The sequence below is a fragment of the Rattus rattus genome, chromosome 13, assembly GCF_011064425.1.
Source record: "Rattus rattus isolate New Zealand chromosome 13, Rrattus_CSIRO_v1, whole genome shotgun sequence".
Classification (NCBI taxonomy): Eukaryota; Metazoa; Chordata; class Mammalia; order Rodentia; family Muridae; genus Rattus; species Rattus rattus.
The window spans coordinates 49,885,078-50,029,256 of record NC_046166.1 but is presented as its reverse complement, the minus strand read 5'-3'; the positions used below and the strand labels follow the sequence as shown (position 1 = coordinate 50,029,256).

The 144,179-nt window shown below is 38.9% G+C and overlaps 1 pseudogene; it reads left to right on the top strand.

Annotated features, from left to right (window-relative positions):
* The first annotated feature begins 49,461 nt into the window (after positions 1–49,461).
* LOC116914339 lies at positions 49,462–118,902 on the top strand (annotated as a pseudogene).
* Positions 118,903–144,179: the final 25,277 nt, after the last annotated feature.

Below are 144,179 nucleotides of genomic sequence, written 5' to 3'. Positions count from 1 at the left end.
AGGCTCTAAGCAATGCCTCAACAAGGGTGGCTGGGAGTGGAGAGAACTGTGTGACCAGGCAGAGGGCTTGAGGGAACAGCTCTTGGGGATGTCTTAGGTGGGAGAGCATTTTCTTTTACTTGCTAGTTTAGGAAGAGGAAGCTGTCACATCCTACATGGTTTTCAGGGAAAGAAAGGGAAGAAGAGAAGCAAACGCATAAGCTTTCTTAGGACCCCGGAGAAAAAGATGTTCCTCCTGTACACCATTAGTGACTGTCACATGATTACGACCTCATTCAATATGGCTGCACCAAAGCCCCAGAGCAACAGCTCCACCTTCTGGACAGAAACGTACACACTTAGAGAACAGTTTTTTATATTTGAGAAAATGTGTACCCATGACATTGGGAAGTAATTTCAGTGTTTTCAGTGTGGTCTGAAGATTATTCCCTTATAAGCAACTCTTAAAATTTTGTTGAAACCACAGGATTTTGAATGTTTATTCTTAAAAAACTTCAGATAGTACAATGGCCTTGGTTTATAAACATGCTCTAGTTTGGGAATTATTAAGCAATATAACTGAGCAATTCAACCCATCATTTTTTGTTTATATCATGTTTATCTGTGTGAAACACACACGGAATAATACAATGACGTCATGCTTCGGCTTAAAACTGAGCTTCTTTAAGGGAGAGCCCCAACGCCCTACATGGTTCTGCCTTTGGCCCATTTCCTCCCCTCTCCCGCCATTCTTTTAGCAATTCACATTTACACTGTGAGGACCTTGGTTTTTCTTGTTCTTGTACATTCTGTTTTCTCAGATTACAGCAAGGTTATCTTTCTCTCAGCACAAGCTTAATGTAAATATCTTTGGTAAGAAGCCCTTTTTTGTTTGTTTACTTTTGGGGGATACTGCAGATGGACCCAGAGATCCAGACATTCTTGACAAGTGCTCCGCCACCACACCACATGCCTAGTGCAAGTAGCCATCTGGTATACCCGCATTTCTTCTCTGTGTATCGGAATAGATACTCACTGTCTGATTTCCCTTAAGGTAAACATTGTCCTCTATTTTGTTCACTGTCATTTCTTAAGCACTTAGAATGTGGCAGGTACTTAGCAAATGTTTAAATAAATATACTATTGATTCTTGGTAATACCCTAAGTATGCTATAACATTCCTTTAATTTGATGAATTTTGTTTAAAACGCTTTACATAAATTGTTATGCAAACATATTTTAAGAGAATAAATACAAATCAGTGTGACGTTGAGCTGAATTTCCAACACATTATAATGGAATAATGCATAATTATGAGAAAGGGTATTTATATATTTATGGTCAAAAGCTTTTTGGGGTCAGCATTTACATATGTTACACAATTTCATAATCACAGCAACTGCATGCAGAACGTACAAGGATCATCTTCTAGATAAGTTATTTAATTTTACTTTACTTCTAGAATAAATCTAGAAGAACTTGATGCTCACATGTGACATCAGATTCCATTTCAGGTCTCCATTTAGCTTCTTCTTTAAGGGAAACACAGCTTCATATACAGTGAGGATCTCAGACATGTCTCTAGAGGAGTCTCCACGGGGACTCCATTAAAATTTATGTGAAAATGAACAAGTAGCCTATCAGTACACCGACTAATGCAGTTGTTATTGTCATGAAATAAGATTTCAGTAGCAACACATTTCAGAAGGTACAAGAGCCTTCTCAGAGGCTTGCCCTGTGAAACAGTGCCATCTGGTGGTCAACTTTATACTACCTGGTCATAAACTAAATACTGTTAACCCTTGCAGATCTTTGAAAATTGTAGACATAGAGAACACAGTAAAGAGACAGCCACCAGCTGAGTTTTAAAAATCTCCTCATTAAGGGAATTCTACCATTCTGTATCAGTGTGTATTAAATATTTAGCAGGGTAGAGGAGTGTCGAACCAGGTCACTTTTAGGCTGATGCTGCTCTGTGAAAGCATCGGAATCCAACTGGGGAGGGGGTTGAGTGAGAAACAGAGATGAACTGTGATGTCAACTGAGATGAACTGTGCAGAGAATGTGACATGCCCTTCGTATGGAATGGAACTGAGACCCCAGTGGCAAAGCGATTTCCCCATTTATTAATGCAGTTTAGAGCTCCTCCAACTCAAGGAGTTGGTGACCAGCGTTTCCCAGGTTCTAACAGAAATTCACAGTGGCAGTTACCCAGAATGCCTTTTCCCTTCTTATAGATAATTTGTAATAATTTAATTATGATTCTTGTCTGATTAATCTTGATTTTAAGATTCTCTGAAAATTATTCTGGTTTGTTATGTAGATACCAAGGGCTAATTTTGCCTCTTTTGTGCCTCACATTACTGCATGAGTAGAAAATAGAGAGAGCTGCTCGAATATGTCTTTTTTGACTTCCGTTCTAAGGGATGGAAAATATTTTGATTTTAAAGCTGTGTCTTTTTTCCCATTTTTTATTGGATATTTCTTTATTTACACTTCAAATGTTATTCCCTTTCCCAGTTTCCTGTCCATAAACCCCCATCGCTCCCCCTCCTCTATAAGAGGGTTCCCCTCCCCATCCAGCCCCTAACACCCGCCAACATTTCCTTACACTGGGGGTCCAACCTTGGCAGGACCAAGGGCTTCTCCTTCCATGGGTGCCCAACAAGACCGTCCTCTGCTCCATGTTTAAAGCTGTGTCTTAACTTCCTGCACAAAACTTGGGTCTTCACTGCAGCTAAATTCAGACACAGCTACAAAAGCCTTGGCCCTTTGGTGGTCCTGAAGTCCTAAGTACCATTTCCTGGCAGAGTTCTTTTGGAGGCTAATGACAATACCTGTCAAGATCTGGCTTCATATTACCCGATATGGATGGACCACTTTCTTTGTATCTTGATATATTCCTTAGAACACGACCCCGTTCACTAAGGTGTGCTACTTAGTCTTGGTTTTATCTGGTCCTACGTTGACATAAAATCAGATGTAACTGACTGGCAGTTAAAGCCCATGCTCCACAAACTTCTCTGAGTGGGCATGAACCACTAGAGCCTGGTTTTAGACCACAGTTTATTAGTACAGTAGAAGTTGGGTTTTCTCCTCTGTCTGGTAAAGACCATTTTAATTGGTTTCTCTCTTCAGTCCCTAGTAGGACTGAGCTGGGGGAGCCTGTATGGAAAGGCTTTCCAGCTTGTCAGTCCTGACCAAATGCTGAAGCTCTCTGATTCACTAACTTGTTTTCTCATGTTCTTCCTGGGTGGATAGCTTATTTATAACCCTTCAATAATGGAAGTATACGACACACACGCATGCACTACGCACGCACTACGCACGCGCTGAAGCACGAGCATGCGCACACATTGCCGAGGAGCAGCCTCAGCTTGGAGAGGGGTTCTGAGAGAACAGGTGTCTGGGAGCAGTGAAAACAAACGACTCTAAGGTCAAATCTTGGGCCCAAGCTGGAGGTCATGCTCTGCTTGAGACAGCTTTCTGGATTGCTTTCTCTCTGTTGTTTTCTCTTGAGATCTCCAGACAGTTCTCTCTCTACTTTCTGCTGGAGACAGTTCTCCAAGCAGGTCTCTCTTGCTATCCTAGAAAATTCCCTGAATAGCTCATCTCTTGCAGATCATAAGCCCCGTCTTTTATTTTGCAGCTCAATCCAGTCATTGACTCCAGGTTCCCATTTGATTACCCTGTGAATCAGCATCCCATAACCCCAGCCCCTTGATTCTTGGTAGACAGCAAACACTTTTTTTTTAACATTGCAAAAGAATTCAGATATTTGCCTGATTTTGATAAACTCAGATGATAAACTAGCTGGGTGGGGTCATTTCTACCACACCTGGGCCTAACCTTGCTCTATCTCAGGCTGACCCTGAACTCAGCCATCAGCCTGCCCTTGTTGACGAAAACAAAAAACTTAGCGGGGTGGCATTTCCAGTGATCGCTGTTCCAAAAACCTCTTTATCTCCCTCCTTAGTATCTTCCTGACGAGTCAGCTCACGCTCAGCCACTTTTGTTTCTTTAGATTTGTGAATACCCTCATATAATTTACATTGCATCCTCATATTTTGCATAGTTGAGAAATTTTATATTTTTGGACTCATGTTTTTTGAGCTCTTCCCCACTGCCTCCAAGGCTGTCCTGAAGGTCCTAGAGTTTACCATTTTGCCGAGACATTAGCCACATCTTCATCTCCCTGACTTGTGCTGTCTCTGATTATCATGGCGTCGTTACTATTATCAGGGAGGACATTGCTTAAAGGATGAAGGTAAAAATATGTTTATTATTTTACAAACCAGCCTTACACCCACAGCAGCCATCCACACTCCCAGAGGCCCCCTCACCTGTTGGAGGTAAAGCATGGTATTTCTGAAATTTACCTTTCTATTTGTTCGATTTGTCTTCACTACAGGAAAGAGAACATTTTGATGACTTAACAGTTCTGCACTCCCACTTTCTCTTTCCCATCTGCTGGCATGTCGCTGTTCTGCCATCTGGTGGAACTTACAGAGATTGTCACTAAAGACAAAAAGACATTGGAGCAGAATTTAAAAAAAAAGAAAAGAAAAGACTACAATCTTGTGAGCTACAAATTGCTACAAACTCTTTGAAACAGAAACTTATTTCCCTTGAATATTCTGATATACTCACAGAACAAACTCAGGGAGGTGTTTCTGAGCTAAAAGCCTGTGGAAAGCCGTGATAGCATTCGCCATTACAAGATGGCGCCGGCTTCCGCTATGCCCCCCACGTGGAAAGCCGCGATAGCATTCGCCATTACAAGATGGTGCTGGCTTCCGCTGCGCCAGCCCGACTTCCTTTCAGGAAACTAGCTGTGTGTGCATGTGCAAAAGTGTGTTCGCACCAAGTCTTTGCCCACCCCGGGGCGTGCCAGTGAGATCATGGGTAAGCGACCAATCAGGCATGGACGCGCCGTGCTAGGGTTTTATAAGCAGCGCCTTTCTGGGCCCCGGGTCTCTCCTCTTCAAGATGCAATAAACGCTTTGCTGCAGAAGGATCCTGGTGTCCATGCGTCGTTCTTGCTGGCGAGACGTTGGGCGCGCGACAAAAGCCCTTTCCAAGTGTATTAGAATATCTAAGAAGTACATGCCAGTCAGTATTAGTGGATTATTATATGATGAGAGCAAGAACCAAATGTGTTTACACTTGTGTATGTTACATAGACTATAATTTTCTTGGTTATAGTTTGCATGTGAAGTATCCTTCGAAAGCTTCATGTACTCAAACGCTGAGTTACAGGTGTTCCCGTGAGTTTTTATGTGGAGGAGTTAGACTCAATTAGGGGTATACCCTTGAGGATGTTGTGTCCTTGGCTTCCTCCTGTCTTTCTAAGCTTCACAACTATCAAATAAGGAAGAATATTCTCTGCCCCAAGTTCCTGCATACATGATGATCTGCCCAAGTGGGTGGGGCCAACTGAATGTGGACTGAAGCCATGAGTCAGATAAACCTTTCTTCTTAGAAATTGTCAGGTATTTTACACAGAGATAAAAAAGAACACATGTATGTTGACATTTTAACTCCACAGTGATAATCTTGGGACAAAAGACTTAAAGTTAAGGCTTTAATGTTTCTTATATTATCTCCCATCTATATTGTGTGACATTATAATCTTGGTTATGTATTAATTTAATCACTGTGTTTTATTCTTTAATGCCAATCTACAGGACCACAATGGCTTGTACTATCAGAAGTGGTATAAAACTTCATTTTTCCTTTTTGCTGAGCCTTTCAGAAATCAAATTAACTTGGAATGAAGGGGCACAAAAGAGGTCATGAGAAAATAAAGCAGGAAATGGGTCACTGCTAATCTGTGCATCAAGGAACTGAATGGAAAAGGAAGGAAAATCTTCTTTCAGAAGAACATTTGAAGTGTGTAGGTAGACTCTTACCAGAAAGGTCATAAGAAATTAGAAAACACAGTAAAGTTCTGAAACAGTGTTCAAACCACTATAGTAAACACAACTTTAAAAGCGATTGTATTTTACTTGACATATAATATGTTGTGTATTTTGGAGTTATATTTGATCTATTTTGATAAAGGCATTTGCTCGGGAATCCTTGTAATGACAAAGATGATGAACATATATCCAACACCATCCAAAGTTTCATGGCCCTCAGGCAATCTTCCCTTCCTCCAAGACTTTCCAGTCCTTCATGCAAACACTGTCACTGCATGCAGCTCAGGTTGCATTCTTTCTTTCCTCTTCCTTCTCTTCTCTCCTCTCCTCTCCCCTCCTCCTCCTTCCCCGCCCTCCCTCCCACCCCCTCCCACTCCCCTTTCTCCTCTCCTTTTTCCTCTCCCTCTTCACCCCCTCTGTATCCCAATGGACACTACTTGTCTTGCTTTGTTTTATTTGACATATTTGCTTGAAAGCTATCCACAACAGTTTATATGCCAAAGCTTTATTACTTGTTATCATGGAGAATCATTCAGGAAATTGTGTAGATCTAATTTTTCTTACATTCACCTACATGTGAACTTGGGGAGTTTTTAGGTTTTATTATGGTATTTTAGAATGTGTTAGCTAGGGTTTTATTGCTCTGAAGAGGCACCATGACCAAGGCAACTCTTATAAAAGAAAACATTTAATTGAAGCTGGCTTACAGTTTCAGAGATTCAGTCCATTATCATCGTGGCTGGAAGCATGGCAGTGTCCAGGCAGACGTGGTGCTGGAGGAGCCTAGAATGCTATGTCTTGAGCCAAAGGCAGCCAGGAGGAGGCTCTCATTCTACACTGGGTGGAGCTTGAGTATAGGAGGAGACCATGAAACCTACCCCAATAGTGACATACTTCTCTTAACCTCTTCCAAAGGCCACATCTCTTATCTGTTCCACTTCCCATGGGACAAGCATATTCAAGCCTCCACAACTCAGCTATGATATTACTTGATATTCTGTTGCATGTAGTTACCAGTTTTCTTTTCAGTAGAAACGTAAGTTTACAAAATATTTCAGTTATTCACTTATAAACTAACTTCCTTCTTTCTTTCTCTCTCCTTCTTTCTTTCTTCCTTCCTTCCTTCCTTCCTTTCTTTCTTTCTTTCTTTCTTTCTTTCTTTCTTTCTTTCTTTCTTTCTTTCCTGTCTCTCTTCCTTATTACAATACATAACCTGGATCAGTCTGTAGTTTTTCAAGTACAGAGTCCTAAAAAGGAAGGAACAGGGGATCAGAAGAAAAAGAAGATAGAAAATGGGGTCCCAAAGAGTATTGCACAAGCTATTTCTTATACCAAACAAGTTTGTTAAGAAGTACAGTATTTTATACATAGTCCTCGGGGGGCAAATGAGACAGCTTTAGCAGAAAACTGTCACACAACCGGATGAGGGCAGCAATAAGCTATTTAAACAATGTTGCACAAAGGGAACCCAGGATATCTCAAGGGTGTCAAAGGCTGAATGCTCAATGACTTTGAGACTGATAGCCAGGTAAGCATGTACCTGTGTTTATACAAGGAACTAAGTTCCTCCCATATATATCAGGGCCTCCTGCAAAGTCTAAGGCCTGCCTGGCCCTTAGCAAAAAATAGCTTCTTGTATCATGCAATTAGTACCGTCAGATTAACCAGCCTAAAAATGCTGTTACTTTGTTTATTTTATTCCTTCCTGCCACCTGATGATGTTTGGTAACTTTTAAAATTAATCAGATATGCTTTTTTTTCTTTACTCTCTGACCTTTTCTTCCCTATGACACATTAACCCATTTTTAAAAGGTAATGAAAAATTCCTTTGCCTTTTGCCTTGGAAGATTTTTATATTTTTATATTACAGAGCCAATAAAAGTACTAGACAAGCTAAATATTACTAATATCCAAATTTTTAAAACGTAGGGATTTTGAAGAGAATCACTCTAGTCAGGGAGGATTGGAGGTGGGGATGCCAGACTGAGGATTTAAAATAGTTGAACCTGGAAATACTTAGACCTCACTCATGTTTCCTGTGCTTTGAATCAGGAATGTCCCTAAAGTTTCCTGCTAAAGATTTGGTCACAGCGATGCTATGGGGAGCACTAAGACTTAGCAGTACATTTTAAGGAATTGGGGATCTGCCCCTGAAGGGGACTATAGGACTCCAGTGTTTTCCTGTTTCTATGTTTCCAGTCCCAGCTATGGGAGCAGTCTGCTTGTCTTCATGTGCCCCACCAGGTTGTGCAACTTTCTCACAGCCCCAAAGTAACAAGGTTAACCACACCGTGACCCTTGTGAACCATAATACGTTAGGCTGTGATAGATGAAACCTTATGTAAGTGTATATGGAAAAAGCCTGGGATCTCTGCTGCTTTTTCACAGACTAGCAAAAAGGTTGCCTGAAACTTCCCAGCGATTTTGCCTTATATCTCATTTCCAAAGAACCAATTCATCCTGCCGCACCTGGCTGTGGTGCAGGAGAAGTCACTCTTCTTCCTGCCCATACTCTTCATGTGCCAATGGACAGGCCAAGAGGGGGTTGGGATTAGCCTTGTATATCAGTTAATTTTCTCAGTGCTGTGAGGAACACCCTACAAAAGCAGCTTGTGGAAAGGGTTTGTTCCTGTGCATGGTTTAGGATATGGTGTAGCATGCAATGAAGCCACGGCTTTGGGAACTGGAGGGAGCTAGTTACATTGTATGTCCACAGGTTGGAAACACAGAGATTAATACTATTCCTCAGCTACTTTTTCCTTTCTATTCAGTCTAGGACCTCAGCCTACTGCAACTGTGCCATTCACATTGAAAGTTGGTCTTCTTTTCTCTGTTCTCCTTCCTTGCAAACATCCAGGTGATTCTAAATCTAGTCAAGTCGACAATGAAGAGTCATCATCACAATGAGGGTCAGCCGCTCTGAAATACCTAACATACTTTCCATTTTACAGTGGTCTGGCTGGTCTGTAGAGCTCTCCAGAGTCTAGCCAAGAGTTACCTCACTGTGTAAACCAACAAAGACTCTTTTCTCCTGTAAGGAATGTTCAGTCTTCCAGCTGTATTAGCTTCCTTGCTGTGGTTTGAATGTTGAATGTCCCCTACAGGCTCCTGGGACTGAACACTTGGTTCCCATTGGATGTCATTGTTTTGTTAGGTAGTTTTTGCTAACAGCAATGAGAAAAGTCACTAACCCCTTGCCTCTGCTATGCTTGATGGCTTCTCACAGATTGTCAGCAGTATTCAGTCCGATCCAACTTGCTTTATGGAAATTCCCCCTCCATTTAACATGAGTTTCACATCTTTAACAGCACATCTGGGGAACCATTTAAAATATATGCTATTTTTAGCTTTATATTTAAGAATGTGAATAGTAACAACATATGTGTTGTAAGGGTAAAGTTCTGCATTTATGTCTGCTTTTACAGGGATACAAGCATCTAAATAAAAAGAATTTGACAAGTAAGTGCCTGCTAGTCAGTTCACGCCTAACTTGCTTTGTTGGTCATGGTGTTTCCTTGCAGGAATAGAAACCCCAATTAGGACAGTAGGAAAAGATTCATTTCACTCACAGTTCCTTATAACGATTCATCATTGAAAGCAGTCAGGACAGGAACTCAAATGAGCCAGGAACCTGGAGGCAGGAGCTGATGTAGAGGCCATGGAGGGGTGCTGCTTACTGGCTTGCTCTCCCATAGCTTGCTCAGCCTGTTTTCTTATAAAACCCAGGACAATAAGTCCAGGGATGGCACCACCCACCTTGAGCTGGGCCCTTCCTCATTGATCACTAATTGAGAAAATGCCTTACAGCTGGATCTCATGGAGGCATTTCCTCAACTGAGGCTCTCTCCTCTCTGATGACTCTAGATGATAATTGACATAAAACTAGCCAGTACAGTCACCATCACAAGAGAGATGAAGAGTTACCAGAGTGGAACTATCAGAAAAGCCACATCCACTGACATGCACATAGTAAGAGGAAAACACAGATTCACGAAAGGGAGATCTAGGTCCATTTGTAATTGCTCATCAGTATAGACTAGATATTATTGATTAATATTGTTAGGGTTTAGGTATTACTTAATTGTTGAATTTAAATCTTTCCCGAGTGTCCATTAAAAAAAAACAAACCAAAAAACATGATACTACTGAGACATGATGATCATTCACTTTGGAGGTATTCCATTGTGTGTGTGTGTGTGTGTGTGTGTGTGTGTGTGTGTGTGTGTGTGTGTCCGTGTGTGTATGGGGGTGTTTAATCATTGGAGGTATGGCTTCTAAATAGATTGTGCAACTCCAACATGACATGGGTCTCTGCCATACAGTATTACTGCAGCTGGGAGAGCCTTTGTCTGAACTCAACTGATATCAGCTCCATTCACTTGTAAACTATGAACTAAATAGCTGTTCTGTTTTGTTTCTGGTTTCCCACTTCAGTCACACACCAATTACTTTTTGACCTTTTTTTGGTAATAAAGTATATATTGTATAATATATATTGTATGTATTATATGTATATGTTGTATGTACTGTATATATTCTATATATTGTATGTAATATATATTCTTTTCACATTTTCAAGGAAACATGGTTACTAAATACATTTACATATTTTTAAGAGCAGACTAGGTCTTTCTACTTCTAGCAGTAATGTAGACTGAATTTCCCTACCTCCCCAAATTCTCACACCATTGTTCACTATAATTTTAAGTATTGTGAGACACTGTGAAAAAGATGTAGATGCAAAGGAAGGAACATTGGGAGTTCCCCAAGAGAAATTACAAATTCTACAAAATCGCTGATTATTATCTGCAGTCCTGAAGTATTTGCCGTTACATTGGCCATCTCCTCAATAGTGGTGTGAAGTTCAAGCTCAGAAAGTTTAAAGCCAAAACTGCTTTGTTTGGAGCCTTCGGAATTGTAATTTGAGAGACAAAGATGACCGCCGAGTAAGTACTGGAGAAGAGTCGGGGGAGTGAAAGCAACATCCATTCACCACAAAGCACTGAAGTCCTTGATAGGAAACATCACTGAGTATGAAAACCACGGACACAGTAGCAGGTCTATATGGCTGACAGAAGAAAACACAGCATGCATTTGCTTAGAGTATTCCTCAGCTTCCTTGACATTGGGAATGAATAAATAACTGTCAGAAAGTAACACAGTAGGAGGGGGGCTCTGGCTCACCGCTGAGGGCAGGTTGGGCTGGGAGTCTTCTCACTCTTGTGCTGATCAAGAAGCAGGGAGGTGATTCCAGTGCTCTGTGGGCTTCCTGATTCTCCTTATTTATTTATTTATTTATTTTTTTATTCAGTGCTGGATCTCAGCCCACGGGATGGTGCTGTGCATATTTCATACTCCTCTTCTTCCCTCAGTTAAAACTGTTGGGAAATACTTCAAAAGATGTCACCCCATGACAACAGAATATTGTTGGGTGGCGCTGGCCCATGCCATTAATCCAAGCAACCAGGAGGCAGAAAGCAGGTAGATTTAAGGTCAAGTCTAGCCTAGTCTACAGAGTAAGTTCCAGGATAGCCAAGGATAGACAGAGAAACCATGTCTTGGAAAAAAAAAAAAAAAACAAAACAAAAAAAAAAAACAAGGAAAACCCTATCTATCAAATTCAGGAGATAATCAAAATGAAACATCACACTTAGAAATATCTGCAGAAAAAAAGAATGAGTTTCTGGACACAAAGTATATCTTTCATCTCTTCAATATATGTGACCAAAGTGACTAACACTCTCGGTCACAGGAGCCATTTTGCTGTTTGTTTGTCTTGTTCTCTTGATGCGCTCCTGACACCACTTTGGGAAGCTTTCAGTGTGGCGTTTACCTTGCTTATAAGGGTAAGCTTGCAGTGCAGGAAGGTAGGTAGGTAAAGTAGGAGGGGGACCAGGGACTTGAAGACTTAGCTGCAGTGCTTCAGAGAAAACACTCTCAAGTGCTTAGGCAGGAGGAAGAGAAAGAGGGCATGAAAAATCAAGTATTTCAGCCTATACTCTGAGCAGAGAGGCTAAACATGGAAGTGTCCTCTGAGAATTCTCTATCATATGCGTAGTTTGGATAATTTTATAACTATCTTATGTTCTGCCCTTAACACTCATTTAGAATATTGACAGAAAATGCTTTGAAGGAAACTATTTCAAAACAGGTTTGAGTAATCTCCACAGACAATATTTCAAGGAACCCCCTCTTACTGTCTCCCTAGAATTAGCCCAACTGCAAGACAGTTGGGAGAACTTCCAGAAAGCAGAATCCCCTTCTACTATATTTGATGTGTCAGAATGAACAAACTAGGTGTTATACTCATGTTTTATGCAGTTAAACCCCAAAATGACACCTGGAAGATAATTACAGAATTATAGTTAAAATTTAAAAATTCCAAACAGAATCTTAATGGATACATTGAAAAATAAAGTTTAATAGTCAGTTGATGAAGTGGGAGATAAACTGAAGAAAGACAGTGAAACTCAGCAGAAAAAGGAAAATATGAGGTAAAATAAGAAGAAGGGTATTTTATTTTCTCCTCTTGTAATGTATTCCTGCATGGATAGCTTCTTGTAGACTTCCCAAGGCCATGCTTGGCACAGAATTAGGGGGAGAAGAAATGAGGTAACTATAGTTAAAACTCAGCTGACCTCTGTGGAGTGCCTTGATCTAACATCACTCTATCACAGAATGTTATCACTCTTCTGAAAACATATTTCTTTCAATTTTGAGGTTATAATACAATTACATCAGTTCACCCTCTCTTTCCCTCCCTCCAAACTCACCTGTATATTCTTCCTTGCTCTAAGCCCTCTTTTTAAAAAAATGTTACACACAGAGAGAGACGGTGGGGGGATGGAGGAAGGGAGGGGGAGGGGAGAAGGATGAAGAGGGAGAGGGAGAAGGAGAGGGAGAAGGAGAGGAAGACTCATTGTACACACATCTTCTTAAACATGACCTTTTCAGCCTGTATAATGTTACTTGTGTGTTTCAGGGTTGACCAGTTGGCATTAAACAACCCATTAGTGTGCTGGTCCCTGGAAGACTATTTCTCCCACTCTCATTATTCCTTAGTTTCATGTAGGTTTTGTACAGTTGAAGCTGGGTGATCTTTCCCCATTCACATTTAGCATGTCTATTGTTGTTCGCGATGACCTCATGTTTAATTATTTATATTGGGGAGCCTTTGTGGGTATCACTTCTGACATTACTGGGAGACACACTCCCATAGCAAACTCTCTGTCCTCTGGCTCTTCAGATCTTTGCACCACCTCTTGTTCATCAAGGATACCTCAGCTTTAGGCATGGGGGTTGTTTTATAAATAGAGCCATTGGGACTGGGCACCATAACTCTGCATTTTGATTGGTTGTGATTTTCTGTGATGGTCTTTGTCTATTGCAGACAGACAGGGGTGAGGGCTTTTCTCATCTGGCTGCTTTAATTCCTAATTTCATTCATTTCATTCTTTGTTACATATAACCTGTGCAACTCTACGGCCCTGCTCTTTAGGATCAAAAGACACTGATGCTGGATCTCTTGCTTTCTGTCTTTTGGCTTCTTCTTTACACGCTTTCTTTTTCTTTCTTTTTCCCTATGTCATTTCTCTCTCTCTCTCTCTCTCTCTCTCTCTCTCTCTCTCTCTCTCTCTCTCTCTCTCTCTCTCTCTCCTCCCTCCAGTGCTGGAGATGAAACTTAGGCAATCTAAACAAATGCTCCCTCCCTGAGCTATACCCAGCACTTACTTAGATAACTTAGGACATTGATATAGTCTAATAGAATGTATAATCTAAACTCATAAGCAAACTAAAAGAAAAAAATAGCCAAGTATAATAAGATATAAAACCAAACCAGGTGAACACTGTGAAGCACTTAGAATTGCTAAGGGACAGTAGGGCTCAGAGACAGAACTATCACATATACACCCTATATATGAAAATCAATTCAACCTTTGTGTAACGGCCACTGCAGAAACGAATCAAAGAAAACTAAACGACTTTAAAGCTGCCAGACTGAAAAAATAGGTTACACATAAATGAACAACAGTTAGATTGATGCCTTTCTTCTTCATGGCAACGGAGGAAGCAGAATGTTGTGGAATAATAGATTTAAAAGAGAGTGAGAAAATAACTATCAGCGGGGAATGGTAGACTTGAGGAAAATGTTTCAAGGATGAAGGTGAAATAAAGACTGTTTCAGACAAATAAAAGCAGGGCATGTTTATCACGACAGACTATATCTGACGAATTTTAAATGAGTGTGGGGGTCCAGGAGGAGAAAAATGATCCATAAGGGAGGAGAGCCAAGCTTAAACAGCTGGAAATTGATACGAGTGTAGGCAAGACTAAGGAAATATTAACTGTATACATTGATAATGGTGTGTCTAATTTGTGGAATTAGAGAAGAGATTTAAAACCTTGGATGTAGGAACTGAGCTTTACAGTACATTGAGTAAAGTTCCGTTTGCTTTGTAGCATCTGTTGAAAGGTTTACCAACAGTGGTCTGGCTTGCTTCCCCCACAGTAGAGATTTAAGGCCATCACGGAGGATGAGGGCAACTGTGAGTTGGGAATCCACAGGCAGTGTGCTCATTCCTAAATCCCTGACGTTTTTGTACAGTTCCGGCTCTTTGAGGCAAAGTGAGGCTTGACCCAGCCTATACCAAGGAAGCATCCTGAGGCACTGAAACCAGGGACTGGTCACTTCCTGGCTAGAAGTGGTTTATAGGAGGGGGTTCTTTTTCTGATCACAGGATCTCTAGAGGAGCACCCCACACACCCAGTCAAGAGACTTCCAAATGGACAAGGGACTCTTGCTGGACAGACAATGTGGGGGAAGACTAAGAAAAGACTGACACAGAGAACAAAGGCTCCCTTTCGCTCCCTTTCAGGGCTTTAAAAAAAACGAAGTAGATTCCCAGCTGTACTTGGAACAATTCTGAGCTAGAGAACAGAGGAATTTTATGACCGGGAAAAAAAAAAGATAGATCATAGGATTATTCTTTTTGCAGTTGGGACGTACACTGGAACGTACAGTTTGTGTTTCCTTGTAGGGAATGGACATTCCAGATTGTCATTTTGGTTTGAATGCATCTCATGGACCCGAGCTTTCTTCTAATCGCTACCTTGGCGCATGCTCATGACCAGGCAGGCGCTCGACTTACTTTGTTGTTTGTTAAAGCTCCATTAAACCCCCGATTCAAAGCCCAGACTCTGACTTTGTGTTCTACCGAAGCAAGTGACTTTGGATCCATGCTTCAAGGGCAATACATTGCTGTTTAATAACCCAGAGAGGTTTCCATTGTTCCCCCCGCCCCCATCTGCATTTTACCATTACCCACGGGATATTAAAAAAGAAAGAGGATGCTTTTCACATTGATTTTCTTTGCTTAGAGCAGAATTCAGTCTTTGGTCCTACTTCAGAGACAAGAGCGGGTCCCCATGCATCCAACTGTCTTCCTGGAAGCCAAGCAGCTCTCAGTTCCCTTTGTGAGCAGCATCGGAGGTGTATGACCCTCAGAGAGACTCATGTTAATTTGTTAACTACAAACTTTCAGCCGCCCTATGTGCTGCTTAGCAGCGACATGCTCTGACAGCAATAGAATTTGCCTTCTATAAATATTCACCTGTGGTTCTCAGGAGGACTTCACGCCGCAAACGGCCTTGGCTTCCTTAGAGGAGAATATCTATCACACGATGCAAGGTGAAAGTAATAACTTCAAGGAAAAATTTCCAAATCAAGGCAACACTGATTTCAATTCTCCTGTTATTAATTTTTCTCTTCTTTACTCTCTCCCTCTCTCCCTCTCTCTCTCCCTCCCTCCCTGTCGTCCTCCTCTTTCTACTTCTAGTGCCCCTTCTCTCTGTCACCCTCCCTGTTTCCTCCCTCTTTCTACTTCTTTATTCTCCACCCCACCCTCTCTCCTCCCTTGCCTCTGTTCTTTCCTCATTGTTCATCCCCTTCCCTCCTCCTTCTCCTCCTTTGCCTCCCTTATCATTTTCTTCTTTCTGCTCCCTCTCCTCTTCTCTTCCCTTTGGGATATAACTCTGACTAGGTAGGTTTTCTACTGAATTACATACAAGCTTCATTTTTCTTTCTTAAAATCATAGAATTCCCAGAATTAAATATATTTCTATGAAGGAAATATTATCTGTTTGTCTGTCTGTCTATCCAGATGACCTCCACATAAGAAGGTGATTTTGTTTAAAAAAAAATAACACTCTTATTTTCTTTTTAACAATGTAATTCAGTTGTTAGGACTCTATTGTGTGAATAGTGTTGGCTTCTGAGTTCCACACAGGTCACTGATAGCTTTATATCTTTGTTAACCTTTGCTCTTCATTTAGAAATAGTTAGAAATGTGCTAATTAAAAAGTCAGTCATTAAAAGTCAATGAAAAAATTCATTTGGTGAAAATTTTGTCCCAGGGCTTTCTTTTAATTCAGAAAACACAATTTCATGCATATATATTTTCATATACACAACTTATATGCACACACACACACACACACACACAACACAGAAGATTGATAGCACAGAGAAGTTGCTTTTATGAGATTACTAAGGATATGAGTTCTCCTTGGTGCCATCTTGACTAATAACAATTTTTCCTTTCTAGTAAAGATAATTAGAGCCAATATATGCTCATGGATTGGTGTGGACATGAGGCTGGGGTTGAACTGAGCAGTTTTATGCAATCCTTGTGTATGTCTTTACAAATTAGTAGTTAATCAAATGCTCTTAACAACAAAGTGCACCGACTCACTGTCCTAGAGGCAGTGTTACGTTCCCATCGCTCTATTTCCTCTGCATCCTTGGCTGACAGATTGCTGACAGGCTTGGGTGTCATATTGTCCTTGCCATGCTTGGAGTGGGTACCACATTCTCTTCTTGAGCTATGCTGATGCTGTATAGTGAGAGGTCATTAAAGATTCCCTTTGATTTTTCTTGATAGCCAATGAAGTTTGAGAATACTTTCAATGAATTATCTTCTTGCAACTTTTTGACTTAATTTTTTGGCACTATGTTTTGTATTGTGATTTTTTTTCTAGCACCTTTTTATGGAACATTTTAATTTTTATGTATTCTTTATGCAGTTGATATTTTACTTCAAGGTTAATGATTTTCTTATGTTGTTTTAAAACATCTTTTATTCAAGACTGGACAGTGACGAACATTTCTACATTATCTTCTAGGAGTGGTAATGTTTGGAAATCCTTCCTGACTTCAGCTCAGTTGTTAAAAAATACTGCTTGATGTTCAGTTTTACCTTTTTCTATACAGATACACAGGTTACAAAAGCCTTATGGTTTCCTCTTAGTGCATGATTGGGCAGACTGCCACCAAAAATTTTGTTTTATAAAAATGACAGATATAAAGAAAAGGATTGAGAAACAGTGTGAATTTCTCTGGATGGAACTTACAATATCGCATGTGTGTACTTGAGTTAGCAATATTGGTACCAGCTGTATTAGCTACTGAAATATATTTATTCCTAAATTTAGGTTGTTTAGCTTCTGGTGAATTTCCCTCAGTGTTTCCTGATGTATTAGTTTTCATGACTGAGACCAATTTGTTGTGTTAAGTAAATCATTAAAAATTACTAGTTTATCAATTTGGATTGGAATTTGTGGGTTGTTTTTGTTTGTTTGGTTTGGTTTTGGTGTTCGGTTTTTCAAGACAGGGTTTCTTTGTGTAACCCTGGCTCTACTGGAACTTATTCTGTTGACCGTGCTGGGCTCAGAGATTTCACTGCCTCTGCTTCTCAGAGTGTTGAGATTAAAGGTTTGCACCACCATGCAGCTGATTGGAGTCTTTATAAACAGAAATCCTCTAAATAAAAAAATATGATTCCTTTAAAAATCATTGAATTCACTGCTTCTTACCTTGGTAAAACAATGAAGAATTTATTAAAAATTATTTTTATTGAAAATTTAATTGAATTAATTTATTGAAAATTGATATTAAATTGTTTGATTACTTCGTAAAGCTCACATCTTATATTTCTGTTTTGTAATGAAGCTACACTTATAAGTTAATAATTATGTTGTACATGTATAACAATTTTCTGAAAATTAATTACAACAGAATATACTTAACCTGTGTGAGAATGATTAAATTGTAGATAAGCTGAATAATAAGAGTGGGAATTTAAGGAATAGAAGCTTATGAATAAAGTTACCTCAGGTGTAGACTTTTAAATAAAAGTTTTGTCCCATAATGGCATGTCAACAGATTATTTTGTCTGATTAAAAATAAACTGGACAGGGGGCTGGAGAGATGGCTCAGTGATTAAGAGCACTGACTGTTCTTCTAGGGGTCCTGAGTTCAATTCCTAGCAACCACATGGTGGTTCTCAACCATCTGTAATGGGATCCAATTTTGTGTCTGAGGACAGTGATGATGTACTCTCATACATAAAATAAATAGAATCTTAAAAAATAAACTGGAAAAAACAAGCATTTTGAAACATTTATTTTAAAACATATTGTATTTTCTTTTATTATAAATAATGTATTCTATTAATACAGTTTTATAATATTAAAATCAATTTTCCCAGGGCTGTCCCTTTCTAAACTCTGTTTTGTGCCAGCTTAACATCAGAAGTAGTTATTCCACTCCAATTGTAATGTGTCTCAAAATAAGCAGGGCACATTATCTCAAATAGGCCTTCTCTCCATTCCTAACTATTCTGTTTGAAGTTTCAGATCTCTGACTTCTCAGCCCTTCTATGCACTTATCATTTTCTAAAGGTCACTGTGACTTATTGGCTATCACACACATCTCATCTGTCTTCGTTGTCCCCCATGAACACTGCAAAATGCAGACTTGATGTCATTATAATTTCTGTGCCATCATCCATGCATTTTTGATTTATTATTTTATACTGAAGGGATTTGTGTTCATATACCATTTGCATAAGGTCAAATACTCAAAATAAATTCTTTCAATAACTACTGAAGGAACAGGAGTTGTGTAGCTTCAGAATTTACCCCAGCTCTTAGTAAAATGGGATAAGGACATCCTTTTCCTCAGCAATGTGTGTTGTTAGTCTGTGCTCCTTTGGTTTTCTCAAGGAAATCTTTGATTAAATTTTGGTGTCATATTCTTCAACTACAGCTATTATGCAAAATTAAGGGTAAAATTCTGGTTGTTGAAGTAGTGCATGGGGGAGAGGGAGGAAGGGAGGGCGGGAGAGAAGAAAGGAGCAAAGGGAAGAGAGGGAAGGAGGGAGGGATAGAATAAGGGAGGAAGAGAGGGAGGGAGCAAGGGGGAGGGAGGGAGAGAGAGAGAGAGAATGGAAAAACAGAAGACTGATTCCGTAGCTACACTGAATGACCTTGGCACTGCTTTTTGTGCCACATTTAATGGTATTTTTATCTAAGCATATTTCATATTTAGATAAAAATGTTGCCCATTATTTGAGTGTTTGAGATATCTATGTCTTAGATGGCATCATACATACATTTACAGGGACTCCATAATGAACTTTTAAGACAGAGTTTGACTGCCTAACTCAGTTGGCCTTAATCTTACAATCATCCTGGTTCAACTTTCTAGGTGCTATGATTGTTGTTGGTGCTACATTTCTAATTTCCCAAGACGTTCTAAGGAATTCTAGGTATAGAATTACAGGCTAGGCAACATGCCATCCAAATGTGCAAACCAGAGATATTTGTCCAAGGTTTTTGTGAGTGCTGTATATACATTAGTATGGCTGGAGAGGAAAATATGGTCCCCACTCCAAGAGTGCCAAGGAGAGACAGCTCCGCGGATAAGGTGGATCCTCAAAATCCATGTCGACCACAGCCAGTGCTGGGACAGCAGACAGACAGATCCCCAAGGGTTGACAACTATCCAGCCCAGCCTGGTCAGCGAGTTCTAGATGAAGGAGAGGCTTAAGAAAAGTCAGAAAAATAGTACAACCTCAATAAACACGCTAATGTTTAAACACTAATAAACAGCATCACAAAACAAATGGTGCCTGAGGATTGATTCTCAAAATTTTCCTGGGCATCTGCATGAACACACTGAATGTGTATCCCCTTCTTACACACACACACACACACACACACACACACACACACACACACACACACACACACACACACAATGTGTGCATTTTTCAGGACTGACAAGAATTTCTTACCTATAGTTAGTATTGGCTGCTGCCCATCCATTGGTCATTATAACGCCCTGCTTTTATCTTTCTTCTTTCAAATCTCCAGATTGATTTCGACCTATCAGCCTTCAGTAGACCTACCATAAATTTCATCCTTAAATCTCCTCTCTAGAAATCTAGCTTCTTAAATGGCATTATGTGGAATGTCGTGTATGGATTCTCATCCTCATGTGCATTGTATGTCTTCGGGTTTATCTCTTGGGATGCTCCTGGGTTCCAAGTGTCCTGGACATCTTCTTGCCTTCTCATACTCTTCCCACCCCCTTCACCAGCTCATTGTACTAGAATGTATGAAAATTCAGTGTTCTATTTTTAGAAAAGGCTGATATGAGGTATTACTGTCATCCCTGTGATTTCACAGTAGGCCTTTTTATCTTTCTTATGTAGAGTCAGTGGATGACAGAGTGAGATATTTTGGTCCATACTGAGATTCACAGTAGAGACAGTGGAAATCATAACAAAGTTGTGATAACAATATCTTTTAATGAGTCATTCTCTTCTATTCTCCCAATTACTGTCAAAAGCCGGTTCTCTGAGGAAGAGCTTATGAGGACAAAATAAAGGAGACTGTCACCACGAAATAGGGAAAGATAAGTTCCTTCTTTCAACAGGACCCATATTACTCTCATTATGGGGGTCCCTGCATTATCTCTTTATGTGCTATGAATCCTTCACAATTTATCTAAAGCACGGTAGGTAGAAAACATGACTCATTTTCACTGACACCATCTAAAATGTCAACATGTTCATCATAAGGATTCTTTTGATAATGTACATCAACCACAGAGTTTATGCAACTTCAAGAAGTCAGGAGCATGTTCATTTTGACAGATGCATGGTTTTTCTTTAAATAAGGGACACAATTACTAGAAGTAGATCAGTTTTGTCCATAAAAATCAATCCAATTTCTAGAAACCTTTTCTTTGCTAACATTGCTAGTAGATTCTAAGAGACACCAAGCCTTATTCCTCATTCTCTGTCTCTGTTCCATCTCTCTCTCTCTCTCTCTCTCTCTGTGTGTGTGTGTGTGTGTGTGTGTGTGTGTGTGTGTGTGTCTGTGTGTCTGTGTATGTAGAAGGGTCTTACTACGTACTCCATACTAACCATAAACTTGGAATCTTCCTGCCTTAAATTACCTGCTGGGATTACAGCATCGATTTGGACACTCTTTGGTTTTATTCAGGTGCAAGTTTCTTGTTTGTTGACCAACTATTTCTGAATATAGTCTTTAATCTCTTTTATATGCTTATTAGATTTATATTAATAAAAAGCTTGAATTTTGCATGATATTTGAATAATATACTTAGCAAGAACTATCAACATAGTGACAATGCCACATGCATAGCCTAACGCTATGCCACTTGTAAAATCAGAAATACTGACTGTGAGTAGACATGGGGTATAATGTTCTTATAAGCAATCTTGATCATCCTGGTCCAGAGTTTTAGAAATCATGCTTTGTTTTTTCTCAAATGCATAAATAAGGTGGGCTTACGGGAAAAAGCTTAAAGGAGAGATTCTTCCATTTTTATCATAATATGCCAACAGTACTCTTGGTGTATGTAAGTCCTTTGAAGTGAAGTAAATTTTTGATAAAGAATATTAGATAATGACTTATGTTGTGTGTAATTGCACTTTTTGGCTATTTTATGGGGTTCTTATATCTACCACCATTTTCCATCCCTGATCCCTTCCAACTTCCCAACACTCGGCAAGTCAGGTTAGAGGGGAAAGCGTATAGATCTCTTTAGACTACTTCTTGCTGATTGGAGCATTGAGTTCCTTGGGGCAAGTCCAGTCTTCCTCGTCAGGATATCCAATTTCTTTTAATTTCTTTGCTCATGTCCACTTGACAAAATGCAACAGCAGCAACAACCAGCAGCATGGAGCAGCAGATGCTGCAACCACACAGAGCTCTGGCATTTTTATACCCTCTCAAGAGTCTCCAGAATTCCAAATGTAACCTAGCTTAGCTGGCAGAATCACTCCCCTGCCAGAGCATGAGGCAAACCATAGTCAGCTGCTGTGGACAGTCTGACATTGCCCCATATCCCACACCTCAGATTAAAATAAAAATGTGTTCACATAACATAAATGAGTTTTTAAAGAAACCAAAATTCTTACCACAGCTTGTGATGGGATAGAAAGTGTTACATGTAGATTGCACTTGCAGATGGCTGAGGTAAGAAATACTTGACTTTTCTTTTATGATATAAAGAAACATCCCCCATATTTTTTGTGAATTCAAAGATATACCATCACCTTTAATTCACTTGCCCTTCTCTAATCAGAATATGAGAGCAAAAGAACTGGGATGTATGTATACATGTATACATATGTCTATTTATATATGTGTATCCAACTATATGGTAGAACACACTCCTATTATTTTCGAAGTGTTTTTTCTCTCTCAGAATATATGTTCTTAGAGGATATAAATCTAGCATCATTCAAAAGTGAGCATTCTAAGTTATAGGATCATTGGGAACAAAGAACATATTTTACAAGAGACCTTAGAACTGAATCTTGGAAAATTGGTTCACTGGTAGTGGATGAATGGAGGGGACCAAAAGGCACAGAATTTTGTGCAGACCTGTGTACAACAGGAATACAGATGGTGTAAGGAGTGATGGCCTGAAAACCAGTGTTTCAAGGAGAAGGAAGTGTTCAGCTGGAATCTCATTTTCATCCAGATGCAGGTGCGCTGAATGTAGTCATATAGTGATCATTGGACATCTTGATCAATGCCATTTTAATAAAAGGAAATTAGTGGAATCCTGTCTCAAGTAGACTCAATAGAAGTAAAATAAGATTTATCCAACAAATATGAGTCATGATTTTAAAAGAATTCAATCAGGCAAAGATAGGTCTAAAGAATGCACCTTACATAGACTTTAGAAATGCACTAATTTATTTGAATTGATATGAAGATTAATAGGGAAGAATTAAAAATGAAGAGCAATTGTTACTGCTCCCGATTGTTACTGTTATCTCCTGATAGGCTTGATTGTAAGACTTTGACACTCAACTTTAAGTGCAGGCTCTACTGTGGACTTTTAGTTCATAGGCAGGTATAAAACCTGGTAATTGTATTTTCCAAAGTTGCCCTAGGACACTGGATTCTCCATGACTGTTTAATAACCACTAGACTGGAGCCATTGCCCAGAAAAATTTCCTTTGTATTTATGTAGAAATATTAGAAAATGTAGCTCTAGATGAAGAAGAAAATTTGAGGGACTGCGTAGGGGCAATAGAGAAGTACTGGACAGATTTGAGGAGCCGAGTTAGGGCAAATATTCACCCAGAGTAATAGAAGAGTGTGGAAGCATTTAAATAGACTTTGAAGGCACTAGGTGTGAGAATAAGACACAGTGTTCTCTGAAGTGTGATGGCTTCAGGTTTCTTGACTTAGATGAACTGCAAGTTAGTTACAGAGGTGGAGAACAGAAAAGTGTCAAATGCTTGAGGAGAGAGTTGAAGTCCAAGTACAGTGTAGTGTATGTTGGGTTTTCTTTAATGGATAAACTTTCTTTGCTAAAACATCACATTTGCTTTGTGCCCTTTATACTGAAACAGAGTTTTGGTGAATCGTTGAGTTTTACTCAATTGTTTTCATTTATTTAAGATATACTTTAGTATTTTGATTTTCTAGGCTTATATTTCTTTTTTTTATCTTTATTAACTTGAGTATTTCTTATTTACATTTCAATTGTTATTTTTTTTTATCTTTATTAACTTGAGTATTTCTTATTTACATTTCGATTGTTATTCCCCTTCCCGGTTTCCGGGCCAACATCCCCCTAACCCCTCCCCTTCCCCTTTAATGGGCTTCCCCTCCCCATCCTCCCCCCATTACCACCCTCCCCCCAACAATCACGTTCACTAGGTATTCAGTCTTGGCTTATATTTCAATACAGAGACACGTACACCTTTCTTTAGAAAGATCTTAGGGCAAGTGGTTCTCAACTTTTCTTTTTTTTTTTTTATTAACTTGAGTATTTCTTATATACATTTGGTGTTATTCCCTTTCCCGGTTTCCAGGCCAACATCCCCCAACCCCTCCTTATGGGTGTTCCCCCCCCCCCCCCCCCCCCCTTCCCCCCTCCCCCCCCCAGTCTAGTTCCCTGGGGGGTCAGTCTTTGCAGGGCCCCGGGGTTCCCCCTCCCCTGGGGCTCTTTCTAGGATATTCATTGCTACCTATGAGGTCAGAGTCCAGGGTCAGTCCATGTATAGTCCTTAGGTAGTGGCTTAGTCCCTGGAAGCTCTGGTTGCTTGGCATTGTTGTACATATGGGGTCTCAAGCCCCTTCAAGCTCTTCCAGTTCTTTCTCTGATTCCTTCAACGGGGGTCCCGTTCTCAGTTCAGTGGTTTGCTGCTGGCATTCGCCTCAACTTTTCTAATGCTGCAGCCTGTTAATATCGTCCTGATGTTGGGGTGACCCTCCCAACCATAAAATTATTTTTATTGCTATTTCCTAACTGTAAGTTTGGTCCTGTTATGGGTCAGAAATGTAAATATCTGTGTTTTCTCATGGTACTAGGTTATCCCTGTGAAAGGGTTCTGAGCATATATTGAGAACCACTGCTTCAGGGAGTTGCCTCATGTCAAACAATAGCAAAGCCAAAACATAAATGTAAAGTTCTGCAGACCTTCTGACTTATTCTGCAGACTTGACATCTGCAAAGGGTGTGGGTTGCTGACCTTTCTCCTTGCTTCCCACTTACCCCTTGCACAGTTAGTGAGCTACTGAGCTATAATGGAATAGATTTGAAGTACAGCTGTGTACCCCAGCTGCTGAAACAGCTAACCACACTCCGCCTTTAAAAGCAAACACAATTCTAGATACAGAATTCTAAGATCAAAATGCTAGCAGAGCTGTCTTGTGGGAGCTGTGGGGGAGTCCAGCTCATGCAGAGATTTGCTGGGAACCCATCATTTCCTTGTATTCTATAGAATCTGACAGTATATTGAACCAGATATCCAAGTCGATAGCTCTGGCCTTTATTGTGGGTTATATTTTATTTTTTTGTGGCATTGTGCAATAGGTGGAGATGGTACCTCCCAGGTCTGATTTTCTAGGTTATCAAGCTAAGTGCTGAGGTTTCCCTTATGCTGCATGGATGCCTTGGTTATGTGCCCTTGGATTTATTGAATGATGGGTATGCCGTGGTGAATATAGAACGTTAAGTTAAAATCCATATTGTAGCTAATGGAGAAAGAAGAGAATAGAAAAGCTGACAACCTACAGCTAATGAGGAGTTCTTATGACTTTCCCCTTAGCATCCACAAACCAAACTTTTTAATGACCAATTTACAAGTTTAATTAAAAATATGCGGAGTATACCAGCAAACTATTCTCATTTATAGCAATAACCCAATGTCATAGATCTCAAGAGAGATACCCAAGAAAAATATCCTTTTAAGCAAAGGATTTTTAAAGCATAAAAATATTTGTAAAATACAAAAACATACAGAATAAAAAGTAGTCATTGCCTTGTATGCACAGAGAGTAGTTTGAGGAAGGTAGTCTGTACCTTTACTCCTGCCTCTGGGAGACAGGCAAAATGGTATCACCGGCCCAGTACATCTTATTCAGAAGGAGAGATAGCTAGAGAAGGATTATGGCTACAAAGATGGAAACAGCTATTACTCAGGAGCAGGAACAGGAGCAGGAGGATGCATAGAAGCAGGAGCAGGAAGAAGAGGAACAGGAGGAGGAGGAAGATTAGGAAGAGGAGGAGAAGGAAGAGGGGAAGGAGCAGTAGGAGGAGAACATTTGATATGCCAGTTACTTTAGTTTGTGCCTAGACAGGTGTTAGCAGGTAAAATTGGCTGAACATAATTCTAAGAGCATTTTCCAGTTCACACTCTAGAAGTATTATCACATCTCTAAGGAGGTGTTTTCTAGCCTTCAATTTCTTGTCACTCATTTGTACTGCACATAACTGTTTCGTTTGCTACCTAGCAACCACTGTGGTTAAAACATTCAGGCTTATCATCATCATCATCATCATCATCATCATCATCATCATCACCACCACCACCACTACCATCATCATCATCATCATCATCGCCACCACCACCACCACCAAAATTTATTTATTCATATTTGTGTCTTATAACAAAGTCCTAAAAGAAGTTCCTGCAACCTAACATGTAAGGGAGAAGGATTAGTATGTACCTCTTCAAGCTGTATCAAGACATAACGATACACACATAGAGTTTCAGCAGTGATTATCATAAATTAGAAAATCTAGGTTTCCTCAAATGTGATCATTACGTGGGACAAATGGTTCACAATTCCACTTTTCATGAAAGGTGTATGTAACTAAAGATCTAAATAAGATTGAGTGGAGTTGATTTGGAAATGGAAGGAAAGAAAAGATTTGAAAATCCCCTCTATGCCCCCAAATTCCACCCACTGTTTGGCTGTGACCGTCTGTATCTGTCTGAGTCAGCTACTGGGTGGAGCCTCTCAGAGGACAACTTGCTCCTCTCTGCAAGCGTAACAGAGTATCATTAATAGTGTTAGGGATTGGTGCTTGCCCATGGGATGGGTCTCAAGTTTGACCGGTTATTGTTTGACCTTTCCTTCAGTCTCTGCTACATCCCCAGTGCCTGCATTTCTTGTAGATAGGATAAATCTGGGGTTGTAAGTTTTATGGGTGGGTCGGTGTCCCTACTGCCCCACAGGGGTTCCTGCATGACTATAGGAGGTGGCCTCTTCAGGTTCCATATCCCCAGTGTTGTGAGTCATAGCTAAGGTGAACCCCCATTGATTCTTGGGTGCCTCCCTTAACTGAGGTCTCTTTCTCTCATCCTGGAGATGCCCTCCACCTTCTCAACCTTGTCAGTTACAGATTTCCATTCATGTTCATGGCCATCTCACCTGTCCTTCCCCATACCTGACCCTGAAGCCCCCATTTCCTTCCCTTCCCGTCCCTCCTTCCTCCTAGTTCCTTCCCTCCATTAGCCTCTTATGACTATTTTATTCCCTTTTCTATGTGAGATTCAAGCTTTCTTGCCTGGGCCTTCCTTCTTGTTCAGCTTCTTTGGGGCTGTGAGCTGTAACATGGTACCAGTATTTTATGACGAATATCCACTTATAAGTGAATACATACCATGCATGTCCTTTTGGGTCTGCGTTACCTCATTCAGGATGATATAATCTAGTTCCACCTGCAAAATTCATGATATCCTCATTTTTAATAGCCAAATAATATATCATTGTGTAGATGCAGCACATTTTCTTTATCCATTCTTCAATTGAGGGATATCTAGGTTGTTTCTAGCTTCTGGCTATTGTGCTATGAACATAGTTAAGCAAGTGTTTTTTTGTCAGTTGGGAGAGCAGCTTTTTGGTATATCTGGGTCTTGAGATAGAATTATTCCCAGTTTTCTGAGACAATGCCAAATTGATTTCCAAAGTGGTTGTACAAGTTTGCACTCTCACCAGCAATGAAGAAGTGTCCCCCTTGCTCCAGATCTTTGCCGCCATGAGCTAGCTCTTGAGTCTTTTGATCTTAGCCATTCTGATGGCTGTAGGATGGGACCTCAGAGATGATTTGATTTGTGTTTCCCTGATGACTAAGAACTTTGAACAGCTCTTTAAGTGCTTCTTGACCAATTTGAGACTCCTCTGTTGAGAATTCTCTGTTTAGTTCTGTACCCCATTTTTAAATTGGGTTATTTATGTTGTTAATGTCTGACTTCTTGAGGTCATCGTAAATTACAGATATTAGCTCTCTGTCAGATGTAGGGTTGGTGAAGATCCTTTCCCAATCATAGGCTACCAATTTGTTCTATAGACAGTGTCCTTTGTCGTATAGAAACTTTGCAGTTTCATAAGTTCCCATTTATCGATTGTTGGTCTTAGAACCTGAGCCGCTGGGGTTCAGGAAATTTTCTCACAGTGTCCCTGAAGGGGATAGGAATTCCACAGGGAGACCCATAGAGTCAACTAACCTGGACCATTGGGGCTCTCAGAGTCTGAATCACCCACCTAAGACCATACACGGACCAGAACTAGGCTTTTTCACACATATGTCCCAGATGTGCAGCTTTATGTGGGTCTCAAACAACTGGAAAGGGGACTATCCTAAAACCTGTTGCCTGTCTGTGGGCTACATTCTAGCTGGACTCCCCTGTCTGGCCTCAGTGGTAGAGAAAACACCTACTGTCACAAAGACTTGAAGTGCCAAGGTGGGGGGATACCAATGGGGGCACCACCCACTCAGAGGAAAAGGGGATGGGGGAAGGGCTGTGGGAGGGGGTTACTGGGATTTGGGCATTGAGCAGGATGTGAAGTGAATAAGTAAAAAAATAAAATTAAATTAGAAAAGGAGAAAGAAAATGCCCAGTAGGTGGCAGTCGAACTCTAACTATGAATGAAATATCTGTTGGTTGCTGTCACAGAAAATACTTCTTTGTTGTTTTGTGTGCTATGCGTTTTGAGACAATCTCCATATGCACTCCAGACTGGCTTGGAATTGATGGTAACTCCCTCAGCTTCCAGAAGTGCAGATGCGTCAGTCCTTCTCAGAAGGGGGAACAAAACTATTCACAGGAGGAAATACAAAGACAAAGTTTGGAGCAGAGACTGAAGGAAAAGCTATCCAGAAACTGCCCTACCTGGGGATCCAGCCCATGTAATATAGCCACCAAACCTAAACACTATTGCTGATACCAAGGAAGTGCATGCTGAGAGGAGCCTGATATAGCTGTCTCCTGAGAGGCTCTGCCAGAGCATGACGAATACACAGACGCTTGCTGCCAACCATTGAACTGAGAACAGGGTCTCCATTGGAGGAGTTAGAGAAAGGGTTGAAGGAGCTGAAGGTGCTTGCGACCCCATAAGAACAACAATACCAACCAACCAGAGCTCCCAGGGACTAAACCACTACCCAAAGACTACACATGGATAGACCCATGGCTCCAGCTGCATATGTAGCAGAGGATGGCCTTGTTGGGCACCAATGGGAGGAGAGGCCTTTGGTTCTACCAAGGCTGGACCCTCCAGTGTAACAGAATGTCAGGTTGGGGAGGCAGGAAGGGGTGGGTAGATGGGTGAGGGAACACCCTCGTAGAAGAAGGGGAGGGGAATGGGATAGGGGCTTTATGGATGGGAAACTGGGAAAGGGGATAACATTTGAAATGTAAATAAATAAAAAAATCCAATAAAAAAAGAGTTTTAAATGTTTTCTGTCATTACAGTTATGTTGTAAAAAGCCAAATCACAACTTACAGTTCTCTATTTAGAGCATTTAAAAAAATATTCAAATTCTTAAAAAGCTCACACACAATAACTTAACTGATATGCAGTAATGTTTGGAAAGAGGAAAAGAAAAAGGGAAATGATATAACTATGTTACAATCAGAAAAAAATAAAATAAAAAATAAATCTTTTTAAAAAGTCTAACCTCTAGGTAACACAGAATATTAACATAAATAAATGAACGGATAGACGTAGGGAAGAGTGGGAATTGTGCTTTCGGTTTTGTGCCAGCCGATCCTCAGTTTGTACAAAGGCAGAATGCTACATGGCATAAAAACATGTATCATGGAAAATCTTGATTGCCAACTCGAAAGGGTTCAGAATTAAGGCCAACCTCTGGTCATACCTGTTAAGGGCATATGTGTTTTTATTAAGCTAATAGATGTGGGAATACCTGCCGTAGGTAAGGGCAGCCCTACTCCTTGGGTGGGTTACTGGACTGAACAGATAGGAGAAGGCAGGCGGAGAAACCCACACTTACCTCCTCTGCCTCCTCACTGTGTTGTCAAAGGACCCAGGGACCTTAAAGCTGCTACTCTGATGCTTCTCCATCACGATGGACTATATGTTCAGACTCTGAGCCAAAATAAAAACTTTTTTCTTCAAAAACACATATTAATATATACTATGCAAAACGTTAAGCTGCACTTAAAAGTTGTACTTATGATGATTTGAATGGAAACTATCTGTCCTCCAGAGGCTCAGGTATTTGAAAACTTCGTTCCCGGTTGGTGGTGCTGTTTGGGGAAGTTCTGGAACTTTCAGCAAGGAGGTGCAGCATTGCTGAAGGAAGCGTGTCATTGGAAGGGAAGTAAGCGTTGAGAGTTTATATCTGCCTCATCTCCTGTTCTCTGTCTCTGTCTGTCTCTGTCTCTCTCTCCCTTTCCCTTTCTCTCCCCTACCACTCCCCTCCACCCCTCTCTATCTCTGCTTCTTGCATATGGATGGAAATGTGATTGGTCAGCTCGCTAACCTTCCACCATGGCGTAACTTTTCTGACATGAAAGGACTATATTCTCTTGGAATAAGGTGCTAGGATAGAGATTCTTCATTCCTGAAATTGCTCTGGGCCATAGTATTTTATCACAGTAACGAAAAAGTAACTAACCAAAATGCTAAGATAAGCACATAAAGTAATTAGATTAAATTACTGATAATTAGAACACAAAATAATCCATCTTATCCAATATTCCCCAAGGAGATAGTAAATGTTATCTCTCTATTAAGTAGCCACTTATATTAATGTTTGACACCTCATGTCAGCTAGAAATAGTTATTGCTTCTAGAGCCTCTGAGGATTGTGGATGTCTACTCTTAGTTCTGTTTTAAATAAAGGAATATTCAGCTTACTTTTGGAAGTATGTAAATAACATGGTGTGTGTGTTACATATTTTGCAGCAAGGCACAGGAAGACATTGTTTGAGCTTTGAAGATACTCTGCCAAACCCTCCAGAAAATCCTGTGATCCAGAGATCATGGGAGTCACTCAAAATGCTTAAGTAGCATGAATGCCAGCCAATCAGAGGTAATGCTGTCCCCATAAAGAATATCCCTGAGCATGTGGGAACATCCCAGCTGATCTTCACCCCGTGTCCTCATGAGGGTGATGATTCTTTATCTCTTGAAGATATTGAAAAGGAGACATCAGGGGTGAGCACCCTTTGGTAAGCGGCCGTACAGGCTAGGATCCAGGCTCGTCTCATTTAAATTTCTGTAAAATATAAAAGTGTGCATTAGACCCTTTGTGTTGCCATGAGCGACCGTGGTTATTTGATCTGGGACTTTTGTTGCACAGATTCACAAGCAAGCTAAGCCGTGTTTCTACATCCCCAGTCCATTTTCTGCAGGTCATCAGAGATGGCTGCTTAAATGACGGGGCATTGTCACTTAATAGCTTCAGAACCTGTCATTGTTCCAGACGGACTCACCATGTCTGCTTTTGTTCTCAAAATTAATGAAAAGTGGATGGTATTCACCACAGCGATGGTGACTACAATGAAGCCACTGGAAATGTAATAGCAGAAAAGAGGAAGTGAACGCTTTGGTATTAATAGCAATAATTAGAAATACGATGCTGGTGAGGCAGTTGAGGGGAGGCCATCACCTTCACAGTAAGGTGTGCAGCCAAATGGTGCATAACTACCTAGTCCCTTTGCTTTGTAACGGAGCTGTATTTTCTAATGAGGAGTGTTGGACACATTCAAAGACTTTCTCATAGCCAAACATTGTTTTTCTTTTTTTTTTGTATCTCTTCAAAATGCAAAATAAACCATGTCTTATCATGGGTCTGGCTTAAAATTCATTAAACTTCTAATGTTTGCTGGCAGACACTGGGCCAGGTAAGCATTTAAAGGTTCTAAACTCTCGCTGATTTAAGATGTGCATTCAAGTGATGACTAATAAGGTAGGGGCTGGGCATCCATGGGCACAGAAAGGGGTGCTGGTGAGCTTTGCATTCCCATGACGAACCTCTCAGAGTTACTGCATGCCTCCCAGCGTCCTCTCTGGGGTGATAGCCACAGCCTGATTCTCAGTCTTCCTTTCCTTCTGTATGAACTTCTGTAACTTAGAAACCAGTAAGCTGAACAATACAAGTTAGTGTAAGATTTTCAATGACATGGTACAAGGATGAACCAGACACTGTTGCTTGTCTTTTAAATTCAAATTTCCATAATACTCTAGGCATGAAATGCAGAGAAAGAAAATATTTCATTAAATGCCACAGACATTGTCTCTGCTTTCATTCTTCCATAAATAACCATTCTACTGTGTTGGTGTCTTGATAAAGAGATCACTTGGTTTATCCTCGCTGTAAAACTCGCTATGCCAATTGAGGACCCCTTTCCCTTTATTTAAACTGAATGATCCACTGGGATTTCTCCATGTTAGTGACTGTGATTTCATATGACTTAGACTGTTGAAGCCTTTGCAGATTCTTCAGTGTTCTTCACTTTCATCCTTTAGAGATAAACACTCATCGTTTCCCTAGTTTTCTCCATATACTGAAAGCCACTCCTTTCTTTGTAGAATGTTCTGTAATTACCATGGGAAAACTACTCCATGCAATTTTACAATTTTCAATTCCTCTTTTCATAAACATATAAACTTTTCCTATATACAAATGCTATTATAAGTCACTACAAAGGTCTAGGAGACATCTCCTCATGCTTCCCCCTGACCCTAGCAATCTCACACCTCCGCAGAGTAAGGTAACTTAACCTTTATGCATGCTCCTCCCTTAGCCATTCTCTCTATATTTTTCAACTGTATTAGCTTATTTAATTTTAGCTTATTATATTATAACAATGTAAGGAGGTCAGAAGAAGTCTTCATTTGCCCAAGTCTAATTTCTTTCTTTAAAGGACTTGGAAGTTTTATTGTGTGAAGGTAGAATTTCAGTGTTAAAAATAAAGACAAAACTTCCAATAATTATTACTATTTTGGTATGCTGAATTTATATTTCACTTCTTTGTAAATAACAGTTTCTTCCTTTTTTGTAGGTTTATCTTAAGAGCCCACACCATTATTCTTTTGTTTAACTTGGATACTTTCCCACTTATATTTTAGCTCCTTGTGTAGATTTTAATATTCATTGTAACCTTGATATGTTATTAAAAGTAGGATAGCTCTGGGTATGGCCTCAGGGCTATAGCAAGAGGAAAATCAGAGGGTCTCACTCGAAAGACACTGAGTGTTATGTATTATTTCTGCACTGCAATGATTTTGCCAGAGGGAAGGAGTCATTATCTCTTGGCAGAACTGTTTTTCCCCTCCATTTTGTTTCAACAACCTTACCTTTGGACCCTAGCGCCTGAACCTACAAGTTTGCTAAATCCTCCAGTGACATTTTATCGCATTCCATGCAGGCTTCTTTCAAATGCCAGGTTAGGTGTGTGTCTCTTTTGATATCACAGTAGTAAATGAAAAGTGGTGTTTATTTTAGATGCAGCCTCTTTTTACTTTTCCCATAAAACTTGCTGTTTTACACATAATCTTATTTTTATATTTCTGTAAAAAAAATTGAATAAAATATAAGAGATGGTGAATCGACATTTGGCAACTGCAGACATCACAGAAATCCAAGGCAGAAGGATGCAACGAAAGGCCATTTCTTTTTTCATTTCTCTATCATCAGATAAATTCACTGTTAAGTTAGTGAGAGAAATGGGTGTGGAACTTTTATGAGCTGTTTTGAGCTAGTGGAACCCACTGCTTCTTTTCACCGTACAACACCATCAACTCATGAATTTAGAGTTCAAAAAACCATACCTAAGTTGTTTCGGAGGCCAGGGTGACATGATTCATCAACTCGTGCCCCATGTCATGTTCTCATGTTTATTTTCTTTGGCTCTGCATCTCTCAGTAAGTCCTCTTATTTTGAGATTAAAAATAATGTGATTTTTCTAGTGCCAAGTCACCAAATTTGTAGGTCAAGTCTTGTTCAATCTTGTTTTTATTTCCAAAGACCAAAGAAATATATGAGGCTGCAAAACTTATTTTGTCTTCTCGTAATAGAGTTAAAAATGAGTTATATAAAGGAATATGTATTTGATTGAATTGTTTAGTGTATGTAGAAACTTAATATTCCCCCAATAATAGCTGAAGAAAGTGGATGGTATACACTTCCACTGAACTTAAGAAACGACACCGTAAATTGATTGGTCCTCGGTGGTTGACTAGGTTTAACTGTCAGGAATAGTTTTCCTCTTGTTGATTGGTCTTAAAGCCAGGTCACTGATAGAACAACGGAAGAAAGCTGGATTGGCTGAGTTTAGACAGAGCATTCGGTTCCATAGTATTTGATGTTCCTGCACATAAGGGAGAACTTCAATGGCACATGCCTTTGTTCATCTTCACATCTGTGTGGGATTCCATCCTATGAGTTCTTCATATGTCACAAATTTCCATGGAGGTACAATTAGGTTTTTGATATATTGAATCACGTTCCTGTGAACTATAATCTATATTTCTTTATACACACAAGCAAGTGCCTTGTTTTGTCTTTTAGAGAGACACTTTAGGATGGGTTTGTTGGACTGTTGGGAATTATATCTTAAACCTATTGTTCTTAAGGAAAATATTTTTATTTGTGGTAAAACATATAATATTTCATAGTATGAGGAGTTTTGAACACATAGTTTGATAATAAGTACACTAGATTTGGTGCCAGAGCTGTAGAACATTTAATCCTAAATCGTGAATCCAAACACAGAAGCTCTATACCTCTGTATGATATTTGCTCAATTTCTTCTCCTTCCACTTCCTGGAAATTTTCATGGTGGTATTTCTATGAGATGACTACTTTAGCTGCTTCGTGTGAATAGAATCATAGAGTTTTATCTTTTGGTGACTTGTTGACTTCATTAATTTTTTTCCTCATGGTTCACCTGTGCTTTAGTAGACACTTTGTTTTACAAGGAAGAGGAAAATAGAAGTGTGTGCATATGTCGTGTTATGTTTAATCATTAACTTTCCATGAAATCTTGCACTGATTCTATCTCCTGACAATTGTGAGGTACCGTGCAATGAATACGGGTTTGCCAACATGTTCTATGGATCTTGCTTTCAATCTTCTGGGGCTTGTACACCATCAAGTGATGACATAATGGTGTAATAGCTATTTTTTTCTTTTTTTTTTTTTTTTGGAGCTGGGGACCGAACCCAGGGCCTCGAGCTTGCTAGGCAAGCGCTCTACCGCTGAGATAAATCCCCAACCCATAATAGCTATTTTTAAGGTTCTTATTGTTTTGGATAGTTGGTTGCTCCATTTACACCCCTATGCACAAAGCTAAGAGGTTCCCATGTATTTGTTCTACAGAAAATTTGAAAGGTGACCTTTTTTTTCCACCTATGAGTGTATGGTCATGCACTGGTGTAATACTGTGTATTTGCTTAGCTGCTTAGTACAGTGTCTAAGCTGACTCAGTTCCTTTCTTCACACCTCACCATCTGCCCATGAGGCTTTAAGTATATCCACCGGCCTTTTCCCGGGCTGTGGGTCATACAGATGCTTAGAAATGGTGACAGTTTTCTGAAATTGGTGTGAACAGGTGTGTGTGTGTGTGTGTGTGTGTGTGTGTGTGTTTCTTTTTAATAGATCACTGTTTTCAAAGATCAGTTTAGAAACAAGAACACAACCAAACATTAGGAAACTAATGATGCTTCTCACTAAAGCAGGTAACATTTATCAGGTAGCATTAATCATCTGGGATGATCATCTGGGATCATCTGGTTAATTCTTACTTTGTTTCCATCCATCATAGTGTGACTATATGTGATAACTTCTATGGAGTGAAGAATGTAGGCACTGGGCTTTTTACATGTGACAGAACTTTAGTTGGTAGTTTGTGTCACCCTGCCTGCTAAGATCATTAAAGTTTTATAATTTGAGGAAGAGAAATCACAAAATTGAAAGGGAAAATTTCAGTAAAAATAGCTTAAGACTCCAAGGTAGAGTCTAATCAGATGGAGCAAAACAATGCTTTAAAGAGTTTCTATAAGACTGTCCAGTAAAATAATATGTTTGCCTCAGTTTAGTATTTTAATTTTACAGAATTAAAAAGTTGACCATCATGGTTTCTGCAACCCATGCGTCTTTGTCCTAGATTTTAGTCAGTTTTTAATTTTACTGTTTCCTTAGCTTCGAGGCATATTTTTTAACAGAGCTGCAGAATAGTCAGCCTTATGACCAAACAAGTCCTGTACCGTCAAGTTCAGCTGGAGAAACGAGTCCATCTTTTTGAGATGACTTAGAGATTATTAAAAACATGGCTCCTTTCAGGACCAAAATTAAATTTGAAAGAAAAATCTCCTCAGAAATTAGAAGAGCTGACGTGTCTGGTAAGACATCATTTGCACTGCCATCATGCGGCACAAAGACACTGTGGAGAAGGAAGCAGAAAGAGAGAGCGGAGGGAATGTTTTCTTCTGGACATGATATGGCCATGCCTTGACGACCTCACAGCACCTATGCTTGCATGATAAGGATCAAGCCAGTTAATAATCTAGCGTGTGTGTATGTGTGTGTGTGTGTGTGTGTGTGTGTGTGTGTGTGTGTGTGCAAGCAGCCACCAAGCTACCCAGGAGTCAGCGCGAGTGATGCTCCCGGAGGAGAAGGAATAATTTGTGTGTGTGGCTGTGGCAGGTTACCCATTCTCAAGCAAGCAGCACTATAATATGTAATATATATATATATATATATATGTATATATATATATATATATTAAGGTAGGAGATGCAAGTGTTGGGGATATCCAGAGACATTGCAAGATTAATTTGGGGTGAGTATAATCAAGATATACCATATATGTATATAGGTTTGTGTGTGTGTGTATATATATATATGTGTGCTTGTAAAATTATCTGACAATAGATTTTTAAAAAGTTACCCATAGAATGTATGTAATCATCTATCTTTGGAGGTAGAATCAAGAAAGATCATGAGTTCAAGACTATGTAATGAGATCTTTTCTAAAATAATTAACATCTACCAAGATGAATCAACATAGGCATCTGTATTGCAACTACTGTATTTCACTGTCTGAGGATGACATGGGTTACAGTGTCTACAAGTACATAGTGATGATCTCTACTGCATAAGGTTTATTCCCAAAAAGGAACATGCATAGAAAACACAAGTGCTTAAGGTCAAATGTATGATTGTTTCAGGATTCTGAGAGAGTCATTTGAATGAAGCCGGATATTTCACAGATGTACATTTAGTCATCGTTCTCAAAAGGAATGACACTTCCTTCACCAGACTCTGGTGACTTCCTACCCCACATGTTCGAAGCACCATGTCTGCCTCTAGGCAATTTGAAAAGACTGTGCATCAAATGTAAATACTTCACAGCTACTGACATTCACTCCATATCAGACAGTATGTTCACACCACATACTTTTTCCAAAGCAATATTTTAAATCTTTTTATTGTTAGATGGAAGAAATGTTTAAGTAAATTTTAAAGGTGCATTCAGTGACATTGAAGAGTAACTATGGATGTTCTTTACCCAGTAGAAAAGGAATATTTTGATGTTTTCCCCAAATTGAAGCCACTTGAACATTGAAAACACAGCCTTATAGCATTTTTAAAGATATTTTAACAAATATATAGATTATATTTATCAGAATCTTATGTATCACCATTTGCATTCAGGAATATGATGATGATGATGATGATGATGACGACGACGACGACGATGATGATAATAGTTGATTAGCAAAATAGGTCATTAAAATAACTGATTTACATGGCCAGTGACTCTTTCCTTGTGGAATAGAAATCAGGTTTACATGTATGTGTTGGATATGAGCCCTATATTGGATGTAGGATTGGTTAAGATCTTTTCCCAATGTGTTGGTTGCTGTTTTGTCCTATTGACAGTGTCCTTTGCCTTACAAAAGCTTTTTAATTTTGTTAGATCCCATTTGTCTAGAGTTGAACTTAGAGCATTGGTGTTCTGCTCAGGAAATTTCCCCCTGTGCAATGTGTTTGAGGCTCTTTCTCACTTTCTCTTCTATTACATTCAGTGTATCTGTTTTTATATGGAGGTCCTTGATCCACTTGGACTTGAGCTTTGTACAAGGAGATTTATCTAGTCACGAGCTCTCCCCTCCTCCCATTAACAATGCCAGGCTTGGGTTTTCATCTGATAGTGTGGGCTTTATGAAACCCAATCAGAAAGCGGTTGATTACTTCCATAATATTTGTGTTCTTATTGCACTGGTAGGCATATCTTGTCAGGTCAGTCACTATTGCAGCTCACAGGGTTCATAGTTGGCTGAGACCGAGGATTGCCTTTCTCTTTTGATAACATACATATCATCTTTCAGCAGTATGCAAGCTAATAAATAGAGACGAAGCATCCAGGTGAGGACCAGCTTTATTTCTGCATATGTAATGACCTAAGTATGTAGTATCTTCTGCCATAGCGTTTAACCATCAAGATCTGTAAGGAAAACAATAACAGTGGTAATACATTCCCTGCATTCTTGTTCACAACAGTGTTTGAAGTCTTTGACAATATGATGAGTGAAGGAGATCAAGGGAATACAATAAAAATGGAAGAAGTCAAAGTCATCTTATGTGCATGTGATGTGTTTTTATACATACAACCCCCCAATGACTCCATGACTCTTACAGCTGATCAATACATTCAGCAAAGTAGCATGATGCAAAATTAATAAGCAAAACTTAGTAGCCTTCTTCTACACAAAGGATAAACACACTAAGAAAGGTATCAGGAAAGACCTCCATTTGCAATAGCCTCAAAGTAAGGACCTGTGATGAGAACATTAAGAAACTGAAAAATGGAATTTGAGCAGGTATCTGAAAATGCAAAGACCTTCCAGGCTCATGGATTAGTAGTGCTAATATTATCAAAATGACTATCTCAGCAAAAGCAGTTTGCAAATTCAACATAACTCCCTATAGTAATGTCAATGCAATTGTTCACAGAAATTGAAAAAAAATTCTAAATTTCACACGGAAACACACAAAACCCTGGGAACCTCAAGTAATCCTGATCAATAAAAGGACTGTAGGAGAGCCTGTGGTTTTAAGTTATACTACACAACTATGGCAATGCAAAGAACTTGGATAAAAGCAGGCATGCTGAACAGCAGAATGGAATTGAGAATATAAATCCATATGCCTGCAGTCACCTAATATTTGACAATGAGGTCAAAAATACACACTGGAGGAAACAATACCTACAACAGTCGGTAGTGGTCAACTGGGTAAGTGAATGTAGAAGAATGAATTAGATCCTTATAAATATTCATATTTAAAATAACAAACTAGTCCTTTAGCCCCCGAGAATACACATAATTATCTATGAAACAGTTAAAGCTGTTTAGGCATTATTATCCTGGAGTGAGAAAATATTGCCACTGTTGGATGTTTATTTGGGTAAGAAGGCAAAAGAAATGAGAAGAAGCAAAGAGTTGAATAATGGTTCTCCAACATGTCCACATGCTAGTCTCCAGACTTGTCAATATGGTACCTTCAAGAAGTGAGAAGGCAAGGCTCTTAGGGGAGCCCATGGTTTTGGAATGCTCAGGTGATTCCTGGGCAATCGTATGACTTTTCTTTGTGAACAAGGAGGACAAAAAGAAGATCTTACAATGAAAACTACATCAAGTGGTAAGATGTCAGTAGGACAGATCCGGGGTGCTGACATGAAGACTGAGGAGAGAAATGAACACTGTCCCAAAAGCCAAAGAAATGGGTTGTCCCTAGAAAATGTCACATAACTGCCACTCTTGCATTGCATTCCCTATTGAAATAACTTTCAATGAAATTATTCACAAATATTGAAAAGACAATCCTAAATTTCACACGGAAACACATAAAACTCAGGATACCTCAAATAATCCTGAACAATAAAAGGCATTGCATTGCCTAGGAAGTCAGAGGATTTCTCTATAATGAGGCTGGTGCCAGACTTCTGCCCTTCGGAACTGGGAAACAACAAAGGTTTGCTGTTTGGGGCCATGGTGTCTCTGTAAATTTGGTATAAAACAAGAGAACTCAAATGTAAAACGGTAGAAACGACATGTTTAATGTTAAAAGTAAAAAAGTGAAAACTTTAAAGGAGTTTTCCCTTTTCAAAAATGAAATAGTCGATGAACTAAATCTCAGAGGCAAATGTCATTACTGACAGTGTACAGGGCTCTGCGAGGTTTGGGGGATGTGTGAGGCAAAGCAGTAAGCGATAGTATGTGGCGGTGTGAAAGCATTTAGCGTAGAATGAACTAGAAAGGAGATGAATGACGCAGAGCAAATAATCAAGATACCTTCCTTATGAAAAGGCAGTTTATGGACTATGAAAGGATCTTGATGTTTTTCAGAGACATTTTATAGTTTTAATTGCGAGAATGATATGATTTTTTAAAGTAGATTCTTAATGAGGTTTATTCTTCCTGAAGCATAGATGATGGATTGATCAAAAGCGATACTGGGATGGAAGGGAAGGCATTAAATGGCTGTCAGAGTACTTCAGGTGTAGTTTATGTGTTTAAATTCCGAACAGTGAGGGTGAACAGAGAATTTCAGATTCACGAAGTGTCCAGGGACTGGAATATGCTAGTAGGTGGAGTAAGATAAAAGAAACAAGGGTAACGCCAGGTGTCTTGCTTTAAGACATTGAAAAGCAGTACCGAGAGGGACCGGTTAGTGAGTTCAATCTTTTTTTTTTTTTTTTTTTTTTTATTAACTTGAGTATTTCTTATGTACATTTCGAGTGTTATTCCCTTTCCCGGTTTCCGGGCAAACATCCCCTTCCCCCCCCTTCCTTATGGGTGTTCCTCCCCACCCTCCCCCCCATTGCCGCCCTCCCCCGACAGTCTAGTTCACTGGGGGTTCAGTCTTAGCAGGACCCAGGGCTTCCCCTTCCACTGGTGCTCTTACTAGGATATTCATTGCTACCTATGAGGTCAGAGTCCAGGGTCAGTCCATGTATAGTCTTTAGGTAGTGGCTTAGTCCCTGGAAGCTCTGGTTGCTTGGCATTGTTGTACATATGGGGTCTCAAGCCCCTTCAAGCTCTTCCAGTTCTTTCTCTGATTCCTTCCACGGAGTTCCTATTCTCAGTTCAGTGGTTTGCTGCTGGCATTCGCCTCTGTATTTGCTGTATTCTGGCTGTGTCTCTCAGGATCGATCTACATCTGGCTCCTGTCGGTCTGCACTTCTTTGCTTCATCCATCTTGTCTAATTGGGTGGCTGTATATGTATGGGCCACATGTGGGGCAGGCTCTGAATGGGTGTTCCTTCAGTCTCTGTTTTAATCTTTGCCTCTCTCTTCCCTGCCAAGGGTATTCTTGTTCCCCTTTTAAAGAAGGAGTGAAGCCTTCACATTTTGATCATCCGTCTTGAGTTTCATTTGTTCTAGGCATCTAGGGTAATTCAAGCATTTGGGCTAATAGCCACTTATCAGTGAGTGCATACCATGTATGTCTTTCTGTGATTGGGTTAGCTCACTCAGGATGATATTTTCCAGTTCCAACCATTTGCCTACGAATTTCATAAAGTCGTTGTTTTTGATAGCTGAGTAATATTCCATTGTGTAGATGTACCACATTTTCTGTATCCATTCCTCTGTTGAAGGGCATCTGGGTTCTTTCCAGCTTCTGGCTATTATAAATAAGCCTGCAATGAACATAGTGAAGCACGTGTCTTTTTTATATGTTGGGGCATCTTTTGGGTATATGCCCAAGAGAAGTATAGCTGGATCCTCAGGCAGTTCAATGTCCAATTTTCTGAGAAACCTCCAGACTGATTTCCAGAATGGTTGTACCAGTCTGCAACCCCACCAACAATGGAGGAGTGTTCCTCTTTCTCCGCATCCTCGCCAGCATTTGCTGTCACCTGAGTTTTTGATCTTAGCCATTCTCACTGGTATGAGGTGAAATCTCAGGGTTGTTTTGATTTGCATTTCCCTGGTGACTAAAGATGTTGAACATTTCTTTTAGGTGTTTCTCAGCCATTCGGCATTCCTCAGCTGTGAATTCTTTGTTTAGCTCTGAACCCCATTTTTTAATAGGGTTATTTGTCTCCCTCGGTCTAACTTTTTGAGTTCTTTGTATATTTTGGATATAAGGCCTCTATCTGTTGTAGGATTGGTAAAGATCTTTTCCCAATCTGTTGGTTGCCGTTTGTCCCAACCACAGTGTCCTTTGCCTTACAGAAGCTTTGTAGTTTTAAGAGATCCCATTTGTCGATTCTTGACCTTAGAGCATAAGCCATTGGTGTTTTGTTCAGGAAATTTTTCCAGTGCCCATGTGTTCCAGATGCTTCCTAGTTTTTTCTTCTATTAGTTTGAGTGTGTCTGGTTTGATGTGGAGGTCCTTGATCCACTTGGACTTAAGCTTTGTACAGGGTGATAAGCATGGATCGATCTGCATTCTTCTACATGTTGACCTCCAGTTGAACCAGCACCATTTGCTGAAAATGCTATATTTTTTCCATTGGATGGTTTTGGCTCCTTTGTCAAAAAAAATCAAGTGACCATAGGTGTGTGGGTTCATTTCTGGGTCTTCAATTCTATTCCATTGGTCTATCTGTCTGTCTCTGTACCAATACCATGCAGTTTTTATCACTATTGCTCTGTAATACTGCTTGAGTTCAGGGATAGTGATTCCCCTGAAGTCCTTTTTTATTGTTGAGGATAGTTTTAGCTATCCTGGGTTTTTTGTTATTCCAGATGAATTTGCAAATTGTTCTGTCTAACTCTTTGAAGAATTGGATTGGTATTTTGATGGGGATTGCATTGAATCTGTAGATCGCTTTTGGTAAAATGGCCATTTTACTATATTAATCCTGCCAATCCATGAGCATGGGAGATATTTCCATCTTCTGAGGTCTTCTTCAATTTCTTTCTTCAGAGTCTTGAAGTTCTTGTTGTACAGATCTTTTACTTGCTTGGTTAAAGTCACACCGAGGTACTTTATATTATTTGGGTCTATTATGAAGGGTGTCGTTTCCCTAATTTCTTTCTCAGCTTGGTTCTCTTTTGTGTAGAGGAAGGCTACTGATTTATTTGAGTTAATTTTATACCCAGCCACTTTGCTGAAGTTGTCTATCAGCTTTAGTCGTTCTCTGGTGGAACTTTTGGGATCACTTAAATATACTATCATATCATCTGCAAATAGTGATATTTTGACTTCTTCTTTCCGATCTGTATCCCCTTGACCTCCTTTTGTTGTCTGATTGCTCTGGCTAGAACTTCAAGAACTATATTGAATAAGTAGGGAGAGAGTGGGCAGCCTTGTCTAGTCCCTGATTTTAGTGGGATTGCTTCAAGTTTCTCTCCATTTAGTTTAATGTTAGCAACTGGTTTGCTGTATATGGCTTTTACTATGTTTAGGTATGGGCCTTGGATTCCTATTCTTTCCAGGACTTTTATCATGAAGGGGTGTTGAATTTTGTCAAATGCTTTCTCAGCATCTAATGAAATGAACATGTGGTTTTGTTCTTTCAGTTTGTTTATATAATGGATCACGTTGATGGTTTTTCCAGATATTAAACCATCCCTGCATGCCTGGGATGAAGCCTACTTGATCATGGTGGATGATTGTTTTGATGTGCTCTTGGATTCGGTTTGCCAGAATTTTGTTGAGTATTTTTAAGGCCGATGTTCATAAGGGAAATTGGTCTGAAGTTCTCTTTCTTTGTTGGGTCTTTGTGTGGTTTAGGTATAAGAGTAATTGTGGCTTCATAGAAGGAGTTCGGTAGTGCTCCATCTGTTTCAATTTTGTGGAATAGTTTGGATAATATTGGTATGAGGTCTTCTATGAAGGTCTGATAGAATTCTGCACTAAACCCGTCTGGACCTGGGCTCTTTTTGGTTGGGAGACCTTTAATGACTGCTTCTATTTCCTTAGGAGTTATGGGGTTGTTTAACTGGTTTATCTGTTCCTGATTTAACTTCGGTACCTGGTATCTGTCTAGGAAATTGTCCATTTCCTGCAGATTTTCAAGTTTTGTTGAATATAGGCTTTAATAGTAAGATCTGATGATTTTTTGAATTTCCTCTGAATCTGTAGTTATGTCTCCCTTTTCATTTCTGATTTTGTTAATTTGGACACACTCTCTGTGTCCTCTTGTTAGTCTGGCTAAGGGTTTATCTATCTTGTTGATTTTCTCAAAGAACCAACTTTTGGTTCTGTTGATTCTTTCTATGGTTCTTTTTGTTTCTACTTGGTTGATTTCAGCTCTGAGTTTGATTATTTCCTGCCTTCTACTCCTCCTGGGTGTATTTGCTTCTTTTTGTTCTAGAGCTTTTAGGTGTGCTGTCAAGCTGCTGACATATGCTCTTTCCTGTTTCTTTCTGCAGGCACTCAGCGCTATGAGTTTTCCTCTTAGCACAGCTTTCATCGTGAGTTCAATCTTAAACAGGCAAAAGTTGACCTGGGCTTGAAACGTTTGGATGGAGAGGGGCATCTTGATTCATGCGGCGAGCTTCAGGACCTGTGGCCCAAGTGTGGCAGTTCTTAGTACAATGGGTAGCAGGTGAGTTTTGGAGATTATGAAATTATTTTCTTTTTAGAGAGTGACGTAAGAAATGATGAGAAATGACATTAGAGGAAGGGATCAAGAAGATGAACAGCATTGTTGGGGGGAGGGCGGTAATGGGGGGAGGGTGGGGAGGGGAACACCAATATAGAAGGGGAGAGGAAGGGGTTAGAGGGATGTTTGCCCGGAAACCGGGAAAGGGAATAACAATCGAAATGTAAATAAGAAATACTCAAGTTAATAAAGATAAAAAAAAAAGAAGATGAACAGTAGAAAAATAAAACAGAATTGCATTGTATGTTTGCAGCATTTGTCAATCAGCATGGACTGAGTCCACCATTACTTCGTTTGAGCTACCGATGGTATAACATATCACACCAAGACAGGGAAAGAGAAGCACCTGACTTAGTGCCTTCAATTGTGCAAACAGGCTCCATGCCTCCATGGTATCACCCGGGAGTGGTCAAAGGAGAAGCAGAGTCAGTAGGTGGGGCCAGTGAGAGACGTCTGCAAACAGGTAAGCAGACATTTCTCTAGAGACTTTTACAAAATCAGGACAGGGCTAAGGAGGGCAGAGAAAATCAGTTTGGATGGGGTTCTAGTTGGAGTCGTAGCTGAGTGATTGAAATCTTCAGTCAGAAGACATTTGAGATGAGAGGGGGGTGGGTGGTCGATCAATGAGTGGGGTCACTGAAGAATGACTGTGTTTGGTGAACTGGGAGAAATCACATCACAAGGGCAGGATGTGAGTTTCAGGCAAACTCTTCTCTTACAGAAGCAAAGGTAGGGAGAGATCAACACAGAGAAAGGAGTTTTGTGTATGTTGTAGCAATTCGTGATGTACTTGGGTTGGTTGCACAGTTCGAAGCATAAATTAAGATTAATATATGGTGTTGAAGGAGACATGATGAAGTTTAGGGCACTGAGGAGATTTCAAGTACAGAGTTGCTGGAAACTGGTCTCTTGTTGAGGCTTCACTCTTTTGATGTAAAAGTAGACAGAGAAATCACTTACATGAGAGCAGAGTTGGCCTTTGTGTAATGGCCATAGCAGAGAAGGTAAGGAAGTTAGAAAAAGGTATCCAGTATTCATAGGATATGGTGAGGATTTTGCTGTATCATATAGGATGTAAAGATAGATAGGGTTGTCGCATGCAAAGAAGTAGGGAAATCAAGAGAACTGACATAGGCTTAAAAAATGCAATTTTTTAAGACTTGTAAGCGTGGAAATTGTGGTCAGAAAGGTGACAGGCCAAATTACAGGGACAGAGCCACCTGGAAAGCAGTAATTAGAGGATAATTACGTGAGAAGGTGACCCAGTGGGGTGTAGTTGAAGGTAGTCACTAGAACAATGCAGGGCTGCGATCCCAGAGTGAATACCGATGCTAAGCTGAATATGAAAATCACTGCTGACAATGATGATGGTGATGATGATGATGATGAAAGAAGTCATTTTAAAGGTCACACACTATTGCAAAGGAGGAAAACGGCCAATGGATGAACAGTATGAGTCTGAAGGAAATATCTTCTATTTTTGGTTCAACACTCAATACTCTCCAGGACTTGCAGTATTCGTGGAATATAAAAGCTACAGAGTAGGTGAAAATTGGAGGGGGTGTTTTTGTTATTGCTGTAACAAAATATACAGCAAAAGCAATGTAAGGGAGGCAGGGATTACTTTACCCTGAGTTTCAGGGGATAGTCCAGAGTGGCAGAGAAGGCACCGCAGAGAGGACATGGTGAGAGGAGCAAGGGGTTTAAGGTCACATGGTGCCCACAGCAGAGAGAAGTGAAAGCTGACATCCTGTGCCACTCATTCAGTCCATACCCCCAGTCCATAAGTTTGCCCGAATTCAGGGCAGATGCCACCCCCCCCCCTTAGTTGAATTTTTCTGGAAACACCCTCACATGCGTGTATAGAATTCTACTGTCTAGGTGATTTCAGTTAACCAGATAATGAGGATGAGCCATTGTAGAGCAGACTCTCATTCAATCCATAAAATGAATGTAACACTTGTTGAAATAGCAGCCATACTATCTCCTGAAATTGCATTCCTAGAATTTTTAGAATTTTCTACATTTTTTTCTTGTCAGAAGACTTATCTTTTTTTTTTTTTATCTTTATTAACTTGAGTATTTATTTACATTTCGATTGTTATTCCCCTTCCCGGTTTCTAGGCCAACATCCCCCTATCCCCTCCCCCTCCTCTTCTCTATGGGTGTTCCCCTCCCCATCCTCCCCCCATTACCGCCCTCCCCACAACAATCACTTGGGGTTCAGTCTTGGCAGGACCAAGGGCTTCCCCTTCCACTGGTGCTCTTACTAGGCAATTCATTGCTACTTATGCAGTTGGAGCCCAGGGTCAGTCCATGTATAGTCTTTGGGTAGTGGCTTAGTCTCTGGAAGCTCTGGTTGGTTAGCACTGTTGTTCATATGTGGTCTCAAGCTCCTTCAAGCTCTTTCAGTCCTTTCTAAGATTCCTTCAATGAGGGTCCCATTATCAGTTCAGTGGTTTGCTGCTGGCATTCACCTATGTATTTGCTGTATTCTGGCTGTTTCTCAGGAGAGATCTACATCCGGTTCCTGTCTGCCTGCACTTCTTTGCTTCATCCATCTTATCTAGTTTGGTGGCTGTATATGTATGGGCCACATGTGGGGCAGGCTCTGAATGGGTGCCTTATAATTTAGTTTTACAGCCATTTCAATGAATTAATTTTGATAAAAATTAAACTGTAAATGTTCTTCTATATACAGAAGAGATGCGTGTGAGTTGTTACGTTTTAAACTTGCTTTAATGAAGAAACCAAACAAGTCTGTTGATTTTATGATGCTAGATTCATGCGTCTGCAGGGGACAAGGCCATGTGTGCAGATATAGTTTTCACCTGTCTGAAGAAGGGAGGAGGAAGAAGAATTTCTAGAGCCACATCTTGGGTAATATCACTTGGCTGCAAAAAACCTTTCCAATGTTAAGCTTTAAGAGACTGCAAAAAGGGGTCGGAGAGATGGCTCAATGGTTAAGAGTGCAGACTGCTCTTCCAGAGGTCCTGAGTTCAATTCCCAGCAACCACATGGTGGCTCACAACCATCTGTAATGGGATCTGGGGGCTGTCTGAAGATGGCTACAATGTAATAAATATGAATAAAATGTATATGTATATGTAATGTATATGTATGTAATGTATATGTAATAAATGAATAAATCCTTTAAAAACAGACTGTGTAGAGACTCTCTCTCTCTCTCTCTCTCTCTCTCTCTCTCTCTCTCTTCCTCCTTCCTTCCCTCCTTTCCTCCCTGGTTATTTGCACATAACTAAATTTCTCTCTTTGTGTTCCAACATTTAATGTGCTCATTTGAGTTAGCTATTAAACAAATAAATATATAACTGTTTTTTCTTCAGAAGTCAATTCTTTCATTTTGACATTGCTTGTTGACATTGGCCTCCAGAAAAATCCACACCTATGTTAACAACAAATAAGTTAATAATGAATAAAGCTATTGTGGAAATTAGTTACTATGGATAAAGGTGTCATCTTTATAATAAGTTTGAAAACATTTTCCATGCATAAACTCATTTGTTTAGAATTTATGGGCTGCTTCATTTAATACCTTATAGTGGAAGGGAAATTCACTAGGTAAAATCAATTATGTAAAGTAGGTCTCTGTGACAAAATAACCAAGAAAATCTGTTTAAAAGAAGGAAGCATTATTTCAGATAATAGTGCCTTAGTTTTATGATTGTGCCTATGAAGAGAGAGAACATCATGGCTGAGGGTACTTATGGGTCAGAATAATTGGGAAAAGGAGAGATGAGGAGTTGCCGGCTCCCATATTTCTTTAAGGAATTCGCAATAACTCAGTTTCCTTCCATTAGGCTCCACGTCATAAGTTCCACCATTTTCCAATAGTTCTCCAGTCTACCAGAAACTCCCAACACATAACTTTTATGGGGGAATAATTGATACCTAACTGATAAAAACTTGGTAAAGTTATTTTCAGGCTTGTTGATATTGGGAACATGTACTTCAGGTCATTCCCAACAAAGCATGTTGTATGTTTCTATGGATACTGAACTTTACGTGCCTTAATAAAATTTCACTTGTGGTGGGGAATTTGCAGAGTTTCAGAAGAAAACACCACATCCTCGGATAGGTACAATTGTATGTGTTATTAAAGATGTCTGGAGAACTCACTTTGGAAACGGAGACTGATAACACCACAAAGCATGGGGTGTGTTCAGGAAACATGAATGAAAGAAAACAGAAATAAATAGAAAGAACAGTACACATAAAATATAATCACTTCTACAACTGTAAAAAACACAACAGGTGGCTGTGGAGATTATCTAGTCAGTGCAGTGCTCAGCTTTCACGCATGAAGACCTGAGTTTGATTTCTACGACCATAGGTTCTGGAATAAAAAAAAAAACTTCTTGTGGTAGCATTCATGTCTTTACAGTATTGGGGAACCAGAGACAGCCAGACCACTGAGAATCTGCAGCGAGACCACCTAGCCAATTTGATGAAATCCAGAACTCCAAGCCATTTAGAATTCCTGTGTCAACACACACACACACACACACACACACACACACACACACACACACACACAAACACACTCTCTCTCTCTCTCACACACACACACACTACTACAAACTCAAAATGATTTTGGATAGTATTTATTTAATGGATGATTGATTTTATGCTGGACTTAAGGACAGAAGATCTAGTAATAATTTCAATTCATTAGCTGAAGTACCTGTAGCAGTCAGAAGAGTGTCTTCAGCACAGAGGCAGCCAGTTGGTGTCAGATCTAATCATGAGTAATAATACCATGAAACAAGTATTCACAACTATTTGTGATTAATGGTATCAGTGGCTGTTCCACAATAATTATGGAGTAGTAATCTTAAACCTTCAGCATTGTCACATAGCTAGAGAATCCTTTCATATCTGTCCACTGACTTATGAACAGCATCCCTTCATTGATGCCCAAGTGAAACATTAAATCCATTAACTCCAAAGCATTTCTGGAATCAACATCTGATTTACAAATACTGTACATAAGTAAAGTTCAGTACACTCAGGACTGCTACAATGTGTACTTGATGGCAGTACCTTAAATATGGAGAAACATGGGAAGGGTAGACCTGGATGTATTTTACAGCATTTAAGTAGAATATTGAGATGGATGCTATGCTGTCTATGTCTCTTGACAGCCTTCTAGTTCATTCTGACACTGCAGCTTCTGGATGTGTGAAAGCCCTGTGAAGTTAGTCCACAGGGGTGGCTGGTAGATTAAGTAGATCAAGTTCCTCTTAGTTATAAATAAAAGGATCACTCTGGCTATTTTCATAGAAATATTTCTATTTTCAATAGAAACTTCTGAGATACTGTTCATCAGGTGACAGAATTATTCTTTGTACTAATTATACAAGGAAATAAGCAATAATGTGTCTAGGAAGCATTAAAACCTTTTTTCTAATGATCTTAAAATATATAATAAAAAAGAACAATTAGTACCATGTTAAAATCATAAATTCAGATGATATTTCTGGAATATATTTAAATATATTAGGTTTTAAAACATAGATAATAACATTGTAATGTCCATTTTGAAACCTGCGGAAAAATTACTAATATTTTATGAAAATAAATTTTCTTTTTATATTCCTAGTTAAAGAATCATGGTCTTCCAGACTCTGCGTGTGCCCAGAGCTGAAAGCCAGTCGCTAGGAGTGCTAACACACCTGAGAGCAGAGGTAGGACAACCACTTCTGATCACAGGGACCTGCCTGGAGCCCTCAGGACACAGGAACCCAGGAGCAGTCTGGGACAGGATCCTTCCAGTTTCCACCTGTGTATGGAGCTGACCCGGTCCCACAGCTCTCTGTTCCCAAATCCTGTGGGGGAAAGAGATGGACTCTCAGAAGTGCAGACAATCCTGAGAGCACAGGGGAGACCACCACTTCTGTTCACCTGGCCCAAGAGGAACCCAACCAGAGCCCTCTGGACAAAGGAACCGAGGAACAGTCTGGGGCAGGATCCTTCTGGTTTCCGCCTGCAGCCAGAGCTGATGCTGTGACACAGTTCCCTGTATCCAAATCCTACAGGCTTACAGGAGTGCTGACATACAGGCTTACAGGAAGGTCAAGCCACTGTCAGAGACAACCAGATGGCAAGAGGCAAGAAAAGGAACCTAAGCCACAGAAACTGAGATTTATTGGCATCATCAGAGCCCAGTTTTCCCACCAAAGCAAATACTGGATATCCAAACACACTGGGAAAGCAAGATTTGAATTTAAAATCACTTTTCATGATGATGATAGAGGACTTTAAGAAGGACATAAATAACTCCCTTAAATAAATACAGGACAACACAGGTAAACAAGTAGAAACCCTTAAAGAGGAAACGCTACAACCCTTAAAGAATACTGGAAAATATAACCACACAGGTGAAAGAATTGAACAAAACCATCCAGGATCTAAATATCGAAAGAGAAACAATAAAGAAAGCACAAAGGTAGACAACCCTGGAGATAGAAAATGTAGGGAAGAGAACAGGAGTCATAGACTTAAGCATCACCAAGAGAATACAAGAGCTAGAAGAGAGAATCTCAGGGGCAGAAGATTCCATAGAAAACATTGACACAACCATCAAAGAAAATGTAAAATGCAAAAAAACTCCTAGCCCAAAACATCCGGGAAATCCAGGACACAATGAGAAGATCAAACCTAAGGATAATAGGTATAGAAGAGAGTAAAGGTTCCCAATGTAAAGGGCCAGTAAATATCTTCAACAAAATTATAGAAGAAAACTTCCCTAACCTAAAGAAAGAGATGTCCATAAACATACAAGAAGCCTACAGAATTCCAAATAGATTGGACCAGAAAAGAAATTCCTCCCATCATATAATAGTCAAAACACTAAATGCACAAAACAAAGAAAGAGTATTAAAAGCAGTAAGGGGACACCCGCGGATCCCGGCCTGCAGCAGCTCTCTGCTCCCAAAACCCGTGGGAGAGAGACCTCACCGCCTGGTCAGGTGGGCACTCCTGAGGCTGCAGAGCGGAAGAGACCACCAACACTGCCCACCCCTGCCACATCCCTGGCCCAAGAGGAAACTGTATAAGGCCTCTGGGCTCCCGTGGGAGAGGGCCCAGGAGCGGCAGGACCCCTGCCTGAGACACCGCCGGAACCTGAAGGAAACAGACCGGATAAACAGTTCTCTGCACCCAAATCCCGTGGGAGGGAGAGCTAAACCTTCAGAGAGGCAGACACGCCTGCGAAACCAGAAGAGACTGCTCTCTGCACACATTGCTGATTCCAGAGGAAAACACCGGAGGCCATCTGGAACCCTGGTGCACGGAGGCTCCCGGAAGAGGCGGCGCAGATCTTCCCGGTTGCTGCCACCGCAGAGAACCCGTGGGCAGCACCCCGCAAGCGAACTTGAGCCTCTGGACCACAGGTAAGACCAACTTTTCTGCTGCAAGTGACCTGCCTGGTGAACTCAAGACACAGGCCCACAGGAACACCTGAAGACCTGTGAGGGACAAAACTACACACAAAAAAGCAGAACACTCTGTCCCCATAACTGGCTGAAAGAAAAACAGTAAAACAGGTCTACAGCACTCCTGACACACAGGCTTATAGGACAGTCTAGCCACTGTCAGAATTAGCAGAACAAAGTAACACTAGAGATAATCTGATGGCCGAGAGGCAAGCGAGGAACACAAGCAACAGAAACCAAGACTACATGGCATCATCGAGCCCAATTCTCCACCAAAACAAACATGGAATATCCAAACACACCAGAAAAGCAAGATCTAGTTTCAAAATCATATTTGATCATGATGCTGGAGGACTTCAAGAAAGACGGAAGAACTCCCTTAGAGAACAAGTAGAAGCCTACAGAGAGGAATCGCAAAAATCCCTGAAAGAATTCCAGGAAAACACAATCAAACAGTTGAAGGAATTAAAAATGGAAATAGAAGCAATCAAGGAAGAACACATGGAAATAATCCTGGATATAGAAAACCAAAAGAAGAGACAAGGAGCTGTAGATACAAGCTTCACCAACAGAATACAAGAGATGGAAGAGAGAATCTCAGGAGCAGAAGATTCCATAGAAATCATTGACTCAACTGTCAAAGATAATGTAAAGGGAAAAAAGCTACTGGTCCAAAACATACAGGAAATCCAGGACTCAATGAGAAGATCAAACCTAAGGATAATAGGTATAGAAGAGAGTGAAGACTCCCAGCTCAAAGGACCAGTAAATATCTTCAACAAAATCATAGAAGAAAACTTCCCTAACCTAAAAAAGAGATACCCATAGGCATACAAGAAGCCTACAGAACTCCAAATAGATTGGACCAGAAAAGAAACACCTCCCGTCACATAATAGTCAAAACACTAAACGCTCAAAATAAAGAAAGAATATTAAAAGCAGTAAGGGAAAAAGGTCAAGTAACATATAAAGGCAGACCTATCAGAATCACACCAGACTTCTCGCCAGAAACTATGAAGGCCAGAAGATCCTGGACTGATGTCATACAGACCCTAAGAGAACACAAATGCCAGCCCAGGCTACTGTATCCTGCAAAACTCTCAATTAACATAGATGGAGAAACCAAGATATTCCATGACAAAACCAAATTTACACAATATCTTTCTACAAATCCAGCACTACAAAGGATAATAAATGGTAAAGCCCAACATAAGGAGGCAAGCTATACCCAAGAAGACGCAAGAAACTAATCGTCTTGGCAACAAAACAAAGAGAAGAAAAGCACACAAACACAACCTCACATCCAAATATGAATATAACAGGAAGCAATAATCACTATTCCTTAATATCTCTCAACATCAATGGCCTCAACTCCCCAATAAAAAGACATAGATTAACAAACTGGATACGTAACGAGGACCCTGCATTCTGCTGCCTACAGGAAACACACCTCAGAGACAAAGACAGACACTACCTCAGAGTGAAAGGCTGGGAAACAACTTTCCAAGCAAATGGTCGGAAGAAGCAAGCTGGAGTAGCCATTCTAATATCAAATAAAATCAATTTCCAACTAAAAGTCATCAAAAAAGATAAGGAAGGACACTTTATATTCATCAAAGGAAAAATCCACCAAGATGAACTCTCAATCCTAAATATCTATGCCCCAAATACAAGGGCACCTACATACGTAAAAGAAACCTTACTAAAGCTCAAAACACACATTGCACCTCACACAATAATAGTAGGAGATTTCAACACCCCACTCTCATCAATGGACAGATCATGGAAACAGAAATTAAACAGAGACGTACACAGACTAAGAGAAGTCATGAGCCAAATGGACTTAACGGATATTTATAGAGCGTTCTACCCTAAAGCAAAAGGATATACCTTCTTCTCAGCTCCTCATGGTACTTTCTCCAAAATTGACCATATAATTGGTCAAAAAACAGGCCTCAACAGGTACAGAAAGATAGAAATAATCCCATGCGTGCTATCGGACCACCACGGCCTAAAGCTGGTCTTCAATAACAATAAGGGAAGAATGCCCACATATACGTGGAAATTGAACAATGCTCTACTCAATGATAACCTGGTCAAGGAAGAAATAAAGAAAGAAATTAAAAACTTTTTAGAATTTAATGAAAATGAAGGTACAACATACCCAAACTTATGGGACACGATGAAAGCTGTGCTGTTGTTGCTGGATATAAAATTAACTGAAACAAATCAGTAGTCTTCCTCTACTCAAAGGATAAACAGGCTAAGGAAGAAGTTAGGGAAATGACACCCTTCACAATAGTCACAAATACTATAAAATACCTTGGTGTGACTCTAACCAAGCAAGTGAAATATCTGTATGACAAGAACTTAAAGTCTCTGAAGAAAGAAATTGAAGATCTCAGAAAATGGAAAGATCTTCCATGCTCATAGATTGGCAAGATTAATATTGTAAAAATGACCATTTTGCCAAAAGGAATTTACAGACTCAATGCAATCCCCATCAAAATTCCAACTCAATTCTTCATAGAGTTAGAAAGAGCAATTTGCAAGTTCATTTGGAATAACAAAAAACCCAGGATATCAAAAGCTATCCTCAACAATAAAAGAACTTTTGGAGGATTCACCATCCCTGACATCAAGCTGTATTATAGAACCATAGTGCTAAAAACTGTATGGTATTGGTACAGAAACAGGCAGGTAGATCAATTGAAGTCCCTGAAATGAACCTACACGTGTATGGTCACTTGATCTTTGACAAAGGAGCTAAAATCATCCAGTGGAAAAAAAGACAGCATTTCAGCAAGCAGTGCTAGTTCAACTGGTGATCAGCATGTAAAAAGGCAAATTAACTCATTTTTTTAGCTCTGTACAAAGCTCAATTCCAAATGGATTAAGGACCTCTGCATTAAAACGAGATACACTCAAAGTAATGGAAGAAAAAGTGGGGAAGATCCTCAAACACATGGGCACGGGGGGAAATTTCCTGAACAGGAAACCAATGGTTTATGCTCTAAGAGCAAGAAATGACAAATGGGACTTCATAAAATTGCAAAGCTTCTATAAGGCAAAGGACACTGTCATTAGCACAAAATGGCAACCAACAAATTGGGGAAAGATCTTTACCAATCCTACATCTGATAGAAGGCTAATATCCAAAATACACAAAGAACTCAAGAAGTTAGACTCCAGAGAGCCAAATAACCATTAAAAATGGGGTATACAGCTAAGCAAGAATTCTCAGCTGAGGATTATTGAATGACTGAGAAATTCCTAAAGAAATGTTCAACATCCTTAGACATCAGGGAAATGCAAATCAAAAACAACCCTGAAATTCTACCTGATGCCAGTCAGAATGGCTAAGTTCAGAAGCTCAGGTGACAATGGATGCTGGCAAGGATGTGGAGAAAGAGGAACACTTTTCCATTGTTGGCATTTTTGCAAACTGGTACCACTACTCTGGAAATCAGTCTGGAGGTTCCTCAGAAAACTGGACATAGCACTCCTGAGGACCTAGCTATACCACCCCTGGGCATATAACCAAAAGATGCTCCAACATATGACAAGGGTATATGCTCTACTATGTTAATAGTAGCCTTATTTACAATAGAAGCTGGAAAGAACCCAGATGTCCTTCAACAGAGGAATGAATACAGAAAATTCGGTACATCTACACAATGGAGTACCACTTAGCTATTTAAAAAAATGACATCATGAAATTCATAGACAAATGGATGTAACTACAAAATATCATCCTGAGTGAGGTAACCCAATCTCTCTCTCTCAAAGAAACAACAACAACAAAATAAAAAAACACATGGTATGTTATTGGGGTAAAAATAAAATAAAAGCTTTCTTTTAACCCGCAATAGATCTGGCACTGGAGTGCCCCTGACATCTGTTTGATATTTTCATCTCAGTCAGCAACGTGTCTCACCCACTTAGCTCCATCCCATATCACACTGCTGATTGCTACTTCAGGAGCCTGGCAACAATCTCTCTACCCATCTAGTTCCCAAGGCAGGTTGCCACCATGCCAACATAGACATCCCAATTCCGTGGCAACCAGTGTCTCCAGCTACCAGACACTCTCTTGAATTCAATTAAATTGCCACATAAAAGAACACACAACACAAAACCTTTTAACCAATTGATAAGATATAATTGCCCACCTAGACATACAAAGCTTTGTACTCATCCATCCCTTAAGAATATTCATAACAACTTGTAAATGTACAGAGAAGAATCGTAATATCTATCTCCATGTTCTCTTGGCTGCTCTTCCTCCTCGCTTCAGTCTCCTCCTCCTCTCCCACATAAAATCCACAGACCACAGGAAGCTTAAGAAGCAGGATGACCAAAGTGTTTAGTCCTTCTTAGAACGGGTAATAAAACTATCCATAGGAGGATATAGGGAAACAATGTTTGGAACAGAGACCGAAGGAATGGTCATTCAGAGACTACACCACCTGGGATTCCAGCCCATATACATGCAGTCACCAAACCCAGACAATATTGCTGATGCCAAGAAATGCGTGATGACAGGAGCCTGATATAGCTGTCTCCTGAAAGGCTCTGCCATAGCATGACAAATAGAGAGGCGAATGCTTGCAACCAATCATTGAACTGAGAGCAGGGCTCCCCTTTGGAGGACTTAGAGAAAGGGTTGAAGGAGCCGAAGGGGTTTGCAACCCCATAAGAACAATAATACCAACCAACCAGAGCTCCCAGGGACTAAACCACCATCCAGAGAGTACACATGGATGGACCCATGGCTCCAGTTGCATGTGTAGCAGAGGAGGACCTTGTTGGGCACCAAAGGGAGGAGAAGCCCTTGGTCTCACTAAGGCTTGACACCCGCCCCCTCAAGATAGGGGAATGTCAGGGCTGGGAGGCAGGAAAGTGTGGGTGATTGGGTGGGGGAAAGGGGATATCATTTGAAAAGTAAATAAAAAATATCTAATAAAAGCAGTCATGGTTAAGATTTCTCATTCTTCACATGTGGTTCACCAACACTTTTTTTTTTTAAAGTTTAAATCTCTAAGTTTCTTTCACATCAGGCGGTAGATAAGCAAACACCATGTATATGGTATATTTACATATCTTTTCAGGTCTATGTACAATCTTACAGCTTTAAGAACTGACAAACACTAGAGTACTTAGTGTCATTATTTCTTCTGGTATAGGATCTGAAAACTGCTGAATTTTTATAAACAGGGATTAAGCTGTGGTTCATTTTAAAGTAAACTACTACATCGAGGACATTCTTCAGGAGGTTTGTTACATGTTCTTTTAAACTTGAATAGATTTACCTCATCACCTACGGAGAGCTGAGGCCCTTCCACAGTTCAGTCTAACTTCAGAGTAAGACAGCAAGGTTTACATGACAGTGGACAGTAGGATGATAAAACAAAATTTAGATAGAATTAATGTGTTTTTAATTATAGCTGACCAGTATCTACAAGTCTTCTTATGGAGAACAATTTTACATAATTTGCTCTTACATTTTTAGAATCTGGACTTTCTTAAAACAGTAGCAGAATATCCATTGTCTCCAGTTTTGGTGTTTGGAAACCTTGGGTGAACTGTTAAATGTGATTCAATTTTTTTTTCTCTTTAAAGAAAGGTGGAGAGAGCCAGAGAATTGGCTCAGGGGTAAGGACACTTGACGCTGAAACTGACAACCTGAGCTTACCCTCAGAACACATTTGGTGGATGGGTTGATCTGGTGCTTCTATATAATCAAATGGTGAATAATGGCGCCCAAGATCTGGTTGTCCCCAGTGAAGATATCCTCAGGGACCAGGAGATCCTCTCCCATATACCAAATGGAGCTATCTAATTTTCCTCCCCAAATTAATTGGTCAATAAAAGGCAAAAGCCTTTGATTGGACAGTAGGTAGAAGTAGGCAGGGTTTTCAGTTATCTGCCTGGGGATTACAGGTAGAGAAGGTGGAAAAAGGATGGAGATCAAAGGAGGAAGCAGCCTTGTTAGGATATGGACCATGAACACTGGCCAGGAGAAGTAGCAAGGAACAAGGGATGAATGGCTGGGGCAATAAATTGTTGTAGCTGTAAAATCTGCCCAATCTAGGCATACGACTTGGAAATAAAATACCTAGAATGGCCGTTGGTTGCGCTCCCAACCTCCTTGCTGCAGCCCCAGCCATAACTGCTGCTTCTGCCCTCACCACCTCTGAGAAAATGGCAAGTCCTCCAGGGACGTCTTCACCTAGGGCTTTGGCTTAGTAAAACTTCATGTGAAGACAAAGTCTGAGAATGGATTGGAATTTACCAGCTCAGGCGTTGCCAACAAGGAGATCACCAAGATTAATGACAGTCGGGAAACCAAGTACAGATGAACAGAGAGTGGACTAACATTTACGGAGAAGTGAAACACAGACAACACCCTGGGCACGGAGATCACTGTGGAAGACCAGCTTGTGCATAGACCGAAGCCGACCTTTGGTTCTTATTTTTTGCCTAACACTGGGGAAAAAAAATGCTAAAATCAAGACAGGGTACAAGAGGGAGCATATCACCCTGGGCCGTGATATGGACTTTGACATCACTGGGCCCTTGACCCTGGTGGTTGGCCCTGAGGGTTGGCTGGCTGGCTACTAGATGAACTCTGAGACCCTACAGTCTTAAGTGACTGAAAAGATCTTCGCAGTTGGCTATAAGACGGAGAAACACCAGCTTCATACAAATGTGAACGATCGGACAGAATTTGGTGGCTCCGTTTACCAGAAGGCGAACCAGAAGTTGGACCCTGCTGTCAATCCTGCCTGGACTGTAGGAAACAGTAATATTCGCTTTAGAAAGAGCAGCCATGTATCAGGTTGACCCTGATGTCCACTTTTCCACCAAAGTGAACAACTCCAGCCTAATTGGCTTAAACCAGGTATCAAACTAATGCTGTCAGCCCTGCTGGAAAGCAAGAAGGTCAATGCGGGTGGCCACAAGCTTGCTTTAAGGACTGGGATTTCTTTTTCTTTTTCTTTTTTTTTTCTTTTTTCTTTTTCCAGAGCTGAGGACCGAACCCAGGGCCTTGCGGTTTCTAGGCAAGCGCTCTACCACTGAGCTAAATCCCCAACCTCAGGACTGGGATTTCAAGCATAAATGAATACTGTGTTAATTTTAAGCTATTTTTCAGCATAGCTACCTTCAGCATTTAGTGTACCTTTTAATGTTGTATGTTGGGGATTTGAAAATTGATAAATACCACGTTAGACCTCTAAGCTAAGGGTGACTGCTTTAAGGTGTTTACCATTCAGGTACAGCAGAATCCTCATTCCAGAAAGGATCTTTTATTTTTTTAGCTGTAGGCGTGGTTGGAGAGGAGCCCCCTCCAGAGATACCAGGCTGCAAGTTGAAGGGCAGAATGTCTGTGCCCTTTGTAAATCTGTATCCAGTCCCCAGAGGAAATTATGACTTCTCAAGCCTTGCACCCTGGTGTCAATCCTATCTGCTGGGAGGTATGTACACGCCTATGTGAAAGGGGTGTTCTAGACAGATCGTCGGGCCCTGCTCCCATCATGCCCTGTTCCCATCCTAGCCCAAAAGTAGTCTTTAGGGTGTGGTTAACTATTTCTTTTGTGCCAGTTTAGAGTGGAGTGGGTGGGCATGAGGGAGTCAGCCATTCAGGACTTAATTCATCCCTGTGTTGAGGTGTGGTTTTCCTTCCTTCCTTCCTTCCTTCCTTCCTTCCTTCCTTCCTTCCTTCCTTCCTTCCTCTTCCCCCGCCCCTCCCCTCTCCCCCTCCCCCTCCCTCTCCCTTTCCCCTCCTCCCCTTCCTCCACCTCCTCCTTCTCCATTCCTTTTTTTCTGCCATTGTACCAGAGTACGAAATAGCTTCCTGGTTCTCCAGCTCTGAGCTGGGCAGGTGATATGGTCACACCTGACAACACTAGGGACCTAAGCTAACCTCTCTTGTAGCCACACCACCATTATTTATTTTTTAGCAGTTTAATGGATATATTATAGAGTCTTCCATTTTGTGTGGAATTAGTTTCTCTCCTTCAAATTCTGTAATTAACATCAATTAGAATGAAACTTGAATAAAATATTGAATAAATGCATGGATTGTGTCATTTATATGGCCTAGCAACAATTTGTAATTCCTTTTATAGTTTATTCTTTGACCTCCACAAGTGTTTGCTCACACTCACACACACACACACACACACACACACACACACACACACACACACACACCTGCTTTTCATTTAGACAAAAGCGTTACATATTCCCCTATTCCACTTTTATTGAGACTAAAATGAAACCTGTGTGTCTCTGTCCCTGGCTTTACCTACCATGTATTAGGTTTCAATGCTTCTTTTTAATCTCTCTGATTCACTTTTAAAAAATGCTTCCAAGTCCCCTACAGATGCTTTATTTGGGGAGTTAGCAAACATAAAGAAGTACAACTACCAAATTAACAATGCATGCCAAAGAGCACAAGAAAAATTTGTCCCCATAGTTGCTAATTTTTTCTAGGTACAAGTTTACCCTTAAACAAAGTACAGCATGCAGTGTCAGCTTGAAATTGTTCTTTCCTTTGGACTCTGCCTTGAGTTTTCCCGTGGAGGCTGTTAAAGGCCCTGGCAGTGTTCTATGACAGACCATTTTTTGAGACCTATATGATCTCAATTCTACCAGTAAGCCATGCTGAAAGTGTATTGACCTCTTAGTAATTATGTAGATGTAAGCCTTGAGCAGGACAATGGCATACTTTCCAACATTGCATACTAGATAAAGATAACACCTTCCATAACTAAGCCAGCCTATTCACAAAAGCAGTTTGGACAGACAGGAAGTAAAACGGGAGAAATTTAGTAACAGAGCCTTTCAACTGGAGCGCCCTCATGTTCCTCCTCTAGTTGACTGGGTGTCTTCCCAGAGTAGCAGTTCTACATGGGTCTTTTCATTTGAGAATCCTGGAGCCAGCCTGAATGCTCCGGCAAGCAAAGTAAAAGCAGTGTCTTTCTTTGTTGTATAATTTAGCATAGGATGCTGCACTGTAGCTGCCATCTACTGATTACTAATGAGTCTCTAGCACCAGCCCACATTCAGAAGGAACAGAAGTGAAAAGGAGTGGATTACTAAAATGTTATACAGATTAAAAAAACATATACTACATGTACACACAGTATATATGTGTTTACATATTTTCTTTGTTTATACATGTGCATTTTTATATATATATGTATATATTATATATATATATATATATATATATATATATATATATATATATATAGTTTGTGTGTATGAGTTTGTGGGTCATAACACATAATAAGCTAACAGTTGCAATATTTTAATTCAGAATTTAAAAAGCCCAGATTGAATTATAGAAACAGAAGTAACAGCCAATCAACTTATCATTGATCAGGTTCTTAAGCGCACAGCTTTTATGAGTCATAAAGTAGGAAAAGAAGACAATAAGAAACACAAGCTACCAACCAAGTTTTGATGCTATCTGTGAACGCGTTTTGAAGGATGCTGAGATTTTTTTCAACGTGAAACTGACATTCTCAGGAATTTCAGTTGAGAAAACTAAATGAAAGACTGGAAACTTTATAAGGCTCAGTGCAGCAGAGTAAGGGTTTAAAAACAAACAAACAAACAAGCAAGCAAATTGCCCCAGTGTGATAGCATGGGTGAGCTACAGTCATCTACTTAGTGCCACCACGAAGTTAATCTTGTAAATTTAAAACAGCTATGTGTTCATTCCTGTTCATCCTTTTATAGCTCATGAATGTATAAAGGTACACAAATCCTATCAGGTTCATGATTCTGTATTTTGATAAACGGTATAGTAACAATCAGTTAAGTTTCAAGAAGAGACATGTAAGGGAAGAGGTTGCCAGTCTAGAATATGAGAGATTTGGGCCATCGATGGTGAACTCTGCCACCTACAATGTAGTCTACAGAAAAGTGTCCTTAACCAAAGATCATATGCACTTTACATACACCAAGAAGAACTTAAAAGTGCATTAGGATGGGTAATTTAGTAATATTCCCTAACTTTCGGCATTTAATTATGTAAGCCACAACAATTAAACTATCCCCCCTACAGTGATTGTGGCAGTTTGCACCAGACCTGCATTGGTTCCAGCCAGACACAATCCCGCGTAAAGGAGCACGGGTAGAAATGAATCCAACTGCTAGCCAAGGAGCTATTAGCATTTGAGAGCAGCTGGGAGAGGCAGAGGAGAGATTTTTCAAACTGTGTGGCCTTTTGTGGTTGTCATCCTAGAGCAGGCCCCAATAGCAAGACTAGGTGAGCAACATACACTAGATTTGATGGGAGAAAAAGAAAATAGAAATGTAATCCTAGAGTTATGTAGAAAGGGATTGGAGGATTGACAGTTCAGTCTGGGGAGGGTGAATATATTTAATATATATTTATAAAATCTCAAGTGATTAATAACATATTAGGAAATAAAGTTTCTCCACCGAAACATGAAATTCAACTTTATGGAAATAATCGTAGTATTCAGCGTTATCAGAAAGATCCGATCAGAAATGTCATGAGGGATCTGTCTTAAGTGAGAAAATATTTCCAATGATAAATTAGGTTTGCCCTATTACTCAGCTTTAGGATTAGCCCAAAGCCACTTTCAGTGATTTTTTTTTAAAATCAATTCACAAGTCTGAACTCCAGAGTACTCCGTACTTTCTCCTTTTTGTTTAAAATAACTGGACGTGACGGATTTGGCATACTGTAAAATGCCATGTTTGCTGGTGAATACAGTTAAGTCCAAGTATTACCTGAATATTGAGGGTTACTGTCGTGTTGGACTGTACACCATAACAAAGATGATAATGATGCTATAAATTAAGGTTGTCATAGGCATCCCCAAAGCAGACCCTAGCTTTAGCCAGATGCATAAGGAAACAGCCAGTTAAGGCGCCGATCTAATTCTAGGGCTTTTACAAAACTCAGTTAGGGAATCCTTAAATAATAGGAAAAAGTTACATAGTTTCATGAAAAAAAAAAATCTCTTGATTCTTATTTGGAAATTTCCCAGATGAGTAATTTTAAGTGCATAAAAATTTAGTCGACATTTTGTCTGGCAGAGCTATGCGGTTTCTCATAATCGAATTTACAGATGTAATTACTTACTTCTAACAGCTCCTCTGGTTGTCACATGAGCCTGCGTGACAAATGTTTTCAAAGGTTATGATGGAGGCAATTTTTACACCCGTTTTCCCTTAGCGATGGTGTTGTTGTCAGTGGCAGCCGCCAGAGGGCAGCAAATACACCTGCATCAAGAATGAATCAAGGACTCAAAAGGTTTTGTGTTCTGCAGCTCTTGCATGAATTTCATTTTTCAGTTGATTCTAAACACTCTATACTACTCAATGATTTTAAGTATAAACGAATGCTATTTCTAAAGCGAAAGTCGAACATGTATGTAATAAAAGTAAGAGCTAATGATTTTTGACTGCTGCTTCCTTCACGGAATATCCGGCTTTGGGCTTTTGCTTTGTGGCAAAACCGACAGGAAGAACACTCATTATCTAGAAGAAACTTGAAGATCATAAACCATTTTTGTTTTAATTTACAAAAAAAACCCAAAACAAAGCTGAACTCTTTTTCTGGCTATGCCTTGTCAACTGCCCTTATCTAATATAAGTCCTTGTCATTCATAACCTTTATATGACAGTGAATTATTTGAATTCAAATCTCAAAATCAGAACTTCTACGACGCGAATTAGTTTAAGACTATTATAATTAATCCAGCCAATATTTGTTCTGAGTAATTCTTGCCTTATATAACATCCAGCTTGTGCATTGGTTTGATTCAATATTTGAGATAATTTTTATTATTTGGGGATCTTGTGTAACTTTTAAAAAGTCTTTGATTACAGGAAAAAATTTTTATTTTACATTGCATTTAGTAATGTCCCTGCACCTTATTTAGTCAGAGAGGGAGAGGGAGAGGGAGAGGGAGAGGGAGAGGGAGAGAGGAGAGGGAGAGAGAGAGAGAGAGAGAGAGAGAGAGAGAGAGAGAGAGAGAGAGAGTTGTTCATTTAAAGCATTTAAAGTTCATTTCAAGGTATCAGTCATTATGGTAATCTAACACCTTTCCTTCTGAGCTGCCACCTGAAACATGACATCATACTCTTGATAAACAAAGATAGAAACCGCAGTGCAGTGGTAGCACGTCTCAGGGTTGTGAGAACACTGATTCCTGCGTACAGAGGACTATCTGTCTTGATTTGCTTTTAAAACATCACTAAAATTCCTCACTTAGTCTACTTGATGATTTACTTACTGATTTTCAAAACCAGAGCAAATTATAGCTATTGAGGTTTTTTTCCCCATTTTTTAAATAATAATATTGATCATTAAGCAAGAATTTATATGGTTGACTATAAGTTTTAGAACTATAGAGAATTTTAAAATTATTTCTTTTATTTTTGAGATCACAGTACAATCATGTCAATCTCCCTTTCCTTTCTTCTCCCAAGACCCTCCTATGTACCTCTCCTGGCCATGGTTTCTTTTTTATTAATTGCTGTTACATGCATATATGTACATGTATATACACATATATTCTTTTTTTGATTTATTTTATTTATTATATATAAGTACACTGTAGCTGTCTTCAGATACACTAGAAGAGGGCATCGGATCTCTTTACAGATGTTTGTGAGCCACCATGTGGTTGCTGGGAATTGAACTCATGACCTCTGGAAGAGCAGTCGGGTGCTCTTAACCGCTGAGCCATCTCTCCAGCCCCTACACATATATTCTTAAATATAACCTGTTTAGTCCATAAAATGCTACACACACACACACACACACACACACACACACACACACACACACACAAAATACTGTTTTCATGGTTGACCATATAGTATTGGATAACAATGATGGAAGATTTTAAAAGGAAATGCAGGGACAACAATAATGAATTCCTGAACAAAACATGGATATGAAAGCGTGCAAACATGGTCCAGTGCAGTAGTTTGCTTCCAAGTCCCAAGCAAAGAAGCACAATATATCATGTAGGAAATGGACTCTCAAGAGAAACTGAAGCTACTTGTCTTGCCTATGGACTTCTCAGGCTCCAGAACTGTATGAAGTCAACTTCTGCTGTATCTAATATTCAGTTCTAGAAGAATATGAGTTTTTTCATCTAAACATTGATGCTTAGTTTTGATATCCAGTAAAGAATTAGCTTTTTTAATTTCTAGAATCACTAGCACACACCTTTGTTTCTCTGCTCAGGTGTGCCCATATAACATTCATTGGTTCTCTACAGGGTCATGTGTATAATTGTAGACAAGTTTGTGTGGGTGTATATTATTAGTTTCCCAAGTATTTGTAGATATAATATTGCTTGACCATATAGATTTTTATGTTAAATGTTTTCATTTATTAACATTTATTGTGTAACAATTTTGCAAACACAGACATATGCACCCACACAATAGACACACACATGCATGTGCACACACACACACACACACACACACACACACACACACAGATATTCTGGTTACACTCTCTACCACATCCTTTTACATCCTGGCATCCATATCTTCACTATCAGCTTCTTAAAGATTCACGACTTTTGGTTTTACTCTCTGACACAGTTTAGGATTCATAACTTTTGGTTTTACTTTTTGATACATTCAGTTTTAAAAGGGACACCTGTGCGAATGCTGGGTTGGAATTAGCCATTGTAATCTGGTAGGGTTGTTCATCAGTGGATACACGACTGAAATCAGTGTTCCTCTTTCTCCCAGAATCCATCAATGTAAAATAGTGAAGCAGTCAGTGTACTGCCCCTGAGCCCCTTCACTGATTTATGCCCGAGTATTAATTAGGTCATTCTTGGGCTGAACCTGTGCAGACAGCTGCAGCTCCTGTGATTTCATGATTTCAATGGCTCTGCCTCACCCTCCAAATATATCAGAGATCTTGATGGAAAAACGGGAGAATGAAAATGGTAGAAAGGAAAATGTGCTAAAACATCTAGGTACAGTCAGAACTTTCTGAATAAACTCTGGTCAATGAAAAATAAGGTTAACCATGAATAAGTGGGATCCTATGAAAGTAAAGCAGTACACAACAAAGGAAACAGTCAACAAAATAGAGAGGCAGCCTCCAGACCTGGAAGAAACCTTTGCCAGCAATATATCTGACAAAAGATTAATATCTATAATATATAGAGATTCATAAAAGTACACCAAGAAAACAAGCAACCCAACCAAAAATGGATTACAGATATGAACAAAGATTTATCAAAAGAAGATTTATGAATGGATTGTATACACTTAAAAATATTTAACAGCCTTAGCCATCAGGGAAATGCAAATTAAAACTACCTTGAGATTCCATCTCACCAGATCAGAATGGCTGTCATCAAAAAATCATATGGGATCAAATGCTGAGAAGGATATGAGGAAAGAAAAATCCTTGTCTTATGCTGGTGGGAGTGCAGACCATTACAACCACTATGGAAATGAATGTAGAGACCTCTAAGATATAAACAAGCTGTTTCACTCCTGGGTTTGGTCACCCATATGTATTATAAATCTATTCATAATATCTAGAAGATGGGAATCAAACCAAATGCCCATCAAATGTTGACTGGAAATGAAAGTATGATACATCTATACATCAAATGTTATCGAGCATTACGGGGAAATGAACAATTGAAAATTTCAGGCAAATGGATGGAACTGGAAAAAGCATTCATATTGAATGAGGTAACACAGGCGTAGCCAGGCAGATGCTTCATGCTAGCCTTGTATGTAGAAACTAGCTCCAGATCTCTATTGTTGTGTGTTTAGCTTGGAGTATATGTAGAAAGCAGTCAGAAGCAATCAACAGGCAGGACTTAGCGAAGATGGGGGAAATAGAAGTTCTATAACATAGAAATAGAAAGAGGAAATGCTAATGAGAGAAAGCAGTGAGGGGCGGGTATTGAAAGATTATAGGGCAGAGGGGGCAGGACTAACCAAACAACAGGAGCATTGAAAAGAGACACATGGAAACCTATTATCTGGCAGCCAAATTTAAAAATATAACTTATTTTTGAATGAATTCTTGAAGGTAGAAAAACTATATATCGAGATAAAGTTATTCTGAGGGTCCCACTGCTAGAGGTAGCACATGTTCTCATGAATTATTGCTCGGAGAAGCCCCAGAAACCCTCAAAACCATACAGGTTCTTGCCTTCGTGCTTGTTCTCTACATAACTAGACAGTGAGACCTTGTTGCTGAAGCTACCACATACCTTGAATGAATGATATCAAGAAAATAAACTGGGAATAAGCTAGAAGCTTTCTCTAAGTGGAGAGTTTCCATAATCTGGAAAGCTGCTCAGAAACCAAAGGTATCAGTGGCCTTATACAGCTGTGGATTCGATGATCTCCAACCTCAGCCTACTGGGTAAGATGTGCCCAGTTGGACCACAGTGGCTCTATGTCACCTTGTGTAAGCCACGAGCAATCATATTATTAGTTATCTACCTAAAACACCTACAATACAGGTAAATTTGTGTATAAATATATAGTTTAAATCAAATATGCCCATATTACCTGATGATGCTCCTTTCAATAACCAAAGACCATCTAATTAATTCTCCAACACCAGCGATAAAAGACTCTATGATGAGTTTGTCAAGATTGTTCAAGTGACTACCAAAACATGAGAGGCTGTTGCCAATGCTCTCAGTTGTCCTCTAGAGGTAGGCAACCTGTTGCTGAAGACATTGGGTGTGTTGGGCAGAAGGTTTTAAGTAAGCTCTTAGGGAGAAAGCAGCCAACCGTCTTACACAGTTACGCTGCCTACGAACCACACAGTGACCACCATAGCATGGTAACTCTAAGAGTTTCTATTGCTGTGTTACAACACCACAACCGCAAACCACTTAGGGAGGAGAGGGCAGTATGGTAAGTTTTAGAAGACACTTGTGGTTTCTTTAACCACGCACTTTACTCAAACGCTTCAAAGACTTTTTTAATACCAAAATTCTTGTTTATTTAATGAATTGATTGAGCAAAGATATCTGTGTAGGTTTTAAAGCCTAGTAGATTTTTATTTACTTGCTTCTCTGACTGTTTCCCTTCCGTAGATGTAATGGCATCTTCTTAGAACCACTTGGGACAATGTGCTCAGGTAATATGGCAGCAATTATAATCTAAATTTCAGTTGTTCAGTTGATTCACATTACCTGGTCCCTATATGATAAAGTGTTTGTGCCACAGGCGACATTTGGTTACATCTACCACTTCTTTCTTTCTTTTTTTTTCTTTCTTTCTTTCTTTCTTTCTTTCTTTTTTCTTCCTTTCTTTCATTTCTTCCTTCCTTCCTCCCTCGTCTTCCCTCTCTTCCTTCCTTCCTTCCTTCCTTCCTTCTTTCCTCCCTCCCTCCCTCTCTCCCTCCCTCCCATCCACCTCTCTCTTTCTCTCTCTCTCCTTCCTTCTTTCTTCCTTCTTTCTAACATTAAATTTTCATTGATTCTGTGCAAACTTCACATCATGCACCCTGATCACTTACTTCTATTGTCCTTCCATATCTGCCAAGTCCCACCCTTGGGACCCCCCCCCCAAAGTAAAAAGCAATATAAGAATAAAAAGTCCAATTTGTGTTACACACACACACACACCCACACACACACACACACAAACACACACACATTCAAATTCGCTGGAGCATGGGCAAACTCTCAGTGGCCTGCCATTTAGGTAGAACTGAGTTCTCCTCCTGTACCCTTACCAGAAGGTGTCAGTTATAAAGAGACACACTTTAGCATTCCTATAACACATCTTAAGAGTTTTCTTCTCTTCAGTGGCTTCCTGTTAAGGCTGTTACTCTTGAGGGGTAGGGGAGTTCAGGTTGGGGTAGAGGTTGTCACAGAAACCTTGTATGTCCCTCTCTCTCAACTGTGTATCTACAGTCATCCAGCTATCCAGATCTCAGCCAAAGTAGCCTTCTTGTTCTTCACAGATCATGGGCCTCCACACAGTTTCTGGCAACAGCACAAACAGGACAGCTTGTCCACCAGAAATAGGACCACAGACCCACGAAAGAGTCTCTGAGGCACTCTGAACCCCAGATATCAAGATGGGCACAGGTGACAGCACAAGCCACTCAGATAAATGTGGCCTCCCAGCAGCAGAACAGTGCATGGACATCCATGTGGTCCTCCATGGTCACATGGGTCACAGATGACTCCATGGTATGGGTCATCCATACCGTCCTGGTGAGGGGCAGGCTGCCTGGTGGCTGGTGAAAAACTACCTTTCAATGATCACTTTTTGTACTTACTTCAATTGGCTTTCCCAATACTGACAGGTCCCAACTTAACATAACCTTGAATTTCAGGCTGAGGCTGAGAAAAAATTAAATTAGCTTGTTTTGAATCAATTGTGCACACTTGCAAGCACTAGTCTTAATAGCTCTTAAAATTAAATTTTGTTCAACATGTTAGAAACAACAAATACATGCCAAATAGTGCATTTTGATTCATCCCTCCTGTTTGATTTTCCAAATATGTTCTTTCAGATCCTAGTACACTGGCAAATCTTTAACAAACTCAGAAATATGTATTCTGAAAAATTTCTCCAAAAAGTCCATTCTCATGGTTTGGTCATCCAATATGGCTTTTTCCACAACAGAAGACATTGTCCTAAATTTTTATAAGTCTGGTTTCTAGGATAAGAATTATATTAAAATATTATTCCAATTAAGACATTCTCATTTTGTCTAAAATTACCTATCATGGGGTTTAAGCCATTTCCATATTGTTAACTTAAAAGCACCTGAAGGATTATTATCTATTCTTAGTCTTGTTGGGAACAAATTTCATTATAATGTTCATGTTCTATACTAGAAACCTTAATCGTTCATTTACCCCTGGGGACCTGAAATATATTGAAACTTTGTATTAAAGGAGTAATGGGTGATCTGGTCCATTTTTTTTCTTTCAAACATGAAACCCATTCAAGAAGGAGAAAGCAAAACAGACACAGGTATGGCATTTAGATGTTCAACCAAAGGGACCCAGACATCTTGGATTCCATTTTGATTGCTTCCCACCTCCTTCTGTTCCCAAACTCATTGCCAAAAACATCTGTGGAGAATCCGTATCTTTCTCTCACCATATAACTCTCTAGGGCACATCTCTTTTTCACTTCAAGATTCCTCTTAGCCTTGTGTTTAATAGGATATGTGAAAGAGAATTTTAATGGCAAGGCTCAAAATTCACACAAACCATTTAGAGCTGCACACCATAGTGTTCACACTATGCTGTAAGGTCCTTTGAGAGAAGAGCATTTAGTCTTCATGATGATACAGTCAAATGCAAAATCATTTTTAATGAAAGAGAAGAAAATGGCATTGGGAGAAATCTATTGATCTCACTCTCACTTTTCCAACCATTGAAATGGTAACAGGGCAGTAGTTAGAAAAATTATGTTCACGCTGTGATTGAAGTTGGATATTTTCATTGTAGTTTTGGATTATAAAATCTGATATCCTTAATATGAGTTTATTTTTTCAGACTCTGATATTTAATATTGTCCCAACCATTGATAGGTTGCTATGGAACATTAAACCAGGAGATAAACCGGACTCTCTCAATGTGTCTGTGGCGCCCCCCAGGCCCGGACCCCGTGTCTAGTTCCTAAATTGTATCACAGGCTAATTAAAATTGAGAATCAAGATTGAACCCATCTGGTGGACCAGACCCCCATTCCATGGATATCAAGACTGGGATACAACAAAGCCACTGTAACAAGCAGACATTGTGAATCCATGGTCACATGGGTTGAGCATCCAGCCTGGTGACCAGGCTTTCTCTTTCAATGCTTTTTGTACTCACCTGAATCCCAAAATGTAATGAGAAAAATTAAATTAGCTTGTTTTGAATCAACAAAATTTGGAAAGCTGTCTTAATAAGCTCATGACCTTAGCATTTTGATTCATCCTTCTACGCTTTTCCCTAGACAAAATTAACTCTTCCTATGGCTTTACAACAGAAGAGACATTCATTTTTCTAGTTGCTATTTCCATTGTTAGGTGTTTGTTGAACCACAGTTCAAAAAAAACTCTAACCTAATACAGAGTCTCATAAACAAAACCCAGAGGACACAACCACCATATTGGTATAGATTTAGCCTTGTTTTATAAATACACACAAAATCCACACACACACACACACACACACACACTTCATGATGATACAGCACTATATACATATAATATAGAAATGGTAACTGTAGTTATTATGTTCACGCATTGAAGACATTGTAGTTTTGGATTATAAAATCTGAAATCCTTTATGCTTTTTTTCAGACTCTGATATTTATATTGTCAATGGGTAATACAGAGTCTAACATATAATTATTGTTATAGGCATATATATATATCAGACTGCAACATTGTTTTCAGGCAATGCTTCTGTGCTAATATTAGTGTGTGACAATCACATAGACCAACAGGACCTCAACCTATGAGTGGTGACCCTTTTGGAGAATGCATATCAGTTATCCTGTATATCAGATATTTACATTACAATTTATAGCAGCACCAATAATACAGTTATGAAGGAGCAATAAAATAATGTCATGGTTGGGGTCAGCACAACATGAGGAACTGTATTAAGGGGTGATAGCATGAGGAAGATTGAGAACCACTGTTCTAGACAACCAACTTGGTGTGGTAAGTTTTTATTCATTAAAAACACTTACTTAATTTTATGTTCAACCCTTTAAAGAGATGCTTCAGTAACAGAAGAACAAACATTTTATGCCTAAGTATATCCATTTGATTTATGAGGCATGTAAAAAATGAATGAACAGGGTCTAAGTAATAAGTCAACAAAATAAACAGTAGTCCTTCACAGTTATTCTTAATTCATTCACTGATTAATGGGACAATATTTCAGACACAGAAACAAGTCACTCTGAATAAGACCTGAAATGTTGTCTGTAAATCTTTTACATTACAACTGCATAAATTGTGTTCCTTCAGTGTCCAACCTTCTTGACTAATGACATCGTTTTAGTGTTTTATCTTTACTCGATTATCAGTGGGCAATGATTATATCATTGGGAACCTGCCTAGGTTTATGTCAACTTGACACAAGGTAGAGTCATTTGGAAAGAGGAAATCTCAATTGAGAAAATGGACAAGCCTATGGTTGCTTTTTTTTTTTTCATTGGTGATTGTTGTTGGTGCACCAGCTCACTGGCGACCATGCCATCCCTGGAAAAGTGGTACTGGGTGAGATAAGCAGGCAGGGTGAAATAAGGAGAAAAAGAATAAGGAGTACTCCTCCAAGGCTTTTACATCAACTCCTCCCTGGGCTTCCTAGGCCTGAGTTCTTGTCCTTATTTCCCTCAGTCATGGAGTGTGAACTGAAGAGTTGCAAGCTGGAAAAAACCCTATCTTCTCTATATATCTTTGGTCACCGTGTTTTTTCACAGCCATGGAAACTCTAAGACAATTATATATTTTAATCTCTGTTCGTTTGACTGTTAGCTAAACTTATAATGGCTAGAATATTTTAAACAGTTGAATGCATTTAAAATGTCTTTTGAATGTTTTTGGTAGGGTGGTAGTTTTACTAAAACATTCTAAAGCTAATTTTACAACACAGATTTGTGCAAATAAAAGGATTTCAAATGGCTAGTGGTATAGATGACTGTGGGCCACGCGTTACTCTCTAAACAAATCCCATGGATTGACTTTATTTCTAAGAAGTAGTCTGTTGAACGAAAGGCTCCACATTGATCACAATCAAATCTATTAAAAAGGAAATTGTCCTCTTAATACATTATCCCTGGAATGGATGGCATTTTATACTATAAACTAGAATTTTGTCCAGGAAACAAATTATCAGGCTTAAGAGCTATATGTCATAAACAGAGACATTTTCTGTCTTTAACACATTTCGAAATAAAATTTAACTGACTTCAAAGTTCAATCCAACACATGAAATCCACAGTCACTGGTTTTTCTCAGGGGAAAAAAGTGTCCGGGTTTAGCCGTGTCAGATTGCAGTGGGTGGGTGCACTGTGTATAGCTGGATGCATGAAAGGGACCTGTTTTATTTGGCTAAGTTGACTTAATATTTGTTCCTTTTTGCTGGCCAGATGTAGGATCAGTAACTAGAATATCGAAAGCATGGGTAGGAAAAGGAGAGATGAAAACCAGAACAATCAGTAGTTAAGCCATCCCTTTGCTGAGGTTTTCAGATAAACCCCACAGACTCTGTCAGGTCAATCTTTTGCAGTGTCTCCTGCTTCTGCCTCTGTCACTGTCTCATCCAATGAGCCATCTCCTCAGCTGCCTCTACTGTATTGAGCAAAGCAGAGATTCTGCTCTTAGTGCTTTCAGATTCCTGTGGATTCTGTCTGTGCTTGCTGTCTTTGCAGGAGACATGATGTGAGGTGTTTTGTTTGTTTGTTTGTTTGTTTTTTGTTTTTTTTAGTACAGAGCAGGGACTAGAGTTGAGATATTGTATTGAAAATTTGAAGTTATGACAAGTAGTAAAAATCCTAGGGTAGCTATTAAATTTAACATTTCTAATTCATGTTGAGATGCTAATTTACCTTATCAAATGAAAGTATATAAAGAGTATTCATTATAGTTGAGAGGTACAGCCATGTAGCATTTATATTACAGAGAGTTGGGGTAAATGCAAGTATCTTTGAGCCAAGGTTCCAACATGAAATGTGCTCTACATGCTGGCTCTTATGATGAAAGACTGGTCCCCAGCAACTTGACACTATTTCAGAACGTGGTAGCAAATTTGGGAGTTGAGCCGGTCAGAAAGATGCAGGTCAGTGGGAGTTGACTTTTAGGATATCGTGTCCTTGATTCCATCTTGTGTGTGTATATCTCTATTTCCTGGTTGTCCCAAAGTAAATAATTCTGTTCTGCCCTGCCCCACTGCTTTCATGAAGTTCTGCTTCACCACAGGCCCATAGATCCCAACAATGGATTCCAGCCTCTTTCCCCCATGAACCACAATAAACGTGTTTGAATTTTAAATAGTGAGAGGAAACCACGTGAAAACCAGGCAAATGGAGTAAGAAACGTAAGGAATAAGAAAAGAGTTAGAAAACCAGGACACTTCACTTATGTACCCCAGAGATGAATTACTTATGTATTGGATCTCCTTATCTCCTTAATTAAGCAGAGCCCTACTTGAGTGGTAGCGAACATAGTGCTCCAAGGGTCTAGAGCTGGACTCTCTGGGTCAAGAGCCTGTAAGGAACAATAGAATGCAGCTCCTGAGCACAGTCTAGACCCTGGAGCCAGAGTCTAGAGTTTGAGCAATGGCATGTTTCTCTCAGTGTCCAGAGCCTGGATTCAGTAGCGACAATCTACTTTCTGGGCCCAAAGACTGGCATGGGGTAGCCACTTCCAGGATTTGACGTGTATGGGCTACAGGAACAAATGAGAGAGAGGACGGGTGAGGAGGGTGAGGGAAGGGCCCTGCTGGGTAGGTTCGTAGGTGGTAAGTTAGAGTGCCAGACAAAGGGCAGCCAAGGCAGGAAGAGGCTGCCATTCAGAGTACCAAAAGGAAGGGGAAAAAGTGATGGAAGAGGAGGTCCATTGACTCGTCAGAGATCTGCACCTGAGTGTCTAGAGCTTGGATTATGCACCATTATGCTACTTTTTGCTATGGTCAATGTTCAGAGGCTGAATTGAGTAGTAACTTGCTGATCTCAGGCAGCATGCAACATTCTCTCGATGCTTAAAAATCAATGTACCGAGGCTGGTCACCATTGCTGTCTTGATTTTCATGTAAATGTATCTCTTGTCCTATCACTTCATGTTTACTTGCTGACACCAAGTTGTATTGTTGGTAGACTGTTTCCCTAGACTTCAGTTTCCCTGGTCATTCTGAATTCAGTTGTGTGTCTTCTTCTCATTTATTTGTCTTCATTTTTTTATTTCTCAGTTCAGTTTCCTCTCCTTTTGTTTCCTCTCCAGCATCAGGGGAAAGAAATAGCGTACCAGATTGCCTTATATTGATTCTCCGGACACTGCCTTTGTCAATGTTCTTCGCCTTCAAGGGTCTCCTGTCTCTCTGACATTTGCCTGTGGACTACTTCTCCCATGTTGCAAACAGAATTTGTGAGCCCTGTGGCTCAATCTTTGGTTGGTAATGTATTTTTAAGACTCTCAGAAGCTTAGGCATTGTAATTTATGGCTCTGGTTTGCTTCAGTCAGATTGTAGATTGCCTTCCTAAAAACGACAGCGTAGGTGTGCTGCGAGATGCTCTGTCTGAATGAAATCGCCTTCGTCTTAAACATTATTTGCTTTCCCAGGATGACTCCATTTTGGTTCTTGGACTTTTATCCTCTGTCACCCTTTATTCTTTCTGTGACAATAAAAAGCATTTTGATATCTATCTGTATCTATATTTGAAAGAAGCAGATACATAGATTAGCATGCAGTTTACATATCTTTAGTCACAATAAAAAGAGAATTAGATACTAGGATTTTTCTAGTATTTCATTCATAGTATAATATTTGGTTTGCCTTTTAATCTCATTACCTCAATTTCTCATGAGTGATAAGGTCATCATATTAACTTTCAATCCTATTGCTCAAGACTTTTTTAAGGAATGTATATGAAAGAAGAATTTGCAAGTTTGAATGCCACATACAACTGACAGTGTATTGACTCAGATTTGAAAGTAGCTAAAAAAGATATTAGGTGTAAGATACATATGAAAGGATTAATAAGACATTCAATTGATTATTGCCTTTTATAGTTGCACAGAACTAATGGCAGTCCTGTACTATGCTCTGTGATATAGTTCTTCCCTGATAATTAATTACAAAATTGTAGTAAATTTTACAATTCCTGATTCCTGGTCTGACTTGTTTAAAACAATCTTTTCATCTGTGCAGTGTAGATGCATATGACTTTGTTAATAATGACTGCTGAATTTAAAAGCTCCTTGGCACATGGATGAAAAGTAACTGCTGCTGTGTGTTGATCCTCAAAAAGAAGGATATAAAACCACACCACTCATCTCAGTTTTAATTTCAAGGTCCTACTGACTTATTGTGAAGATCAAGTTATAAGTTTTGGACTCCTCCTTTGCAAACTGCATCATGCCACAAGGCCATGACTACCTGGGTTCTTAATCCTGCCTAGAGTTGCAGTCTTCTTCATCTTTAGATGCTTTGCTTCTGCATGGCTCCCTGTATGAAACTGAGTGACAAAAGTATGTCTTTGATGCCTAGCACACATCAGTAGGTAGACATTAGTGGAGGTGTCTATTGTTTGCTTGATTCTTTGTCTGCGACTGGACTATTTCTAGTACAGAGTTGATTGAGCAGCTTGAAGTCTTCCACAATTTCACCAATCTCTGGTTTATTTTTTTGTTTTCATTATTGTTGTTCTAGTTCTTTTGTTGTTTAGACCCCCAAAATTCCAGTTTGTTTGTCATTGTTTACTTCATAGACAATGTTTGCAAAAACAAGACTTGAGCCACAGGGTATGCATAAAGTCCTGGATTATTCTGGCATGTAATTTTAAGCATACTTTCCAGATAAATTCCTGTACCACACTTTGTGAGTATAATTTCTGCACTCAGGCTTGTAAATCCTTCTTTTACTGTGGTTATATGAAGGCAAGCTTTTTGAAACCTTAATAAGCTTACTTAATAGTAATCAACTTAGGAATTCATGGTGTCAGTATTAAAATATTATGACTACATCCATCATGTTAAATAGTTAAAATGCAGGTATAATTTAATGTAACAACTCAGGTGGGAGCTAATGTTTGTCAAGGCTACATTATTTTTTTTCTCTGATTTTAACTTCAAAATTCTGGAAACTACATAGATCTATGCCAGACACTTGACTTCAGAACATACATTTTATATATACATTGATATAGATTCATAGACATTCATATTTACATCAAATTATAACCAAAGTGAGGAAGAAAAGACAACTTTCTGAGTAGATGTTGAATAGTTAAAATGCAAGGCTGATTTAATTTAGCAACTCAAGTGGGAACTAATATTCATCACGCCTATATTTTACAACCTTTTGGAATGTGCTCTGAGTAGTAGAAGCAATTACCTGGTGACAGACTAGCAAGCAGAGTTCTCACTACAGTTTTCACGTCAGAAAGAACATAAGAATAGTGCCACTGTAAGAGTGATTAGTAAATACTGATATAATTTTAGGATCACCATTAAGAATTAAGAAGTCATCTATTTGTCTATATATCATCACTACAATACCATACATCTTCATAGATCTGCAGAGATCTGCTCAAAAGTTTGCCTAATACCTAGTGATTGCCATACAGGTGTAATAATAACAGGAAAAACATATTAATAGCAGGAATCTTTCCTAAAATGATTTTCTCCTGAGCCTTGCCTATAGGAGCAAATCTGTCATGGATAATTTTAATCCATAACACACTGACTGTCTCAGGAAGATCACCTACTAGTTATTAATTTACCCTATGATGGCTCCTACCACCCATCTCCCATCCATCCATACTATATCAATTAAATAATATTTCTTAAATGTATACATGGGTTAAATAATGAAAGGAAAAGGCAAATCTGCTGCCTATTTCTTCAACCACTAGAGTTATAATATAAGTAGTAGCTATAGTATTTTTTTGGTTGATGATCTGTTCAAAATTGGCTTTGATGCATTAAGTTCATGCCCCAATAATGCACTAGGCTGCATGTGAGGTTGTCAAGGCTCCTGCTGTAACTGGCATTTCCAGCCAGTGTTGAGGACAAAAATAAAATTCAGAAAATCAGATATCCTTCTAAACAAATAAGTAACTGCAAGTTGTTTACATCATATTCTATTAGCAAAGTATATTCATATGAGCATAACAGCGACTGAGAAGGTAGCCCTTGGCTATCTAGGTTGGTGCAATTGATGAAAACCTACTGTTTGTTGCTAGTGCAGTTAAGTTACATTGTGACAATAATCTGTGCTTAACCAAGGGACTTCAAAGCACAGATTGTTATTCTTTACTCACACTCCAGGTTCAATGGGAGCAGCTGGAAGGTCCCATTTCTTTCTCTGATCTTACTTCAAAATCCTGGATGCTGCCTAGTTTCATGCCAGACACTTGACTGTAAACCATTCATATATTTATGTACATTGATATAGATTCATATGCATTCACACACAGTGAATAATAACCAAAATGACATGGTATGTACCAGTAGTGATGCTTTACACCTCCATGAGTTTTCATTGGCAAATATTGTCTTTTAAAAAATGTGTTGATCTGACCATGTTATGAGAGAGAGACACAGCAACTGGTAAGAGACCGTGAAGTACACCTCTCACTTATATTCAGAATAAAGAAAACTGCCAATAGTCACTCATCAAGCAGTGACCTCGATACCATTCTAAGATAGCTGAAGGCTGTAGTGATCATTAATCTTCACTGCTAACTGGACTAGAATTATAATCACCAAGGAGACACAATTATGAAAAGTTCTGCTTTTCTAGAGGGGTTATAGATGGAAGGGAAGAATTACCATAAGTATTGGTGACTATAAAGAGAAAAGGGCTGGAGAGATGGCTCAGTGGTTAAGAGCACTGATTGCTCTTCCGGAGGTCATGAGTTCAATTCCCAACAACCACATGGTGGATCACAACCATCTATAATGAGATCTGATGCCCTCATCTGGTGTGTCTGAAGACAGCCACAGTGTACTCATATACATAAACTAAATAAATAAATCTTAAAATAAGAAAAAAAATCTTTTAAAAAAAGAGGAAAAAAAGAAGCTAATCTCTAGTGTGTACCACCCTCTGTTTCTTCACTGTGAATTCAATGTTATCAGCCACTTATCTTCCCACCATGTCTTTCCCACCAAGATGGACAGTGTCCCCATAAAATGTGAGCCAGTATATGGCTTTATTTTAGTTGCTTTTTCTGAGATTTTTGGACACAACCATGAGAAAAGAAATGAATGCAAATAGATTTGGATATACCAAATGTGACAGAAGCCTTGACCTACCAGTTGGAAAACTTTTACAGTTGGGAAGCAATTTCCCCACAGGAATTTAACTTCATGTTCAAATATATGATGACCATCGATTGACCTAAACTGAGATGCATAATCTTACCTACCTGCTCACAGTGTATGATTCATAAGTGAGCATATAACATAAACTAGTCTAATCAGCAGAACATTTGAAGTTTTATTTTTAAAGATCAAGAAGAGGGTGATTCTCTTCTCCTGGTTTATTGCTCCAAACCTCCTCACAAGCCTGACAGGGGAGAGGCATCTGGAGAAAAGGGAAAAGGCTCTAGCAATTAATCCTTTGTTTAATCCCCTGCTGTTAGGCTACAGGTGTTAATAACCAAGCCAGAGACTTTTAACCCTCAGAATGAGCTAGATAGTCTTTAGGACATTTTAGAAGCTAAGGGAAATGAGGTAAATATAGTACTTATATATGAAATTTTCAAAAATATTATTAAATTTAATGAAAAACTAAATAAAATTTTACAAAAAAAGTTATCACCAGCATTCAAGATAGTTAGAGAACTAGAATGTCTGGAGACCCTCAGTCTTTAAGCCACAACTTTATTTAGAATAAGGCATTAAGACAGATAAAAGGATGCCTTGTCAATGCTGACAGTGGGCCACATAAGTGCTGTTGGTACTCAAAGGCCCTAATGACTGTCTCACCTTATTTTTATACAGTTCAAGTGAAGAATTCTGATTACTGGGAAATAGTTTGGCTGTTTCCTATTTCGATTGACAGATTATGTTATATAAACATTTCTTTACTTTTCATATCTCTTCCTGTGATGCATCTGATTTTAATCGTATCAAATTATGCACAGGCATAAGATGGAAAATAGAAAAGTTTTGCCAAATTTCACTTTGAAGAAACAGTTGGTCCTGTTACACATGCATCTAAAATGAGTTCATGCTGGATAAACCTTTTGACTCTACAATTCAGATATAAACAGACTATGACGGAACAGAGTCTCAGTTGGATAATTAAGCGTGGTTCAGAGAAAGTTGTAGGTGCAACTGAATGTGGGTGGGAGTCATTGACATTGAACAAATTACTAGGTGCATTTTTTTTCAGAGAGGGATGTATGAGCATAGGTGTGTGTGTGTGTGTGTGTGTGTGTGTGTGTGTGTGTGTGTGTATGTGTGTGTGTGTAAACCAAAGATCAACCTCAAGTATCTTTCCCATCACTTTCTTCCTTTGATTTGAGACAGTCTCTCACTGATTCATTGATTTGTCAGGACTATCTGGTCAACTTGCCCCAGGGATCCTCTTGCCTCTACCTACCCAGCATGAGTATTATATATAAACAAAGCCACATTTGGCTTTTAGATTGTTGCTGGAAATAAAACTCAGGTCCTCATAATTGGGAAAAAGAACTTTGTCTTTTGAATCACCTCCACAGTCCCACGAAATTAAATCCTTTACTTCAAATTACTAGTGCAGAAGCCAGTTTGTCAATGTATGAGCTTTTCGGGAATTAAATGTGGATTCAATTAATGGATCAACTGAGGCTATAAATAACACAAAGTACCAATGCTCTACAAGGATGCCATTTTTATAAACCTTTAAAATTTTTATAAAGCAAATGAAGCTTGGCTGTATCCCCATACCAAGAATGGTTTGTTAGAACCAAAGAAACATGATGATCAATCTCAATATCAAATAATTTGGTATTTGATGTTTTAATAGCTATAGAGTATTACTGAGTTAGATTCATGTATGAATTGTCAGGCTGTCAGCATAAATTGATAATATGAGCATAGTATGTGAGAGAAAAGCAAAATATAGAACCCTTAGTGAGATAGAGAGAGGGCGTCTTTAGGACAAATCTAATAAAAGTGAAATGAGGGGCATGAATTTTAGAGACAGATGAGACTGGGAACAAATCATCCCATCAAAAAGAGTGAGCACTTTGCTAACAGGCCTGCTAGCATGTCCGTGCAGTTAAGGAAGAAGATAATTCCAGTGCTCAGGGTTAACTTGTCCCTTTATAATCACATTCATTAGAGCATTTGTAATGCCATTTATATAAAAATCCTAAGATATTAACTGTTTATTTGAAGGTGATTATAAGAATATGTTTATTGGCATTATGATAACTTGGAGTATATAACCTGCAGTATATAAGGGTGTACAATATCACAACACGTCAGCTTTCTGACAATGCTTGTTGCTCATAAGTATTCATGGTTCTCTTCTAAGCCCGAAGGTATCTGTGTAATTCAGGCTGTGGATTTGCCTCTTCCAGTAATCATTTTTGGAAACCCTTGAGAAAAATCCCATTATTCTGGTTCTGTTGATATAATATTTTCTTCATCAACATCACTTTGCCATGTAAATACATACTTTGATGTATTTTGGAGCAAATTAATAAGATAATTACATACTTAGCCACTAATTTCCTCTTCTACATCTTTATGCTTATTATATAAGTTACTACCAATTTTAAAGAAATAATTTAAAATATCATATATTTGATGTCAAGGAAATATCAAGCTGGCCCATTAAAAATCTATTAACCTGGTATTTTACCATCATTTAAAAAGGGCAATGCTATTTTCTATTCCTGTGCACATGATCTGTATTCAAGTATTGAGTAATGACCCTAAAACCTACTGTTACAGTTTAACTTAAAACTTGCCAAACTGGCTTCTTTCAGTTGTTTTCCTGTAGAAAAAAAACCCTAAATCTCTTCTTAGATTGACTTAATGAACCTCTTCAATGTTGTGCTTTGGCATTATAACACCAGAGGGAGGTGGTCCCTGACAAGGAAAGCCACAGGTATTCCCTCCTGGCATGCTACTGGCATTCTAGTACAACCTGGTAATACGTATGTGTAGACGTTCTCCAGTTCTTCCTACATTTGGTCAAGTTTTTCCTTCTCTGCAGCTGGATTCTTATATAGCTAACTGATGATCTCGTTACACTTGTCAACAGCATTGTTGGTCCTCATCATCAACTTGTCTTGACTTTCTCCTCTCATTCTTACATATTGCTGTAATCAGTGGAAGCTAACATATATATTGGTTTCATTTTTTGAGGTTTTCTGTCATTCATATGACCAGACTTTTAAATTTTTGTATGTTTTTATAATAGGTGTTGTATAATTCTGATATATGTAATTTTTCTTAATTTATTCACCTTAATTACTATCCAAAATAATAAGCTTCCTTATGACATTTATACATTAATATAATTTATGTTGCTCACATTTATGTCTATTTTTCACATTCCCTGCTATTTTCATCCCTCTTCCTAGATAGTTCACTTTCTATTTTCAGGCCTAGATTCCATGTATGTGAAGCAAAAGATGGTATTAGTCTTTCTGCTATCAGCTTAATAATAAAGAATTAGAAATAATTAGAATAAAGAAAACTCCATTGGCAATGCGTGGTGGTTTTCTTTGTGTGACTAAAACACCCGACAGAAAACAATTTGGAGTAGGAATCACATATTTCTCTCACAGTTGGAGGTCCAGTCCATCATAGCAGGACGGTGTGTGTGTGTGTGTGTGTGTGTGTGTGTGTGTGTGTGTGTGTGTGTCACTGTGTAGGTATGGGCAGAGCAGTTCACACTGTGGAGGGCCTAGGAGTTAGAAAAACAAGGGTGCCATTTAAATGTGTTCCCTTTGCCCTTCACATATATAAAATTTTTTACTTTGAACTATGACAGTGAAATCCTCTGTTCCTAAGAAGTCTTTAGTGGACGTTCTACATATTTTGCTTTGTTCTATCTTCTCTAAAATATTTAAATGTCATGTATATGTCACACTTACAACTACACATATGGGTATATATGTATGTATGAGTATCAGAATCTCATTCATAAATAAATAGTAAACTCATAACACTTGCAGGAAAATGGACAGAACTGGAAATTACCATGTGAAGCAAAATAAGCACACACACACACACACACACACACACACACACACACACACACACAGGAAAAGAAAGAGGAATCCTCGTGTGCCCCTCCCCCCTTTAAGTCCCCCTTTTTACAGTCTAGTGTATATCCCCATCCATGTCTGCCCTTGGACTTTACTCATCCCATACCTTCCCCCTTCTAAAAAGGATAAAAGAACGGCCTTTTAGCTTTCTTGTCTCTCACATTTCATTCTGTTAAGGTGCACAGCATTTATCCATCATCCCCCCCTGCGCCACCCTCCCTTGTGGTTTGCCCTGGAGTTATCTGTATTTTGATGCTAATTCCACTGCCCCAAGGACAGCTGCCTAGTCAGTACTCAGGAATCAGGTGACTTCACCAGAACCTTCTCCCCATTGAATTTGTAAAATACAGGTGAGGGCAGGTACAGGATAGAAGGAGGCCTGTCATTGGAGGAGAAGGAAAGATGGGCGGGAGAAAAGTGTGAAGGAAGAGGAGGAGACTAGAACGGAGGAGGAGCAGAGACAGGAGTGGGGAGAGAGAGAAGCCGTGGGAGGACAATGGAGGCTGATGTAAAGATCTTGCTCTGTGTATTTACAGGTTGTTATTAATGTTCTCAAGGGATGGATGGTACCGAGCTTTGTATGTTTAAGTGGGCAATTATATCTTATCAATTGGATCTAAGATTATTGTGTTGTGTGTTCTTTTATATGAGGGTTTGAGTGTAAGAAAGTATGCGGCAGCAGGAGACACTGGGCCGACCCAGCGAAGTTGGGATGTGTTTCCGCCAAGATACCTAGCAGATATCTTGGGGCACCTAGGTGCAGGACCTAGCGAGGTAAAAGACAACAATACTTTTTTCATTTTTATATCTTACAGCAACACACCCCACCCCCCCACTTAATCCTCCCTAAATATGTTCATCCCCCACTGAGAAGTGTCCATCATTTCCTAGGTAATTCTGAATCCAGTCAAGGGAACCCTGAGTAGGAACTGCCATAGTGGGTATAGATACCACACTTGCCTTACCGATTCATGTGCCCGTAGGTCTGTAGCCTGATTCCATTTCCTTGCTGCTGTGAAAAGAGCTGTAATAACCATGGACGTGGCAAGTGTCTCTGTGGTACGCTTGGGAACTTCCTGGATTAGCTGTTATCTTTAACATCTGGCTCTTTAATATCTGCTTCTATTCCCTATTTTCTTTTTAATTAAAATGATATTATTTGATATTTTCCTACAAAAGCACTGTATTTGCATCCTTCTCAACCCTCTTTCCCCTCCTACTCTTTCCAGGTACCCTCAACCTCATCAAATTTATGACTTTCTCTTTATTGTTTTTAAGCACACATACATGCACATAGGATGTACACATGTACACGTGCATGCATATGCATGCACACACACTCTTAGTCCTTTTAGTGTTGTTTATATGTACAGTCATGCTGACCATTTGGGATTGGGACATGAGGAGGCTTGCCCCTGGGGGAAACTGACTCTCCCTCTCTCTACAGTCATTGGTTGCCTGCAGATACTTATCTAGTGGTGGGACATTGTGAACTTTCTCCTTTACTTAGTTGTGACAAGCTCTCTGGTCCACTCCTGTGGCTATGATGTTTTATTTAAATTAATATTGCTAGGATTTCATAGACGCAGCTTCTCTAACATCTGGAAGATACAACCATAGAACAGATGTCCTCTGGCTTTTATAATCGTTCTCTTCCTTCTCCTGGGCTTGCCCATGAGCCTAGTAAAGAGGCGTAGTGATGGAGATGGACCAGTTGGGATTGAGCATCCTATGATTACTTATTTTTCTATGATTTCTTATTTTATTTTGATCATTTGAGATCTCTATGGTAATCTCCATTAAAAGCAACAAGACGTTTCTTTGATGAAAGATGAGAGCTCCATTTACCTGTAGGTATAAAGGTAAATGGAACACAGCTTCGAACTCTGTTGGTTTATAAAGAGCAGCAGAAGTTTCTCCAGGAAGTCACTGTCTCTCCAGCCATCAGAAGTTTTCCAGGTTTACAGAACCAGGCTTGAATCCCCTCAGATTAAATGGGCTTTCAGTTGGACTAGACAGTTGCTGGTTAACCTTGAGATATAAATGCTACTACTGTACCACACGGGATATTTGGTCAGTTCAATCCTTGCTGTGGTCTACAGGTTTTCCAGCCGGGAGGACTATCGATTGCTTTTCTTCCTTGCCAACTTTCATAACATCTTCTAATACTGTGAGAGGTAGTCCTCAGGGTGGAGGCTTCTAAGTCAGTTAGAGCTCAATTTCTCCAAGTCTTATGTCTGAAGTATTTGGTATCATCAGCAATGGGGTCATAACTTCAGATAAAATAAGAGCAATGAGGTTCTAAAATTGTCCAGCATGGTGTGTTGACAGAGTTTGCACAAACTCTGGTTGGCAAACGTAGACAAAATCTGTGCCACTGAGTTGAGGAGATGGTGCTAAATTCCCCATGAGTAACAGGAACTTAATGGTGATCACAAGATGTCAGAAGAGAGGAAAGCAGAACCACAGAGAAAACTCCGGAGACCGTCATATTTTAGTTCATATTAGTGCCAGCCTGTGTGTATATGTAAGGAAGCTACAAGACGCAGAAGTCCTCAGCTGAGAAGACCAGAATTGTCAACGCCTGATTGCCACTCATGAAGCAAACAATTTTTTTGCAGCTATATCAATAATTAATTAATGAACTCTTTTTATTTTTGAGATTTATTTTATTTATATTTGAAATTTTATTTTCTTTGCTCTCTTTCAAACTCATGCCCCCTTTGCTTATAAATGATTAACGAATACGTATATGTATATAATCCATATATACTTAGTAAACACAGCCTGTTCGGTGTGCTATGCTTTCAGAGCTGACCATTTGATACTGAGTAATTAATTGATGTGCTCTTACCTGGGGACAACTATTTCTTCTGCTCTCATCATTCCCTCATCACCTGCAGTTCTACTTTTCATGACTGCTGCAGATCAGCAGAGTGCTGTTAGGATAAATGCAGTTCTGTAGGTGAAGGGACGCGATACCAGATCGATAGGGGAGCCTTCCCTAAAGTTTGAAGGTCTTGGAGAGTTGTAGTTATATCAGGACATGTGTTTATTAACTTGGTAAGAAGATGGTGACAAAGTATCACAAACTAAGTGGCTCACAGCACGGAAACTCATGTTTCCGAGGTTCTGAAAATTTCAAGTCCTAAGCTATGAAGTCATTAGGACTGGCTTCCCCTAAAACTTTCAAGAAAACATCTGCCCAAGAGCCACTGTTTCTGGTGGTTTTCTGGAAGTCCTTGGCATACTGGTTTGTCACTGTGTTCTCAGAGTTGATATTCTTGGCGTTTTCCTTGTGTGTCTCCCCTGTGTTTCTGTATTTCTGTCTCTTCTCATAGCTTTAACAGAACATCTCTTGTAGGGAATATAGCTTAGGTTCCTAGCACCCATAACTAGTAGCTCACATCTATTTGTAACCATAATTCCAGGATATCTGGTGCTATTTTCTGGTAGGCACCTGCATGCATGTGATGCACTAAACTCATACAGGCACACACATAAACACACAAACATATATATTTTGTATAATGTATTATATTAAATATAGTGTATATTTATTATTATATTATATGTATATTATATTAAAGGCATGTTAAATATTATATTGTATACATATGTATGCATGTGCATATATTAAATGTACATTATAATAAATATATTTGTTAAATATATTATTTTAAATATATATTAAAAATGTACATATTTTAGTCTTCAAACTTCTCATTGCATCAGATAAAAGCTATTATTGAAAACTACAATCAATAAAAATCTGGATTGTGGAAATCAATCCCAGCTGCTATATGTACAGCATCATACACACAGCACCAATCTCACACCTACCTAAGACTCAGGGATCATCAGGGAGGAGGGTATGGAAAGATTCTAAGAGGAATGAGCAGTGAGCTTTCATTTGAGTGTGTCTCCTAAGGCTATCAGAAGCTGTAGTCATAAGAGTGTCAACAACATGACTACCCAAAGATCCGCTGAACATGGATGGCAGCAATAGACTTGCTAACATGGATGGAGGGGAGCTCCCGAGACTTCAAACGCTAGGGAAAAGCAAAGCAAATCAAAACACACAAACGAACAAAACCATAGGCAAGTAAGAAAGGCTGAAAGTGGGAGCAATAGTTTTCCTTTGAGAAGAGCACACCAATAGGTAATAGTCAGCCCAGAAAACATATACACAAAATGAAGATTATTCAGACTGACTAGGTTGTAGCTATGTATTTAGAGATATTGTATGTTTGTGTTTATGTATTTAGAGAGATTATATGTGTGTTATGTGTATATAACAATGATTAGTGAAAAAAGAGACTATGAATGACAGCAAGGAATATAGAGGTATACCATCCTCCATTGGGTCTCTGGTCCGGCCAGAAATGGCAAAAGTGTTATCGTTCTCAGAAGGGAAGCCTGCACAGGGCAGGACTCTGGGGTCTCAGGTCTCACTCACTACTGTTGCAGCACAAAATGGCAGTGGTAGGAGCGATGGCAGCAGCGGAGGCAGCAGTGGGTGACAGTAGCAGGGACAGCAGGGACGTGAGCCCGGCCTGCCAGGAGGGTTTGAGGTTCAGTGATGAATGCTTTGGGAGAGAAAACTCTTCCCCAAAATGTTACAACTCGGTAACACAGTCACACTTCGACAATTCTTGGTGACTACGTTGTACATTTGTTATTCCATGCGGATGGGGACTTTATGAACATTGAGGAGTAGGATGGGATCAAGGGATAGATTCTCCCAGCTGGCTTAGTTTGAGAGGCTCTATTAGCATGGGGGAGGACCCCAGGTATTTTCCTACGTGACTGTCATGGTCCTCTCAGTAGAGTGTTGTGGTTACCCGTTCCAGAGCAGGTAGTTAGGCAGCGAGCTGGTCCGACTTCTGCCATTCTCAGTTCTGGGTTTCGTGGGGTTTGAGCTCACCAGTTTTTCTGTGTGTTGGCATGATACACATGCCCCGCAAAGGCGTACTTGGAGAGAGCAAAGAGAAGGAGCCAATTATGTAATCATATTTTAATCTCAAGAAGAAAAAGAAATAATTAAAACAAGCCCTCAAATCCTCAAACTCCAGCTGAAATTTTATGAATAAATATTTAGTAATATAAAGTGTTTTCAGGCACCAGGTAATCTCTAAGCCTGAACTTGCTTCCAGAGATTTTCTAGCTTAAACCCTTGCAATTTAAATGTACAGCGAAGACTTTAGACAGCTCTTTATTGTTTGCTTTAAACATTTTATTTTTAAGAAAAAATATAGAAAATGGACCGGATCCTTGTCACATTGGTGTCTGTGAGATGTTGTGCTCTTTGTAAACAAGGCTTATTGTTCCTTCTCTGTGCACAGCCTGTGACCTTTAGGCCTGCCCTCCTCTTGCTTAGAACCAAAAAATGAAACTGTATGGATAACCAATACCACTTCCTACCCTTCACACACTAATAAAAATGATTTTCTGATAAAGAGTGGATACCATTGTCTGGGATAGCCTCATCTTAACTGATTGTATTTTCATTAAGACTACTTGTCTAGGCCTTTAAGACTTCAATTTTGACTTCCTGCAGAATATCATTAAATGGGTAACAATACACACATTTTCTTTATTTAAATTTATTTTCAAGACAATTATTGAAACATATGAACAGCAGTATAGCTTTATTTTATCTAAATACTTGTATCAAAATGTCAGTAATTGTTTCCACGAGTGGATTATCTCAGTACAAATATATGTTTGTGGCTACTGATTTTATTTTGTATGTTAGTTTATGCTGAGAGATGGAAATTATCTCCTAACTGCAACCTAGCTCATATATGATAATCCTTGTATGTTTTTACACGGGTATATCATGATAATAGCAGTTTTAAGTTTCTTAGGAACAAAACTTTGGTTACTGAAACCTATGGGACTTTTGTTTAATATCAGAACTCTGAAGCTCAAAAAGCATGACAGAATTTCTGGGAATTAGATTGTTGAGGCTCAATGGTTCTCTTCAGAAAAAGCTCAATGATGTCTATCCAGATAGTGAGCACGAGTCCACAGACTGTGAGAAAAATGCACAGTCAGAATCTCTAAGCAAGGCTATTGTTATTATTTCTTTCTTCCAAAAATCTTTGTACCAACTAATTCCCATGTCTGTCTCAACATTAAATCAATATGCATAGGAAGTGGGATGGAATTGCTTGATTTTTTAAAAAACACTTCATTTGAAAAAAAAAAAGATCTACCTCGTAAAAATTATGCTGCTTGCCTTCTTTGTGCCCTTTGCTGTGGCCCACAATATATTAGCTCTCTCACCCCTAAATGAGAAATATGGAACTGAATTTCTTTCTTCAAACACCTAGTCCTGATTTCAATGTCCTACAAAATTTAGCCAAACCCATCCACCACTAAAGTGCCCAGTGGGCCCTGGGTATATGTTTTTCTGGAGAAAGAAAATACTCGTTAACCTGTTCCCAAGCTTCTTGAACTTCTTTAAGATATATTATGAAGACCCAGAGACTATTTTAGTTTATTACAGTCTCACAGGGGATCTCTCAAAAGTCTCAGAAGAGAATTGCTATACACCATTGACCTCATCACAGAAAATTTAGGCCAATACTGCTTAACAGAGGCTAGAGGATGAAAATAGCCAAGGATAACCCATTCAACTAAAAGAAACAATGATGAAATAAGAAAAGACTATTTGCTACAAGGCAAAGAAGAAGTAAGGTTAGAACTAAAATGATCTGGCATTTACAAATAATGTTTCTCAAAAATCTCTCTGTCTCTTTTTCTGTCTGTCTGTCTGTCTCTCTGTCTGTCTCTGTCTCTGTTTCTCTCTCTCTCTCTGTGTGTGTGTGTTAGAGAGACAGACACAGAGAGAGACAGACAGAGAGAGACAGACAGAGAGAGACAGAGATAGAGAGATAGAGAGAGAGAGAGAGAGAGAGAGAAGGGAAGATATCAACATCAGTTATTCCTTTGTTTCTTTCTTGTTTATTTTTGAGATTGAATCTTGTAACTCATCTTCCTGTCTCTGTCCCTGCAGATTTGCAATTTCAGGGCCATACCACCATGCCCATCCTTCCTATGGATGTTGAGGATCTAACCTTAGGTTCTCAGGATCTCATGGTTTTTATAACACCGAATCACCTATGACGTCACTAAATCGTAATTGTTAGGAATCAGTGTCCATTCGTTGTCCTGTTCACATCTTAAGAATCAAGAGCATCCATGATGTACCTGTGTCTATTAGCAGAAAACCATGTTTAACTATTTTAAGTTCTGTCAATGACTTTAAATCACATACATGGTACAATAAGAAAGAGAAAATAATAAATCCAAATTCATGTATTTTAACACTAAATGCATTAGAATCAGAGAACTGTGGAATAAATTTTCAAGAGTAGATGTAGGCCTCAATGTCCAGCAGACTGGCTGAGGTTTTTATTACACCAGTGTCAGGGCTCCGAGGAAGAACTGTAGGAAGCTCTCATAGTGAGGACTTCTCCAAGTTACCCATGAGCTCAAACATCGGAGAGACTTGATCTTGATTCACATACTCTAGACAATTAATAATTTCATCCTATATTTTTGCTGTTACAATAGCCACTTTTGTATTCCTTCACATTATAGGTACATTTGTAAAACTCAAGATAGGTATTAACAATTCCACTCCCAAAACTATTTTTATTTATTTATTTTTTTTAGTAGTAGTTCATTCCATAGTGCTTCGTTGGGACTTATTGCAGTCATAAACTTAATACTTTCTATTTTCCCGTTATGACAAAATTGCTATCCGGAAGCTTTGTGTGTTAGTTACTTATTTACTGTATGTGACTTGGGTTATATTCAGTGAGGGAAAATGGATGTGGGGAGAAGCATGGAGAAGTGAAGGGAAGGAAAACTGTGGTTGGGATATACTATCTGAGAGAAGAATTGATTTTTAATAGAAATAAGAAAGACTCAATTATCCAAGAAAATTCTTGTTGCTTTTTCTTTTACTGGGATCCTACCTCTAGTTTCCTATGGGAACTATTAAGACTCCACTTCCTGTCGTGTATTCCCTTTTTTCTTTGTGTTTGTGTGGGTAGCTTATGAGGCCATATATGGCCAGAAGTAGAGGAAAAAAACCATCCAACTATCAAATCCTTTTTTTTTCCCCTTTCAAAAAAGGACCCAAGGTCCTGGTAAAAAGGCATTGCAGTGCTCTTACTGCCAATTAGAAAAAGTGTTTCCATTTGTATGTTGCTTCTGGGCAAACAATATGATAATACTACCTTGCTTTCTATTCGTCCCTGATCCAGCTGCTGCAGTTTTTATGTATCCTGTTTGCTGCTTAGTACCTTCCAGTTATGATTTTATATCTTCTTTTATTCTGTCCCATCTCAACAGGATAGCAAATTTTTATTTGCGTTACTTATTTATTTCACATTAAAGCTTCCATGATGCTTATACTATGAGGCCACATACAAAGTCCTTTAATCTCCGAAAAGAAATTGTTATGCATATGAATCCTATTGCATCTTCAAGCTGTCTGTCCTCATCTATACATATAGATAATCTTGCATTATCCTTTTAAAAGAGGCTTTGAATAAAATGACTTTAAAAAAAAAAAAACTGTAGCTCCGAAGGATAAAACAGATGTAAGGTAGTGTTCAGTTTTAATCTCATAGTTCCTTTGATGAATCAAAATATGCTTTGTCTTTAAAGTAAAGTTATAAACTAAGAGAAATTTGAAAATGGACATCACCCCAGGCATGGAATGTTATTGCCCTTGACAAATCCTTAGGCATGCATCGTTTGATAAGTCCATTTGACTTAAAGTGGTATGGTCACTCCAGAATAATCTTGGACATAAGTTGAAGCTATCTTTTCCCTAGTAAGATTAGAATACATGCTGAGAGTTTCTCTGAGCCATAAAGGGACTCTTTTGTGCCAAATCATTTTTGGACTCTTCAAATGGCTATGTGAGGTCATCTAAGGATACCTTTCTTCTCTTGACTCATAGAAGCCAGTAGCTGATATACAAGAACAAAGGCAAGAGATGGAAATAGTAAAACAAAGCTACTGTACTTCTGGTTTCCCAATCAGTGGAGCAGTGCTACTGACCCAGCTAGCATGGAGGCTGGGAAGGTTGGCTTGCAATGCCACGTCACTTTGCACTGTGAATGGGTTCTTGAACGCACACCTTATTCCTATCCAGAAATAGAAAGGCCATAGTTATCAGTCTGTTTTATAAGTACTTGAAAGTTTTCATGATAGAGTTCAGTTTATCTACACCCAAGCCAACACTTTCTATGCAAGAATGATTTGGACTCTCCAAGTGTCCAAGTTTAAAGGTCAATATAGCGAGAAAAAAAATTATCACACATTGGAAAGCTAAACACACTTTTACCATGAGTGTTTACTAGAACGACCTGAGACAGAGGGATGACCAGAATGACTTTGACAAATGAACTGACGACTTTTGAGTGAACAAATAGGCTAATCGAACCAAAGTCTTGCTGAAAGCATCTGAAAGCTGGCTGTAAAATAAAACTCAAGTGAATTCTTTAGTGGAATAAAGACCTGCAGTGTCAAATAGAAGTATCCGATGAGCTTGACGGGAAAACTAAAGTGAGTTGGGTGTGAGACATAAAGCCAGTTTGGCACTGTCTGTTTGCATGACGGGTCAACCTTCTGCGACTACTTGTATTCCATCTTTGTTAGCTAGCTTCCCTTGTTCTCTCTGAATAGTCTGTGCTTGTACTGCTAATAATTATAGAACAATATCTCTATACAACTTCTCATAGTAAGGAGATTCGATTGCGTAAAGACAAGATGATTGTGCAAAGAATTAGATTTGTCAGAAAAAAATCTAGCAATAAGAAGAGAAAAGAATCCTGAGATCTTTGGTGTGTACAAAGGAATGAGTGACACAGATACCCAAGTCACTGGCTTAGCTATGCAGAGGGTACTGACTAATGAGTCATGTCTTTCTCATTTCCTTATCTTCATTATTTCCCTTCTGTACTGCCCAGTGGCTTACATAACAAAAGTACACAATCATGCGCGCGTGCGTGTGCGCATACACACACACACACACAAACATACACACACATATAATGTTAACTAGATCTTACAGAATGCTATCTCACCCAATCTGGTTATTATGCCTCGTGTTTTTTTCATCTAAAGAGAACTGGAAACTCTATTTAATGTTTTCATTGGGAGATTATACAGGTGATAAAAAGGAAGTACTCGTTGCTATAGTGTGTGTTCCTGGTCAACAGACGCCTTCCTTTTATGAGTTGTTCTCTATAAAAAAAAGTGTTTTAACTAAAGTTTTTGCCCTTTCTGAGACATTCCACATCCAAGGACTAATTAGATGTAGAAAGTGAAAGAAGGACCGTGTTAAATCCAAATGCTCCTAAGGGATCGTGTAAGGGAGGCTTCACTGTAAGTGTTGCAAGGCTGAACATCTCTTTTCTTCATCTAGTTATAGTTCCCTCGCATACGCCGTTCCAGAATGTATTCCTCAATTAACTTCTTGCCAATTTTATCTAAAATGCATGACACCACAAATTATCCTTAGTGTTCAGGCACACAAATGAGTTATGCTAAACTAAATCACCTCGACTGTGATGACAATAAAAACCTGATCCTATCAGTCTGGTCCTAGAAGGCTGGAACTGCTAGCATGTGTATGAACTGTTAACCAGTACCATCTTTAAAATGGAATATAGTTGTTATCATTTATTTGCAAAGTAATGGAGTAAGACACAATTTTGAGGACGAAGGCAACAAATGACTATGACCGAAGTATCGAAGAGGGACAGTAATAAGATGAACATGATAAATCACAGATTTAAGGCCAGTTGTAATTGCAAATCCCTGGCTGTATAAAAAAAAATCTAATCTTATATACTCAGAGAATATAAGCCCGAGTATTGTATACAGGGGTTGGTTTTTATATCTAGATAGAGGTTTTATTCACAACTGTAGAGAAGACTTAATCTTCAACTCCAGCCACTTCTCTAACACAACGCAAGTAGAAAGCTGGAATTTAGGATACGGAAATATAACGCAATACAATTAGTCTTTTCAGTGTTAACAGCTAAAGCTCCTCCCTTGCTAGAGACACACTAGTTCTGGCATTGTTAAAAGAAGAAACAATTAAGTTCAAAGGCGTTGATAGATCTAGCTGACATGTATCAGCAGGAATTGGGAAAAGAGGCTAGTGTGTCAGCAAAATGGTAAATGCTGGGACCTTAGGACAGCCTTAAGGCTGTAGAAAAGAATTCTAAAACCATGAGTCCAAAACTTCTCAACTATGCAAAATAAAGATGCAACATGAATTATATGAAGGGCTTCATGAATCTAAAGGAACAAAATCAGCTCCACATTGAGCCTGCTTATCAGAAAGATACAAAGACAGGCAGATACAAAGGCAGAGGGCTGGAGAGATGGCTCAGGTGTTAAGAGCACTGACTACTCCTCCCAAGGTCCTGAGTTCAATTCCCAGCAACCACATGGCCCAGGCATGATAGAAATGGTAATTTCAGGACATTCCCACACGGCTAGCTTATTGTCTCTATGTTTAAAAGAGGAAGACAGATCTCTGAATTCTTATGCAATGTTAAAAGAAAATGTATAGTTGCTGTTTCCTAAGAATTAAGGAGCTGGGGTCACATGATACTGATTGTAGAATAATCAAAAGGCAACCTGGAGTAAATGACTGGGTTGGTATGTAAAATACAAGACCGAGCTTATGATCTGCAAGAGATGAGCTAGTCAGAGAAGTTTTGGAATAGCAAGAGAGAACTGCTTGGAGAACTCTCTCCAGCAGAAAATAGAGAAAGAGAGAGAGCTGTCCAGAGATCTCCAGAAAAAGCAGAACAGAGAAAAAGCAGTCTAGAAATTTATCTTGAGTAGAACATAGGTCATCAGCTAGGACCCACAATTTGACTTTGAGTAATTTGACTGTTCTCAGATACTGAGTCTCTCAGAACTCTTCTCCAAGCTGAGGCTAGTTCTTGGCAAAAGATTTCGATACAAAATATAATACCTTAATCTCAAAGCTGGGAGAGGAGGAAGGTTACATGGAGTCAGAAGGTTGTAGCCAATTCAGTGAATTATAAGTAGATAAAATGTACTCTATTTACCAACATAGTGTGTCAATCACCTTTAGCCTTATTTTAGATGATTTATACCAAAAACTCTCATCCACACCATGATGTAAACTGGTCCTAAAGCCTTTGTTTTCTAAAGTAGTCTTTACTTCTATTTTTTAAAAAATATGTTTCGGTTCAGTTTCTAGTTCTATCTGTGTTTTTATCATGAAAGGATGTCACATATTGCCAAAGTCCCTTTTGGCATCCATTGAGATAGTTATGTGATCTTTGGTCTACTTATGTGCTGTTTTTCATTTATTCCTGAATCATCCCTGCCTCCTGTGATGAATCCAACTTGGCCATGGGAAGTAATCTTTTCGCTGCATCACTTGTGAATTTTGCTCACCAGTATTTTATTTAGGATTTTTGCATCAGTGTTCCTGAGAAACTCTTATATATTGTTTGTTTTGTTGTGTCTGCATCCGGTTTATCTATCAAAGTTATCCTGGCTTCTTAAAATAGCTCAATATTGTGTGCAACAATCAAATGAACACTGTTGTTAGCTTTTCTTTACAGGTCTAATAGAATTAATCAGTGAATCCACCTGGACCTAGGGTTTTTTTAAACTTTAATTAAGAGGTATTCTGGTTAGTGATAGTTGTCAACTTAATAGTAATAGTCTAGAATCACCTGGGGGATAAGCTTCTAAGCATTCCTGCAAGTGAGCATCTGATTCATGGCTCATTTCAGAGGTTAGGTCCTAAAAAGAATGGGAAGGGAGGTAGCAGGACAGAAGTGCTTGTCTTTCTCCCTGCTTGGAACTAGGCCTACAAGAGCATGTTCTTTTCTCTCATGCTAGTTTCCTGTCTATTGTTCTCTCCCCTTTTCTTTGTGTTTGTTTGTCTTTCCTTCCTTCTGCTTTTTCTCCCCTCTACTGCCTTTCCTTCCCTTCTTCCTTTATTTCTTCCTTCCTTTCCCTTCCTTATTTTCTTCTACAGAAGTTTTACTCATTTACTGTAATGACCCACCTTTGAGTTTGGCTTTTATCCAATCATTCCTAGTTTATATTTGAAGATCCCAGTTGGCAGTTTGTGTAGATCATTTTTCATCTTTCCTAGATAGATGACAAATGTTTTTTGACCTGGAAATTAAAAAAGTAAAACTGATTAATTATATTAGTAAATTAAGACTAGATTAAGATCTTAGGCAGAATGACATATGTTAGTGCTTGATATTGTTTGAACAATGTCTCTCAAATTATAGTTCTTTGAAATTTGTTTAATAATACATTTGCTGGGAAGTGAAATAATTGTTTTTTTTTCAATTCTTGTGCAATGAATAATCTATTCTATGATTAATGGAACAGTGGGTTTTCCAGGAGTGCTTTCTTATACAAAAGGCCTTACTCCAGTACACTTGATGTCTTGCCATTTGATTTTCAATGCCATGGCATGATGTAACAAAAAGGTAGATCACTTTAAATTTCACCTTCTCATAGATGGTTTGGCCAAGGCAAATGCCATATCTTTTCTAATGTGGACTACAAACCTTTGAATAAATGATATACAACTTACAATTAAGCATGATTCTTCCAACTTCTACCATAAATATTGGAAGATATGTTAATATTATATATAATTATACATTTATTTTCTTTGCAAAGCTTTGATGATCCTTCTGTTCAGTTCCTTAATTACCTGAAAAAAATGTAGCGTATCACATAATTATGTATATGGCTTAGGATAGTCATCAAAGATAAAATTAATCTGGATAAGCAAGAAGAGAAAAGTGTATTGCTTCCCATCATTGGAGAAAAGTGTAGATACGCCCACCCCAGAGTTTGGAAAATAAGCTTTATACAACACTGCAATACAGGTACCTCATCAGTTTCTCTGAGTCACCCCAACTTCTCTTCAAGATTATTGATGGCTCTTCACAGCTGGTGATAGTCTAGTTACTGTACCCTAGCCTGCCCCTCAGCTAGATCCTGTGTTCCTCATTAACTCACAGTTTTTCTGATCAGACCTTAAGAACACCCAAAAGCCTCTGTCCTTAAATCTATTTCCAAGAGATACAATTCAGGACACTCAGTTGTTTCTGAATTCTGCTTAATTTCACAGATCTCTGTCAAAAGTCGAAACTTCAGATTTTAGGAAACAAAGAGTTTTCATCTTGGCTCTCTATAAAGTTGAATGCAAACTGTATGTGGGTGAATTTTGAGTTTGTGCTGATAAATTTATGATATGTAACGGGACTCAAGTATTAAAGTGCACAGTTAGCCAATGTTTTTGAGTCAGTTCGTATAATACAATCAATACTGTGTCATAAATTACTACAATCTATTAAAAACTGCAGTTTTCCAGAAATGATTGGTTCTTGATTTTTATCCCAGGCAGAACAAAAAATACATGCTTACTTATGACAGGGAAAATGTCAAGTATACTTTAGAGAATATTATATAAGTTCATTCTGGGTCAATTAAAATTTAACGAGTGTAGGATAAGTCAGTAAAAACAAAAATCTTGAAGCCTATATAAACATGAGATGTCCCTTTAAATCATTGTTTACAAGACCTTTTACACACAAGTAGTTGTAGGTAAGGTAAGATATTGCTGGAGGTCCGTAATTAGAGAAATATACATAGGTTTATGTCCCCAAGAGTGGCAATTACCAACATATATTAGAGTTGAAAAGAGAATGAAAGTAGAAATGAAATGTTATCGCCTAATAATTTATTTCTGAAAAGGTGTTCTGTTTAAAAATCACCAATGGGACAGTGTGTGGCAAAGGAAAATGTACTCTCTTTTTTAAAATAATGATAACATAAAATTAATCATGATGTTTCTCTCAATTATCATGACCTAAAGGAAAAGAGTAGTCAAAAACTGTGCCTATGACCTAAATATAACATATATCCCCAAAAGTCCCATAACAATATATTATGAAATCTATTTTTCAATAACAGATCTTACAAAACTGATTAATAAATTAGAAATAAGTTCACAATTAAGATTGAGTTTAACTAATTTTGCTTTTACTGCATAAGTGTAAGAACTTTAAGGATGGAAAACCTTATGTGCATATAACAAACTTTTGCAGTTTAACCTTCTATTGGTGTTAAATATACTTTCATAGTGTATTATAATAGTAATTAAATATTATACATGCAATAGATGTTCACACTCATTCATACAATAACATAGCTCACATTGAAATAAAACAATGAAACTTGAACTTGAGAGACCTACAGTAAGCCAACAAGATGGAGCTGTGCACCATGAGATCTCTGACAAAGCTGCCTTCTTCTTCATACCCAGAAGTCATCACTGGGCCAGACTCTGTTTTAGTTTATGATTTCCATATGGATATAACCTTAGAACACATTATCTGTCTTACATTATTTATAGAAATGGTGTCATGTTCTTCTCTTCTGCAAATGATTTTTTTATTTATTTGACATGATTATTGTTAGAGTCAGCCATGTTGATTTGCACAGTTCTATTTTAGTCATTCCAAATGCAGTAAAACTAAGTGTGTATGTATAGAAAGTCTGTTTTATAGAATAATTGCATCATTAAAAGCTTTAGCCATCACACATGACTGAGAGAACCAGACTTTCCTGGCTTTCCTTTCCAGCCTCAATCCATTCAGGTGACCTAAATCCAGTTGGCAGTTTGTCAGGGACCTGCAGCTTCTCTGAGTCCCTCTCTCACCTTATGGACTTCCACGGATTCCATCTGATTTCCCCTCAGTAATTGTCAAATCACCACACTTGACCACTCTAAAGAGCCATTGTGATGCCAACTGCCTGACTGGAAGCATCCAGTTTCCCTATCTAGTCTAGACACCTGGGACCCGTCCTTACTGCCAGGAGAAACGTATTCCAACCTTCTTGACCAAGCCACTAAAGCAACTAGACTGTGGCAGACAAACTGAAAACCAAGAATAGAGGCTGAATCCCCAAATCCCAGGCAAACAGGAAATGGAGATGCCACCTCTGTTATGAATTAGCTTTCTCCTAAATGTCATAAAACAAAAAACTAAAAACCCTCTCTTCTAGGAGAAAGATGCCTTGGACAAAAATTAAAGACAAACTAAACCATGAACTAACTGTAGAGGTGGAAATCTCAACATAAAAGTTAAAACATATAAAACCAAATAACACGTCTCCTCCAAAATATGTATTTCATAGTAATGGTCCATAATAAAAATGACTTGGAAACTTTTTCAAAGAATTCAAACAAATTATTAAAACAATATTCAAACAACCCAATGCTGAGACAAAGGGATTTGTGTAATAAGGAAGTCAATCCACGGCATGAAAATAGAGTTGAAGAAAAGCAAAATGGAATGGCATGAGAAATGATGATTAACTAAATAGTAAGGGAAAGACTCACCACCACTATTTATCATGTCAAAAGTAGACAGTGAGAGGTGAAAGGCAAACACAGAGGCATCAGGTCATGTAGTGAAGGTCAGTGAGAAACTGGAAGTAGAAAGGAGGTGTAGATCATGGGACACAGTGAACAAAACCTAATGTCTGACTTATGGCCACAGTTGGAGAAGAATACTATCATAAAAGGATGGAGGATACTTTCTGTAAAATCACAGAAGAAAAAAAAAAAAAACTTAAGAAAGAGATGTCTATCCAGGTACAGAAGGTCCATGAACAACCAAACATACAAAGTGAGAAAAGAAATTCTTCATAATATATTTGAGATAAAACTGTAAAAATTGAATAATGAAAGAGTATTGAAAGATAAAGGAGGAAAACCAAAAAGTTAAGTCATCTCTAAATTCCGGCCCATTGGAACAAACTTGCTTGTTAGACAGAGGCCGCTGAAGCCTGAAGGGCCTGGAAAGATATTTTCCAAGTCCTGAAAGATAACAGTCAACTCAGACAATTATACTCATTAAAATTACCTATTAAAATTGAAGGAGAAATAAAAACTTTCACTGATCAAACAATGACACAGATAGAAAGGAATTTGACTACTAAATTAGCTATACAGAGGAAACTAGAAAAAAAATACTACAACCTTTAAAAAAAGATTAAACACACACAAGAGTTCAAAGGAAGGGTGGCTGATAGTTTTATGTCAACTCAGCGCAGGCTAATGTCATCTGAGAAGAGAGTATCAATTAAGACAATGCTTCTATATGACTGGGCTGTAAGCAAATCTATTGAGGTTTAGTCTGTTGCTATGTATTGTAATGCTAAATACTGGTCCTTGTTACCTCAGGGACCAAGAGATTCTTATATGCGCCAAGTTACCACTTATATAACCTTGCCTCCATGTTATCCCTGATTAGTCAATAAAGATACCTATAGCCTACAACTGGACAAAGAGAGATAGGCAAGATCCATTCCCAGGCTTGGTGTCTGAGGCAGGAAATTATGAGAGAAGAAGGAGAAGGTGGAGAGAGGAGAAGACACCATGGTGACAAGTGAATCATGGAAATATGGCCATACAGACTGGCCAATTAGAATAAGAGAAACACGGCAGAACATGGCAAAATATAACTTGGTTATTGATAGGGAAGTAGACACTAATAGCTTAGAGGATAGCTATCAGTCCAGTTCTAGTGCTTTAAAGTCTTATCATAAATATAAAGGTTTGTGTCTTTTATCTGAGAACCTAGAGATCTAAGTAAGGTAGGGTAGAAACCCCACATTAAATATTTTCAACAAGAAAATCTGTAAAACCATAGGGTGGTCAGCCACTGTGGATGGGGCCTCTCCTGGGCTAGAGGTCCTGGATTCTATAACGAAGCCAACCAGTAAGCAGAACCCTTCTGTGGCCTCTGCATCGCAGCTGCTTCCAGATTCCTGCCTTGACTTCCTTCAGTGATGTACAAGGAAGGCAAATAAACTCATTTCTTCCTTGACTTGACTTTAGTTGCACTGTTTAGTTACAGAAATCATAACCCTATTTAGGATGGGGAACAAATAAGAACTATAAGGAAGACACTAAAAACAGAGTTGACAGAAACAAGAAAATCAACACAATGAGAGAAATTAGCAAACATTTAAAAAATAATCTTTAATACTGAGTTCAGTTCCCCAATAAAAAGGCATAAACCAATAGATTGGACCAGAAAATACGATCCAAGTTTTTGCTGTTTCCAAGAAATATCTCATCATCAATGATAGACACCACCCTAGGCAAAAAGGAGAAAAAAAATTCCAAAGAGAATTTTAAATCTACTCTAATAGCCTGTTACTCTAAATTAGCTTGTTTAAATAATTTAATTGAATAATAATTCAATTGTATAATTGAAATTTATGTTATCATAACGGCTTGGTTTGTATTTCTAATTTATTATTTTAACTTATTATTATTTATTATTTTATCCCTTTGTTATTCTTGTTACCCAATTGATATTTTTTACTATAAATTTATTCATAACAGAGCAACCTTTTTGTATGTTCTTTTTATATTTTCCTCTAACCATCAAAAAAAAGATAAGAAGGTTTACACAAATTATATTTAATAAATTTATTTTCATTAACAAAAATGATTGTGCTGGGAGTAATATTCCAAGAACTTGATTTAAGTCAGAATCTTGAGTAATATTTTAAACATGAAAGTCTCCTGGTGTATGATCATAGTAACCGTTGATGTGTAGACACATGGATTACAAGTTAGAAAGTTTAAGGCCCCCAAAAGCTTGAATTACTCAAGATACAATTCACAGACCATGTGAAACTCAAGAAGAAGGAGGACCAAAGTGTGGAAGCTTCTAAAAAGGGGGGAACAAAAATATTCATAGGAGGAGATATGGAGACAAAGTTTGGAGCAGAGACTGAAGGAATGGCCATCCAGAGACTACCCCACCTGGGGAGCCAGCCTTTATACATACCTATCCCAGAAAATATTGTTGATGCCAAGAATTGCATGCTTGCAGGAGCCTGATATAGCTGTCTCCTGAGAGGCTCTGCCAGAGAGTGACAAATACAGAGGTGAATGCTAGCAGCCAACCATTGAACTGAGAACGAGGTCCCCATTGGAGGAGTTAGAGAAAGGATTGAAATTGTTGAGGGGCTTGCAACCCCATAACAACAACAACAATACCAAACAACCAGAGCTCCCAGGGACTAAACCACCACCCAAAGAGTACACATGGACAGACCCATGGCTCCAGCTGCATATGTAGCAGAGGATGGCCTTGCTGGGCATCAATGGGAAGAGAAGCCCTTGGTCCTGCCAAGGCTTGAACCCCAGGGTAGAGGAATGTCAGGGTGGGAAGTGGAGGAAAGGAAAGGAAAGGGTGGTTGGGTGGGTCATAGAAGAAGGGGAGGGGAATGGCATAGGGGGTTATGGACTGGGAATGGAGAAAGAAGATAACATTTTATTTGTAAATAAAAAATACCCAATTTTTTAAAAAAAAGAAAGGAAGGCAACATCCTGGATTTTAAAGGTGAGGTCTTCGCCAAATTGGCAGAAACATAACAACAAACAAAACAGAAACAACGCCAGCAGCAAGTCCCTGTAAAAACCAACAACAAGAAGACAGCAACAGCAACAAATTCCAAACCAACCCAACCCACCAGTTAAGCACAAACACAACCAAAGGGCGAGAATCCAAAACGATCAAAGCTAAGACAACTCTCCTGTAATATCCACAATACACAGCTCCTTCCTGTTGCATATATTCTGTGTCCAAGATAACATAAACCCTTATTTACTCTACAATTTCCAGCTATCTTATAAACACCACAAACAATGACTTTAAGGAAAAACCTAGGTTGAAACTTAATTACTTGATGAAGGGAAGTCAAAGCTTAAAACCATAAAACCCCATGGTTACAAAAATATTACCAATGTATTACAATTTTTAAATGCTCAAGTGTGTCTGATGATGGCTTTAAAGTGGTTGCACAAACAGATTTTTAAAAGGTGCTTCCCTTGTTCTCCTGAGGCTACTGTAGGGCATAATTAATTAGAGAGAGGCAGGGAGACAGTTTTATCTTGAGGTTTGCTAACCACTGTTTAACTTTAACACCATTAATTTTGGAATTAAAATAAATGTGCCTGTTTTTCACAATTAACTAGCATTTCAGCTCAGAGGGACAGACTAATGCAAGCAGGTTAAAAATGTTTGAAGTAGACCCTTAAGGATTCTTCTTGGGAGACTGGAAACAAATAAAGGCAGTAAGTGATTTTTTAAAAAAAGACTCTACAGGTAGAATGAATTCATATTGGCATCAATGGTGCCAATTTTAGTGCATACAATGAATGAAAACCCGGGTACCTATTTAAGCTGAGGAGGCCTGCATTTTTTTTTGGAAAACAAAATGGATGTCAGAGATTCTAGAATATTGTTAGATGCTTGCCAAACCAGCATGGATCTGTAAATGAGACGGACAGGCATTGATGCCCCCAACAAGAGAGCAAGGGAACAAAGGGTAAGGGAGTGCCAGACTGTGAGATAAATTTGAATGAATGCTCATAATAGAGGGCAAACTGGAGATGCAGCTTAACAGAAGAGATCCTTCCTACCATATGCAAGGCTCTAAGCTCTGTCTCCAGTACTTGTGTTAATGAGGGATACAAGACTATTTTTAATTATGCAGATATAAGGAGATTCTAATCATATATGGGAGGTTGAATGAGCGAGCTTCACTGGGTTGTGCCACATGACTCTGATTTCCACAGCCCACTGAGTCAAGGAAAGAGAAAGATTATTCAAAAGACATTTAGGGATGTGAACTGAGAGTTTCCAAATTTCTCAGTGTCAATGATGACACACTCTGGCTTGAACAAAGGTTTAGGAGGAGAGGGTTTGTGATCCAGGTAACGCACACAGTGTCTTGGAAGGGAAGAGGACTATGTGGGAGGTACTAAGAATGGTAAGACAGCATGCCATCCTTGGAGACACTGTGAGAGAAATTCACTATCAAAAAGGAGCTCAAGGAATTCAAAGAGCTTTAGCATTTGCTGTGGAGGATGGGAGAAATTACATGTTCAGTAGTGACTACAGAAAGAATACCCCTGTATTGACCAGGGATTTTGTGAATGGACAGTCACACCAGTAAGCAATTCACCTGCAAAGGGACAAATGTGCGAAGATGGCCTGAAGAACGCAGTCAGGGAGCATGCTAATGCAGCAACAGTCCTTTTCTAATCAGTCTTCCTAATCCACACGACAGTATTATACTTCTGTGTGTGTTGTCATGATAGGCCTTTCACAGCTGAAATAACATTTGTAAAATCAATTCAATCTCACCTGTTCAATCCAGTCTCACTCGGTGTTAAGCTTGAAGTTCTGTCAACGTGAAATCTCAATTGTTATTTGCAAATGAAATAAAAAGATAGTTCCTGATGTCAGTGACCTTGTCTCCCACACACATAAACTAAACCCAGAAAGAGATACTCACCATGATGAACTCCGATATGCAAGATGCAGTCACTTCTTCCATTTTTCTGAACTAATTTTAAAGGATTTCTTGGGACATTCAATTTGTAGATAGATTATTTACAAGACTAGTTCTTTTGAAACAGCAAAGAAGTAGGTAATAAAGTAACTTAATAATCTACAAAACATAAATCAATAATATATAATGTACAATAATAAAATATTAATAAAATAAATTTTATACTTTATATAATATGACTATTTCTCATATTTAAACAGTATCTCAAAATATTTTCAATTAATAGAAATAACACATCACATCTTCTTGCTCTTGGTGAGATTTGCTCTTTCAGACCAAATTAAAATTGTAGGGTATTTGTCCCAAATTCTACTTATGTAGTAACAGTTGTCTCACACGCAGCAGGAAAGGAAAGGAAGATAAAGGGCTAAGAGAAGTCAGTAAGTGAGAGTTGGAAGAACGAATCACTGAGAAGCATAAAAACCTAAAAGTACTTTAGTTGGCAATATCTAGTGTCTGGAAGACGATTTTATGATTGTCAAATATGGCAAGACCTGGGGGAATAGCATGTGCTGGAAAATATCTGTAGCCATTGTCTCAATTTTTCTAGATGGTCCATAAAACTTTATCTCTGTAGTGAGCAAAGAGAAGGACAGCCTAGAGTTCTTGCTATCAAGCCATCATTAATGCTTGTGTTTGTTTTCAGACGAGCTACAGAGATGTTTGTTCATTCTATTGGTGATGCTCATTCTTCTGGTAAAAGTGGAACAGCTAAAATATGTGGATGAAAATGTTCTATTTGTTTAAAATTCCATTAGAATGGGTTTAGTTGCACCTATGTGCACATAATGTCAACCTTACACTCTGCATTAATTGCTTTCTCATTGCTCAAACAAAATGCCTAGCTAAAGCACCTGAAGAACTGAGAGCTGTGTAACTGATTCTTCACTAGGTATAGTTATCTGGGGGAGAATCACAAGGTTCTTCACTGCTCAATTATAGACTTTCACTTCAATGTGTTAAAGTTTTTGTTATACAATGAACACTGTTGGGCAATAATCAATACAGATTGATTTCAGTTTGGTTTTCAAAACTTTCTAGTATTTTCATTGTCCTCTCAATGTGATAAGCTTTGAAGAACAAAAAATATATATTCAAATGTCAGAATATTTCTCAGAAAAATTTGTAGATGGATGGTCACTGACCAGCATGTAGTATAACTTTTAATCTGATAATATATATTTATTAGATTTTATTGAGAACTTAATACATTAATATGATGTATGTTTCAATCAAACCTACCTTTTACCTTCCCTCTACTTTGTCATATGACTCCTATCAACCTCTTTTCTGTCCTGACTTCACATATACCCTTTGAAACCCACTGAGCTTCATTAATGCTGCCAGTATACGCACAGGTACACAGCTATCCATTTTAACATGAACTGCCCATCATGAGCCACATTGTAAAAATAAATGTCTCCTTCTTGAGTCATGCCTATCAAATTGCTAATAGGTCAACAGCTACCTTTGGGGCTTCCTGATCCCCTCCACTATTCACCTCAGGAATTTGGCTGGTTTTACAGTCAGAGTACCTGTTCGTAGCGTGGTTTTCCAGCAATATTTCATTACCTATTGTCTCTTACAATCTTCCTGTTTCTTTGTCAAGCCTTGTGGGGTGGCAATGTTGTTTGCCCAGAGATTAATGTGCTTCTCAACCTTCATCAAAGAAATTTCTTACTGCAATAGACAATAATGAACACAGACACTCACAGCTTGTCAAAGAACAAAGAAGAGACTCGGGAGTGAAACATAGCATTTTGATTGAGTTTCTTCAAATCAGCTATACTCTCGGTTTTCTGGGAGTATTTTTAGGACTCGTTGGTCTTACAGCAGTTCAATAGCATGAAATAATTGGGTTGTGGAGGCTAGCTCCAATTGTGTTTTAAAACTCAAGTTGGTCTCTGAAACACATCTTTAGAATCCATGGAGAGAAGTTAATTTACTGGCAAAAGGAATTGTGACCTTCACTGGAAGAAAACATAAAATCAAGGATTCAGGAGAGAAATACACTGAATGGATTTTCTTTTTGAGTTTCTGGGTTGCTGGAATAATGAAAGCCCCTAACAAGCAGAGGTTTAGATCTTCAGGGTAAGGAAAGATTTACTGAGACGAGATCCCAGTCTTACTTCGGAAAAGCTAGAAGTCTCTTTCATTGGTGAGAACAGCCTTGATAGATTTTAGGATTTGATTCTCAACACCTTCCCTAGGCAGCTAAAGAAACATGGATGTATGGTCCCCTTATGTATCACAGCGATTGTCTCTCACTGCTACAAAACACTGCTAGTTGTGGCTGGTGCTGTCTAGTTACTAAGCAGATCATATTTAACAATGATCATTTAAAACTAAGTACTGGAGACTTTCTTATCTCAAAAGAAGCCCAACGTTCCTCTTAGTTCCATCAAATTTGCTGCTGCTTATGATAAAGAACTAATAAGTATATGCAATTATTTGGGCAATGTGGCATTAGTACAACTAGCCATGGCAGTGGTTACATGTAGTTTTCAAGAATCCTTTACATTGTAATTGAAGTGCTCCTGTTTATACGGGTGTAATTATTTCCTATGTATTCCAGGATTTACCGATTCTTTCTTCTTCAAGGTCATTATCATTTCTCTTCTTTCTTTTAATTCTCTCACTTGATTCTCATTAGGGTTTCCAGAAGCACAGCACCATTTACCAGAAAACTGTTTACTGCTGAGAAGCTGAAATATGAGCTAGCCATAAAGCGGCATAAAATGAGTTTCGAGATTCAAGAGAGGACAGACATGAAGAGAAGTTCATTTTTACCCTGTATATTTGGTGCCTCTCCGAAAGGCCCCAAAATGAGAATGACATAACCTGGTCTAAAGTTTCAAAAGAATACCTGGGTAAAAGCAAAGGAGAAATCAATCAAGAAGAGAAGAGAGACTGTTGTGATAGTTAGAACAAGATATACTGCTGCTAGCCCAGTAGTTGAAGAGAGATGGAAATACCGAATACATGTTGGCAGGATTCAATAAAGTTGTCAGTGTCTTGGCTATGAAGTCTGAAGGTTTGAGGGGAAGGATATCTGGTGCAGATACATGAAACAGACCCAACCCAAGATCTTTTATCTTAGTTGTTATGACCTGGGAAAGCTTAGTCTTTGCAGAAGCCCTTGGTACTTTTAATGTGCACTCCATATTCATACTATGGCTCTTCATGGCCAAGGCAATGGAAGGCAGCATCAAAGAGGACAATCTTGTTATACGAGAAAGAGGAACAAGGTGTGAGGTGAAGCCTAATGGGAGAATACGAGCACCAGAGCTGTGCTGAGGACCAAAGATAAGGCTTTATTTAAGGTATGCACTGCTGCACTATCTTCAAGAGGAGCCACCTTCAAAGAAAATCAAACCACAAAATGGAATCTGGTTTTTACTGGTTTAAGTTGGAGGGGAGAGTAGTGGAAGAATACTAAGGAAGAAGGAACAGTAGCAGGCAAAAGGGACTACTCTGGCCAAAGTTTATGAGCAGGCCTCTGGCTGTGAGGAGTTCAAGACATTGTGGTCAACCGGCTCTGTTAAGGGGCCTGAAGACTGAGAAATGCAGAATGTTCAGTTTGTCTGTCTTCGAAGGGGCTAGGACCCACACAGGTCATCATCCATCTTGATGTCTTAGCAACTCTATTGCGGCCAAAGATCTGGGCCAGCCCAACACAGGGAAGGTCCTTGAAAAGAATATCAACCAACCAGACCCTCCAGAGCTCCCAGGGACTAAACCACCAACCAAAGAGTACACATGAAGGGATCCAGAGCTCCAGCTGCATATGTAGCAGCTTGTCAGACATCAATGAGAGGAGAGGCCCTTGGTACTGTGAAGAATTGATGCCCCAGTGTAGGGGAATGTCAGGGCAGGGGCGCAGGAGTGGGTGGATGTGTGGGTAAGCACCCTCATAGAAGCAGGGGTAGGTAGGATAGGATAGGGGGGTTCCTGAGAGGAAACTTGGAAAGGGGAAAAATTTGAAATGTAAGTAAATAAAATATCCAATAAAAATGTTAAAAAACAAAATTTTAGGACAGTCAAAGATGTTATTATTTAATAATGTACTGTAAATATGAAATTTCTTCATTTTAAACAAGATACAATAAAAAAACTTGTCCAATTAAAATTAAATAACACAGATTTCCCCCCTTACTTTTATAAACACCATTTGCCTAGGGATCACATCTGTCTCTTCTCTATCCTGAGCAGTCCTTGGTCCTCTTGAACAAATGTTTCTGACCCTCCCCTTGTCCCCTTTCCCTTCTCTTCTCCATCTTCCTTTATCTCCTGTCTTTGTCCATTATTCTTTGCCCTCTGTCCCATGAGGGCAAGCCAATCTCCTTTGTGCTGGGAACTCGTTCTTGGGGTATCTTTTGTTGACCTTGAGGTCATTTCATTTGTTGGGTAGCAAAACTTTTCCTAGGGAAGATACTACAAACACATGTACTCTTGAAGACAGGGAGCCCATGGCAGATACTACTAAAGTACAAATAAAACCAATGAGTTTTATTGAAGTTACTTATAGGAACATGGGTGAGGGGTTATTTACAGGAGAAGAAATGACTCAAAGGCAACTGCTTCACCAAAGCCCATCTAACATGTATGACAGTGCACAGGAACTGGAAATCTAGAACACAGGACACAGACTTCATCCAGCCCAACAGGCTGGAGAGTGTCCTTTTCAAGTTATTCTGATCTGAACCTCTTCCAGGCAGCTGGTCTGGTCTCAGTGTTCTTTTGAGCTTGGTTCATATTAGATTCTTCTTTGCAGCACGGCTGGTTTTTACCTTAAGGACGAAGGGATGTAGAATCTAAGTTTCAGGGACTTCCTGACGGTATTTTGAGCTGTTTACATTCTGCTGAAAGAGTGTCCCTGCAGGATGGAATGTTTCAACCAGAGGAGAATAATACACAATATCACTTAACAGCTGTCACATAGAGGGTGGTGACTGGCAAACATTTTCTGGAAAGGTAGGGAATGTGGTGAGAAGGGTTTGGATGTAGGGCATATGGGGCTGATTGGTCCCTGAGCATTCTTGAGACTTTCAAAGGGCATCAAGCTGACTTATAAAAGGAATGAGAATGGTATCAGATGAAATTTTGGTTGTGTCTTAAAAATAGGGAATTCTGCAACCCCAGTCTAGACGTTCCACAGAAAATTGGACATTGAACTACTTGAGGACCCAGCTATACCTCTGGGCATATACCGAAATGATGCCCCAACATATAACAAAGACACATGCTCCATTATGTTCATAGCAGCCTTATTTATAATAGCCAGAAGCTGGAAAGAACCCAGATGCCCTTCAACAGAGGAATGGATACAGAAAATGTGGTGTATCTACACAATGGAATATTACTCAGCTATCAAAAACAATGACTTTATGAAATTCATAGGCAAATGCATGGAACTGGAAAATATCATCCTGAGTGAGGTAACCCAATCACAGAAAAACACACATGGTATGCACTCATTGATAAGTGGATATTAGCCCAAATGCTCAAATTGCCCAAGATGCACAGAACACATGTAACTCAAGAAGGATGACCAAAATGTTAGTGCTTCACTCCTTCTTTAAAAGGGGAACAAGAATACCCTTGGGAGGGAATAGGGCAAAGTGTAGAACAGAGGCAGAAGGAACACCCATTCAGAGCCTGCCCCACATGTGGCCCATACATATACAGCCACCAAACTAGATAAAATGGATAAAGCAAAGAAGTGCAGGCAGACAGGAAACAGATGTAGATCTCCCCTGAGAGACACAGCCAGAATACAGCAAATACAGAGGCGAATGCCATCATTAAACCAGTGAACTGAGAACAGGACCCCCGTTGAAGGAATCTTAGAAAGGACTGAAAGAGCTTGAAGGGGCTTGAGACCCCATATGAACAACAATGCCAACTAACCAGAGCTTCCAGGGACTAAGCCACTACCCAAAGACTATACATGGACTGACCCTGGACTCTGACCTCATAGGTAGCAATGAATAGCCTAGTAAGAGCACCAGTGGAAGGGGAAGTCCTTGGTCCTGCCAAGACTGAACCCCCAGTGAAAGTGATTGTTGGGGGGAGTGTGGTAATGGGGGAGGATGGGAAGGGGAACACCCATAGAGAAGGGGAGGGGGAGGGGTTGGGGGATGTTGGCCTGGAAACCAGGAAAAGGAAAACAATTGAAATGTAAATAAGAAATACCCAAGTTAATAAAGATGAAAAAAAAAATAGGGAATTCTTCCTCCTGCCATATTGTGGATTTTTTTGTTGTTCTATAGGGCCCTGTTGTACAAAGGAATAGTTTTTATTGTCATTGGTAACTACTGCTAAACTCCTTTATCACTTGGGTTTACAGAGCTATTGTTACAACCTTTAAGGGTTCACTTTACTAAATCAGGTTTTGGGAAAATATAAGAATGACTAATATTTAACTTTTCGCTATGAGATTAAGTTTTGTGGAAAACATTTATTTTCCATGTGTCTCTTCTGTTGCTGATTATTGATCTGTAATTCTAACAAAGAATGCCATGTGAGGTTACATTTAGCATACACAAAAGAATGACTGGAATATCATTTTTTTAGTGTAACTTTCTCCAAATGAACATGACTCTTTTTTCTTGTTTGTCCAGTGGTTTTGGGGGTATAGAGGCACCAATAAACACTAAATATCCCTCCCGTAAATACAACCTTCCTTTAGTTCTATTCTAGTTCTTGAGCTAAATACTCTTCTCCCCTCCCTACCCTTATTCATATCCCTTGCCCTCTCCTGCAGTTCCTTGCTCATCTCTCTCCTTTGTGCTAATGGGAGCGACTCCTTTCAAAATTACTGATGAAACTACAGAGATGTAAAGTGCTTGCTACTCAAGCATGGTTAACTGAGTTCCAGTCCTCAGTATACACTTTACAAGTCAGATCTGACAGTATAATCTTTGAGCCTCATCCAGGGAGTTTGGAGACAAGAGGAAGTCGGAGATCACTGGCAAACCAGCCCAGCCAGTTGGCTGGGCTCCAGGTTCAGTGAGAAATTCTTTCTCAAAAATCAAAATAAGCTACAGTATGATAGAGGAAGATGTTCAATGAAGAGTTCTGGCTTATACACAAACACAGACACAGACACAGACACAGACACAGACACACACAGACACAGAGAGAGAGAGAGAGAGAGAGAGAGAGAGAGAGAGAGAGAGAGAGAGAGGAAGGGCAGGAAGAGGTAGACACACACAGAGGAGAAGCAGGGAGAGGGAGAGAGGGAGAGAGAGAGGAGAGAGGAGAGATCATAAACACACACAGGTTATCAAGGATGCAGGATAGCTGACCACAGTGTACTGTCAAGATCAAGGTGAAAGGTGGGTCTTTGTACAGCACAAAGAGAATGAGAATAGAGTATAGTAGGCTTTTATCAGAGTTACTGCAGCTCCTATCAGATAATTCTGTTATCTCCTTGAACATTCATTCTGTCATCAGCTGAATGAGTAGTAGAAGAGATGTGGAAGGGACTGGGAGACACTTGGAAAAGTTAGGAAATCACCTGTGCTGGTTAGCCTTAGACATCTTGACACAAACTAGAGTTAGCTTGGAAAATGGAACTTCAATAGAGAAATCACCTCCATTAGATTGGCCTGTTAGCATGTCACTTTTCTCTTTGATTAATGATTCATATGGGAGGGCTGACATGATTGTGGAGGTGTGGTCTCTATAGGTGCTCCTCCATCCTATAAAAAAGTAGTCCGAGCTAGACATGGAGGTCAAGACAATAAACAGTGCACCTCCATTGTCTCTGGCTAAGTTCCTCCTCCAAGTTCCTGCTTTGAGATCCTGGTCCAGCTTTCCTCAGTGAAATATTGTAACTGGTAAAGCACATAAACCCTTTAATTCCTAAGGTGGTTTTCATCACCAACACAGAGAAGAAAACTAGCACACAACATTTAAATGATACGTTTTGGATGTTTATATAAAAATACAAAATGGCATTGGTAAGTGGAATTATGAGCTTGAACACTAAAGGGTGTTGTTTTCCCACAGAAATGGTCAGTGTCTAGGGAGAGAATATTTATACATTTATTGTAATCTCTATCACCCATTCTCACCTCTCTTTCCTCCCCTCCCCTCTTTGTTTTAAATAATGAGAAAATAGAACTTATTCTCCAGGGATGCTCATATGCCCTAGATTTAAACGGTGGAAGTAAGGAAGTAGGAAGGGTGAGGACAGAATGTATCAGTAATCAGAAACTAGTCAACTTAGGATATTTGACTGTTGGGAAGGAAAAGAAGGAGGACTTTTGAGCAAATAGTATCAGCTTCATTATTTCTGTCTTCCTCATTCTCTTCCCAATTTCTGACTTTTTTCATGACATAAACACATCTATTCCTTAATTTAATTTTTAATTGGTTATTGTATTTATTTACATTTCAAATGTTATTCCCCTTCCTAGTTAAATGCCCTATCCCCTCACCTGTCTGCCCTACTTCTATGAAGGAGCTCCCCCCACATACCTTCCTACCTCATTGTCCTAGCATTCCCCTATGCTGGGTCATTAAGCCTCCACAGAACCAAGGGCCTCCCTTCCCATTTATGCCAGATAAGACCATCCTCTGCTACATATGTGGTTGGAGCCATGGGTCCTTCCATGTGTACTCTTTGGTTGATGGTTTAGTCTTTAGGAGCTCTGGGGGTGGAGGGTCAAGTTTGTTGAAATTGTTGTTCTTCCTGTAGGGTTGCTAACCCTTTTAGCTCCTTCAGTCCTTCCCCTAACTCCCCCCATTGCAATCCCCACACTTAGACCGATGGCTATCTGTGTCTATATTGGTCAGGCACAGCCTCTCAGGGGACAACTATACCAGGTTCCTGTCAGCAAGTACTTCTTGGCATCAGCAATAGTGTCTGGATTTGGTGTCTCTATATGGGATGGATCTGGGTGGCCTTTCCTTCAGTCTCTGCTCCACTCTTTGTCCCTGCCTTACCTTTTGACAAATGAAATTCTGGATTATTATTTTTGAGATGGGTGCCACGCCTATCCACTAGATATGGTCTCTGTGGGTTCTTTCTCCCCTTTGTTGGGTATTTCGGCTAGTGTCATATCTGTTGGGTTCTGAGAACATCTTGGGTCCGTGGCATCTGGGACTGCTTAATTTTAAATGTGTAATGAGATTACTATAAGATATCAAATGCAAAAGTTAATAGAACTCTTGAACCATTAGAATGAAATCTCAGGCATGACCAGCAGAGGCTGAGTCACAGAGTGTGATGCATTCCTGTTACCTTTAACAGAATCACAGCTTCCTACATTCTGTCTCTGCTTATGTGTATTAGCCGTTATCCTCACACGGATGCCCTTGATGCTGTGCCAAGAAATGCAAGGAGCTACACTGAAATGAGGCATAAAGCACTTAACAGTCTTACTCAGCAATCTCTAGCGCTTTTCTCCCAAACACCGATGAGGAGAAAAAAAATCCCTTCTGTGCTCTGTCAAACCACATGAGGATGAAAAAAACCTTCTTTGCCTTGTCCAACACCTTGCCCACTGCTGACAGGTTAAAGTTGGAGAATCCAAAGCAAGCAGCTGGAGACCCCATTTTTCCCCAGGATGTGCAATCTACAAGCGCTCCTGTACCACGGGGTGCAGCAATTTTCTGACGCTGTGATATCATCACTGACTGCCTAGTAGTACTACATGGAGGAGCAGCTTCTGGAAATAGGCAACGACTCTGTAGAAAACAGACTGATCCCCACGATAACTGGGCCGATTTGGGAATCGCTGTTACAACAGAAACAAGGAACACAGGAAGAAAGGTTGAGCTTCATGTTCTTTTTTTTTTTTTTTTTTTTTTTTTTTAACATTGAATATCACTTTATGAAAATAAGCATCCAAAGTTTTTATTTATTTTTTTTTATTTTTTATTTTTTTTTTTTTATAGATTTTTTTTTATTAACTTGAGCATGTACATTTGGCAAACATCCCTTCCCTCCCCCCTTCCTTATGGGTGTTCCCCCCCCCTCCCCCATTGGACTCCCCGAAGTCTAGTTCACTGGGGGTTCATCTACAGGGACCCAGGGGCCTCCTTCCACTGGTGCTCTTACTAGGATATTCATTGCTACCTATGATATCATCAGTCCATGTATAGCCTAGTAGTGGCTTAGTCCCTGGAGGAGCAGCATTGTTGTACATATGGAGTCTCAACCCCTTCAAGCTCTTCCAGTTCAAACAGACTGATCCCTCAGTTCAGTGGTTTGCTGCTGGCATTAAGCTCTGATTTGGGAATCTGGCTGTTACAACAGGTTCGAAACAAGGAACACAGGAAGAAAGGTTCATCCATCTTGTCTTGATGTTCTTAAGATCGCTGAAAATGAGAAAAACAGCAAGTAATTTTGTTGGTCCTTATCATAGAACCCAGATTCAGCCAGGGGATGGTTCATCTCAGATGGAGGCCTCTCATGTGTTCCCTTTCTGTCCTCTCCTCTTTAGTTTTTTAAATAGTGTTCTCTGCAGAGATGTCTTTAAAAGGAAAATCTGCTGTCTGAAATACGAAAATACTGTTGTCTTCCAAATGCTATAATCAGGAAAGAAGGAGTAGGCACATCACAAACTTGGGCATCCCCCTAGAGCTGGGATTCTATTACTTATTAGGGCTTATTTTTTCCTGTTTCCTAGTCAACTTTTAAAGAGTAAACTGTTAAATATGCCCCTTTCCAGTCATTGCTCCTATCATCAGGAAATTTCTCTTTTTATCAGGGAATTTCAGTGTAAGGAGCAGAATACACATTTAGAACGATAAATAGAAAAAAAAATGAAACAGTAGAGAAAAGTGGGCGTCGATAGAATAGATGGCAAGAGTCAAGGAGGAATCTCTGATTGACACCCTGCTGGCTGCTTCCAGAGCAATGCTGTCAGGGAAACAGCTATTTCTGAAGTTGCCATAGTAGCTTATCCTGGAACAGGAGATCACTCCACAGCTCTTTAAGGAGCCAAGGAACCGGGCTACCACTGCCCTCATATGAACTCATTAAGTTTATTGAGCTTTTGTTACAGGACACCAAGGTCTATCCGAAATTGTTTCCAATCGCTTTGCAGCGTGCCTTGTTTAACAGAGTGACACTATGTAGCCCATTCAGGCACTCCAATGGAAATGTCGCTGCTTAGCTTTTGCCAGTGTTCCGATTAGTTGGATGGATCGCCACCTACCGATCAAAGTTATTTCTCATCCCCAAAGTTTGAAGCCTTACCTTAATTCATAGCCCCATGAGAACGGGTTTCTTCAATCATCTCTCAGGACTCCTACACACAAGGGCATTAGTATGGAAAGCACAGTCTCACAAAATGGTGGGTCGTTTCTGCCAGGCACCTATTCCTGGAGGGTGAATGAATGAGTCTCAGTAAGTAATTTCGCCTGACTTCTAAGCCAACATGACTCTTTAAACTGCAATAAAGCAGTTGAGGACCAGGAAAAAGTAACATGCAGGTTTCTGCAAAGAATCCTGCTGCAAGAATAGAGGGTTTTTTTTTTTGAGATTATTAATATCACAGTTAATGAAATGTTGGTGAAGTTTAGGGGACATTTCCCAAGAAAAAATATTCTATTATAGTGAGGAGTCTCTGTTTTCACCTGACTAAAATCCAATCTACCGGACATTACACTCCGAATCCTTCATACCTTCTCTCAGGGCTTCAGTTTATCAGCTCTATTCAAGGCAAGAATGAGCAACTAGCAGGAAAACCTGGATAATTTTTTTCCATTCTGACACCTAGAGTTTAATAGAAAAGTCAGGCTTGTATCCCAGGAATAGTCACTTACATCATTAGAACCATCTTGTACATTGTGGATGTGCAATGTACATTGGTTAAAGAAATTCTCAAATATGAATATACAACTTAAGATACAAGGTATACAGTTTTTTTTTATCTGAGCGTTCAGTAAACACTTGACACTGATTGAGTTTTCTGAGAGACTGGAGAGGAACCTAGGCCTGGCTGGCTGTTGCTTCCACCTTGTGCTTCAGGAGCACCTCTTCCTGCCTCTGAATTCGCCTATGAGACTACTTCATTTATGGGTCTTGCTTTGTGACTTTCTCCAAGGCCCGAAGGTACAATTAACACCTTCAAGCTGGTGGACTAAAGAAAAAACCATGTTTAACTTGATGCGGTGGTTTGAATGGATTTGGCTTCCATACATTCACATGTCTCAATGTCATAGGAGTGGCACTATTAGAAGATGTGGTCTTAATGGAGGAAGGTGTCTCACTGTGCAGACGGACTTTGAGGTCTCCTTTGCTCAGGCTCTGCTCAGTGCAGAAGATAGTGTCTTTCTGGTTGCCTTCCAATCAAGATGTGGAATTCTAGGTTCCTCCAGGACCGTGTCTGCCTGTATGTTGCCATGCTTCCCACGAGGATGATAATGGATTAAACTTCAGAAAGGCCCAATTACATGATTTTCTTGATAAGAGTTGCCTTGGAAATGGTGTCTCTTCACAGCAATGGAAATCCCAAGACACTGGACATTTTCTTTTCTTTTCTAAAAAAACATTCTTTTCCACCCCAGATCTATATTTTCAATGGGCTGTTGATTAATTCCATGCTTTTTTTTTTTTTGCAGAGACAATCTGAAAGAGGAATCATCCTTCTTCTTTACCCCTCAAAAATCAACTCCCAAGTTCTCTGTTATCTGTGTTATTACTAGCACAAGACATATGTCAGCCTATGTAGAATTGACTTTTGGCTGCTTTTGGATTGCTTCCTTTGTTTCGCTGAACTATAAATTAATCAGACAAATTCATTGTTAGTATTAAGTAAATATCCATTTCTTTCCTTTTTGAATGTTACTGCACTAATTCTCACCTTCGTGTTAACTTTACACTCATAGAGAAATTTTAAAAGGCAGATATTAAAATAGGTGTATATTTTAAAAACCTACTTAGAATTTTTCATTTAATGTTTCCATAGCATAGTTGACCAAGGAGAATTGAAGACATGGAATACAAAATGATGGATAAGAGGACGCATCATCTAGATTGACCTAAGTACCACCATCATCATGATTAATATGTCCGGAGCTCCCCTATGCTACCTCTTTATAGTTCCACTCCACCTAGATTTCATATCCATGAGAATCACTTCTTGCCCCCTATAGTTTAGTCATGCTTAAAAAGCCATAGAAATGGACACATCCATAATGCAACTCTCTAAGACTGGATGTTACTCAGCACATGCCTGAGATTATCTGAGGGCTGAGTGACATTTCAGCAAACCGATATCACACCATTTCCTTTATTGTTTCCTAAGATGAATTACTATCTGTTCTGTTCAATGGCTTGTTATGTTCTTCCACCCTAGACTTGGCCTTTTTCCTTGATTGTAAAATACAGTTCAAGGACACAGCGGTCAGTTTTGTGATTGGGTTCAGCACTGTCCCTTTCTTTTGGTTTGCATAGTTTTATTCAAGTTTTAAATATTTTTTCTTTAAACTTTTCCTATTAAAATCTTACTCATCCATCAACACCACTTTCCAGGAATAATTCAAATATTCTTTTAAATAGGATCTGTCTCAAGGAAGACATCATGTGGAACTTTGGTTTTTGGTATTTAGCTCATGTTGATGGATGGCTATGCTTGCTCATAGAATTGGACATAAACTTGATGTGATAAGTTCTTGAAGTAAAAACTAAGTCTCAGTAAATATTGGAAAAAGACACAGTGCGTTATTATAAATAGGCAAAACTCCTCCTCCAAAGAGATTGATGAGGTTACTCACAAGCTGGAATGCATGTGGGTACAGAGCATACACTGTAGACTTCTGAACTACCAAACAGATTTACAAAAGCACTATCACTGTCAGGGTATAGAATGTGCTTTAAACTCCCTAATGGTTCCTCTTTGTAGTTTCATTCTACCTAGATACCCAGGAACAGATGATGTTTGCCTATGCTGGTAAGAGTTCCTGGAACTACTTGTATGACAAAGACACTCACTAACACCTTTATGATAAAACTAATCTTTTGGTCCCTACTTGGGACTTCATTTGCCCAATCAGATTAACAGTTGAAATTTCTCAATTCACAAAGCATGTCAGCTAGAGAAAACTAGGACCAACAGTTTTCTCTGTTGGCGTGACTAAAACTGCTCCTACATTTCTACTTTTCGGTGTCATGGTGACAGTTTATTGTCCAGCTTGTGTAGAAAAGGAAGGTACTAACCCATGAATTCCACGACGTACTTTTATTGCTCTAGGCAGACTCTGGGAATAAAATGCAGTGGGACTGAGTTGAAACATTTCATGTCTGCTGTTGAGTTCAGGTTTGGAGAGCTACAGAAGTTGGAATGCACAAGAAAATTTCCTTTAAAGCACACTGCTGTGGAACGTGAACAAAATGAGCTCAGGATCCCTCAGGTCAGGAGTCTTGATTCATTTCATATTTCTGTGAATCTGAAAGACAGCAAGGCCTCCCATGCCTTATGGGTCAGGGATGGTGAGTGCCGACAAGTGGATGGTTACTACTGCACCAGAAAGCCAGATGCAGCAAAACCCATTCCCAAGTCAGTGCAGTGGTGTGAACAAAATATTTAGTGGGTATCTAATCTTGAAGGAAAGTATTGGCAACATCTTCTTGGCCTCTGTGTCTGAACTCAAAATATGGACTTTCTCATCTACTGGTGAGTAGAAAAATAATATTTTCATATTGAAATATTCTTTTCAGTCTCCAAACTTCTGTCTTTCTTGAGGGACTATAGGCAATGAAAAACCAAGGACTTTTATTAAGTAATTATCCTTTTATGGATTCCCACACATGACCCTAAATTCATGTTAACTCAATTCTTACTGATGATCTGAAGCAAATGAATATGTAAAGGACAGAGTCACAGTGCTTACAAAAACATGCAGGAAAGTAAGACAGTCCTGAATTTTGACTTTGATTCACTTACATCCTTAGACATCGAAGGTCCCAATTTTGTCTCAGAGAAAGAAAATTGAAGAAAGTTATTCTACATTATTTAGACTGCCCTTATATATATAATATCTTTACATATAAAACATGAAAATATTGCTGAGGTAATTTCAGATATTGATATTGTAATCTCAAGTTTTATCTAGACTTAGAGGTGTTAGCTATAGAAATTACACAAAGGAATAGAAAATTGCTTTCATATTATTAACAAACTTGGGCTTTCATTGGGAACATTCTGAGTGACAGCTTCCTGACATCAGTGCCAGATTTTAAAGCTCAGTGGTAGTTTCTCTAGGATGCCTCCAACCATGCTGCATCCTTCTTGCACTACCTGCCCTCCTTGGTGACAGAGGAGAGCGAGACAATGTTACTGGTCATGTAACAGATGCTTTGCTTTTATTCTTTACCCCCTTCCATAACCCACTGGACTTTAGATATTACTTAGATACGGCAACACACTTACTGTAAGTGCAAACATTCAATAGAAAAACACATGGGCCTTCTCAGGGAAAGGCAGGAACCAGTAGATTCAAAGATAATGAAAAATATTCTTCTTCCCAAGCAATGTTGGTTCTATACTGTTTGGATAGTAGGATAACGTTACTACTTTAAAATTAAAATTTATATTCTTCAACTAGAAATCAGATATAGAACAAGGAAGCTAGAAAATAATGTTGGCACTGTAGAGTGCTTTATAGTCTCTCAGAAAATATTTTCTTCTGAATTCTTTATGATACCAAGGCTCCGTCGGGTCCCCCATGCGGTAGGGCATATATACTTTCCTTGCATTTGTAAAATTGTAACTTTTAGGCTACTTCTGGAATATACAGTAGACAGCACTCTACTCAATTCATCAAAGTTGCATTTTTCATTTGGTAATTATGAATGAAAGGCCCTGTGTTTGACAATAAATTCAATGGGCATAGGGTTGATAGGGAGGATAGTAGAAATCGTATGTGTAGACATTGTGGTGATTGAATATTATATTCCCCATAGTCTCTAGTGTTTGGATCTTTGGTACCCACATGGCAGAACAATTTGGAAAGACTTAGGAGGCATGGCCTTGTTGTAGAAAGTATCCCGCTGGGGACATGCTTTGAAAGCTTAGTGACTAGTGCCAATTGTGAGTTTGCTCTCTATTTCATGACTGGGGTTCAATATGTGAACTCTTGGGTTTTAGCACCAGCTTCCACACCTGCCTGCTACCTGCTAGTCTGTTTCTCTCTCTAGGACTTTAACCATCTGAAAGCATAAACTCAAATAAACTCTTTCTGCATTAAATTGCATCAGTCACAGTGTTGTATCATAGCAATAGAAAAGTAACCAGTACAGATATATAATATACTTTCAAAATACATTTCTTTGAAAAATTCAAGTGAAGAAGCCAAAATACAGACAAACCAACTCAAAATATAATAAATCAATGAAGAGATTTTTAAAGTTCAACAAATAGTCCAGTTTTATTCGCTAATACATTTAGAGGCTGCCTTTTGTGCTTTCTCCTTATACGATATATAAGTAACGAAGTGTTGGATTTCTTGCTCGTTTTTTATCTACAAATGAATGGGATGTGAACTTAAGGCACAGCCCCCAGCTCAAAAGGAATAAAAAAAACAGCTTATTCTGAGTGACCATTACACAGAAATATGAATTCAGGTTGTCCTAAATAACATAAATATAGAAGCAGCTATAAAGCAAAAAGTTATGAATAAAGGCATTTAGTAAATGAATCCGTGGAAACAACCGGTTTCAGCTCCTGCGGGCCATGCTTCCAGCTACACACCCAGGGAATCTTTGTATCTGTTGATGAAACACACGGACACTTGCTCACTCACAGGCACGCACGCACGCACGCATGCACGCACGCACGCACGCACGCACGCCAGTTGCTTTTAAAATGCCTTGGTTCCTTAAAGGCTGGGCACTGCTAAACCTTCCCCCGCCACCCCAGGCCCAATGGGGAAGTGGTCTGTGGCCACTTACGGAAAACTCAAATGGCTGGTTGGCTTTATCTCCTGCTAAATCCTTACATCATTCCTCTCCCCGCTTTGCACCCCTCCCCCAAGTCTCTCAATTCTCCTCTTCCTGCCTTTTCCTCTCTCCTAGCCTAAGGGAACCTGAAAGTCCCACCTCTTTCTTTATGCCCAGTCATTGGCCAGTGGTTTCTTTGTTGATAAATCAAAAACCAATTGGGGACAAGGACTTTGTGTCTGTAAACACAGATTCCTGATTAAATCAAAGTGTCAGAACCACTCCTCTACAGGTAGGTTTAGTGCATGTGAAGAGTTGTACCTGATAGTCCAAAGAAATATAACCTAGATACAGAAGGAAGGCAATGAATGATTGTTAAGATATCCCAAGATAACGCTGGCTTTGGAGCAGCAGCAAACATTGCGACTTGCCACCCTAACAAGTTTTTAATTAGTCAGCCTTTGAGAATATTTAACATATGTGTGGCATTTTCTGGAAATTTCAGTTTGTACTTACCTCTCAGCTGCCCCAGTTATGGACAGTTACCTCCCTCAGAGGCTAATTCCTTTGACTCTCTACAGTTGGATACAGTTGGTAACCTCATTTCAAATGCATTCCCTGGGACAGAATCTTTTTCTCCTGACATTTTAAAATCCTGTCCCCAGCCATCAGCCATTTAGGATGATAGGTTACAGACTTCTGTTCTCATATACCTTGCCAAGCCCTGACTTACGTTTATCTAGTCCCAACCACGTTATTTCATAGTTTTAAATTTTTAATGTGTAACTAGAATAACTGTCTTTGAAATCAAGATCTGTTCAGCATTATGAAGGAAGGAGAACTATTATTCTGATTTTGATAGAATTGAAGTAAAACACTTTAGCACAAGCCATTTATTTGGACGTTACGAAGGATAAATTATATTCGCCTCTCCTCTGAAGTTAATTTTGCGATTGACAGAATTTTCTATATACTTTTATAGTTTTATTAGCACTTTATATCATGTTTTATATTTGATAAAACTGCTTTACACTCTTTTTAATTAGTTAATTCACATATATATCAATTAGTTTCTGTAATGGAAGGAGGAAAGTCAAAAAGATTTTGAAAAGCAAGATGTCACATCTGCATACAGATTAAGCTTTAATGACTTCCATCTGGGGATGTTACCCAGCTTCACAAGTAGTTTTAGGAGAAAAAAAATGTGTGAATGACAAATGGGTCCTGGTAGCTTCCTCGACTCATCCAGAATCGGGTAGAATAGCTCATTCTTCACACACGAACATGCTGGGTAAGGAGAGAAAAGAAAGAAAACCAAGGAAGAACATATGTACATGATCTGTGGTCAGTTTGATAATAAAAGAACCATTTGTTCAAAAATAGTGACTTACTGAGTGTTGGACATGGTATGGGTTTTGCCATGTACCAGCAGGATGTGGCAGAAGGGAAACCAGGAATGCCCCCTGAAACTTGCTCTGCCCATGTCTGGGATTACTGTCTCAATACTTGCTTCATAATATCTATTTTGTAATTTAAATAAACTGCTTACCTATATGAGGGATTCAACCAAGTATCTTTCATAGCATTATCCAAACATTCTTTAGACACAGTATCATTGACTATGTAGCCCAAGGTAGCCTTAGCTTTTAACCTGCTTGTGGCTTCTTCCTTAGTGCTGAACTGCAGGTTTGTACCAACATTCCATACATAAGTTTCTGTCTTAAAAGTTTGTTATTTTTACTTGTGTGTACAGATGTAACCAGACTTTTGACTACTTTATCGGTTCCTTTTAATATCACCCTTCTCCTCCCCTATTTCATCCTTCCAATCTCCCAACACTAAGTAGGAGAGAAAGAAAGCTGGAGGGGAGATGGGGAGTCACTATCGTTAGACTAGTTCCTGATGATTGGGACATCAACTTCCTTGGGGCAAGTTTGATCTTGGCTGGCAGGATAGCCAGGTTCTTTTTTGTCTCTGCTCACAACCACTTGACAAACAGCAACAATAGCAACCAGAAACCAGCTGTCAGACAGCAACAGCAGCATCAGCAGCCACAGCAGCATCAGCAGCATCAGCAGCAGGAGTAGGAGCAGCTGAAGTCCCTCTCAGGGCCCTAGTATTTATATACCCTTTCAAGAGTCCCAGAATTCCAAATGTCACACACTTGCGGAAACTATCTGCAGCTGGTAAAATCACACCCCTGCCAAGGTACAAGGCAAATCATAGTCAGCTGCTATGATCTGAAGCAGCCCCATGTCCCATACCTGGAATTCAAACAAAAATATATTCTGGTAACATTTGTGTGTTTTTAAAAGGAACCAACATTCTTACTACATATAGATGTGTATTTCTTTGTGGGTAGGTACATGGAAGTGCTGGCAGCTGTGGACGCCAGAAGAAGGAGTTGGGTTCCCCAGAGCGTGAACTATAGGGCATTGTGAGATCTTCAATATGGGAAACGGGAAACAAAGTTGGGACTTCTGTAAAAACATTGCACAGTCTTAATAACTGGATCATATTGCAAGCCTGAGATTATTTCTTTTACAAAGTAATCACTGTTTTTACCTAGTTTTTATAAAAATACTATTAGAGTTTTTTTTAAATGGTAAATGATGTAGTGACTTTATTATGTGTTGGAAACTATAGTAATAAATTGTTGAATATATATCTCCTGCAAAAGGTAGCCAATTCTCTCTTCCAGAGGAACTTTTATTCACATCATGAACCTCAACTTTCTACACCTTCCAAGTGGTCCAAGTAATCAAATATATAGAAATAGATACATGGAAAAGGTCCCGACCTTTTCTGTCTGCTTAAAGGAGCAGGTGCCAGCTTGTGGTGGAGAATGCTGGATGTTAGTGGGGAGCAGGAATGCTCATTTTGTGTGGGATTGATGATGTCTTGTTGCCAAATGTAGGTAGACTTTACGTGGCTGTCAAACAGCTAGTTCTTATTACCGTGATGTTCTTCTAATTTCATAATTTTTATATTTGGAAATACCATCAATAATTAAGATGACTGCTGTTTTAAAGATAAGAATGTAATAGATGAGCTGATACATGTTGCAATATGGGCAGTACCTCATGAGTGTTTATTACTGTTTTGTTGAATATTTATGTGCACACGTTATTTCTCAGGCGTATGGGATAGCCAAGTTACTTAATACGTATTATACTTTGTCTGGGAACAAAAGGAAGTCTGTCATTTGTGTTGGCTATGGGGACTGAGCCTTTGATTTTAAGGATGCTACTGTGGTGCTCATTCCTGCCCCCAAGACTGAACTTTCTTTTGCATGACATTGATAGTCATCATAGCAGCATCCAGAGATGAACTATTTTTGCTAAGAAACATGGCATTTTGAATTTGCTGCTGAACATATATATATACATACATACATACATACATACATATATGTGTGTGTGTGTGTGTGTGTGTGTGTGTGTGAGAGAGAGAGAGAGAGAGAGAGAGAGAGAGAGAGAGAGAGAGAGAGAAAGAGAGGTATTTGTTTGTTGTTCTTGATATTTTTTTAATGTTACTTTACTTCCTTATTTTTAAAGGAGATTTTCTGTATTCCAAATAAAACCAAGACATAACATATTAAATTTTTATTTGAATTATTGTTGCAATAAAATTTTAACTGTCACTTAAAAGAGAAATAACATAGAATGAAAACAATAACATTAATCTTAATCTCCCCATAACCAATATTATTTAATGCACTAATATTGTGCTGGGCACAGTGGAATATCAAGAATTAAAATTATTGGTGCACTTTATACTTCTGAAGCTGCTTTTGATGAAAATGCACCCAGATGCAATACACAGCATATGCTAATTCTTTTCATCACTTGGACCATTCACATAAGTTTGTGTGTTTGTTACAATCTTAAAGTAGCTCTCGCCAGTGATGTTACAGTCCTGACTGGTATCAAAATCCTATTTATCTATGAACCTTTAGTGTATACTTGACCTCTATTTGCATTAGACACAAACTTTTCCATTATTCTTTTACACAGCTCTTGCATGCCAAATTGACACCTGCTACAGGAAATTGATTTTAGCACTTTGCTACATCTCAGTATTCATTCTCTCCCTAACCCCTGATTGTATTGTTTTCTTCTTTTCTCTTTAATTTCAATGTTCTCATATCTCTGTCACAGGTTTTCTACTTTTAGTAGAGACACTTACAATCTATTGTGTTCCACACAACTGCTGAGAGAGCACAAAACATGACTAAAAATGGACACAGGGATAGAACTATAGAAATCTGACTCTCTTAAGGTATTTGAGAGAGCCCAATTAGGAGTCTACAAGGATACGCTCACAGATATTGGTGGAGTGAGTGGACTCTTTGACCTTCAGAGTTGGGCAAAGTGACTCACCATTGTACGACAAACCTCAAGTCTTTAACAGGTAAGCAAGAGTTTGGAATAATAAGACTCACTCTACCTTGAAAGATCGAGAAGACTTCCTACTTAGGTTTCTGGAGGTAAAATTTTCTGGAGTAGCTTCTAAGTTATAACTCTAGGAAACTGAAAGGACAAAATTGGATCCTACGGCCTTCCACTTGGTCAGAAAGAGACACTTAGGTGGAAGACTCTGACATTATCAAATAGTTATCTACAGAGAAATCACAAAGTGCCCATTTCAACTTTAATTTTATAGAAACAATAATTTCACATGTTCTATGTGGTATTATTGTTTGTTTAACCTTATAATCCTATAAGGTAGTAATAAATACATTTATGCATCATTACAGAGCTTCATGAAAGGGTTGGATTTCCACAGAGTTGGGCAAAAAAAGAAAGAAATATTCATCAATTAAGTATTACTGATAAGAAGAAACAGTTTTCAAAGAGAACCATTAATAATTGACCAAGATAGAAAACTAAGAGAAATGTCATGGAACAAAGATATGGATATGTAAATGTAACAACATTTATAAGTCATAACAATCACTTGGTGGTTGATTATAAAATGTGAATACAGACATGGATGTATAATAATTCCTGATGTAAGGGCACTTTGCAGAAATGAAGGTATTTCAAACATTATAATGCTGGCCTTAGGAAAATAGGAAATTGATTTATGAGCTCAAGTTTTGTTCTTATATCAAGGTTTCATACTCAGCATAGGTCAATTGGAATAAGTCTTAGAGAAAACATGCTAAAGTCATAGTATTATTTGCAAACACTTGCATGTACACATATGCACACACACACACACACACACACACACTAGCACTGATGCTTACAAAATTGTTACTTCAGGCTGTATTTCTTCAGGCTGGGGATTATATTTGCATGCGAGTCATTGTTAAGCTATACATAAAAGAAGAAATTACATGGATCAATAGGTAGTTTAGGGATTTAATTATTCTCAAAAGTATCCATCTAATGGTTTATACATGGGTGTTTTTGTTTCTCAGTGGATATGGGAGGAAAGGATCATATATATTTGCTTTTACAATCTGGAATATTTGGTATATGGATTTCTTGGTTTCTAGTGACATTTCTATTAAATGTTTTAGTCACCATTTTATTAAATTTCTGAATTAAAAATAGAATATATCTACAAGATGTATGTAGGAGTGCTTTTTGGATCATAAGAATATCAAAACAGAGTAGGAACATATGAGTCTCTGGGAAACTATATTGGATAGTCTTACAGTATATCCTAGAGCTGACTGCTGACTTGGGAATAATGTCACACAGCAAAGAGAAATAAACTGATCTGGAACAAAACTGAGTTACAGGAGGTTAACCTAAAAGGTCTGGGCTCGCTTCTTTTCAGCCCTTCCTGGTACAGTTCAACCTTAATTATTCCTTTGTTTAAATGGTTTACATGGTATCATGGTGTAGACATGAAGTGACTTTTCCAAAGCCTCATATTTCGGGAGATTTGTATCCTGATGCTTGTACTACTTTGGGAAGTGGCGAGAATCTAAGGAAATTAGACCTGACCAGAAGAAGTAGAGCTCTCGGGCTCTATCTGTGCAACCCATATCATGTCCTCTAACACTGTCTATGTTACTTGGTAGCCATGAAATGAACATGAACTTTGTTCTGTCTGTCTGTACCTGTACCTGTACGGTAGTACTCTGACTCACGACAGCCCAGAAACACTGGAATTGAGGCTTTGGATTCAGACAGCTGAAACCCTTAACAAAATCAATCTTTTCTGTCATGTGGATAAAAGGGTTCTTACAGCTATTGTTAGGGATGTAAATTAGTTTATTAACTATAGTGTCATTTGGGGTATTGTTCACAAAACTAAAATTACATCTTCCATATGACCCAGCTATGCCATGCCTTGACTTTTACCCAGCAGAATCCAAGCCATCCTATCACAGAGGTATTTGCACATCAATGTTCATTGCAGCATTGGTCACCATGAATGAATCAAATGAGATGTCCAATGACAGCAAACTGAATCAATAAGGAAAATGTATACACACGCATAGTGGATTTTTCCGTCACAAAGAAGAACAAAGTTATACTGTGGTTACAAAACTAAACACAGGTCATAAGAAACAATTAAGCTAGTCTCATAAAGACATATTTTAATTTTCCCTCATTCACTGAGATAATGCATTTTATGCAGTTACACGAAAGTAAGCCTGCACATGTGTTAGAAGCGTAGAAGCCAAAACATCCAGATGAAGAAAGAGGACAGATGGTAGGGCTAGGAGAACAAAGGGCGGGCTATGGAGAAGGCATGTGGAATGCACCGTGCAGGCTAGCAGACATGAAAGCTATGGTTTTTCCACTGCAGAGATCTTTGCGTGTCTTCCCAGGCAGCCTGCCACGTCTGTTCTCCGTGAGTTTTATTTTCTAGCAACTGTGCCTGATGAAGGCACCTCACTGGCCACATCTCAGATGCCGAATAAGATGATATCTCATGTGGCTGTTGTACTCGACAGGAAAAATCCAAGCAGGCACTTCTCTCAGAATGCTCTAGTGGGAAGAATGTCTGGAAATATCTGCTAGGTGTTCGTGTGGAGTATGGATAAATAAACCCTGTAGATGAACACGGTGACTGAGGTATTGGGCACTCGATGGTTTCCAAAATGCAAAACATCTTCCCAGCAATGCATGCATTTTCCTTGTATGTGCTAGTTAAAATTAGAAACCAGCATAACAAATAGCATGCTCTAAACTCAATTTGACCACAGCAGTAATTGTGTGAGCTTCTGAATAGTATTTATGAAAATACTGCCATCGAAGCAGAAGGGGAAAGCGGTATTTTCTTTTATTTTCCCTTTTGAGATCTGTCTCTCTGAAGATGATAGAAGCTGACTGCAGGATGTTATGTTTTGCTAATTGTTAGGGAGACTTATACAAATCACCTCCCTCTGTTCTTGAGATCTCGTGGCTGTTCTCTTGTGAACTCTTTCTTTGCGTTGTTGTGTTCAAGCTGAAAACAATCCTGTGACAGAAATCTCTCTTATTAAAGACAAGGTCTTATTTCAAACTGAGAAAATAATTAGAAAGCCGACAGGAATTCCTTTGGGTACCATGGTGTTTGTAATGAGAAAATTGAACGTCTCTGAAGCCAAAGGGCTTGGCCTTGGGAGCCTGAAAATGCACGGGTTTTTTTGTCTCAAGGGTGGAGCCCAGATGCCTATCACAGCACTTCTGGTAACACGGTGCTCTCTTTCCTGCCCAAATATGTCATCCAGTCTTCTTCTGCTGTCTTGCTGAAATATATATTAGAGAAACTCTGAAGTAGTTATCCATTTCATTATGTCTGGAAAAAGTCCAGATACAGGTGCATGAATTAATTCAGTTATTTGTGTCTCACTTCAAGCATGAAGTTCAAACTCACTGGAAGCCACAAATTATATGCTTGAGAAGCTTCCGCAGTTTCAGAAAGATATGTACTTGACTGCTGGAAGAAGGAAAGGGACGCACAGGAGCCAAGTTCACTCCTGTTTGCTGGCATCTTACTGATGGCTCAGATAGCAACCCAAGGATAATTCCAAAGGGCAACAGACAAAGCAGAGCAAATAGTGCCTTCATTCACTAATCAAAATTTCTCACGCCTAAATGTGCATATGTCGTATTCTGACATAGTAGCCCTGGAAAAAGCTTGTGACTCCATTATACGTTAGATGTTTTATTTTAAAGGCGAATTAGTGTATTTTACCCACAATGCTTGAGGAGCTTGAAAAGTAAGGATTTCAGCTACTGAACACAATTCTGTTCATTTACCAGCATCCTGTATCTTTAGATTCCTTCTATAGAAATAATTCTAAAATTTTAAAAATAGAAGATCATGCTTGTAACACATTGCTTGGCTCCTATAACAAGGAATAGAGATAAAAGCGTAAGCACGCTAGTACTGTAGCTAATAGAATTGAGTAAGCAGCTTTTATCTACAATTTTTCTCATAGGTAATTTTACTAGGATATAAAAACAATTATTGATCAGACAATCTTATATCTATCAGCACTTGGTCCACTAGTTTTCTGATAGAACTAATTGTCATAGCTAAGAAGTGAAAGAGACTTTGGGTTTTTTTCCCTCTGGATATTTCTAAATACCTCAATTCTGTATGAACATAAGTTTTGACTATCAATAAATAAGTTGCATCAATGAAAAAATGTCCTGTTTTCTTATGTGTCTGTCATAATTCTACTTTGTCAAATAGGGTGTGTGTGAATGCCATACATTCTTTCTTTCAAGCATATGCAGCCAAAATCACTGGTCAGGACGGAATGATGAGGACTGTGAGGATTTCTCCATGTACCTTGTTCATTTCTCACTTTGTCCTGGTGACTAGTGTTGGTGGAAAGGGGCTTGGCTACTTAATGTCCCAGTTCACCCTGTTCTGAGACCTGAGAAGGGTAACTTATGAAGAATGGGTATTTATTTATTATACTCTGGAGGCTGGGACATTCATGGATGGATAGCTGGTGAGATTCTCCTTGCTCTCTCAACTTAGAGCAAAGGTACCAATGCAGAAGAATAAAAGAGAGGTTGATAGAGAAAGAGGGTAGCAGGGAAAAGAGAAGGAAAGAGATATGCAGAGAGATTAAGCTAGTCATTTTAGTTGAGACCCCATTGCTGCTAGACAAAATAAAACATACCCATTCATGGGGAAAGATCTCTTATCAGCCAGTCAGTTCTCAAAGCTGTTATACTGAAGAAAAGTTTTCTAACACAGGAACCTGAAGAACAAAAATACATTTTGATCATATTATTAAAACCATTTCCATCTTCTTGCTTCTGATCCAGTCTCTGTCACACAGGCACGTGCAGTAGGTAGGGCTATACAGCAAAATCATGAAATCATGTAGGAAGGAAGCAATATTGGGAGTGAGGAGTCTCAGACGAGACAAGATTGCTGCGCTGTTACAATGATGAAGGAGAAGGTGTCATCCATGCATCTTTCCTTCCTCTTTTCCTCTCTGTTTGTCTGAACTCTGAGCCCGAATAGATACTAATCCAGGAATGCCAATAAACACATACATTAGCTTTTGAATATCAGAAAATGTCTAAAAGCATAAAACTGAGACATGATTAACACTGTTCTTTTAAGGAGAAAAACTTAAGGGCTGAGGGAGTCATATCAGGGACTTTTAAAATATTTTTAATTTTTTGAGATTATATTATAATTACATCATGAACCCCTTCCTTTCCTCTTTCTAAACCCTCCCATGTAATTTTCTCTTTCAAATTCATGGTATACATGTATGTATTATGTATGTATGTGTGTGTATGTATGTATGTATGTAGTATGTATGTATGTATGTATGTATGTATGTATGTATGTATGTATGTACCTGCATGGATGGTCATGCGCGCGCGCGCACGCACACACACACACACACACACACACACACACACACACACACACTGCTGTATTCATATCCGACCATTGTCTGAAGGATTGGCCTGAGGCAAACAGCTTTTGATTATAATGGTTCAGAAAATATTTATTGAGACAATAAGAGCAATAAAAGTGGAACAATGTTTTATGCTTAAGGTATTTATAAATAACTATTTATAAATAACTATTTATAACCATTGAGATTGTTAGACAAAAGGCTTTCCAAAAGAGACATAACCATCCTTTGTAAAATCCAATGGTATGTAGTCATGGTTGAGGAAGAAATGATCTTTCACTTCAGGCCTTTCTTCTAGTCTTTCCCAGTGTGAATAAAGTAAACATAGGAATTCTGAGATCTTTCTCTGAGCCAACCCCTAAGACGTCAGTTTGCATCTAATCAAATGTGGAACACATTATTCCTCCTCTCCTACATTCAACATAGTTTTATGAGCTTTATTGCGATAAAATATTTATTTGAAAAGATTTCTCAGTCAGTCATGCTTTTCAACTGTGGTACTGTTAAAAGCCTATTTGGGTTGTAACCTTAAATCAATAACTAATAAAATCATCGACTGTCTGCATCTATTTTATAGTTTGCTCAAGCAATGAATATTAGAGCTGTGCTAGCTATGTATCCAGTCACTTCAACTAAGAATGTTTCCTAGATGACTAGTGATTTTCTTCCTCCTCTGGCATCACTGCAATGTACACATGGCACAGAAACAAAAATGTCCATCTCCCTTTCAGCTGAAATATACTACAGGCTTTCCTAATGAACATCCAAGACAGAAAAATTAGTAGAGGATTTAAGAGTGATATCCAAGGCAGACTACAGATGAAAACACTGGGACGCCATTTTATGAGCCCTGTGAGTGCCTTTTGCTTCTGTGAGTAGAACGTACATCAAGGATGTCATTGCAATGATTGATATGCAGTCTCTCCTTTCTGTGTCTCTGTTTACCTGGAGAGCTAATGTTTCATTTTCATTCCTAAGCAACACTCTGGAAGCATTGAGGATAAATGTAAGGAGCAAACAGATGGAGGGCTACTGGGTCGCTTCTGTTTCTGGAGCAATCTGTCCTCGGGTACAATTAGCTACTGAGCAGTCAGGGAGTTAGAAATAAAATCTAGCTCCAAATTTAAGTCCTTAGAAAAACTTATGTCTAGGTTGATGGGATTTCATTAGAGAGTTTGAATGTTCTGAACAGCATGGTTAAGAGACAAAACAAATGAAACTCAAGACGGATGATCAAAATGTGAATGCTTCACTCCTTCTTTAAAAGGGGAACAAGAATACCCTTGGCAGGGAAGAGAGAGGCAAAGATTAAAACAGAGACTGAAGGGACACCCATTCAGAGCCTGCCCCACATGTGGCCCATACATATACAGCCACCCAATTAGACAAGATGGATGAAGCAAAGAAGTGCAGACCGACAGGAGCGGATGTAGATCTCTCCTGAGAGACACAGCAGAATACAGCAAATACAGAGGCGGCCAGCAACAAACCACTGAACTGAGAACAGGACCCCCGTTGAAGGAATCAGAGAAAGAAACTGGAAGAGCTTGAAGGGCTTGAGACCCCATATGTACAACAATGCCAAGCAACCAGAGCTTCCAGGACTAAGCCACTACCCCTAAAGACTATACATGGACTGACCCTGGACTCTGACCTCATAGGTAGCAATGAATATCCTAGTAAGAGCACCAGTGGAAGGGGAAGCCCTGGTCCTGCTAAGACTGAACCCCCAGTGAACTAGACTGTCGGGGGAGGCGGCAATGGGGAGGGTGGGGAGGGGAACACCCATAAGGAAGGGGGGGAGGGAAGGGGATGTTTTGCCGGAAACCGGGAAAGGGAATAACACTCAAATGTACATAAGAAATACTAAATTAATAATAATAAAAAAAAAAAGAGACAAAAAGTGGAGTTCATCTCTACTGCAGTAAGTTGAAGATATTTATGTGGCTACTCTTGGATGTTTGCAGGAAAATGTTCTGCTTACCTGGGACTTCCATAAGGAAACAAAATGGAAAATTACAGTTGGTTAACAGTTTGTACCTGCTTTTTTTTTTAAAAAAAGATATAAATTATTGATAAGTGCCAACAAAAGCTGGGTTAGAATTATATTTACTAGTTGCCAGGAGTAGAATAAAATATAACAACTATATCCTAACAAGAGCTCAATAGCAACGACTTTTCTCAATTAATGAGAGTCTACATATTACAAATGCTTCAAATAGCATTAGAGTTTGATGGTAAAACTGGAAAAATTTTTCTTGAATCTTCGAACAAATGTAACAATTAATTTCTATATAATTAATCAAACAGTTATGTATGTATTCATGAATATTTTCCATTGTAGGTGTTCAAAATAGACCCAGCAACTTACTGATACTTATCAAATGCCGTCTCTCTATCAATTCATTAGTTATGGCATTTGTACTGCTTTTTTAGAAAATGCCCTGCAGAGTTCTCTTCAGATCAGTCTTATAGAGGTATTTTCTCAATTGGGGTTACTCTTCACAGGTAACTGAAACTCATGTCAAGCTGACAAAATAAACTAAACCAAACAAAAACAATGACAACACCAAGATACTAATCAGTATAGTTATTCATTCTTGCATCCACTTGGCTATGGTTCCATTTATGGGGATATACTATTTTAATTTTTTATTACTTCAGATGATCATTTTGGTTTTAATTTGGTAAAATTATGAGCAATAAACAAAACATAACAATAAGGCCACCTTTAAATTCATACTGATATTTTTATTGATCATAAGGTTTATTTTCTCTTGAGAAAATACCTATGAAGGGGATGGCTGGGCCTCTTGGTATATTTGTTGAACTGTATGAGAATTCTCAGAATAACTTCCCAGGTGTTTGCATTACTTTTTCTTTAACCCAGAAATGTATTATTTCCTTCCAGGCAGCAACTTCTTTACGACTTTATTTTGACATGACATTGTCATTTAAAATAACATCAATATCTGTAGTATATAAAATAATCAGGAGTAGAAGCTAACCTTTTCCAGATGGGTTACTAAGGTTAGTGATAAAAACTATCACATCCTGTGGGATGTCAAACATGCAGATTTAATTCAATTCCTGTCAAAATCCCACTAAGGTTTTTGGAGATGGCATCGTATTTTATTAAACTATCTATATGAAGTGACATGAGTCCAAAGAGCTAAAACAATATATAATAAAATGTTATCAATTTTCTTCAGTGCTGTGTTAGCTGCCTCCAATATACTTGAGCATTTATTTATATGTATATGAATATATGCATATGCATATACATTTATGTTTGTGTATATGAGCATTTCTGAGTTTGTGTGTGCATGTGTATTTTGAATATTATTTCTGACTTTTCTTTTTCTCAATTACATTATAAGTATTTTCTTCAGACTGGTGAGATGGTTTGATAGATAGAGGTGCTTACGCACGTAATGATTTTCACGTGCTCATATTCAGGTGCTTACGTGCACATGCACATGTGTGCATACACATCTACACACAAGTAAATAAAGGCAAGAAAACATTTTAAAAATGAGGTGTGTTGTTTAAGTTTCAAATGTTTAAAAGTTTTTCTTGTTGTTTTTTGTTCCTAGTTTTAAACTTGATTTTTGTCGGGGAAAACACAGCATGATTTAAATTTGGTAAGAGTCTTCATAGTCAGAATATGATTAATTTTCATGAATGATTCATGAGCAATTGTACAAAACACCATACATATACTAGAAACTACTGGTGGATTTGAGTTCAGGTCCTGAAACTCTTGATTTTTTTTTCTACAAGTTTTGGCATCCCAACTACAAGTCATTATCCTACTATTTTCTAGAGATTTCTTTTGGATGGTATTCATTTCATTCAGAAACTGAGTCCATTCTCAATGGAAAGATACTTGGAGAAAACCAATTTAGATCACCTTGTAAGACAAGAAAGTTTCAAGGGGTTTTTAAAACATGTCAGTTTCTTTCTTTGATAGAACATGGTGGCATATGTTAGTAGACATTTACTTGTTATTCTGAACATGGTAACTTCAATTTGTCAAATGACACAGAGTAAGCATTCAGATTATTATCAATTAACAGTAAGAAAGGACATCTTTGTCAACATTGTAACCTTAATGAGAAAATATTTAGTCATTCACATTTTGAGTGTGATAATTTGAAATCCTTTCGAATTTAAATGCCCCTCATTAATTCATTAACCTTTTCCAAGGTTTCTTCTTTTCCATGAGTTTTATAAACTTGATTAAATAAATGACTTTTATTAATGTTTTTATTAACGTAGGTCAGGAATATTGTCTGTCTTTCTAATTTTTTTATATTGAATTATAACATATTCTAATGTACCGTGTTAATTATGTGTTCTTTGGATAAACTCTACTTGGTATTTTTGTTTTGTTAGTTAACTTTTCTCAACTCTGATAACAGACTGAAAAGAAATGTAACAAAGCAAAAGTAACCAGAGTAGTTAGTTCATTTTGGGAGAAAGTTGGCAAACTACAAAAGAGAAAAAGAGCACATAGGTATTCTACTGATTTTCTACAATTTTCATTTATTCTGTCTGGCCCTTATTCATGGAATGATGTCACTCATCTTTAGGGTATGTCTTTCTTCTCAATTAATCCTCTAGAAACACCCTCAAAGAGCAATCCAGAGGCTTATGTCAGTGTTCTAATTGATTTTGAATACTAGTCAAATGGACAGTGCTTAGCTATCACGGTAATTATTTATTTACATTTTTCGTATAATATAGCATTTATTTTTTATTGCATATTTCATTTACATTTCATATGTTATTCACTTTCCCAGTTTCTCCTCTGGAAATCATCTATCTTATCCTCCCTGCCCCTGCTTATGTGATTTCCAGAGTGGTTGTATCAGCTTGTAATCCCACCAACAATGGAGGAGTGTTCCTCTTTCTCCACATCCTCGCCAGCATCTGCTGTCACCTGAGTTTTTGATCTTAGCCATTCTGGTGTGAGGTGGAACCTCAGGGTTGTTTTGATTTCCATTTCCCTGATGACTAAGGATGTTGAATATTTCTTTAGGTACTTCTCAGACATTCTATATTCCTCAGTTGAGAATTCTTTGTTTAGCTCTGTATCACATTTTTTAATAGGATTATTGAATTCTCTGGGGTCTTCCTTGTATTGGCTATTCACCCTCTATCAGATGTAGGATTGGTAAAGATCTTTTCCCAATCTGTTGGTTACTGTTTTGTCCTATTGACAGTGTCCTTTGCCTTACAGAAGTTTTGAAATTTTAGGTGGTCCTATTTGTCCGTTCTTGATCTGAGAGCATAAGAAATTGGTGTTCTGTTCAGGAAATTTTCCCCTGCGCCAACAAGTTTGAGGATCTTCCTCACTTTCTCTTCTATTCTATTCAGTGTACCTGGTTTTATGTGGTGGTCTTTGAGCTTTGTACAAGATGGTAAGAGCAGGTCATTTGCATTTTTTTACATGCTAATCACCAGTTGAATTGGCACTGTTTGTTGAAAATGCTGTCTTCCTCGTCTTGTCTGTCGTGCTCCCCACCCCCCAGTGGATGGTTTTAGCTCTTTTGCAAAAGTTCAAGTGACCATAGGTGTGTGGGTTCATTTCTGGGTCTTCACTTCTATTCCATTGATCTCCCTCCTGTCTCTGTACCAATTCCATGCTGGTTTTTTTTTTTTTTTTAAATCACTATTGTTCTGTGATAAAGCTTGAGGTTCCAGATGATGATTCCCCCAGAAGTCTTTTATTGTTGAGAATAGTTTTTGCTATCTGGGTTATTTATTAGTCCAAATGAATTTGCAAATTCCTCTTTCTAAGTCTGTGAAGAATTGAGTTCGAATTTTGATGGGGATTGCATTGTACTGTAAATTGCTTTCAGCACGATGGCCATTTTTACAACATTAATCCTACCAATCCATGAGCATAGGAGATCTTTCCATCTTTTGCAATCTTCTTCTCAGAAGAATCTTTCTCTCCATTTAGTTTGATATTGGCTACTGGTTTACTGTATATTGCTTTTACTCTGTTTAGGTATGAGCCTTGAATTCCTGACCTTTCCAAGACTATTATCATGAAGGTGTGTTGAATTTTCTCAAATGCTTTCTCAGCATCTGAAGTTTCTTCTTTGAGTTTGCTTATGTAGTGGACTGCATTGATGGATTTCTGTATATTGAACCATCCCTGCATCCCTAGGATGAAACCTAGTTGATCATAACAGATGATCATTTTGATATGTTCTTGGATTCAGTTTGTGGGAATTTTATTGAGTATTTTTGCATTGATTCTCGTAAGTGAATTTGGTCTTTCTTGTTAGGTCTTTGTGTGGTTTAGGTGTGAGTTTAATTGTGACTCAATAGAATGAATTGGGTAGTGTTCTTTCTGTTTCTATTTTGTGTAATAGTTTGAAGAGTATTCATATTAGGTCTTCTTTGAAGGTCTGATTGAATATGACACTAAAACCATCTGGTCCTGGGCTTTTTTTTTTTGGTTGGGAGACTTTTAATGAGTGCTTCTGTTTCTTTAGGGGTTATGGGAATGTTTAGATGGTTTATCTGATCCTGATTTAACTTTGGAACCTGATATCTGTCTAGAAAGTTGTCCATTTGATCCAGATTTTCCGATTTGTTGAGTATAGGCTTTTGTAGTAGGATCTGATAAGTTTTGGATATCTTAGGTTTCTGTGGTTGCTTCCCTTTTCATTTCTGATTTTGTTAATTTGGATACTGCCTCTGTGCCCTCTGGTGAGTCTGGCTAAGGGTTTATCTATCTTGTTGATTTTCTCAAAGAACCAACTCCTGGTTTTTTTGATTCTTTGTATATTTTTTTTGTTTCTACTTAGTAGATTTCTGCCCTGAGTTTGATTATTTCCTGCCTCCTACTCCTCTTGGGTATATTTGCTGATCTCTCTTCTAGAACTTTCAGGTTTACTGTCAAGCTGCTAGTGTTTGCTTTCTCCAGTTTCTTTTTGGAGGCACTCAAAGCTATGAGATTTTCTCTTAACACAGCTTTCATTGTGTCCCATAAGATTGGGTATGTTGCTCCTTCATTTTCGTTAAATTCTAAAAAGTCTATAACTTTATTTCTTCCTTGACCAAGTTATCATTGAGTAGAGTTTTGTTCAACTTTCATGTGTATGTGGGCTTTCTTGTTTTTGTTTTGATTTGTTTTTGTTGTTGTTGTTGTTGTTATTGTTATGGAAGCCCAGCCTTAGTCTCTAGTCATGTGATAGGATGTATTGGATTATTTCAATCTTCTTGTATCTGTTGAGGCCTGTTTTGTGACAGATTATATGGTCAATTTTGGAGAAAGTTCCATGAGGTGCTGAGAAGAAGATATATTCTTTTGTTGTTGGATGAAATGCTTTATAAATAGCTGTTAAATCCATTTGTTTCATAAGTTCTGGTAGTTTCACTTTGTCTCCATTTAGTATCTGATGAGAGTCGGTTGTTGAAGTTTCCCACTAACACTCTGTGAATGTGGGTTCCCTTGCCTTTGGAGCAGAGATGTTCAGAATTGAGAGTTCATCTTGATATATATATATTTTTTTGATGAGTATCGAGTGTCCTTTCTTATCTTTTTTCATACCTTTTTGTTGAAAGTTGATTTTATTCTATATTAGAATGCCTGCTCCAGAATTTTTCTTGGGACCATTTGCTTGGAAAGTTGTTTTCCAGTCTTTTACCCTGAGGTAGTGTCTGTTTTGTCACTGAGGTACATTTCCTGTATGCAGCAAAATGCTGGGTCCTGCTTATGTATCCAGTCAGTCAGTCAATTTTTTTCTTTATTGGGGAATTGAGTTCATTGATATTAAGAGATATTAAGGAAAAGTGACTGTTACTTCATGATATTTTTGTTGTTAGAGGTGGAATTATGTTTGTGTGGCTATTTTCTTTTGAGTTTGTTGCAAGAAGATTATTTTCTTGCTTTTTCTAGGGTGTAGTTTCCCTCCTTGTATTGGAGTTTTCTATCTATTATCCTATGTAAGGCTGGATTTGTGGAAAGATATTGTGTAATTTTGGTTTTGTCATGGAATATCTTGGTTTCTCCATCTATGTTAATTGAGGGTTTTGCTGGATACAGTAACCTGGGCTGGCATTTTTGTTCTCTTAGGGTCTGTATGACATCTGTCCAGGATCTTCTGGCTTTCATAGTCTCTGGTGAGAAGTCTGGTGTAATTCTGATAAGTCTGACTTTGTATGTTACTTGACATTTTCCCTTACTGCTTTTAACATTCTTTCTTTGTTTTATGCATTTGGTGTTTTGATTATTATGTGGTGGGAACAGTTTCTTTTCTGGTCCAGTCTGTTTTGTGTTCTGTAGCCTTCTTGTATGTTTATGGATATCTCTTTCTTTAGGCTAGGGAAGTTTTCACCTATGATTTTGTTGAAGATATTTACTGGCCCTTTAAGTTGAGAATCTTCACTCTCTTCTAAACCTATCATCCCTAGGTTTGATCTTCTCATTGTTTACTTGATTTCCTGGATGTTTTGGTTTAGGAGCTTTTTGTATTTTTTTTTTTATTATTGTGTCAATGTTTCCTATGAAATCTTTGCCCCTGAGATTCTTTCTTCTATCTCTTTTTTCTGTTGGTGATGCTCGCATATATGACTCTTGATCTCTTTCCTAGGTTTTCTATCTCCAGGGTTGTCTCCCTTTGTGTTTTCTTTCTTATTTCTATTTCTACTTTTAGATCCTGGATTGTTTTGTTCAATTTCTTCAACTATTTGGTTGTGTTTTCCTATAATTCTCTCAGGGATTTATGTGGTTTCTCTTTGAGGACTTCTACTTGTTTACCTGTGTTGTTCTGTATTTCTTTAAGGGAGTTATTTATGTCCTTCTTAAAGTCCTTTATCATCATTGTGAGATGTGATTTTTAAATCTGAATCTTGCTTTTCCAGTGTTTTTGGATACCCGTTATTTGCTTTGTTGGGAAAACTGGGCTCTGATGATGCCAAGTGGCCTTGTTTTCTGTTGGTTATGTTCTTCCTCTTGCCTCTCACCATCTGGTTATCTCTGGTGTTAGTTGGTCTTGCTGTCTCTGACTAGAGTCTGTCCCTCCTGTGTGCCTGTGAGCTTGTGATCTCAGGTGTGTCAGAACTCCTGGGAATCCAACTCTTTCTGGGTAGGATTTTGGTCTGGAGAGCTGTGCCACAGGGTTAACTCTGGGGTACAGATATAATTTAGCATTTACTGTGCTGAACTTTTGATGCATAGTTTCAACTCTCCTGGGAAAAACTTCCTATCTTTCAAGTATCTTTTTGCTTTTTTTTACTCTTTGTTTCTGTGTATCTGTGTGTACATACACATGTATGTGTGTGCTCATGTGTTCCTGTGGATGTCAGATGACAACCTGAAGGAGACAGATCACCTTTTACCATGTGGAATCTTGAGCATTGAATTCTGGCTTTCATGCTTAGCTACAAACTCCTTTTCCATCTCACTGGTTCCCTTTTATTGGTAAAAAAGATATGTTTATTTTGATTTATGTATATGAATGTATTGCCTACATATATGTATATAAACCAATTACATGGCTGGTGCTTCAGAGGCCAGAAACGTGTGGTGGATTTCTGGAATTGGAGTTACAGATGGTTCTGAGCTTGTGTGTAGATACTGGGAGTTTAACTCCAAATTTCTGCAAGAGCAAAAATACTCTTAACCACTAAGGCATCTCCCTATTCCATGGTTTTACTATTTTTATATTAGAGCACTAGCAGCCTCCTAGAATAAGTTGAGATACATTTTTGTTCTTCATTTTCTGAAATGATAAGGATTTTAGAATTAGATTTTTATCTAATCTTTGATAGAACTCATCGGCAGTATTTTTTTAATTGTTTATGCACGGAGAAATGCTTTGCTACATTATTTGGTAGGTCTATTTTTAGTTTCTCAAGAACCATGCAAACTGATTTTCATACTGACTGACTTATTTGATATCCCTGTCATATAAAAGCTTCCCTGCCCCTTCTTATCAACGGCGTTTGTTTATTTTGTTTCATGGTGCTAACCATTCCAAATAGCTTGAGATAGAATCTAATGAATTTTATCTTGCATTCTTCTAAGGCTAAGTATGTCCAACATATTTTATGGCTTTTTTATCTGCTCATACTCTTGATACTAATGAGTTTTTTGCCCATTAATTGTGTGGATTATTTGTTTGTTATTCTGTCTTGAGTTATTTATATATTTTCAATGTCCAGTGAATAGCTGACAAAGAATCTTTCCCATACATAGGTTCTCTTCACTCCAGTAATTGTTTTTTGGTTATTCATATGATTTTAAATTTCACGCAATCCCATTGCTACTACAGTCTTTTTCAGAAAGTTCTTGCATATGACTATGAATTAAGGTATTTCCTCAGTTTTCTCTTATAAGCTTGGAAATTTCACCTGTTAAATTAAAGTCTTTAATGCACTTGGAATAGGTTGCTTTGATTATAGTGAGAGGGATATGGTTTCAGCTTCTACAGTGGATATTCATTTTTCTCAGAACCACTTAGCAAAGAATCTCCTTTTCTGCATTTGTATTTGTCTCCTTTGTTCACTGTCCCATAGCTTTAACTACATAGGATCATTTCTGGGACCTTTACATATGATATTGCTCCACATGTCTGTGGGTGTTTTGGCATGTGTTTGTGTGCATGTGTGTATGTGTAGCATACTATTTTTGTTAGGATTCTTATACTCTTTTGATACCTGATATAATATTTTTAGCATAATAGATGTCAGAGGTAAAAAGGCCATTATAACAGATTACATGAAGATCTAATGGATCATTAGGGAATATTTTTGAAACTATATTTTATACACTAGAAAACCTTAAAAGTGTATAACATCCTAGAACCATATGACTTTCAAAAATTGGTTCAATACATTATCAACTCCACATATGGTGGAAATAGTAACAAAATTTTCTCCAAATACATTAATTCCAGCATCATGCATTCACCACTGACTGTGGGAACTTTGCAGAACTTATAGTAGTGGTCCTCAAACTACGCTCTAAAACAGAAAGGGGAGGCATGCTTTCAAACTTATTCTATGAAATCAGTCTATTGTTTCCAAAACTCAGTAGGTACACAATAAAAATAAACCTATAGAAAAATCTCCTTGATGGTATCATTGCATAATTTCATATCCAGGCACTGGGAAGATAGAATAAATTACGTGCATGTTGTATATATATATTGAGTATGAACTTGAGCCACACGCAGCACCATATAAATGGCAGTTACGCATCTGTAATACAGACCTGACAAGTTAGAGTTAGTTTGATCCTTAGAGCTTGCTGACTGGTCAGCCTTTCAAACTGAGTCAGTGAGCCCAGCTTCAGTGAATGACTCTTTCTCAAAAAATATCAGCATGACATAAGCTGAGAAAGAAACTGATGTTATAAACACGAACACATATGCACAAATACAACACAAACACACATACATGCACACACACCACCTTACAACACATTTAACAGCACATTGAAGAAATCATTCATGGTATCTGTTGTTTTTTTCCTTTCCTTCCTTATTTTCATTCTTTCATATATTACATATATTACATATATTACATATATTACATTCCAGCCACACTTTCCCTTCCCTCATTTCCCTTTCCTCCCCTCAGTCTATCCCCCACCTCCCTCCACCCCAGATACAACCCCCCCTTCCATTCCCCCTCCACTCCACCTCCCCTCAGAAAGGAGCAGGATTCCCAAGGACATCAAACAGGGCATAGCAAACTACAATGCGGCCATGCATGTACCATCACATCATGACTGAACAAGGCAACCCATCAGGCAGGTAGTGGTTCACAAGAAGGCAAAGCATCAGAGACAACGCCTCCTGCTTCCCCTCCTCCACTGTTAGGATTCCAACAAAAACTCCACACTATTGCTATTCAGCCATACCTTTTATGTGGAGCACTTAGGTCAGACCCCCTATAGGTTCCTCAATCTCTAACCTTGTCATGAGGCTGGGTCAGACTATTCTGTGGGCCATGTTTTGGTAGTGTGTTCCTGGTTCTTCCAGTCCTTCATCTCCTTCCTCCACAGGACTCCCCTAGCTCCTCGTAATATTTGACAGAGGGACTCCATATCTGCTGCAATCGGTTGCTGGAAGAAGTCTGATCCCTTTGATGATGATCTACAAGGCTCTGGCCCCAGCACACTCTGCAGACAGAATAAACTGTTGAAGGTGTGGCAGATGAGTTGGTGTCTTAATACTTCCATTTGAGGTCTTATCTGGTTGCAGAAGATGGCCAATTCAGGCCCTGTGTCTCCCATTTAAAGGAGTTAGTTACTCTGATAGATTTTATGGGGTTTCCATTAAACTAGGTTTCCACCGTCCCCTAAAATGCCCACCAATCTCTCCCTGCATTTTCTCTATGTTGACATCATTCCTCCTCTTTCCAACTGCACCTGCCCTCAGTCCACCACAATTTCTATTTGGTTTCCCCTTCCCAGGGAGATCCTTGATCCCATTTAAGCTTCTGTAGGTCGGTGGATTGGAGCTAATATCCAATTATGAGTGAGTACATACGGTGTTTGTCTTTCTGAGTCTGGGTGACCTCACTCAGGATGATTTTTTTCTCGTTCCATCCATTTGCCAGCATAATTCATGATGTCATTGTTTTTAACAACTGAGTAATTGTACCACAGTTTTAAAAATCCATTTTTGGTTGAGGACACCTAGGTTGTTTCTAGGTTCTAGATTACAAATAAATCTACTATGAACATAGTTGAGCAACGGTTGTTGTGATAGGGTGAAATGTCCTTTGGTTATATGCCCAGAAGTGGTATATCTGGGTCTTGATTTCTTTTTTTAATTGGATATTTTTTATTTACATTTCAAATGTTATCCCCTTTCCCGATTTCCCATCCATAAACACCCTATCCCATAACCCCTCCCCCTACTTCTATGAGTGTATTCCCCCACCCATCCACCCACCCCTTCCTGCCTCCCCGCCCTGACATTCCCTTCCACTGGGGGTTTTGAGCCTTGGCAGGATCAAGGGCTTCTCCTCCCATTGGTGCCTAACAAGGCCATCCTCTGCTACATATGCAGTTGGAGCCATGGGTCTGTCCATGTATATTCT